The 144,179-nt window shown below is 39.7% G+C and overlaps 2 protein-coding genes across 3 annotated transcripts; both read left to right on the top strand.

The window, feature by feature from the left end:
- Window positions 1-32,741: 32,741 nt before the first annotated feature.
- Window positions 32,742-127,079, top strand: LOC131998877 (actin nucleation-promoting factor WASL-like). 2 transcript variants are annotated; one of them, XR_009398909.1, is made up of 2 exons: window positions 32,742-35,939; window positions 126,873-127,079. XR_009398909.1 is itself a non-coding variant. In XM_059371318.1 (2 exons), exons 1-2 carry the CDS (start codon window positions 39,084-39,086, stop codon window positions 126,882-126,884), a joined length of 288 nt encoding a protein of 95 aa, XP_059227301.1. In that variant the 5' UTR covers window positions 38,527-39,083; the 3' UTR covers window positions 126,885-127,079. The 2 variants fall into 2 exon arrangements, 1 of the variants encoding a protein (XP_059227301.1); XM_059371318.1 differs by lacking the exon at window positions 32,742-35,939 and adding an exon at window positions 38,527-39,359.
- Window positions 127,080-127,304: 225 nt separating this feature from the next.
- Window positions 127,305-135,425, top strand: FLRT2 (fibronectin leucine rich transmembrane protein 2). The gene has a single exon (XM_059373581.1). The coding sequence runs from the start codon at window positions 127,305-127,307 to the stop codon at window positions 129,285-129,287; it is 1,983 nt and encodes a 660-aa protein (XP_059229564.1). The 3' UTR covers window positions 129,288-135,425.
- The last annotated feature ends 8,754 nt before the right edge of the window (window positions 135,426-144,179 follow it).

Below are 144,179 nucleotides of genomic sequence, written 5' to 3'. Positions count from 1 at the left end.
AGTGATCAAGATGAAGGTCACCAGTGAGTCTTAAATAGCTAGGTTATTTTGGTCTTCTAGTCTATGCATCAAAAGTAAAAATAAAGTATAGAGAATATATTACAGGTCTGTTGTTACTTAACAAGAGCTCTCTGTGAATTAAAAGTAAAAAGTAAAAATACTCATACAAATGTTGTTAATATTAATAATTGAAATATAATGAATACTATACAGCATATACTGTACATTTTACATTCATTATCTCAACTCTCACAGCAAACCAATGACATCGACAACAGCAACAACAACCTATATAATCACATCTATTATTACATACAAGGAAACTAAGCCCAGTAATGTGATATAATTTGTCCAAGTACAGGCAGTAGAAAGAAATAACGAAAGAAAGAAATAAGGAAAGAAAGAAAGAAAGAAAGAAGAAAGAAAGAAAGAAAAGGCAGTATAAGTAAAAAAATAAATAAATAAATTCAAACTTATGTCATTAGTTTTGAAGTTGATGCTGCTTCCACTATAAAATAATGTGCAAATGCAATTTTTAACCCTCAGATAAAATGTTGGATACTGACTACCTAGGACAAAATAGTTACTCAATTCAAAATGCAAGCGGTTAAGGAGAATAAACTTCCAGTAGATTTTTGCTAAAAGGAAGAAGGACTGCAGTATTGCTAAGGTTTTTCCTATATGGAAATATCAGTAAATAAATAAGATATAACTCCTTCAGAATGCAAAACAAATCCATGTGCCAAGGAAACCCGGTTTTTGTACAATTCCGGTATGAATAGGGAGAAAAAAAAAAAAACTGGATTAATGTGATCTAATTTCAAGAGCAGAGTTAGAGGATGCCATAAACCCTTGAAATACTCTGGATCAGTGGTGGGCAAACAAAGCCCATGAACTGAATCCTGTTCACTGTTTGTTTGTTTCTTTGTTTTTCCCACAATCTATGAACTAGGAATGATTTTTAAATGGTTGGGATAAAAACAAACACACACAAAAATAGTATCTTGTTTCATGAGAATATTATATAAAATCAAAAATTCGATGTCTTTGGGGTGCCTGGGTGGCTCAGTGGGTTAAAGCCTCTGCCTTCGGCTCAGGTCATGATCTCAGGGTCCTGGGACCAAGCCCCACATCCGGCTCTCTGCTCAGCAGGGAGCCTGCTTCCCCTTCTCTCTCTGCCTGCCTCTCTGCCTACTTGTGATCTCTGTCTGTCAAATAAATAAATAAGATCTTTAAAAAATATTTGATGTCTTTGAATAAAGTTTTATTGGAACCATGCTATGTTCATTCATTTATGTGTTGCCTACGGCTGCTTTCATGCTACAACAGAGCTGAATAGTTGTAGCAGAGACTTCAATATCTAAAATATGTACTATCCTGCCCTTTACAGAAAAAATTTTAACCCTCACTTTCAATGAAAAAATAGACAATCATAATTCAAGACAATCATCCATAAGTCCTGAAAGGTAGACCCTACTGGTAAATGACTAAACTTCAACTTTCAAACTGATGGAGAAAATCTTCCCATTTCCACCCCTCTATCTCTATCTCTTCTTTAGCAACTAACATTCTCAATTTTGGCTACACTCAGTCATATTGGAACCTAAAACATAATGTCCCTCTACTTTGAGTTCCAAGTCATGCTATTGCTTCCTTGGAGTACTTTTCCTCCCCTCCATACTCATCCTCTTATCAGCTAAATCCTGCTCACCACCACCTCACCCCCCATGGCTTAGAGTGTCTCTTACCCTGGAAACTAGACTTCATGCCAATACAACTTCATATTCACTGCCCCTAACTCCTTACCCCGAAACCCCACTGCACATATGGAAATTGATCGTTCATTGGTCTCTATTCTCTATCCTGGGGTGCTCTTCTAGTCTATTGCTATTGAACCCCCATCAAATAATTTGTAAAGCCATTTTTTAATGGCATCTAAGATTGCTAACCTTGAATCTAAAAAGCTGCAAAGTTGTTATGCGTCTATTATAATGTTTATTTTAAGTGTATCCACTGGAACTAAATAACAGCAATTAGAAAACCCCCATCATTCATTTTAAATCATTTAATTATTCATCCTTACACTTAAAGTTCTATTTCTCTTTTCTTGGGGAATTTGATCCTAATGTCATATGTTTCATGAATGAAAGCCTTTTATTTATTTCCCAAAGATGCTAACATACAACAAAAATACATGGATAGATGAATTAAAACTTATTTTAAAATTTCCAATAACTATAAGTTTATAAATATTACATACTTTTCTCCTGGGATGAGGTATTATTACAATTATCATTAATGTTCAATTGAACACACATGTGACTACTTTATAATTTCTTATGAGGATTCTTTATTGGCTTTTCCATTTTCTGCCTCTTCCCTAAACAGTTGCCTTTTAGTGCTGTAACAGTTACATACTATACTACAGCATTAAGCAATAACTCACATACCAAATAAAAAGAAACACTGTGAAAGGGAAATACTCTTGCACAGCTAGTTCTCTGATTAAAGACCTGTGCATTTTTACTACTATTTAAACAGGGATTTTCAAACAATAGGAGGGTTTGTTTGTTTGTTTATTTGTTTTACAGTTTAGTATCTGGTTTCTACATGGAAGACTAAACTCAAGCTTATAGCTAAATGTGGTTTTTGCGAACTAAATTTAAGATGCAGCATTTTAGAAATTTACATGCCAATGTCTCTACAGTATTGTTCCCTAAATTTTAAATAAAAGCATGATCAGTGTGCACCTGTGATTACATGCGTACTCATTCTCTTACCTAAACTGATGAGATATTTTCCAAGTGGTGTTTCAAAGGAGCATGTACAAAATCAGCCTGCAGACATTTAGGTCTGGGCGATGCATTTGCTCTTCTTGTTTATGCCGATATGATATATCAATGCAGAGTTGCTCTGTTTTCTCCGACTGTTTTTATTGCTCCATTTCTCAGCATAAATTTGGCCCATTACATTTTTTACAAATAAATTTTTTGAACATTAATTTTTTTTTATAAAAAGGAAAACTTTACTGTAAAAAGATTCACAATGAGATGGACTGGGATATTTTCATCTATTATTTCTCTAGGTTCCCAGGTCATGAATGCATAGAATAACTCAGGGTTCAGCATTGAGATTTCCCCCTTATTTTTCATCATTTTCTTCGATTTTAGATATGGCACTGACAAACCTTATTACCATAAATAGTTGGAAATGAGAGAGATTTGGGAGACTCAACTTATAGGCCCATCTTTTGAGTTTTAGAGCAAAAATTAACATAGAGATCTACCATCTAAAAATATTTACAATCCATCAGTCTGCAGCTCAATCAGATTCCCATTTTTTTTTAAGCAAATAATTGAAAACCACCATACTTACAAAGAAATTTGTTACATAGTCCCTAGATTCATTTTCTGATTATCATTATTTGGTCAGGGAAGACTTAACTCACCATGCAGAACCTAAGAGAGTTTTGTAAGTTGAAGGGCTGCAGAGAAGGGGGAGGTGGGAAAGTTCTATCTCAGGCAGATTAACTTTAGGAAAGTGTGAGGATTAAGTAGACTGTCTAGACATGGATATCTGTAGAACTTCCCAGTCTGTCTTATTTACACTAAAACTCTGCAAGTCTCCGAGGTACATGAAGCTGGTTTGAAGACCATTGCTCTCAGAGATTCTACTTTATTGACTGTATACACTATAGTCACTGTATTCCCAAGTGGTTGGTGCAGACTGTGTTCCATTGTGTTCCATAAATAAAACACAGATGAATTACTTACCTAGTTATGTCATAAGATTGTAACTTTCATCAACATTTGGCCTTTTCTTTCCTTGTCATTCACATACAAGCCAGAAACCTCTAGATTTCTCAGTTGTTCAAAACATCCCAAATTTCCCAGCTTTCAAAGTCACTCTTGTTTTTTAACAAAACCCTATAAAGAAATACAATACAATGCTTCCAATCCTTTTGAGAAAGAGGAACAAGAAGCCTTAGGCTCTGTGACAATACACTAACCTTACCTTTTAAAAGTGTATGGCTATTGAAAGAACAGATTAATTAACACTCCTAGAGCTAGGTTATATTCCCAAGGTAGAGAGTTCAATAGAAGTGGCTTCTGGCCTAAATAAGAGTGATAAGTTGCTAATTAGCTTTGCCTATTATTTGTAGAAAGAAGTTTATTCTGTATATGAGAATAAAGCATATATTTGCACTACCTGAAAATTTAAGAAACTTGATACATTGCAAGTAGCTGAACATAATGATGGAATAATAGGAAACCTGAATAATGTCATTCTGTAAAAGAACTTTAATTTATATTCTGCTTTTTTCTCTATAGTGACTTTCTTCTATACCCAAAAACTAAAGGAGGGATAAATCACAATGTAAGAGTTTTCTTTGTTATATGTATTTTCCCAGGGTTTGTTCCCCCACCCCCCGCCCCCAGCAAGCCTCTCTTTGTCGGTAAAAGCAAAGAATGAAATTGATTTCATTCAATTTCCTCTAAATCTGCTACTGTAGTTCTATAAGATGGGAAAACCAATGGCAAAACCATCCAGATTTGCTGTCTTACAGTGGTAGAATTAGCAGAAGTCTCTAGCTCACTTTGTCTTTACAGGTCTACCATTAATTTCAGTACTGGTCTTTCCACATCTCTTTATTGGCACTCCCCAGTTAAAATCTCCAATCGCCATTAGACACCTGTTTCTAAATTCACCATTGAAATGTTCCTTCCCCTCTTAATTTTCAATGACAACTTCTATCTTGAAGACCCTGGTTTACATTCCTAAGATGAGCAGTAACTCACAGGAAATCTCAAACCACATTATTGACAAATGGATCTAAAATACTAAGGCCCATAGTATGCTAAGTTGGATTTTCATTTCAGGAAAAATGTTGGTGTATGTGTGGGCCGGACAAGCATAGTTTCAAACAGTATGTACAGTAGTGTGCAATACTGTCTCCGTTGTGCACAGTCAGAACCTGAAGAGAAGAAATAAAATAAGAGAGGCTTGCTTGGAAGGCTAGTAAAACACGGATCTGGATTTGTGGACACCGAATTCCATGCTCTTTTGTATAAACCATGTTGCAAAAGAATTTTACTTCTAAAGAGAAATACTCATGGGGAATCGTCAGTATCCAATACCAGGTAAGCAGACACTTCCTTTCTCCTCTGAGTATAAAAAGGAACGCACAGAGTTCCCTGGGTGGCTTGGTGGGTTGAGCATCTGTCTTTGGCTCTGGTCATGATCTGGGATGAAGCCCCCCCATGGGGCTCTTCCTCTCTGCTCAGCAGGGGTTTTCTTCTCCCTCTCCCTCTGTTCCTCCTGCTGGTGCTCTCTCTCACTCTCTCCCTCTCTCTCTCTCTATTAAATACATGAATAAAAATCTTTTAAAAATAATATAAATAGTATTAATATATATTTAAAATTAAAATCATATTTAACATTAAATGTAAATAAATAAATAAATAAATGGAACGCACTAATATTTTGGAAATTTCTGAGGATATAGTGTTAATCCAGTATTGACGTACTTAGTACCAATCATAAGCAAATGCAACTTAAGCACTTAAACATACGGTGGTTATGTACATTTGAATGGAAGTTTCTACAGGGAAGAGAGTGTACAAGCATTTCTAAAACGTTCATCTTCGGGATCATCAAAAGACAAAAATAAGACCATGTTTATATAATAAATAAATGCTACATTATATTTATATAAATCAGCTAACAGAAGTGTATATCATAATAATATCTTAAAATGTCCTATAAATAACTGAAATTTGAAGCACTCAAAAGAATTATGAAACCCATCAATTATCTTCCACCTACCTCTCAAGACCCATCTCTGCTCTGTAGCCTCCAGCAGCTCTGCTGGTCACTCCAATGTCAACACAAAGTAAATGCAGGAAGCTTTCCAATGCACAAGGCAGCTTACTCTTGAGATAATCAAATATCAAGGTGTATCTTTTCCATCTAGTAAAAAGAAAGAAGGAAAAAAGGGAGGAAAAAGAGAAAGAGGGAGAAAAAGAAGAAGAGAGAAAGAAGGAAAGAAAGAAAGAAAGAGAGAAAAAGAAAATTAATATATATAAGTATATATTAAATATATATTATAATATATTATATATAATATTTATAATAATATATAATGTGTTAATTAATATAATTAATATAATATATTAATATTAATATATAAAAGAAAATTAATATAAAAAGAAAATTAATAAATTGTCTTCTTTCCTCAGATCTGTCACCATTTCTAGCCCTCCCTTAATAACAAAATTCCTTATAGTTGTTGTCTGTATCCAATGCCTCTAATTCTCTCCTCCCATTCTTTTTTCAAGCCACTCAAGTCACATTCTCTCTAACACAATCCCATAACACCAAAACTGTGGTTATTAATTCATTAATGACTTTTCTTATGAACTGAGAAGTGACTCTTCTTCCCCAAAATAATCATACTCTGAAACCTTAGCTCCCAATGTGATTGTATTTGGTGATAAAACTTGAAGCAAGCAATTTAGGTTGAATGAATTTGTAAGGGTGGGGTCCCAGTCCAGCAGGACTGGTGTCTTTATGAGAAAGAGAAGGGACCCCAGGAGTTCGTGAGCACAGAGGAAAGGCCATATGAGGACAAGTAAGAAAGTACCATCTACAAGCCAAGGCAAGTGGACTCAGGAGAAACCAACTCAGCCAGAGGCATGAATAAGACTTCTAAGCTCCAAAACTGTGAAAAAAAAAAAAGAAACAAATCCTGTTGTTTAATTCACCTAGTCTGTGGTATTTTCTTATGGTAACTGGAGCTGACTGATATAAACTCCATGTGACTAAATCCAATCATCAGTATTTTTTCTTTTTTGGCATCTTACTTTACCTATTAGGAGGGTTTTATACAGTTTAATGTTCTCTTAAATTGTCTCTTAGGACATCACAATCAACAAGCTTTTATCTTTCTTTTTCTTTTTCCTTTTTTTTAAGCGTTTATTTTTCTACTAACGCTATCATGATTCACATCTCCCTCATTTCTCTACTTCTAAATGTCAATGTCACCCACATCAAGTAACCCATTCTCTTTACTAAAAATGCAATCCCTAGGTAATTTCATCTGGTCTCCTGGCTTTAGTTACCACCTGTATGGTGATGACTACCAAATTTATACCACCAACCTGTAACTCTGTCCTGAACTCCAGACCTAAAATATATACCAAACTTCTGGCATGATAGTTGCACCTGAGAATATAACAGGCAACTCAAATTTAACATATTTCAAACCAGCCTTCTGATAAACCACCACTCCTCAACTTACCTATCCCTCCTATAGTTTTCTTATCTCGGTTAATAAAAACTCAATTCTGCTAAAACCAAAATAATTGTATTTTACTCACATCCCAGATCGTGTCCATCAACAAAGTTGTTGGTTATCCAGGTGCTTGGGGAAGCCCCCTTCCTGGTTTATAGGTGGCCATTTTTTCATTTTATCTTCACAGAAGATAAGACAGAAACCAAAGAGAGAGATAAGTAGCAAGTGCTCTAGGGTCTCCCCTCACTAGTCCCATTCACGAGGCCTCCATTCTTTGGGTCTAATCATATCCCAAAGGCTCCATATCCAAATATTATCACACTAGGAATTAGGTTTCAATATACAAATTTGCAGGGGTGAGAGAACATCAACACTTAGTAGATAGCATCATTCATATAGGACCCTTCTTCCAAGGGGCTATCTCTTATCCACACAACTAAAAAGTTGGTTACCAAAGCAATATTGTATTCCACATGATAATGCTCCTTCTGGGCCCTATTAGACCAGGAATGAGCTACAACTCCAGTGCACAGAAATCCATAGTCATGCCAATGACCTCTCATTACTGGAACCTCATCTAAGGAAGTGAGATGAGCCAGGAGGAGTCCTCTCCTAAGTATTGGGTTTGTGGAAGCTGAGAGTTTGAACCCCCTGATAGAGTTTAAGACAGAGAATGACTTAGAGATGACAGTGAAGGTCCATGGGGACAGCAAAGATGGGGAGCGGGGGGCAAACCACAATGTGTACAGGAAATTAATTCACGGGGAAATGAAACTGAAGCAATAGAAGAGCACAGAACCTTTGATAATAAGACAAGGTCCCTAGAGAAGTCTTGCTTCCTAAAATACCCATCTGTCTATAAATCACTGGTTTTAAGTTAACTTGAATAGAGCTCTCATCCTTGCAAACAAGCTAAAATATAAACTCATCAGCTAAGTGCACAATGAGGCTATATTTATATTAACTATGTAAAAAAAATTATCTTACGCATTTGAGCACATGCTTGTGAAATCAGGTGTATCTGCCTGTGGGCATCAACAAACAACAGTATACAGAACCATGGTTAAATAACTACATGTTTAGGTCAATGGCAGAAAAAAATATGCTTTGTTGAATGGTATTTTGTTAAGCCTTAAATGAACTGCTCTCTACAAATGATCTCATCTTATCTCGGTAGATAAGATGTAAAACATGTAGTGAAGCTCAGAACTATGCAGCCATAATTTACATTGAACTGGCAGTAATATGTACAGAAACTTTGTAGTCTTCCATTTTGCTCTTCATGTTCAAGTACCCTAAGCTAAAGATCAACCATAACAAGAGAAGGTGGGAGGAAGGGGATAGAAACTACATTTTCCTTGGGGATTCTGATTTTTCTGGCATCTTTTGTGTGAAGGGAACAAAGAAAAATAGACACTAGAGATGTTAATCACACAAAATCTGTCACTAAAGAGGGACACAACCAACAATTTCACCATCAAAATCTGATCCGTAATCAGGAGAAAAGGGAATTGCTACGCTGTGTGAGCCCTCCCCTGATAACTCAATAATTAGATGCCAACTGTTAAATACTGGAGCCAAGGCAGACGAAAGGTCTATTTTCTCCATTTGCAACAAACACGCTTATCAGTGAACGATACTCATTTCTTCAAAATTGCTTTTTGTAATTTTTTGTCAGTTTGGGTTTTGACATGAATCATGTTTAAAACACTGGTAATTAGAATCTCTAAAGCTTGGTATAAATTTGCTAGTTGAAAATTTTTTAAATGTAATCAGTGGTATTTATTTTATATATCCTTGAAAGAGTAGGGTGTGCTGTTTGGAAAATTTGACACATTTGTTGTTACCTTGACTTAAAAATTTAAATGAGTATTAGACCAAGAGAAATAAGTTTTCTATAAAGGCCAAATTGATACATATTTTTGTGTACACGTGGTTTACATTTCCTGTTGAGAGCAACAAAAGAAGTAAAATATAAAAAAGAATGGAATAAAAAAGTTGTCCTTAGGCTTCAGATTTGAAATCCATTAAAAGATAGATTGGAAGGAGGTAGTTGTTTTATCTGAATTGGTTTTTTTTTTCCTTTCTTTCTATTTCTATCCTAGTTATTAACCAAATTAGAGTTATTACCCAAAGAATAGAGGTCCTAGAATCAGGCCCAGAGGGAATTCAGAGGAAACAGCTTTTGTGTATGAATTTGTGCTGTTCTGTTCAAAGCAAACCATTCAGGCTTTCAACACTTTATCAGTGTTCTAGAAAGAATAACCAAAAAAGGAAGGGAAAAAGAGGGATTAAGATTGTATGTGCATGAGGGAGAGGGGGGTAAGGTAGTTGGGATTTTAGTGGTGTAAAGACAAAGCAGAAAGATACATTGGTGAAATTCATATTCAGAAGTTTCTTGGGAAATGTTAGATCTAGTGAAATGTTGTATCATCTAGTTTATACAACTCCAAACCTTGTGTGGTAAATCTGCCTATCAATTGTCAGTAACCACTCTCTATACAGACCTACACATTTTCTGTGACCCCCAACTAGAAGTAATATTCCATGGGTTCCCAAGCTCTCTGGATCTTAAACTAAATGAAAGCCTTTTCAATCAAAAACATTAGTCATTTCTCACTGAGCACAAATCATGCAGGCCCTCTCTGGCACAAACCACTCTATTTTGGTGAGGTTTTACCATATAACTATACAGTGCAGTGCCTTCTGGAAGATCCAAGGTCTGTAAGGCATGTTTCTTTTATCCTAAAAGATGCCTGTCATCTCCAGGCAACAAGGGACACAGATGTAACACACAAGAAATAACAAAGTGTGTGTGTGCCTGGGTGTGTGTCTGACAGGGAGGAGAAAACTGTAATGTTGACTTAAAAAAAAGGAAGGAAATTTCTTTACTATCAACTCCTCAATTCTGAAAGAATTCCTGTGTAAGTAGATATGAAGTGTTATGATAATAACATATAAGCTCATCTTGTTCATGTTTACAGTACTCATTAGAAAAGCTAAAGTAGTTTATATATATATTTTTTAATTTGGAAAAGAAACTAAAATCTGTTCTATAGGTAGTCTCTGCTAGCCAGCTTTCCTTGATATGCCACTTTTTATCAGTATCTCCAATTTGAATTTAATTTTAATGACATGGACATTTTGTTCACAGTGAAGAAATCGCATGTTGAATCCTTCTTTACAATTCTGTTCGCAGTTTCCAAGAGGCCCTTAATTCCTAAAGATACCACTGAAAACTTTACTTATTTAAAGTAAATATTTTATTAAGAATTTCTTTTCCTCATAATATAATACATGGTGGCATATTTGAATAGATGTTTAAAAGTATACCTGTAGGGGCGCCTGGGTGGCTCAGTGGGTTAAGCCGCTGCCTTCGGCTCGGGTCATGATCTCAGGGTCCTGGGATCGAGTCCCGCATTGGGCTCTCTGCTCAGCAGGGAGCCTGCTTCCCTCTCTCTCTCTGCCTGCCTCTCCATCTACTTGTGATTTCTCTCTGTCAAATAAATAAATAAAATCTTTAAAAAAAAAAAAAAAGTATACCTGTATCATCTTTACTTGTCAGAACAAGGAAGTTCTAAATTATTTTTATGGCGTTTTATGTAAATTCAGTTCTTGAGTATATAAATAATAATTTTGTTTTAAAAGTGATGTAGACATGGGGCGCCTGGGTCACTCAGCTGGTTAATTATCCGTCTCTTGATTTCAGCTCAGGACATGATATTGGGGTCCTGAGATAGAGCCCTGTGTCAGGCTGCAGGCTCAGCGGGAGACTGCTTGAGATTCTTTTTCTCCCTCTCCCTCTGCCTCTCCTTGTCATGCTCCTGTGCTCTCTCTCTAAAATAAATAAATAAATCTTTAAAAATAAATAAAAGTGTATGTAGACACTGTTTGGGTGTGTTATTACACCATTTCATTTACTGAGACCACTATACTATTTATAGTTTTGATAATAGTAGGCCTTTTAAAAATTGCACAAACAGCCATTTTAAAAAATGAAATCATTGTTTGTTTACATAAACTTTAAAATCAGTTTTATTTCTGTTTTTTAACTTGTCTCAAATTTTAAAAGCAGGAATCCGGAAACCTAACTTTCTATTTGCAGGTACATCACTGCTCTGTTTTCTGACCTCAGGCAAATCAATAAACAATTTTAATGGCTTACCATTTTATAGTCATAATAGCAATAACAACAATAAAGGTTAACATTTTAACTTATTCCACGTCAGGTGGCCAGGTGCTACACGTCTTAATCTTTACTATACGCTAATAATATTATCATCCTCCTCTACTAATGATAAAATTGAAGAACAGAAAGACCCAAGGTCACCCAACTAATCAGAAACAGAGCCAAGATATGGGCAGTTTGACTCCAGAATCTGCTTTTCCAATCATTAGACTAGTCTACTTCTGAACCCTAACTTCCGTTGCACCAGGTGTATCTTTCACCTACTTGCTTTATTTTTATTCCTCAAAAGCTCTTCCCAGATATCTGTGGCTCCAAAGAAATGACACTGTTTCCATCCCTAATACATATGCCAATCTGCAGCCTTGGATTTTCACTAAAGCCTGCCCTCTGGAATGCTCTTTGCCTATCTCTACCATTCCAAGTCCTGCCCACCCTTCAGGAACTAGCTATTCTTAGTAGTAAGCAGCTGGAAGATAAATTCTCTTGTAATAACACCAAAACTTTTATCTACTAACTATACAAAGAAGAAGGCATTTATAAAATCACGGAGAATATTTGAATAAACAATATAAACCATTTAAATGGATGAGGCAATGTATCCTGAGAATATCAATTCTTTCCAAATTGTTCTACAAATTCAAAAAAAATTACAATAACAATACAGCAGATGTTTATAGAAAATTGATAAAACTCCTTCTATAATGAATATAGAATAATGATGGTCTACAAATGAAAGAAACCAGATTGACTTAGAATTGCTTCACCACATATGAAAATATGTTATATGATTACAATAAGACAAGCAGTATGGCATCTATGCAGGAACAAAAATGTCAATGAAGCAGAATACATAGCTTATAAACAGACCTATTTATACAAATAAACTTGCATTATTAAAAAATGTGTAATAAAGTGATGCTTCAAAGCAAAGAGGATAGGATGAATTGCTCAATATATGGTGTTGGGAAAACAGGTTCCTTCTATAGACAATAATTAGACCAGTTCTCTACTCTACTCCCATAGAGTATGGGGTCTCCCATACTTTATGGGGTATGCAAAAGCATACCCCATAAAGATTATAAATAATAATTGGGGCAATACCTTTATGCTAACAAAGTAAAATATTAAAGAATATCTTTGTAAATACCTCTTGACTTAGCAAAGGTGAGAGAACTTCTTAAACAAAAGAATTTCTATCTAATCAGGGTAATATATATATGAAGTTAACAGATAAGAGAAAGATATTTGAAATTTCTAAAATAAACATACTATGATCATCTGTAATAGACAAAGAACTCCACGTTTTTTTTAAAGATTTTATTTATTTATTTGGCAGACAGAGATCACAAGTAGGCAGAGAGGCAGGCAGAGAGAGAGGAGGAAGCAGGCTCCCTGCTGAGCAGAGAGCCCAATATGGGGCTCGATGGGATCGTGACCTGAGCCAAAGGCAGAGGCTTAACCACTGAGCCACCCAGACACCCCAGAACTCCACATTTTAAAGAAAGACATAAATTCAAAAATTTAAAGTGGTAAAAAGTATTAAGATAAATAATTCACAGAGAAATTCAAACAGTAATTCTGTGATAAGGGGTACAACACATTAGTAAGTAATCAGATAAATTGATATTGTAATGATGTTGTTCTATGTTCATTTAAATCACAAACCTTAGTATTGGAAAGGATGTCTAGGGAAAGGATGTGTAGAGATATACTTGTGAGCATGTAAACCAAAACAGTCCATATGGAAAGTAGTCTGTTAATACTTAATGAAATAAATCAAGCACATACCCTAAGATCTGCAAGCACCTTGTTCATAGAGGTCTGTAAGGGTCCTGGTATATAAATATTCTTCAAGGTGTTGAAAGATAGAACTGGGAAAATGAGTAACAAAATGTCAATGATGCATGTTAGGGGATGCTATATATTGGAAGGAATAAACAGACATATCTCAAAAACACAATATTTAGTTAAAACAAGTGAGAAATAATATTTATAGCACAATATCTTTTATGTAAATGTAACACATACACAACAACAACACCACATTCATTTTTCTTACAAAGATACGTATGTATTTAAAGATATATATCAAACACGGTAGTAAATATCTACAGGGTGAAAGGAATGGGGGGCAGAGGTCAGGGATGAAAGCGGGAAAACTACAGGTAAGTGAAGTAAGACAAACACTTGCTGGAATTCACAATGATAATTTGGTGCAAATGGATAAGTTTACTTAACTCAAAGTTCAGCTCTGGAAAACAAGAGCCAAAAAAATAAAAAGAAAAAGAAAAGAAAAGAAAGTAAGAGAAAAGAAAAAAAGAAAAGTGTGTTTTAGACTCAGCTAGATTGGTGTAGATTGACACAATAAGGAACTCCCGAAAGGGATTGTGGGTGGATGTACAAGTGTCTGAGAAGGATCAGAAGCTGGGAAGCACTTTGTCTATCCTCAACACTTAGAACCGTGTGCTGTCTGGCTCTCTCCTTCATTCTGAAAATGTGGTATTTAGGCTGAAAGCACTCTTTTGTTTGAAGAATGAAGAAATTGAACAAGAGGATCCTTAAGAAGCGCTGAGAATTCACAGAAAAAATGGACACTTTGGCATAGTGTAAGGCTCTGCCCAGCTATGCACAGGTTGTGTGACTTTGGGTGAGTCATTGGTTTCTCTTTTTTAAGCCTTGCTTTTCTTGTCTGTCAATAATAAGAGCTCCCTTAAGAGCTCTTAAGAAGAAATGGTTTCTTCACTTCTTTCAACAGATATTTAGTGAGTCTGTGGCATAGTCCGCTGTTCTAGGGGTTAGTCTGTGGTACTAAACACAACTAGTTAAAAAATCTCCAGCCCTTATGGATTATAGTTGGAGGAGGGACTACAGTCAACAAAATAAGTAAGATCTCCAGAAGAGCAGATGGTGGTGTCTGGAGAGAGTGAGGGAGCAGGCTGAGCAGCCCAGGATGAGAAGGGAAGCTAGGCTCGGGCACCAGGAGGTAGAAGCTATCCTGACCTGTCCAGGAAGGGCAGGAAAGCTGTGCAATAGTAGAGCAATGGGCAAAGGGCAAGCAGCAGGCATGGGACGTGAGAGTTCACAGAAACAGAATACAAGGGTCCTAATGGACCACTGTAATGACTTTGACCTGCAATCTGAGAGACAAGAAGCCCCGGAAGGGCTATGAGCAGTGAGAGATATGACTGAACTTGCTGCAAAAGAAAACGTTCTCTCTGCTTTGTTGACACAGATGGAAGTAGAGTTAGGATGGATAAAGGAGACCAGCTTGGAGGCCTTGCATGCTTTGCAGCAAGAGATGAGGATGGCTTGGCCTGACTTACAGAGTAGAAAGAGCAAAAGACTCAGACTGAATCTGTTTTGAATATACTGACAGATCTGGATGTGGAGTCTGAAAGAAAGGCACCCAGGATAGCAAGTCACCCCGTGGCAGCAGTTAGCCTCTAGGAGTTACTTTCTTGAGGCAGTCATCTCAGTAGTTGGTGAACAGCGTATTCCCATGAGGGACCCAGTTAAAATGGAGAGACTTGGTACGTATGCTCAGAGATTTCCATTCAATAAAACCGGGATGAGGCTTCTCATAAATTTATAATTTAGGCAGGCATTCTAGATACTTCTAGCCCAGGTGGTCTACATAACCATCATTCAAGAAACACTGATACAGAAGGGTGAATGTTTTCAAAAATTTTAGTGTTCTTGGAAGAAATGCAATTAAACTAGAAAAAAGTCAATGAAAATCTTGAGGTAAATATTGCCTTGTAATTCTCAGATGGAGAAAAATATACAGTGACAACCATGGAGTAATTATAAGTAATGCTCTCTTCTTCCAGTGAATGTAAGAGTCAAGAGGACTGGGGATGATATAGAGAACTAGCTCTTTAGAAAATTCAAATTGAGGAAAATATATTGGATTGTCTTTATAAATGGAATTCATGAACAATATAAAATTGAAGTAAAAGCAGAAACAAGACAAGGGGGGGGAGAAACTGACTCTTTGCCTATTTCCTTGCTGTTACTTTGTATTTAGGTTAAAATTACATCTACACATCTGCTGAGACAAAATCAGATAAAATGAAAAGTATCAGTCACGGATTGCCAAATTTTACTGTGAACTTGGAGAGTCAAGTTAGAAGGGTAGAAAATATTTTTAAAGTGTCTTCTCCCCCTTTTAAACTTGACTTTTATATTCCTTTTAGGGGAACTTTGTATTTCTTTTTAAAATACAAACGATTGAGGCACCTGGGTGGCTCAGTGGGTTAAAGCCTCTGCCTTCAGCTCAGGTCATGGTCTCAGGGTCCTGGGATCGAGCCCTGCATCGAGCCCTGCATCGGGCTCCCTGCTCAGCAGGGAACCTTCCCCTCTCTTTCTCTGCCTGCCTCTCTGCCTACCTGTGATCTCTGTCTGTCAAATAAATAAACAAAATCTTTAAATAAAATAAAATAAAATAAAATACAAACTATTTAATACCCCCTGACCAGGGTTTCCTCATTTGCAGACTGAAGATTCTCAAGTGGATCCTCAGTGATCCACCAGGTCCAAATAATAAGTCTTGCTAAACAAAACCAAGTGATAAAGTGTCTGTGGTAATTTTAATCAAATACCAGAGGCTGATGTACAGAAATTCTATGCGTATATCGAGTCCCTCTGCATTTGCCAGTTTTCTTGAAAGTGGGAAGCCTAGTGAGAGTTTGTTCTCTAATTTCCAGCTGAGAATTTCAGGGTTTCAGAAAGCCCAGATCATTCAGATAAGGTTCAGATAAAGATCCTAACATATGGATGCAGCTGAGTCATTAAAACTCATCTTCTCCACCTAAAGTGGGGGATGGGTATTTGTTGCCAGTGGAGATGGAGTAGGTAAACCAACATTAAGGTTAATAACAAACAATATCTTTTAGCAATTTTTATAAATAAAATTACAAATAGCCTCATTATTATTTTGGCCTGGGAACAGCTAGACTATTTAAACAACTCTTATGTAGCCAGGAAAAATTAAAGGCAGAGAGTGCCAAAATTATCTTATATTCACTAAAAAATCATCTCAGATGGGTAAGTAACTCGGAAAAATATGGTACAAATGCAGAAAGATCCGTGCCAGGCTCAAATGCTTACAGATGAGGGACAGTTCAATGCAGACAAATGCAATGTAGTTAAGACGCTGATGAGTCTTCATGCCATATGACACTCTCTGTAAGAAATAAAATATGAGATTTTTTTCCTAAAGGATTTAAAAAAAAAAAAATCTCTGGAGACAAATCACTATGTATCATTAATGAAAGAAAAACAGAAAGAAAAGGACAAATCAATGCAGTTAAGGAGTCTTAATGGCTGAATTGTGCATTCACCTCACCAAAACTGAACACTTGAGAGAGCGCAAAACAAAAGATGAATCTTGAATCACAAAATCCTCGAAAAGAGAAACAGACTCCGAAAGTCTAGGTACTCTTTGAATGGAGAGAATGGGTCCTGCATCCTCTCAGTTTTGATTCTGAGAAATCCAAAATTAGAAAATAATGATGCTCACAAGATTCCCAAATGACAGCGTTTTTGAAATATCTTGTTTCCTTGTCTTCCCCCCCCCCCTCTTTTTTTCCTTGTCAACTACAATTAAGCCCTTAAGGGCAAATAAGAACACTCAGTTATGTTGAATTCAGTGTCTATTTGGTGAGCACAGGACTAAGGCTAGGGAGACGCAAATGTTTAGTCTAGAATGGCAATTTTGTACCCTCCCCCTCAGGAAACAATTGGCAATATCTGGGAAGAGGGGTGCTCCTCGCATCTGGTGCGTAGAGGTCAGGAATGGTCTTAAATATACTGTTCAGGTACCAAGCATGGAACAGTTTTATGCAACAGTGTCATTTGGTGCAAACTGACAAGAGTGCCCAAAACTGAGAAGCCCTAGACTAGTCCTTTAAAGATGTTTCCATCTATGTACATGGAGTAAAATCAGGTGGAGAAAGATATTCAGAGTATGATGAGAAAAATATCTAACATTGCAATTAGTTTCTTTAGGGGTATGGAGAAACCAAAGGAAATTTTTACACCTATAGTGTTCATTAACACGCACATTAAAGAATGTCAGTTGACAGAGGTGAAGAAAAATTATATTCCAGCTGAGGGAATGGACTGATCCAAAACAGAAAGACATAAAAGTGAGCGAAAATGTTGATGCCTGCTGACTGGCTGTCGGGAAGACCTGGGCTGTAGAGAGGAAGATTCATTCATAAAGCACTGACAATGCGCAAAGAGCTGTTCTCTACCTTGTCGTTATAGCTGGTAAAAATAAATTGCAGAAGAAACATCAAGTTTTGAATATTATAGTCAATAGTTTGAATTTATTCAATTGCTACCATGAAACCATTAAAAGCTTTTGAACACAGGGATGTTATGGTCAGACATATAATTATAGAAAAATAATCCTGGTGGCAGAAGTTAGATGGATTGAAGGGAGAAAAAGTTGGAATAAAGAAATTGGAGGGCAATTTCTTGTGGGTTAAACCTCTGTTTTCAGCTCAGGCAATGATCGTGGGGTCCTGGGATTGAGCTCCACGTCGAGCTCCCTGCCCAGTGGGGAGCCCGCTTTCCCCCTCTCGCTGCCTAGTTGTGATCCCTCTCTCTGTCAATAAATAAATATATTTTTTAAAAATAAGTCAAGTTATTGAAACACTTTCCAAAATGTGTTCCTGGACTTGTTAAAAAGTGTCATTAAATAAAAGTTTTCTATGGTCAAATAAGTTTGGGAAATTCTTGGTTAAATGGAATCAGACAGATTTTTCTAATACAACAAACACTTCTTAGACTCTTTCCTTAGCTTTTACACATTGTTACTCTTCACAAGGGGCTATAGAGTATATAGCATTTTCCAAGTGTATTTGCCTCAGGAATATTTTTCATGGCATATACAATAGGAATCATGTTCCAAAGAATACTTCATAAGAAATGTAAGTTAATATTCAGAAAAAAATTGTTGAGACTGGGTTAATATAAAAGCTATTGAGTTAGTGGAATTGACTTTCAGACTTCCAGTTTAAGACACTGAACAGAGAGTGATATCCTAAGGAAGACTATTGGGCAAGAAGACATTCTTGCACACATATCATGATAGGCCTGGAGCAGGAAGTAAGAAATTCTAAGAAAGGGCTGGAAGAGAGACAATGATGCATTGGATTAAACTAATGTGCTGATTGCTGACTAATTATTGCAGCTGTCTGAAGTGCTGTGTTGAGGATTCTCAAGCTTTATCAGTAACCAGTGAGGGATTGCATGAGTAGAGTGATGCCTTCCATAAAAATGAGGAACATAATACATAGTACTCATGTCATATATTGACCACACATAAATCAGAAAGTAGCTAGTTTAACATGGATTATATATTGGTTTTAAATATTCTTAGTTCATGAAAGTTTTCTTCAAAGGGAATCTCTTCTAGAAATGTAAAGAAACAGAACAGATAACAGCAAAATTGTCTAAGTCAAGTCTAGAAACTCCACTACTTTCTCTCTTGGTCTTCCTCCTCATGGACATAACTAGCCATGATAGTTTCTAGAGTTAATTAACTACTCGAACAAGAACAAGATAAGGCTAGCAGAGGCTAAAGAAAGCTGGCTGTGGTAAAACACTTCTACCTTCTCAGGGAAAGTAGTTCTTGTTTTCTTTTATTTTTCTAATTGAATTTCCATTGGTTCTCTGTTAATATTCAGTAAAGATTTGAGAACTTTCATATTAATTCAGTTTTACCAAGAGGCAGCCAAAGGGAGGACTTTTCAGTTTACACAATAAACATTCAGGGAAAAGGTTAGAGCTTACAGCTGAGGGACCCAATGGACACTGGGGACTGCATTGACACCAGTAATGGAAGGTGGGGAAAACCTAAGAGAAAGATGTCTCTGTGACAGGCAGAGTCCACCATCTCCTCTCCCTGGCAATTGCCCTTGCTGAACTTGAGAGGTTTTGAGATTTATTTAAGTACCAGACAATGATATCTTTGCAGCACCAGTTGTTAACTTAATGGTTTTGTCCTGTAAATTCACAGCCAAGTACAGAATGGGGAAACACATTTTAGAACGATATTTTGTCTTGGAATCAACAGAGAATTATTGCAAGAATCATTTGTCACTTTGACAAGCTTAAGACAGCCAATGAAATTACCAGATACTGCTTTAAAAATTATTAGATCTGGAACAAAAGCAAACCAATACTCCCTAGTTGGACAAGAATGGATGGGTTTTATCTGATACATACCTCCCATTCTTGTCAACCAAAGCAACTTGGTGTCCTCTCTTCCAGTTTCAATCAAATAAACTCTGATGACCACAGCTAGGAGAGCTTCCTACTCAGCTTTGCATTCCCAGTATCTAACACAGATGTGTGGTGCATCTGTGCTAAGTTCCTAGTTATTATTTGCTGAGCTAAAGGTCTTGCTTTCCGAGTATCTATCTAGATCACATGTAATCCCAACAGGCATATTACTTGGGAGAGATTTCAACAAAAGGAGGCCGAAAAACTCTAGTCTTCATTTTGGAGGGCTTATAAATATGTCTGAGAGCATAAGATGTTTGTTCGAGTAGATGCAAGGTCTGGGGTTCACATGAACTCTGCTTTCTATCAGTTTTTTCAGCAATGGGTCTAGTGGTTGCTAGAAATGTGTTTCCATCAATACACTGTTATACTTAGCAAAGATGACAAGGATGGTGTAATTCTGCTACATTAAAAGTTGCAACTTACAGGTTAGAAACCCAGTAATAAGCACATTTTAAGTGCTGAATCTCTAGGCGTTCCTCAATGACTTGGGTAGTTACTTCCTGAGATAGGACTTTAAAGTGGGCTGCTTTTTTTAAAGCTTTTTGTTTTGAATTATCTAAAATTTATTCCATTCACTGTGGCTATGAAATGTTGACGAGTTACAATCTTGATCACCTTCTCTGGATTTGTTTCAGCCAAAGTAATAAGTTTTTACAACTAATTGTAAATATCACCTTTCAGTGGTTTTAATGAACCTAATAAAGAGATATGGTAATTTGCCTGCTCTCTGCAGGCACTTAGCTCTGAGAAAATTAAATTAGGATTAAGCCATATTAACCCTCATTACTTAGTCAGAGTAATGGATATATTAACATAACTTAAGACAATAAAACATTGTTATATATGAATCTTCAGAATTTTTCAAAAGAAACATATATTAGATTCTTTTTAGCTATGGTTTAGATGTGGGAGAATGGAAATTTTCCTTAAACTTTGAATACCATGAACCGCTTTTAGGGGAACTTGGAGTTAAACCTGGGTAAACTCTGCCTCATGCTAACAATATACTTCGTAGAAAGCTAGCATCTTTTCTTTCATTTTTATTTTTAACCTATGTACTCTTTCTTTAAAAAGAACCATTTCTTTAAATAGAAGTGCTCAAGGATTTGTTGTTAGACCTGTGTTCTTGTTTCCACATGACTGATAGTATAACCAGGAGGATCTTTTGAAGTTGATAAAAGTTTTAAGAATAGTAAAGCTTAGGATCTGCTTTTGGGGACATAAGAACCCATGCATTTTACTTTATTTTCTGGACAATGGATTTCCCCCTGCCTTGAAACGTAAACCACCATATATATATACTCTAAATAAACAATCTTCAGTTGTATTCTTCCATGTTCTTTTTTCTAAGTAAGTTAAACGAAAGCTTATCCACATACATCTGGACATACTCAGGGCTTGTCATGTTGGGATTAAGAACTTGGGATGGCATCAACCTTGCTGTCATTGGTTTTTGACATTTGTATCAATGCCCTCTTTTAAAATGGAGCATTTTAGACAGTTCTGGGAGGGGTTCTTGAGATCTAAAGCACACTTACGTGACTCAATGTACATGAAAAGGAAATGTTTCATTGTATGGTGGTGGTTTCCATGCCAAAAGTTTCCAGACGCTGAAGACACTGACACCATGTTTTCAGAGAATGGGAATTGGCGAAGTGGCAAGAGGAAGGAGCATGGGCAGGATATCTGGATTTTAGATGCTAAAACCAATGAAAGGTTGAAGTTCCAAGTTGTGTTTGCCAAGAATTTAAAAGCTACATCTTCTCCCATTGATGGCCTCACTCTGATAGCCCAAGAGAAGCATGCCAAAAAGAGGGGTGAAGGGATTTCCTTTACTCATAGTATATAATATCTCCCAAATGTCTTGCAGAAACCAGTAATTAGGAGTTGCCAAAATATTTTAACATCACATTATGGTGCACAGTCACTGACTTTATGTTCATCTGCAGAATAAGAAGGATGGGAACTAATACAGACATGGAGAAGGTAAGGAAAAAAATGTCACAAGAATCTTAGATCTTTAACATGACAGCAGTGACATTCCATGGAAAATTAGTAAAATTCCCATCTTGAATAAAGATAAATTATAGATGAAACCACTCCCAAAGGAAAGAAACGGAATACAAAATATAACCAATGTAACTTTTTGAGCAGAAGAGGCAGATTCTTCACTCGTCTTATCGCTTAAGAATGAGATATTGCACCATCTGCTCCCCAAACAGTTATTCCATTTCACTCTGGATTTCTTCTCGGTCTCCTCCCTATGTCTCTCTGAATTTTCAGATTGGCTCTCTTCCTGTGAGTCACATCCTTTCTTTAAATGCTTCCATATTTACCCTCTCTCTCTGCAGCTTATGTGTGACTCTTTGTTAGGCATTTCAAAATATTACACGTTACCACATCGTAATACATTGCCTGTATCCAGCACCTTCTTTCCTTAGAACTCAGTAGTGTTCAAATAAATACTATCTTCCTAATTACTATGGTTTAAAAAGTGATTATTCATTTTATAGGTATGAAGCCATGTCATAATTTGTAAAAAAAAAAAAAAAATAAAGAGAGAATGACTAGCTCCCATTGATTCTATAGTGTTTAATCTAACTAGTGTTCCTACAGCCATTGAAAGATATCCTGCAGGTTATAATCACTCCTCTTACTGTGTTGCTGCCTTCTACAATCTTCTACATGATACATGAATACATACACCTTTAAGCAGACTTAGGGCCATCCATTGTAGTGACCCCTCTCACATAAGGGAGTTAGAAACTTGACATTTCGCTCTCCCTTCCTTCTAGCCAGTGACAAAAACCTTGCAATTTTACCTCATCATCAGCTTTGTCTTTTTGAAAACTGTGGCCTGGGGGTCAATTCCTGCCAAATGCCTTGTTTTCAAAATAGAGTTTTATTGAAACACACCCACACTCATTCATTTATATATTGTCTATGGCAGAGTTAAGTAGCAAAAGCACTGGTTCTTATCACTCCCCCATTTTCAAAACCTCCAAAGACTACTTTCTTTGAGGATAAAACTCCACTTTCAAAGTGGAGTTCAACTTTTAAGACCTATTGCCATCTGTGTGTCTTCTCTTTTCCCTCTCCTCAACAACAGATTTTCCAGGCAAAAGGAGCAACTTTAAGTTTCTATAATATTCCATATCCCTACCAGAAAGGACTCTTGATTCCAGAAGACTGAGTTAGGTGCCTCTTCCATGTTCCTTAATAAAATGTTATATTTCTCCTCATCTAGCACTTGCTATTAAATAGAACTGTAGTTTCACTTATGTGTCTGAATACTCCATAATAATCTACTTCCTGCTGACACATTTACCAGCATAAATTATAGTGTCTGTCATGTGTAGCATATCATAGAGTTTCAGAAATATTTAATCATGTAAACAATAAAATATGGACGCCATGTATATACTCACGGAAAAAAATACTACCATGTGAAGTTCATAAACATACAAAAAGAACAACCAAATTTAGAGAGAGGTAGGCCCAAGAGTAGTACAAAGAATATGGATTTGTTGGTAAATTAGTTAAATTTGAGTAGGCAATATGGTCTAAGCATGAGAAAGCATGAGGCAATAACCAGACATATTTATTGGAATGTGATATGCAAAGACCAGGAAACAGTCCCATAGATGTACTTCATACTGCTTAGTCCTTTATCATAAGTGTTGACATTATCACATCCATATTCCCTTGTTATTAATGATTCTTTTTTTTTTTAAGATTTTATTTATTTATTTGTCAGAGAGAGAGCGAGCGAGAGCAAGCACAGGCAGACAGAGTGGAAGGCAGAGTCAGAGGGAGAAAAAGGCTCCCTGCGGAGCAAGGAGCCCGATGCGGGACTCGATCCCAGGACGCCGGGATCATGACCTGAGCCGAAGGCAGCTGCTTAATCAACTGAGCCACCCAGGCATCCCAATGATTCTAACTTACCCTCTGCAATTATTTACAAATGTATTTTGATTAATTATTATTATGTTTAGCAATTGCTTAGTTCGAATCTCACTTATTTTGAAATATGTGTAAGATACTAGTATGAGAAGAGCAAACATTTTGAAGATAAAAAGAGAGACGGCGGGATCAACAATGAATCTGAAGAAAACTACTGTTGTAGGTATAGGAAATACATGCTTCATTATCCATAAACTTTGTATGAATTGTCATCCATTGTCAGTATGTTCTATAATCTAAATAGTTCACATACAGATGGTTATGGATTATCTCTGACCCAGCTACATGCTCTTTCTCTGTGTGTAAATGTCATCCTGCTGTGAGACTCATAAGCTTTCCATGCTGTCTATGCAAAAGGAACATAGCTTGCTTTTATATAAACTCCAACATTTGCCTTATTAGACCAACATCTACCCATCACAGCCATCGCTTTTCCTAAGGTGTAAACAAATGGAGGGAGTCAACAGCAAAAAAAAAAAAAAAAAGCAGCCAAAAAATTAGTGTTTTTATTCAACTTACCATATCTAGAACTTCCAAAAAAAACTTTGAAACTGGGAATTATTATTATCTTCTTCAACTAAATCATAAAATTAATAAATGATATTAAAATATACATTGATATGTTTCTGTACAAATTTCACCCAGCAGCTATTTAAATGGTCTTGTTTCATAAACTCTATTGGGATCTTTGCTATTATAACTAAAAAGAACTACATTCCAACTGATGGATATGCTTGAAAACATTTCCAGGGAGGAAATATTAATAAATAAAACAAATATTTACAATAAAATATTATAAAAATAACATATTTTAAAGTATTTTAAAATATTAAAATAAAAATATTTACAAATGAGAAGAGGATTTTACAGACTTTGGAAGCTAAATATAACCAATGTTTTAAAAGTAACCTTGAGCAGATTAGTCCTAGTGAATACCAAATGTGCTCCAATCCATATCCCAAAGGTGGCCTGGCTTCTTAGTTGTTTCAAGTGGCTCATTCATACATAAAAAGACTTTGCCAACAGGACGTACAAATCTGTAAGCAATAACACTTGCCTTTTCATCTCACCCAAAGTATCCATAAGAAGGATTGTCAGCATTTTTTTTTCTAACTATAACTTTATAGCATTAGTTTCCAAAGGGGGGAAAAAGAGGAATATTATGGGATTCACATAAACGATTTAACTTATCCTGAGAAAGGAAATCCCCCCTACTGTTCTTAATGGTTATGTGACTGGGACAAGCCATGTTTGTACTGTTTGAATACATATCCCCTTACTCCTGCCTGGTGGGATTCAGAGTCACCCACTAAGCAGGGTTAACTAATGACTGAAATGAAATCCAGTCAGTTAAGAAAATCTCAAAGGCTTCCTGGAGTTAGGTTGGAAAGATGTCACTAATAGAAGGGCTGTACTTTATGCTTTTGCAATGTTTACAGAACCTCTAACACAATGGAACATGATTAATGAGGCTCTCCAAACTCTAGCCCAAGCATGGAACTTTGTACTTGTCATATCTAAAGATCAGTCCTTTATCACCCTCCTCAAAGAAGAAATGTAAACCAGAACTTGATCGTTTCCTAGAGAATTACCCTGGTTTTCATCCTCAAGTAAGCTAAGGGGTTAAAAAGGAGACATTCATAATTTTTTTTTTTCAAATAAAAATGACACTTTTGCTTGGGGAAATTCTTTCCTCATAGATATTTCTACATTTACCATTTTATTCTATGCTTACAAAATGATGCAAAGCAAGTTTGCCAGAAATTATTATCACCTCTGAGAAGAGACATCTGGGACCTAAGAAAATTGAGTGGCTTTCCTAAATCTTCAGCTAGCTGGGAACATATTTGATACCAGAACTCACCCTGCTTCTCTTCCAAAAAGACTGCAACATGCTCTTATACGTACACACATCCTATAAGGCATTAACGAAGAACTCGGCTAGTTTAGCAAATTTTCTCAGTATCTTCCAACGTAGTCTCTACTCTTTTCCTAAAACTTGAAAGTAATGTTAAAAATGAAAAAAAAAAGTGATTTTTCTATCTATGACAAAAGATTTTTCATTGTGTCGATTAAAGACATTGATCTAAAAACCTTCAAAAATGTGTTTTTCTGCCCGTTCCAAATTCAAAACTCATTAAATGTGCACTCCACCCCCCAACCACCATCTCTCTTCCATCTGGGACGTTGCTGTAAGTGCGTGACGGATGGCTCACAGGTCCAGTAGATCTAGTCCCACTTCCAACCTCCTTTCTTCTATCAACAGTTTCCAGAGGCCTGAAAAACAAGGTCTTCCTGTCTGGAGAAAGGTTATTGAAGAGCACATAAACTTGATTTCATCACATCTAGTGGCCAAGCTCCTGCTGGAGAAAAATGAATGCAGAATACCAATCGGGGCCCATTTGCAATTGAGAACAACTATGCCAATTGTCCTAAAGCTCCTCATGTGAGGATTATAAATCTGTACTTTGGTTCTTTTTCTACTGTTGAAGGTAGATGTAGATTATTCTTCCTGGACATTTTCATCAGCGGTACCCAGAAAAGCATGATGTCGTTCATTCCTCAGTAATAGACATGACATGCCCTTATTCTATTTTCTTCTTTTTTCTTGTCTGATTTAGCTAATTTTTTTTTTTCAGGTAATTCTCCTAGTAAAATGACATGTTTATCTATTCAAGGCATTACAGTGGAAACTGTGGATAAACACCTTTAGTGGTTTTGCTTTATTTATTTTCTGATTGCTCCAGCTCTGGAGCTGTCATCATTTGAGGAAAGAAAGACTCTTGATCTGAGCTCCTTGATGGACAAGATGTTGTCTTTATTTTATTTTATTTTATTTTCCTTTGGCAACTGATCCTCTGACTTTCTTCTTAACCCATCTGTCTTATGCTTTCTTGTTTTGCCAGAAAAAAAGAAAAATGTGACATCCTCACAAAATCATATTTATATTGCCCTAGCTGGACATAAAGAAAGAAGATTCCTGATTGATGACTATATAAAAGAATTAAGCTGTTCAAAGGGTATGTTAAAATAATTGATTATTCTATTATCAAAAGTGGATTTTTATTAGTAAAACATTATGTTTCCTTGAGCCATAGTAAACAAATGTAATATGTGTTGTAAAAATAGAAGAATCTTTTTGGCAGAGTAGACTGGTGAGCAGAGGACCTAATACAAAAGCAAAGAATTAGCTTTTTTTTTTTTTTTTTTTAAAGAGAAGAGTGGAAAGGATATGTCACCCTGTGTTCTGTTTATTTTACTTTCGAATTTTTAAAGATCACGTGGATGAATTTAGTCAGATTGCAAATGATCTGCTCTTCTGAAAAAGTAGATAATAAGAAGAATGTTTAGACACACATATTAGTTTATTATTTCTACTACTCTCCATATTCTTTATTTATTCATCTTAAAATAATTCAAGCCCTATTTATTGGTGACATAAGAGGACCAAGCAAGAATATTACCAAGATTAAATATTCATAGATATTGACATTAATCCTCTTTGCTTTTAAAAAATAATTTTATTTAGACATATTTTACATATATAATTCATTCCTTTTGAGTGTACAATTCAGTTCTTATTTTTAGTAAATTTGCCAAGTTATGCATACATCACCATGAATCAATTAAAACATTTTAATCACTGCATTATGATCTCTTATGCACATTTACAGTAAATCTCTGTTCCTTCTTCCCCTGGCAGTTACTGAATTGCTATCTTCAAAAACTTTGCTTTTTCTGTGATTTCTATAAATTAAGTCACACAATATGTGATCTCTAGAGCATGACTTCGTTTATGGAACAAAATTATTTTGAGGTTCACCCGTGCTTTACCATGTATCTTTACTTTGTTCAAATAACAGTCCATTGCGTGGATACACTACATTTTGTCTACGTGTTCAGCCCCTAATAGCCTTTATGTCTATCTAGCCCCAGTTTGGGGCTACTATGAAACACGTTGCTGAGAGCACTTATGGAGAAGTGTTTGTGTGGACGTATATTTCCATTTTCTTGGAGAGATATATTTAAAGGTGGGATTTCAGGGTTGTATGGTAAATTAATGTTTAACTTTTTAGGAAACCTTCACACCAAAGTGCCTTAATCCCAACATTAAGGTATGTTGATTTGGATTTCTCTACTTGCTTACCAACACTCATTATTTTCTGTCTTTTTAAATAGCCATTCTAGTGGGAGTGCACTGGTTTCTCACTGTGGTTTTTTCTCCCTAATGATGTTGAGGCTCCCTTAGCTTTCACAGGCTCACTTCTATAATTTTTAAGCCTGTCTGCTTAGCACAGACATGTGAGAAATACAGGATGTCTTTTAAGGAAACAGTCTTTAATTTATAGAGACTTAGAAATAAATTTATAGGGACTTAGAAATAAATTTAAATAACTTTGGTTTTATCTAAATGATAAGAAAAAAATAATTCCTGTTGATGAAAAAACAAAATCTATAGCAGGGTAGTGGCTAAACTCTGGACAGGTTTCTAGAGATCTGGCATCTACTACTAGCTGCCTCACTGTTTCTGTAACCTACGACATGTCGGCGGAAGGCAGAGAGCTCTCAGACATAGTTATCCATTTGGTAATGATGTAAGAGATAAACATCCTGCAGATGGAGGTATTTTAAAGGTTAACTTCTTGTCTTTCTACTAACTCTAATGGGTAATCCATATTCTTTTATCTGCTACACTTAATAATCTGATATGATTCCATTTATAAAGCATTAAAGTAAAATGAAGAGGAAATTATACTGTTGAAACACAAAACTGTAGCAGAATCCCTAGAAATAAAATTAAATACATACTTCAAGGACAGAATGATTCAGATATTTTCATTGTTTCATATAGTTTGAGATTCATTTCTTCAAAACACTGAGGAAAATGGGAAAGCCTTTGGAAATCAAGCTTTTATTGCCTTCTTTGGAGAAAGGAATGCCATGGCCTTTGCCAAACTATACACTGGACTGTGATCAAAAATGGCCCTTCAGTGTTTAGGAAGAAGAATTTAATTCATGCCCTTGTACTATCGATAAAGGGTAGAAATCAAATGCAAATAAGGTCGCTTCATTCATATCATATGACTTTCTAATATGTCAACAAAATATGGTACTACTGGAAACTTCCAGAGGTGAAACAGAGAGAAACAGAGAGACACTCTCTGTGAGGAGCTACCTCTCTAAACTTTTTGCTAACAAGTTTTAGTAACAATTTAATTTTTCAAAAACGTTTCAAGCAGAGAGAGAGGAAACATCAAATCTAAGTTGTTTCAACTGAGTAAGCAAATGAGATGACTTAAATCCAGAAAACGCAAGCATGAAAATAATTTAACAATAAAATAAAAAAAAAATCACTTAGAAAACTTTAGTTACTTCTATTAGCTAAGTGAACGAACTGCAAAAGATAATTGGCCAACAGCAATTTATATGAATTTTTCAGTGAGGGATTGAGAAGACAGCTAAGAATTCCCTATATTGGACAAGTTTATTGTTCAGATAGTCAAAACTTGGTTAAGTGGCACCAGAAAGTATTGTTTGGAGCAACATTGCAGGAATTTAACCACTCTGTGTCTTTGAAGCTCTGAAACTTTGTGTAAAACAGGTTACCAGAAAAGCCAGGAATGTCTTTTTTTTTTTTTTTTAAGATTTTATTTATTTATTTGACAGAGATCACAAGTAGGCAGAGAGGCAGGCAGAGAGAGAGGAAAGGAAACAGGCTCCCTGCTGAGCAGAGAGTCCGATGTGGGGCTCAATCCCAGAACCCTGGGATCATGACCTGAGCCGAAGGCAGCGGCTTAATCCACTGAGCCACCCAGGCACCCCTAAAGCCAGGAATGTCTTAAGATTATACAGAATAAAAAAGATCTCACATTAAATTATGGTCTGTTAAACACAGTCATTACATAAATAATAATAGTTTGTTCTTAATTTGAGCTTCAAAATAACCCACTTCACTTACTGTTCATGTATCTACCCTGGTAGATCATTTTGTTTTTCCTTTTTGGATAAAAGAGAAACTGAGGCCTTGGGCTATTAATGATTTCCCTGATAAAGTGGTAGAGACTTAAAGTCCCACCATCCAAGTCCAAGATTAGGCCTCTTGCGACTACACATAGCTTAACTGATGTAGTATTAATCCTTATAATAAGAGTCAGGCTTGAAAACGATCTCTGACCTTCTAAAGAATGCAATTTTATTTCTCTAATATATCAACAGACAATGAGAAGTGTATATGTGTGTGTTTGTAAATAGATACGTAGATGACAGATGATAGATAGATATGTAGTCTAGTGGGAAGTTATATATATATGTATTTTTATATATATTAGATATATATTCTAATTCAGAATCTTTTATACTCACTCAATGAAGTATGTTTTCTCCATTAAAATGAAACTTTCCAGGGGCACTTGGGTGGCTCAGTGGGTTAAAGCCCCTGCCTTCGGTTCAGGTCCTGATCCCAGGGTCCTGGGATGGAGCCCCACATCGGGCTTTCTGCTCCGCGGGGAGCCTACTTCCCCGCCCCCTTCTCTCTGCCTGTCTCTCTGCCTACTTTTGATCTCTGTCTGTCAAATAAATAAATAAAATCTTTAAAAAAGAATGAAACTTCCCTCTTCATTGGAACTGGAGTCAGATACAGGAGGCTTAGTCACATTTACTACAGTTGCAGCACCCAGGTTCAAATCCGTCTCTGGGTAGATCTTTCATCTCTTAAAATGGCTTCCATCTTTATATCAACCATATACCTTTTTTAAATTGGGCATTTCCCTCATTTATTCTTCCCCAGTGCTGTTGGAGAATGGTTGATTCAAGGTTTTGCTAGCTTCCCTTTGGAACAGAGAGCAAGTGCCTCACAAATGACAGGTTTATGTATGAGGAAATCTCCATGGTATAACGTGCTTTTGTTTCCTGTCAGTGTAGACCTTCTGTTTTTGTTCACGCATAATCGTCTTGTAACCTGCATGGGGAGGCTAAGAAACCAAGGCTTAGGGGAAATGGATAGTCAAGCAATTACTTCTACACTGATTTTCCCATTCTTGGCCCAAAGAGATTTCCCTGAGACAAGGGACTCTGGTTGGTTCCTGGGGTCGCTGTATGCAGAAGGCTGGAAGTAAAAATAATGTTACAATTCCCCTATAAAATCAGTACATTATCAAGAAAATCCCCTCATCACTTGGATGAGGATTTCCCTCCTCAGAGAATCTATTTTAGGTTACTAATGTGCTTTGCATATACCAAGTTGTTGTATTTACCTGATGATTGTAATTATTTAATTAAATGTATTATTATTTATATATTAATATATATTATTTATATTATAACTACATTACTATTATTTAATTAAATTTATTTAATTTAATTAATCAATTTAAAATTAATTATTTAATTACATGTGTAATTATTTAACAGTGTACCTCACTACACTGAGAGCTTTGATAGGGTAAGGACTAAGGGTATTTATCAAAGTTCTGCTGCATGTTTTGTGTTTTCTACAAATGTTTGTTGAATAAATGGATGAACAATAAACTCTACCATAGTGTTTCAAAACCAGAGGAGTATGCATTTCAATGTCATAGATTTCCATGAATCATGTCACAAACACACACACACACACACACACACAAATGCATAAGGAGTCTTTTATACTCATGAGAGAAATGAAAAGCCACCTCGCCCCAGTCTGTTAACCACGGATTTCCTTTCAGTGGCTCTCATCTCAGAAGAAAGGTTGGCTTTCTTTCTACTTACTACAGAAGCTTATTCATGAAGTCAACACACATGTTTCAAGTATTTACCAGAATAAAAGAAAGGTAACACCAACTAAACTCTCAGAGACCCTTAGACTATCCAAAGACAAGCTAGTCGATTGCTGTTGTCCCTTGGAGGAAGACTGAAATGAATACCAAACTGTCAGAAAACCATGAAAGGGAGGAAAGGATAAGAGATCATGGATGCCATCTTTCTGTAGGTAAGTTGGGATTCTAAACCAACCAGATGTGACAATGAGAACTAGGAAGATAGGAGACATTTTAAAAAAGAATCAACAGTATTTGGAGACTGGGTTTGGGATTGTAAAGCATGGCGTGGTGAAGATGGGTTCAAAAGACATAGCCAAGAGGAGGTAGTTGAATGCTTTCCTAAAGATGTAGAATACAGGAAGAATTTCCAGGGAAATTATTCCTAGGTGGATTCAATATTTGGGGTGTTCATGAGTTACACTAAAGGCTTAACCTGTGCATTTACAAATTCTAAATCCATGAGGGTCAACAGACCTTAGTGACTCACTTCCAAAGAACAGAGTATGGAAAAGGACAGATAACTTTACAGCAGAGAGACCTTGCACACAATACCTTAGAGAGTGATAATGTTATCATCAGTGACATCATGCCCACCTGCTGTGATGAGGCGAGAACAGCACTCCACCTCCTGAGTAATTTTTCCCCCCAAACCCAGAACTACAATCAAATCACACAAACCCAAATGGAAAGACACAATACAGGCCCATTATTCTTCAAAACTCCCAGGGTCATTAAAAACAAGGAAAGATTGAGGAATTGTCACAGAGCAAAGGAGATATGATGACTAAAGGCAATGTGGTATCCTAGATGGGGTCCCGAAACGGAAAAGGGATATTAATGGAAAAAATGACAATATACCAGTAAAGCATGGGGTTTAGTTAATAGCAACATAGCAGTGTTGGTTTCTTTGTTTTGATAAATGTTCCAAGGTAATGTAAGATGATAACATTAGGGGAAGCTGTTCAGGTTGATGTAACTTTCCAATGTTTTGAAGGCTGCGACTGTGTGATGTAATGATAATATTGTTAGCATGACTGAATAACAACTGAATCTTCTAAAGCACTTTCCCATGCACTGACTCACAACGTGACAATATTATGAGACTGGTACAACAGGTAATTTTATGCCGATTTTATTAATGAGTAAAGAGTGGCTCAGAGCCAGTCTTACCCAAGATCAAAATTTTCAGGGCCTTGGGCTAAAACCATGATCTTACAAATCCAAATCCTGTGTTATCTTTACTTCTGCAAAATATTATTGTTATTATTATTTTAAGGATTTTATTTATTTATTCATGAGAGAGAGGCAGAGGGAGAAGCAGACTCCTGGCAGAGCAGGGAGCCAAATCCCATTTGGGGACTCAATCCCAGGCCCCTGGGATCACAGCCTAAGCCAAAGGCAGACACTTAACTAACTGAGTCACCCAGGCACCTTTCTACAAAGTATTAGAAACCCAGGCCAATGTACATGTGCATTGTATAGATGGGAGAGTATACAAAAAACATGGAGAGGGGCATGAAAAGATTGGAGATGGCAGTCAAGTTTCGGCTGATGTGAAAACTCCATGAAGAAATGAAGTCCAAAGAATAACAAATGAGCTAACTTTCTGGGTTTGTTGTTGTTGTTGTTTTGTGTTTTGTTTTAGGTTTTATTTATTATTTATTTATTTGAGAGAGAGAGTGCACCCCAGAGAGAGTGCACAGGTGGTGGGAGGGGCAGAGACAGAAGGACAGAGAAGCTTCAAGCAGACTCCCTGCTGAGTGTAGAGCCCCTCAGTGGGTTAGAACTCAGTACTCTGAGATCATGACCTGAAACACAATTAAGAGTCAGTCACTTAACTGACTAACCCACCCAGGCGCCCCATGACTTTCCATGTTTTGAGGCTCACAGATTTGCTTTTTGTTTCTCTACTCTTCCATCCTTTTGTATTAGTGATGGCTTCTTAATAAAAATGAAGTAACCTAATTATCCCAGTTTTGTGTGTCTGCAAAATTATTACTCTTTGGAACCCCTGAACCAATTTACTATTCTGTCACTTTCTCTGGCTCCACCAGCACACATTTCTAAAGTTGACTTGTGGGTCGTGTGGTTAAGAAATGTGTTACAGTTATTCTCTTCATATATCTGATGTGATGTTTTTCTGTACTTTGTTTTCCATGTCCTGATTACAGTCATTCCATCAATAGTCTATCACAGGGAACACAGCCAGATGATAGTGTTTCCTTACATTTTATAAACAACAGTAATCTAAAATAGAAAATTTGTACATCTGCAGCCACCTTGTTTCTCTTTTTTAATCTTAGTCAATTTCTGGCAGCATAAATCAGAAAGTGAAACGTATATGGAGTTCCATTTTTTTTTTTTAAACAAAAACGTATTCTTAAAGATGAAATAATTATACTGGTATCTCAGATCAAGATTTCAAAGAGTCTCATGTGGATACTTATGTACACTTATGTACACGAAGATGAGTCTTAAAAAGCAGGTAGATGAGTATTTGTCCTAAAATGTGGTCTTCAGTGTCGATACTGCTGCCTGACAAGCTCTCCCTATGCTTTGCTGCCACCTTGGCAAAGTAGAAGGATTTACAACAAAATTTTGCACCAGGCTGGCTGGAAACTGTTCCCTTTGCCTCCGTGGGCAGACCCGGCTCTGGGGGCGTTTTAAATGGGTATTACAGATTCCCATTGGCTTGGGTATGTTGCAGAGAGAACTTAGAACATCTATCCCATGGAGAATCACATTTTTTTTTCTTTTAAAAATAACTCCGTTTTTGCAAGATCCAAGTGTTACCCTCTAAATGATTTTTAAAGACTCGGTCTTTCTATCTTTCTTTCTTTAGTTCAGTATGGAAGTGGAGAAAAAGGGAATCTGTTGAAGATTGTCTGAGTTTGCACTGTGGGCAACAATCTGGATCATTTGGGTATGACAATGACAGCAGAAGCTAGAGCTGTCATTTTCTCTTGTCTAAGTTTCCATTCCATGTCTAGGAGATGACTGACCTCCAACTCCAGTTTACTTTCTGGAGTTCAGAGCACTTAGACAAAGCTGTTTATAAAACAAAGCATCTGGGTTGCCAGGGCTGAGCTCACATATTTCTCCCTCTCATTAAAAAACAACAACAACAAAACAAATTCCCAAATTCATTCGTTCATTCATTCATTCTTTCATTCATTCATTCTGCTTCCAAGGAGCCGGGGAAATATTGCCCATCAAAATCTAGACACTTAAAGCTGACCTGCTGTTTTCAGTGTTGGGACTCAGGTATATTTTCTGCATCATCATTCTTGTCTGTGTTTCCCCTGCTTATTCCATTCTAAGGCACATTCTCTCTCCCTTCCATCTCCCTATTCGCCCAGCTCTAACTCCCCCAAACCCTCCCCTTCATCTTCCGGGCGTCTTGGTCTTATTTGAATATGTGGTCATTTGCCATTGCCCACACTGGGTGAGTTGGTGGGAGACAGCTTTCCCTGCGGTTTCATTTAAATTTTGCGTGGGTGGGTGGGTACCCTCCACCATTCGTCTCGCACACGCAAAACAGTTATAAGCTAGAATTAGAATGAGGGGAGAGTTCCACTTCTTCAAAGCATCGCTAGGAAAGGAAATAATACGGGGGGCGGGAGAGAGGAAGAAATAAAGGAATAAAACCCAACTTTGCTGGCAACTTCAATAAATCGGGTAACTGGAGGCAAAAAATAGATTCCAAGGGCTGGGTCTGGTCCGGATGAAAGGCTACGTCTCCTTCCCATGCCGGAGTCTGGCGCTGGAAGCCTGCCACTGGCGTCTTGCCACGCGAATGCCCCCAGACAGCAACACACCCACTGGAAACGCACGTGAACAAAGCTCTTGCCCCGGGAGCCGCCGCTTGCGGTTTCCGAGTCGATTCCAGCTTCTCCAGGGAGAATAGGACGCACACAGGGTTAAATTAGTTCCCTCCCCAGTAGGAGGGAGAGAAGGGGGCGGGGGGAAGCAGCATACTGTCTCGGGCTGGGTACCTTGTAGTTAGTTGTACGTTGGAAACCTGTCGCTGTCACTTGGCGAGTTTGTCATCTTCCATTGTCACCGCAGAAGAACGAGCGCTCAGAGATAACATCAGTGGCCACAGTCTCCGCGCCAAGGCGCTGCGCTGCTTCCGCCCGGGGTGCGTCTTTCACCCTCGGTTCCGGGTGTCTAGCAGCTGCGAGGCGGCAGCACTGCGCCTGCCGCGGTGTCCATCCAGACCCGGGATCAGGTTGACCGTTTTCAACGATGGGCAGGAGGGACCTTGGCGGTGACCCCTAAAACAATACCATGCCCCGGGAGCCCCGCTGCTGCCGCGCCAGCTTCTTCCCTTTCCACCTCCCCGACCCGGTCGGATTCGGATGAGCCCACTGCGAGGAGACACGGCGGCCGCCAGGTAAAGGGACAGAGGTGCCAGGTGGACTTTCCAGTAACCGCCGGGGCTGCTGCTACGCGGTTGGGGGGAAGATAATATATATTTTTTGAACCAGCGTAGGGTGGTCAACGGGATGGTATGTTTTTAGCTTTTTTTCTTGCCTCCAGAAAGAGCATAGCTGCTTAAATCTCCCCCCGACTTTAGGGAGGTCTATTTGCAGGTAGAATTCGTCTCCTGGAAAGAGTTTTGTAACTGAGCTCTGGGTCAAAACACACATTTGTCAGTGTGCTGGGAGGATAGATCCCAAATCGCTGTTCTAGAACCATTAAGCTTGCTGTAATCCAGCGTCTCACTTTCCCAGGATGAATATGATAACTTCTAGGAGTAACACCCCTTACTCCTCCACCCCCGCGCCCACTCCGTCTGCTGATAATGTCGCCGATGTAATCAAGCGGTTACATCTAAAGCCACCAGCCGGCCCGCCCCCCCCCCCGCCCCGCCCGCAATCCGGGATTGATTCGTGGCTAAGAAGGATGCCAGTGCATTTTCCTTCGAGTTGGGGAGAGGGTTACTCTTTTTACCAAAACCAAGTCTTCAGCTCTGCGGGTCTTCAGTGGCCGGGCACCGAGCTGTGGCCGGAGCGTCTTTCCCGGCGCGCCAGCGTGGGTGATGAAGGCGCAGGCAGCGCACCAGGCTGAACTCCCGTTGCCTTGTTTGAGCCTCTTGCGTGGAAGGCGGCGAGGGGGCGGAAAGTGCCGGGCCCCCCACTGGCGCTGCGTGCTGGGGGCCGGCGGCGGCCAGGAAGTAGGGAGCAGAGCCTGGCCAGCTGCCACCGTGTCCCCGCGCGGGCTCGGAGTCGCTTGCAAAGATCCCTCTGCCGCGCTGACCAGTCCCGGGTTTGTCTCCATACCTTCAGCGCCGGCGCGGTCACTTCTCATTTCTAATCAGGCCCAAGATCAAGGTTGTCAGTTGAGGTCGAGGCATTAACTAAGGAAATTAAGGATCGGGAAAGAGGGTGACTGGGGCCGTCTGGACTCCCAGCGATGCCAAGGAAACTCCTGGATCGCGTGGGGCTCAAGCCAGCGGCAGCTGCTGTTGGAGGTGGAGGTGGAGGCCACCGCGGCAGTCGACGCTGGCGCTTTGCTCCTGGAACCTCCCAGCAAGATGGCACTCACTGTCCTGGTCCAATTAACTACCCCCGCCGTGCCCCCTCCTCTTCAGGGTATTTGTTAGTCACACACTGAGTTTGGGGAGAAGAGTGGTTATGTAGATGTAAATCAAAGTATTTTCCTCACCACTGCATAATGCAACAGAAACAGCGACCCTTGGGCACAAACCCAGGTCGTGTGTGCGTGTGTGCGCGCCTGAGAGAGCGTGTGCCAGCGTGCGTCTCGGCCGTGCGTCTGGGTAGATCCATGCGTGGCTTGTGCTTGGGAGGCAAATGGGGCGTTTCTGCAAGTCCCCTTAACACAACTAAGGCACTCAAATAAGTGAAGGCGGTAGACACAACAGGGATGAGAAGGAAATAAAAACAATTGGGAAAGTGGCGCCAAGTGACTCAGACTTTGAACTGAAGACGGGGAAATCCTCCTGAGTCAGTCGAGGCCACCGCCCCTGCCCAACCTTTCGTACGAGACAGCCCCGCGGATCCCTAGGGAGTTGGTCCTGAGCTAGTTTCAAGCTCGATCTGTGCTTCTCTCCACCGACGGCGCGTCTCTGGCGCTGCTTGGAGCTTGGCGCGAGCTCGCTCTCCCTCTTCTGTTCACATTCAGCCTCTCCACAGACTTGTTAAAACATGACAGCAACTTACTGGAGGCAGGAGGAGCGACAATGAGATGAGAGGAATAAAACAGAACCTTTTAAAATATGTTTTCCAAGAAAGAGACGCGCACCTGGTTTTCTTACATTACTCTTCAACCTTTGCAAAGAGATTGCGAAGTGGATACGTTGCCCGTATACAAATCAGGCTCCTTTTGCTAAGTCTGTTTCCTGAATCTTTGAGGCTGAATTTAGTTGTCCGTTGTAATGTATGGGGAAAGTGAACAATCATTTTTTTTTTTTTTCAGCAGCTAGAGTGAGGGGAGAAAATAGGTATTCAAGATAATCATACTAAACTTCCGATTATTTTCCCAATTAGAGTTATTTAATAAGGTCCGGGATAAGGGAGTTAACTGATGATGGGTGGGGGTGGGGGAGCACATCATCAGGGTTGCCTTCATTTGAAATAACGCCATCTTGGTTGAGAGACTTGTTATATTTTTTACCCTCTAATCTCACGTTTCGATTATTTCTCACTGTCTAAGTAATAGATCCTCTGGCTTGGAGGGCATGGGGGAAATCGACTTTCAGAGCTCAGACGGTGGCATTCTCCCTAAGAGTTGGGGGTGGGATAGGGCTGGCTAGAGCGAGAAGGCGTGCTCGGTCAGGGTGGCATCCATGGTGTTGGTCCAGGCACTCTGCAACTCTCTTTGGGGAGGAGAGGGTTAAAAACCGAGACCGACTTTGCCTCTTGGAAAGCTTAGGGTTGCAGCCGCGCCTCCCAAGCATTCTTTAAACCAGAAATGTGGGAGGGACTCCGAAAGGGAGGGAGTAAAGGAGGGGGCAGAGAGAGAGGGCTCGAGGAGGGGAGCGCGCCGGAGCGCGAGGGACAGAGTGAGAGGAGGAGCGCGGGAGCGGCGCAGGCGATCCCGCGAATTCATTACTGTAAACATCTCCCGGGGGTGTCAGGAGGGGTGGGGGTGGGGGCCGCGGCGTCTACATTAGCCCCGCCGCAACCGATCGAGGCAGCAGTGAGGTCGGAGCAGCCTCGGGACCCACGCCCCGCCGGCGCAGCACTTGGAGCGAGCCCCGCGCCCGCCCCCGCGCAGCCCCGCGCAGCGCCCTGCTCCGGGCTCCGCGCGGTGGGTTCTTAAGCGCCCGCGGCGCGCCCGCCCGGCTCTCCGGCTGACCCCCGAGGTCCTCCGGTCTCTGAGGAGCCCCGGCGCTGCGGGGCCTCTTTCCGCTGCCTTCCCCGCTCTCTCTGCTTCTTTCGGAACTCGTGGCTTGGTCTAGGCGGAGAGGGGGAGGCTGAGGAGGAAAGGAGGCGGGGGCCGCGGCGGCCGGAGCCGAGAGAAAGTGGCATGCCCGAGCCCTGGAGGCGGAGGTGGCGGAGGACGGGGGAAGACGATGCCGCGGCTCCGTAGAGGAGAAAGGCGAGAGCGAGCTAGGCGAGCCGGGCGCCCGGGCTCCGGCAGGCTGCGGGGAGGCGCGCGCCGCTCTGAGGCTCCGGCCTCCGCACCCCCGCGCCCCGACGCTGCGGGAGACAAGGCTGGGCTTCAGCACCCGCCACCGTCGCCGCCGCCGCCACCCGGAGGACCTAGCAAAAGTTTGGATCTGGGGGAGGACGCGGCGCTGAGCGAGATTACCACCGAGGCTGGAAGGAGACCTCGAGAACCTTCGCAGGTAACGCGCACCCCAAACCCTCTCCTTCCTTGCCCCGCCGCGGAGCTCCTGCTTCTTCCCAGCGCCTTTCCTGACGCTCGGCAGATCTGAGTCAAAGTAAGAGGGAGGCGAAGTTCAAGATCCCGGGGATGGGCACCCAGCGCGGGGAGATCTACAGTCAGGTTCGAGGGGCCCGCGGCGCTTCTGTGATCCTCGGTGCGCAGCTGTGCGGGGAGGTGAGGCCCCTCTGGGATGGGTGAGAAACCTCGGCCCCAGCTGGAGCCTCATCTTGTAGCTCCTCGGAAACTGAGAAGGTGGATTCAGGGGCTTTTAGTATTCTTCAACCCGGGGAAATGGTGCATAGATTTCACTCCCTCCCCCCACCCCCCTCACCTTCACCCTCTCACTCTTTCAGCCCTGTTTAGTTTAGCATCTTTTAAAAATGATAGAAGCCCACCTTATTTAGCTGGTGCAGGAAAGCAAAGCAAATGTGTGTGTGTGTGTGTGCGCGCGCGCGCGCGTGTGTGTGTGTGTAAGAGAGAGAGAGAGAGAGAGAGAGAAATATCAAGTAAAGGGAAAATTTTCCTTTTCCCACTTTGACATCCCCGGAGCCTTTCCCTTCCTCCCTCCTTCCATTCACCTTCTGGCGTCATAAAATAAAAACTTTAGAAGTCTCGTATTTATTACAGTATGAGATGAAACGCATTAGCCTTTGGCGACGTGAATTTACCGTGATTTTTTTTTTTTAACCGTGTGTGTGTGTGTGTGTGTGTGTGTGTGTGTGTGTGTGTGTGTGTGTTGTGGGTGGTGGTTAATGGTGTTGTGGAGAGGCATGTTGTTCCTCAGTGGCCTGATACACGGTGGTATGGGGGGAGACAGTGGTCTCCTGGGTGCACTTGGTGGGGCCAGGGGCAGTGGAGAGAAAATATGGTCACCTTTCCCAAACAGCAGCCTTACTTAGGTTAACTGAGAAAATAGCTCCTGCTTTTCCCTCAGAGAGCTACAGAAATATTCCAGCCCCAACTCCCCACCATCCCCTTTCCCCCAGCTGAGTTTCAGAGCAGCTCAGCATTTGCTGCTGCTGCCATCATTAGTATGATCATTATTTATTCACCTGGAAGCTCATCTTGACTTCTCCTGTAAATGGAAAGCAGTCTCCAAGAGCTTTTGATTAATTTTAGTGGAGGAGATCTCTTGTAAAGCTTGCAGTAAGCTAATCGAGTGCAGGGCACAAATCCGTGTAAATGCTCGCGCAAGAGTGCAAGGTGCTGATTAGATTTCTTCACATGCTGCATTTGCTCTATGCAAAGCCCCATCTAAATGGGAGCTATTGCTTACCACTCAGCTGGGAGGCTCTTAAATCACACAGGGTTTCAGGGAGCTTTGGGGCATGTCCCCTTGCTCACACAGGCTTATTGTTAAATTTATTACATCTAACTTCTCCTAGCCAAAAGCTAATATGTAGGCTAGCTTCCATATAGGAACCCGTATTGTCTGTGTATTTAAGTGATATGACCTTCCCAATTCTCCAGTGAGAGGATCCCCCAATAATTTGGGGTAAGAGAATGCAGGTTGGCATTTGCCCAGGGAGGTATATGGGTTGTTGCTGTATGAATGTAAAATTTTAGGTCAGTATCTAAAATGTTAGAACTGGACTGTTTTTTTTTTTTTTTTTAGCTAAGCAGTATGCACCAGATACAGAATACCGACAGGCCATATTAGAAGAGAATAAACCTACCTTTGGGAAATACACATTCCATGAAAAGTTGCTTATTTCCCCATGATGTTATTGCTCCTCCAAATACAACTTTTCTTCCTTCCCTCCTCAAAAGCCCCAAACAGGATAGGGTTAAACCATTTAAGAATTTTTAATAATCACTGATGGAGGTTCAGCCTCATACTGTCATGCTGAGTTGCAAATATCGGAGTGGAGGAGGTTGGAAGATGAAATTTCAAGCATTATTCCATGTCTCTGCCAGTAGGTACAAGAAATTGTAAGAAGTGGACTAGCCTAGTAGCAGAACCTATTACAAACCTAGCATGGAAAGAATGCTGATTTTAAACAAGATGCCCATGTCTTAAAACTTCAGTAGTTTCATTGCAGTTTTAGAAATTCCAGGAGATGCTTTTAACAGAAGAAAGTAGATTCCCAAATGATACCATGCTGGGCTGCCTTGAGGTCCCCTAGGCAGTCATGGTTTTTCCCCTGAATGCTAGGTTTCAGATGATGTGATCTTATCCCAGTTTGACTTTGACCGGCTGGATCTAATTTGAACCTCCTCTGATGCCTGTTACATTTATATTCTGGCCTGCTGGAGAGTTTGATTTAGGATTTAGACATATCTCCCTGAAGCAACCTTATATCTTCCCAGTCTGAAGCTGTGGTTTCAAGAAAGGCTCAAGTATGTATGTCCAGAAACCTTATTCTGTAGAGACTCAGGGTGAACATCTGATCTAGCTTGACTCTTCAGTCTTGTAGCCTACAAGGAAGAATTGCTGCTTCTGCAATCAGAAGTGACTGAAGTTAAAAAACAGCAAAGGATAGTGTGCTCTCAGTTTTGCTCACTGGTTTTAGAAGACAGCTCTAAACAAGATTGTTTAGAGCCAGGTGATGCAACTTTGTTTCTATTCAGGTCAGACCTTTCTGAAAAATCATCTTTTGGTATTTTTACTTTAATTTTAATTCAAGTTCACTTTTCACTAGATTACTTTAATAACTTTGTGGTTTCTGCCACAGTGATTCAAATTCAGTCCATTAGTGACCTCTATCTGTGAGAAGTGGATACTCATTGTTTTCCTTTCTTCTCATCAGTCTGCAAATTATGTGGGGGGGGGGGGACCCCCAAAGCTCTGTAGTTCTTTCTGAATATTTAGATTTTCCAAGCTGATTTTTCTAATATGGAGTTCAGAATGGGTAATGATATTTAAAAACAGTAACAAAATGTTACAGGCTAATAGGCTACTAAATGGTTATTCCATATAGCATTGACAATATGATCAATATAAATAAAATACCAGGGCTATCCACTGCCAGTAAAAGGATTGTACAGTCAGGTAGACTAATGTTTTGAGACTCACAATGCTGCTGAATGTCAGTGAAATTTTATTGCCCCTAAGTGCTTACATAACAAGAGAAACTTGAGACAAGCTCAGAACATACATGTGATAACTAGACTTCATAGCAGCCGTGTGTATGTGTCTTTAAATTCAGCTGTGCTTCTGCTGTGAACTTGTGGTACAGATCAAGGACGAGGTGGGATATGAGAAGGGTGTCTTAAACAGATGGTCTTTTAAGGAGACTTTTAAAATCTGATTCCTAATCCCAGCTTTGTCTTCTGAGGGTTTTCAAATTGAAATTTCAATTTGAGTTGATTATTCTAAATGGTAATTGAAGACAAAGTTTGCTGAATTTCTTAGGTGGGTGGATACCATTATCTGACATTTTCCAGATGGTTTTTGATGTAGTGGTGTTCAGGGATGTGGAATTTTTAGGAGGTTTTCTTTCTTTTCCCTTAGGCAGGTTTTATGTAAAAGACATTTTTAAAGACCAATGATGATGATGATGATGATGGTGATTATCAGGCAGCCATTATAATACCCCAGCCAACTTTCTTTCCTTTCTCCACCTTCCAAATTGCTTTAGTTTTTAAAAATTAGTTTTTTTTTTTTTCTAGAACTATGTGTTGGGGATAGAACTAAGACTACCAGTATTTTTTTTTTTTTACTCTTTTTAGCAAAGTAAACTCCCATTAAGTATCTGTTTATAGTAAAACACACGTACTCACCTACACATCAAGAACCATTTTAAGACAGAGATTCTTTTCAAGGTTTTAAATATGTTTCTTTTTAAAGAGCTATGACACAAATATTGTAATAAAAATACCCTGCGTTCCGATGAATACAGAGACTTATTTCAGCCGCATGGAACAGTAAAATACTGTATTAGCAAAATAATCAGTGGTATTTTCAGTACATGGTCAAAATCTGTTAGAAACTTCTTCTTCTTTTTTTTTTTTTTTCTTGGCGAGTTTCACATCTACTGGTCTTTTTGGTTTTCTTTGATTCCTTCTACTGAGGCTCTTTGAAGTGATTCAAAATTAAACAGTAGCTACTTTTTTTAGGGAAATTCATCATGTTATATTCAGGATTCCAGAAGAGTTAATGATGCAGAAAAAGTCCTGTAAAACATCTTTCTAAAAGAAGTCCTTTTCTTGTAGGCTTCCCACTTACGGGCCTCCTGTACCATTTGCAGTGAATTGGAACTCCGTTATTTATTTATTTTTCAAATACCACCTCTAACTTAATTTAATGTGGGATGTGTAGACACACAGAAGCAGGCAGCACCATGTGTCCCGGGTCTCCTGAACAAAGCAGTGTCGTTTTTATGGATCTGCAAGAAGAGAAAGTCAAAGAAAATATCCTTGTATACTTTGGGAAGTCAGAAAGGCCACATTCATGATTCTCAAACACTGGTCAGTTATTCTGCTGATGCTTAATAAGACCACATGTTTTCCGGCAGTTTAGTGGTTAAAGACCTCAGCCATTTTTTGAAGCATTCACAAAATAAATCTCTGGTGCCCCTACCCATTAGGCGCTCATTAGAGCTGAGCAGTTTTTCTCACTTTCTTCCCAGGTTGCTTTTAAGGGAATGTGCAGGAAACTTGGCAAAAGGTCCTCTGTCCCCCTCAGTTCACAGGTCATGTGTGATATTTCAGTTCTTTTTATTAGAGCTTTTAAGACACAGATAAAAGTATCTTCCATCTGAACCTTTTAAGAACCTGAGGGCTTTTGGATTTAAACCCACCAAAAAAACCATCCTGTCTCAAAGTTCATCGATGGCTGTGAGGTCCTTGGAATATCGAAAACCCCCTCAACAGGGAGTGAAAGAAGAGTGGCTCCCAGAGTCTGTTCACAAATATAGTGTCCCTTGAAGTCAACAGAGGTCATGAGCTGAATGGAAAACATTAGACTCCTATCAGTCCCGAAATAGGTCCATGTGCTGGTGTCACTTATCCCCAGCTGCCTATGGGCGTCACTTTTCATGAAATCCAGTGTTAAAATAGCCTCTGTGATCGTTCCCTCTCCCACTTTGCTCCAGAACTCGGAATGAAATATTTTGAAGAGAGATAGAATACAGGGAATTATAATATCTCAGAGATAAAGAGGATATGAAGGTCATGGAAATAGACTGGTTAAGCATTTGCCATACAGGTGCCAGGAAATTCTCTCTAGGCCCAAGGGATGAAACTCATTCATACCTAGCCTTGACCGCCTCCACTCTTACCTTTCCTAATTCTCGCATGCAGGATTTTATGGCTCACAATCGTTTCTGTGAGTTGGTCCGAGAAAACCCTATTAGCCTGGCCTATATGGGGTGACTGGAGCCAAACAAGTTGAAGGTTACCCATGGCTGCACCGAGTTCTCCCTCAGACCATTTGGCATTGCACAAAAGGATGAACATTACATTCAATCACATAGATGTTTGAATTCTCCAGATGCAGTTTATAAGTTTTTCCCTTTACCAACTTACCTGAAATGATTTCTCATTTAAAATAGTAGCAGTTATTTCAATCACCTAAATGTGTAATTATAAAAAATAACATTTCATTGTCTCTCCACCATTATAGTAGGTACAAGTTTTTCCTGTTATGGATGAGTATAATTTTATGATGTAGGTCTGGTGACTTGGGATCTTAACTGTGGGTGGAGAGTGAACGGTAGGGAGGTTGTTTTGGAGGAAAGAAAATATGTGCTTATATAAAGAAAACCTGCATTCTTACGTCAGCACACTCCTTTGTACACTGATGACCTTGGACAAATTACTTAATCTCCAGGAGACTTAGTTTCCTTTCTGCAGAGTTCAACAGGGTTGTTGAAGGCTCAGATGAGATTAATGCGTGGGAAAATACCTCGATAATCATACAGTGTTATATACCTATAAAGATGCATTATTCAAGTTGATAACATTTATCCCCATAGGACTTTCATGTGCCAGAATAGTTCTAGGTCTTATACTAAGACAGAGTGCCCTTCCCTATAGGAACTCTGGTGTTTGTGAATGTCATGGGATATCACCCGAGCCGTCAACTGTCTGGTGGCCCTCTAGACCATTTTTTCCATTCATTTAATGGGGCCTCATCTTCTGTTGTGAGTTTTCTCTGTTTCGAACAAAGTATTCTTTTCAAGGATCAAGGGTAATTAGGATAAGATCTACACAAGGGCCAAACTTTCCATCCTTGACAGGCTGGCTTGTTGTTGGAAACTGAATTTATCACACATGGATTCCAGCGGGGCTCTTTTGGGAAGAAACCTTCCACGTTCCCTGCAGTAACATTGTTTCTCCTTTTGGCTGGATTTATACTTGAGTCGTCCAAGTTACCTTTCACAAAAACATAAGCCATTAATAGGATATATGATGATGTTTAAAATTTTGGTTCTGCAACATGAGGCAGACTGGTGCAAAGGACTGCCTTTTCGGTAGGGCAAACCTCCTGAGCTCCTTCTCAGTGAGTGGAAAGACTTGATTTATTACAACACCAACATACTTTCCAAAGCTTGGCCTTATTTTGACATTGTGAGTATCACAAAATCTTTGTGGGGCAGTTTTTTTTTACAACTTATTTTCCCATACTTCGTTCAGTTATATTTTTATAATTGTCGAATCTGAGACAGTTTTAATTTTAAATGTTCCAAGAGCAAGCATGTTTATTTTACTTTCCTGATTTGTATACATGTAGGCCTTTGTAAAGGTTAATTTTTAATCATTTTAAGGTTGCTTAAATGAAGCTTGCAGAAAACACATGCATATGTGAACTGTATTTATAAAACGTATGATTAGGTTGTGACTCTTGATCAGAAGGAATGTTTTTATCCATTATTTGGATACACGACAGTGTGTATCCCATGGTGTTCTTTTCCATTTTTGACTTACTCTTTGCCAAAGTTCTGACAGTTACATCAAACCCATTTTTTTTTTTTTAAGTTGATGAGAATTTTAGCAGTATGTTGTAAAACACCTGACTATATAACTCTATTTTTACATGACAAATTACTTTGGTAGTTTGGCAAAATTAATCTGAGTGCTTTTTGTTCTGGCAGTGCTGAATGATGCAATAATAATATTTGAAGAAGAGAAATGTTTATCACTATCTGAAGAGTTCTGCTCATAAAACGAGAAGAGTCTGGAGGTATACGTGTGGGGAGTTAGAAAGGCACAAAGAAATCTTAGTCTTAGATACCATGGGGAGAGGGGTGCTTCTTTTAATCTTCAGCTGGGTGGTGCTAATTTAGCCCATATGTTCCTAACAGAATAGAAGAAAGAGATAGCCCAAGTTATTTTTAATTGGACATTTTCTTTTCCAAATAGGTCCTAAGGAAGCTCTAAATAAAGAAAAGCACAAAATGCAATGAGGAATTTATTTCTGTGTGAATGGCTTGGTACTCATGAAGGAGATAGGATCCTTTTAGAGGCAGAGGGTATATACCAGATGATAAAGAAAGCTTTTCCATTCATCCGAGGGGTGATTTTTAGCATTTGCTGTATGCTGGCAGAGTAAGATTGGAGAGGCAAGTGGTAATGCAGGATCCCTCCACTTGAGGCTGCCTAGGCTGGGGAGGAAAGAGGGAGACACAAACCTAATTGCATTTGGTTTGTACGTGATTGAAGACAGTCAATCCTAATAAGTGTGCCAGGGATACGTAGTGCTAATGAAGAAACCTTTATGTTTGGAGAAGGATAGTCTCGGGTTCTCACGCTGGCTGTGTCACTTGTTAACTTGATAAACTTGAGCAAAATTTTAAATGTCTTTCAATCTCTGTGTCTAGTCTAAAACGGGAGAAAACACTGTATACTCATAGGGCTGTCCTTCGGAGGACTGAGATAATTATGTAAAATGTCTGCCTGTCTGACACACAGTAGAGGCCTAATAAATGCTGACCACAGATCCTTCTCTCTCTGAAATGATAATGATTTCATTATGTTACTTTCGCCTTCAACAAATATCTTTGCCATTTCTCTGGAATCCCCAAGAAGGCTTTGGACCCCTTGAACCTGTTCCCTCACAGGACACAGCCTCTTCTGCAAAATGAAATTTCAATATTTATGCGTGTAACAGAGCATGAACAGGACAGTAAGGGAAATAAGCCCTTTGCACGGTGGCAGGATGAGCTCAGAGCTAGTAGTATATACAGGACAGGCTGCTGGTGTGATAAGGGCCGGAGAAGGGAGGGAGAACATAAAAGAGAACTCATCTCAGTTTGGGGAATCAGAAAGTAGTGTCCGTCTTGGAGTCTGTTGTCCTTGCTGTTGCTACTGTTCATTGAAAGTGCAGGCTTTGACACTTGAGGAATGTTTCTTTTCTTTTTTTTTTTTTTTAAAGATTTTTATTTGTTTATTTGACAGACAGAGATCACAAGTAGGCAGAGAGGCAGGCAGAGAGAGAGAGAGAGAGAGGGAAGCAGGCTCCCCGCTGAGCAGAGAGCCCAACACGGGACTCGATCCCAGGACCCTGAGATCATGACCTGAGCTGAAGGCAGAGGCTTTAACCCACTGAGCCACCCAGGCGCCCAAAGAATGCTTCTTCATGCACATCTCCCCACCCCTCCTCTGTGCACCCTTCCATGGCGGACCAATACCAGTAGCTTGCGACAACACGTCCTGTGCCCAGACTATGATGCTGGGCACACGGAATTGTGCTTATTACTCTATACCGAGATTTTTATCAGAATGAATTTAAATGCTTACTTCACACAATTCATCTCACACATGCCTCTTGGCAGAGTCATGAAACTATTTTGTTATAGAAGATTAACATACCAATTATTGTTATATAATGCTTAGTCTGTACTTATGGAATGATTGCACCTTGCTGGTATAATGACAGATGTCTGAATCAGAATGATGCTGTTAGATGATCAGTTTAACATGGAGTTATTTCTTTCAGAAAGTAATTTTCAGTTAATTTAAGTAAAGGGACTTCTAATGATGTCTGTGGAAGATATTCTGAACAAGTACACAACTCAAAGGCACTGGTCAAAATACGAAATGCTGGGGTTATTGTTCATTTGTCATTGTAATTGGATGAATATGTAGTATAATTTTTTGCTTTCTACTCAGCACTACGTTTTTTCCCCCACCCCCCACTATGGGTCTGTAAATTCATTGCTATATGAAAGTTATACTTAACAAGATGTTAGGCATGCCCCAGACCTCCAAGCCCAGAAGCACAGAAGCACAGAAGCTTTTCCTGGTTAGAACATCTAATATATATATGTAATACATACACATAAAATTAATCAAATTGGAGCAGAGAGAAGCAGGCACTAGAGTATATTTTGTAAGGTGTTAGCATCTTAGTAAGTAGCTTCCGACCCAACATTCCACCCAGCATAAAACAATAAGACCTTGTTTTGCTACTTTAGAACATGGAAGAGAGATTAAAATTCTTTGGAAAGTGGTTTAAAAAATTTATTTTACTCAAATAGGTAAGAAACAAGTCCAGTAGTGCTGACAGCAGTGGAATTTAAAACTAAAGTCTAATAATCTCTGAGTCCTGAAGGAATGCACGGCAGACATCCGTTCTACTCACGCGCTTGTAACCGGGGATTTGACAAAAGTTGAATCCTTACCGTGTGCCAAGCATCATGCTGTTTTGGCTTTTGTGATATTTTTTCAAAGAAGACCTCATCCTGTTCATCAAGAAATGTGATGGGTTGGCCTAGAGATACCCTCTTCTAAACTTGACTCATTGGTCTAGATTAACTGGAGAAGTTGGTTAAAAACCCAGGTTCTTGGGACGTAGGCCCAGAGGTTTTGATTTGTTAAGGCCCTGATGAAGCCTGGAAATGTGGATGTGCAAAACCCTCCAGGATTGGAGTTTACTTACCTCCATAATTTTAGAATTTTTCTGGCCCAGAGACTCAGTAGTTTTATAATCATCTGGTTTATAGTCAATTGTGAATTTCTGATGAATTTCTGATGGTATTTTTTTTTTTCCCGTGTGTTTTGTCACTTAGAAAGTATTGGTTGATTTAACCCAACTGTTCTAGTAAAGAACCTTTTGAGGGGCCAGACATCAGGACTGGCTTCTCTCTTGGTACCACAGTCTTCTGTGTGATGCCACCACTAGGCATCTGTGTCCCTTACACTGGTCACTGTGCTGGTTTTGATATCCCCAAAGTTATTCTCCTAACAAACAAATTATATTACTTCAGTCACCTACCACTCAGATTCCCTGTCCCTGTGAATAAAGCCCATTTAAACTTATCAGGAAATGTGAGATCCATGACCATCTGGGTCTCAAGCTATCATCAAGCCTCATTCTTAAACAACCCATCTCCTGCATCCACGTTGATGGTAAAGCATGGCTTTGTGACGCTTAGCCTTTCCCATGCTGCTTACCCTTTACGTAGAATATGACCTCTCACTCTACATTTGGCAAACTCTTCTCCTTTAGGACCCACATGAATGTCACCTTCCCTCCCAGTCAAAATTATTCATTCCTTTCTCTACGTTTCTACAGGTTTTTGTTTGTACCTTTATTATTTCCCTACTCATATTGTTTTGTAATGTGTCAGTTCTAATGTCTGTCTTTTCCATGGAACTCCAAGAACCTTGGCTCATTCATTCTATCTCCCTAGTGTTGACAATAATGCCCTGTGCAGCAGGTTCTGCATAAATGTAGTTGAATGAATAAATGCATAATTGGGCTGGCCAGTCCTGGAAGACCAGAAGGTTCATGACCTAGTGGCAGGGACTCCCTCCTCCAATCCCATAGATTGGTTGCCCAATGGGGAAAAAATACAACCACCACTTTCTGCCTTCCTCTGAGCAAGTTTGTCAGGTCAATGCCAGCTGGTTAACCCAATCCTGATCATCATCAAACACTCCAAACCATACGTGAGGCAATTCAGATGCCACACTGGAAGATCTGTTTAAAGAAGAAGTAATTCCACTTGATGATATAGCTTCTTGCCACTGAGTGAAACCATCCATTAAGCAGTTGTGCACACAGATGTGGTTAACCATAGGATGAGAAATTTAGCTCATAGAATTAACTTTACGTATCTTTCTTGGCATAATTAAGGAGAGCAAAGAACTTGTGAAAATTTTGTGCGTGTACACTCTCATTTTTCATTTGTTTACCCTTTGCTTTGATGTTGTTGATTTTATCATAGGCACATTATTTCCTGACGGAGATCTCTGAGGAGCCAGGGCTCTCCAGAGAGGAGAAAAGAAGACTAGAAATCATAACTTCTTAATCGTTCTGTCTCCACAAAACGGGACCCAGCTTAGTCTTCATGATGTGCACATCGAAGAATATTTGAAGGGTACAATAAATTAAACAAAACTATTTTGTTTAATGTGGTCATAACGGTGACAAAAGTTGGACCTTCATCCCTTCTTCTTTGCCAAAACGTGATTCTAACAATACTTGGCTACTTTCACAGCAAATCATCAATTGACGAACAGAGATGACTTGCACGCATGTGGCCAGGTTGTGTGCAGAATTTCAGCAAAATTTCTGGAGTAGAAGATGGTGGATCATATTTTGATATGTTCCTCCCTTAACCCTTGGTTCCCTCTGGGGTGCCTGTATGTTGACTACACACTCAGTGTAGTAGTGTGTCCTATTTCCGTCAATAGGAAATACATGGCATGACACCTCAGATGATTTTTGTTAGCCACTATGCTTTAATGTAAGATGTTTAGAACACCACCCAAAATATCTTATAATGTTAATTAATGGGGCTGTTTATTTATTTATTTATTTATTTATTTATTTTTAAGATTTTATTTATTTATTTGACAGAGAGAGATCACAGGTAGGTAGAGAGGCTGGCAGAGAGAGAGAGGGAGGGGAGCAGGCTCCCTTCTGAGCAGAGAGCCCGATGTGGGACTCGATCCCAGGACCCTGAGATCATGACCTGAGCCGAAGGCAGCGGCTTAACCCACTGAGCCACCCAGGCGCCCAATGGGGCTGTTTAGAAACAGTATGCTCTCCTTGTTCCTGAATCACACTGAGTATCAGCAAGGCCATATTCTCACCTGTGGCTTAATAATAATAATAGTAAATAATACATGAAGATATGGATCATAGATAAGGTTTATTTGGAGTGCTACTTAGGCAGTTCATGGATACTATCACATTAAAATTTTCATGAACCCCTTTAAAGTAGGTTCTGTTTAGCAATACTGCTCATAACTCAGTTTTACACACAGGGACACTGATTTAGAAAGAATTGCCTCAGGTTGCTTACCTTATTTTGTAGCTATTACTTATCTTTATAGGATAGGTGAGCACTGAGTAATTTTCAAAATTAACTCTGCATTTACTTTTCCATACCTTGAAAATCAATTTCAGGGGTGATTGCTCATGGTCCAGGAAGTAATCTGTGACACAGCTCATTGTATTGGATATTTTTTAGTAGATAACTTTGTAAGAAGTCATTATTTGCTCTTTGCCATTTTCAAGTGAAAGAAGTTCTTGGGTCTCTAAAGGTGTTTCTGTAAAATGGGAAGAGGGAAGAATTGCTAGTTTGAAATAAAGTGTGACAATTGTGATCTTATTTTCTGTACTAATGGAAGTCTGTAGATAAGTACCAGATTGTGGAGTATATGTATTACAGATGATACTCTTCTTTCTTCCTTTTTTTTTTTTTTTTAAGATTTTATTTATGTGACAGAGAGAGACACAGTGAGAGAGGGAACACAGGGGAAGTGAGAGAGGCAGAAGCAGGCTTCCCGCTGAGCAGCGAGCCTGATGCAGGACCCTGGGATCATGACCTGAGCCGAAGCCAGACACCTAATAACAGAGCCACTCAGATGCCCATCTCCATTCTTTCCTTTAGTACTACTAATAAATAGTTAAATGAATTGATTTTTTCCTGTGGAGGTGATAATGGACAATGGAATGACCAGAGGGCGGATAATAGCGTAAAGCTAGTGGCCTCTAAGAGAGCCTGAAAATAATGGAGAATTGACTGCATTACAAATAGGTCCAATTCTCTCCTTTTCTAGAACTATGTAATTGCTCAGGCTGTAGGCTTTATTGGGGAAAAGGAGTGACCCTGAGATGGGCTGGGGAAGGCTGTACTCCATTGGTGGTTTGAAAAGAAGCACAGATGTATTTGAAAGTCACGGATGTTTGTCCATCCATCCATCCGTCTATCCCTCTGTCTCCCTCCCTCCCTTCCTTCCTTACTTCCTTCCTTTGCCTCACCTCCTCCTCCTCCTTTTGGTCATCCTTCCCTTTCTGCATTTGCACTGATACACTCATCTCTGTAGGTAGCAAAGTTGTGTTTTATGAATTCAGGGATTAGAGTGAAGACCTCCCAATGATCTGTCCTTTCTAATTCCATGTGAATATTATCTGTGCTGCCTTAATTCCTTATTTCCCACTCCTTAATTCCTCCATTTCCCTTTAGACAGCTAGACCATGGCTCTCGCGGTTTCTGTGTCCTTCTGTCCCCATATGGCTGCTCTTTGTTATGACGCAACTCTGGATGGTTGGCATCGTAGACTCAGGCTAGATGAGATCATTGATGAAGTTATGAAAGCAGGCTCTGCCCAGGCACGGGAGCAGATTGGTGAATGGCCCCATGGCCAGCCCGCTCCAAGAACCACATGAACACACTAGCTCTGTTTGGCCCTTCGGGAAATTCTGTCACATTTCTGTCCATGATGGTCTGAATTTGGCTGAATTAGGTGGAACCCAACATTTGCTATCTGCAGTCTGCAACTGAGAAGCGATCAGACCATGTAAAATAAATGTAAACATACCAGTGTTGCTCCTACCAGGAATGGTGGCCTGACTTGTCTGGACTGCCTGCGTCTGTAACAGATCAGCTTATGACCCCATGTCACTCTTTCCTCTCCACTCAGAGAGCTGACCTGATTGCATTTTCTGTGGGACTTCAGTGTGGGTGTGTGTCAGCACGAGCTGATTGCTTGCAACGGAATTCCAACAAAGAACTTAATTCGTATTTCTTTATTAAACAAGCTATATTGTCTAGAACCACTACTTTGAGCCATATTTGATTACTCCCATTCATTCATTTTCAAGTATTCTATCTCAGTTTTATGCATCTTTTCAAAACCCTGTCCTTTTTACCCTTGTTGGTTCCATCGTGGCCCAGATAGGCCTTTCCTCCCCTGACTTGCACACCGTAGTTACCTTACTCATTCCGGTGCTGATGGCATTACTTTCCACCAAGTACAAGGTCAAGTCTAAACTTCTTAGCTTGCTCCTCAAGGCTGTTCCTTCTGTAGCGCTCCTTAATCTTCCCAAAGAAAGTTTATCTTCTTCTCTTCTGAACTAAATTTGGAGTACGTCCTTATTTTTATCTTTGTAGTAGTATTGTTGTGTAAAATTTTACCAAGTGCTTTGTCTCTATGATCTGCGAGCTGACCCAGGGCAAAGGTCATGCCCAATAAATGTTTGAGGTGCTAAACTGACCTCAGGCAGCTGACCCCAACCTACCTCTGTGAAATTCCCTTACAGCACAATGCTGTGTCTCCCTCTATCTGTACTACTTTCCAGAAGATTTTAAATATGGGACAAATTAATATTAACAACGTTTGCAGAGATAACTCTCACATATTTGAGTTTTAAAGTTATTTAATGAAATAAGGTCTCTTTGTTCCGTCTGTGGAATTCTTTGTCAAAGCAGTGTACTCTTGCTTTGAAAACAGGAAGGTAGAACATTCCAACAGCATCATGAACCCTCTGTTTATATTTGTAAAACCTGTAGTCTTTCCAGGCCTCTAGGCAAGAGCAAATAGACATAATCAGAGGCATTAGAACTTGATTATGTTGAATTGGATTCTTATAACTGAGGCTTGATAGCCAAAATTAGTGGTGTGCTAGTTTATACTGAAAGAGATGCTTGTGTTATTCCAAAACCATAGACTTCAGCTTGCTGGAATCTTTGACGACATCTGGATGTTTTGAAAAATACAGCAATCACATGTTTTTTATTATCTCCATAATGTATTCTTTTTAAAAGGGAGCTGCATAAAGACGTAGGGCAGGGGGTAATGGAAGGCCACAGAGTTTGGATTCAGACAGATGGATTTGAATCCTGGTTCTACTTCAGCCAGCAGGGCAACTAGAGCATGTTTTGTTTTTGTTTTTGTTTTTGTTGCCTTTGTATCTACTCTTTCAATTTTTAAATAAGGAAAAATGATATGCATCTCATGGGATCACTTTTGTTGTAGCAAATAGAGCAGGTGATGCCTGATACACATGAAGTATGATAAGCTTTAGTTCCCTTCTCTCTTGCCCTCTGACTTAAAATAATACGAATTCTGTGGCTTATAAGTGACTATTTTTTCCTGCACAGGTAAGGCAGTTTTGTAATACCATGTCAGTCTTTCCCCCAAAGGATCTCTGTAGGGACACGGTTTACCTCCCGCCCAGTTTCTCTAGAACACTATTTATTTCTAGGGTCCAGAAGAGGATATAGTACCCCAGAAATAATCATTACCCTGTCTGACTTAGGATACTCACTGATGAAAAACTCTTAAAATCACGTCCTTTTATAGAAAAAAAAAAATCTTTCCAACAGGCTCATCGCCTCAAAAACCGTAGGTATCATGGATTATTAGAAAGGAATTATCCAAAGGAAGTGCTCTTAAAGACAACTGCCTGCAGAGTCTGGTTTATCAACAGGCAAAAAAAAAAAAAAAAAAAAAATTTCTACTAAATTTCAGCTTGTCACTACAAACATGAAAATAGCAACATTCATAATATATTCTTTGGGGACAAGGCTGTGAATGTTTCCACTAGGTGAAATTCTCAAGGAACAGCTTCTAAGAATGAACATGAACTCTCCAAGAACCCCAGGGAATGTCTATTAAGAAACAGGTAAGCAACAAAATGAAAACCATGACAAAGAGGGAAGAAAAAGGCAAATTAAGTAAATAATTTCATTGCAGACCACATTGTGGAAAATATGATGTGATAGAGTCACAGTTCGTTTACCCTGATGACCACTGTAATTATAACTGGCTAATGAATTTTTTTTTCTTTTTCTGCATAATATGAGTGTCATCCCTAGTTATGGAGGTGTTTTTCATATCAAAACACCACAGCCGTGCAAAATTAGATTTATCAGTCTCTTTCCTGGTGAAAAATCAGTGTTGTTTTAGCCTTTACCTAGAATTCCATTTAAAGGCTTATCCATAGTCTGGAAACGCAATGTTAGAAGATAAAGAAAGATCTACACTATACACCATGATTGTTTTTTCAACCTATAATACACAGGTATTGGAACTTAACCCTCGAAGATACTTTTCTTTGTGTGGAGATATTGGTCTCCTTATGCAAAATACTCTGGAAATCTGGAAAGGGTTCATGAGAAAATTGTGGCATTCCGGGTGCCTGGATGGCTCAGTGGGTTAAAGCCACTGCCTTCAGCTCAGGTCATGATCCCAGGGTCCTGGGATCAAGCCCCGCATCCGGCTCTCTGCCCAGCAGGGAGACTGCTTCCTCCTCTCTCTCTCTCTACCTGCTTTCTGCCTATTTGTGAGATCTGACAAATAAATAAAGTCTTAAAAAAAAAGATACTTCAAAAAAAAAAAAAAGGAAAATCGTAGCATTCCCTTTATCAGTGATGAGAGTAACAAGCATAATTATCCTGCTGGTTTAGTTTAAGTTTGGTGTTTTTGTGATAGGCATGGAAACAAGCTGACTTGACATTGCCCTTCCTATTCTATGATTTTGTATTTTTAAATTATGACCAAAATTTCTGTGAAAATATATAACAAATATCTTTCTGAAAAAAAGATAAATATTCAGATAATTCTTTGTCTTTAAGTGATAGAGAGACTTATAAAAAATGAGATCCGGAGGAAATCTCTAAATTCATGTAACTGGTAGTTGGGTTTGATTCTTACTCCACCTTTTTACTGGGACTCCTAACATGATGAAAGGATTGAACATCAAGGGCCATGTCCTTCTTTCTTCAAAATTAAGAGCACATTGCACATGAAGGAGTGGTAGCTGGTATCTGTGAACTCTGGTGAGCAGGACCCATAGGTCCTAATTGGCATAAGGAATGGGATTGTTTGGAAAGTTAGGAAATGGAATCTAGGGGACAGAAGCTTAAGAAAGATTCAGGCATATCACAGGTAGAGATAACATCCCAAAATCTCTTTTTCTGCATACAGTGGCTCTTATCCTTCTCCAATGGATAGGTACTGGGAATTCATAAAAACGTGAACTGTTTGTTTTTTTCATGGAACTCCATAATTTAACTTTGTGAAGCCCAAGTGACAGCAGTAGAGGTTCCAGTGTCATTTCCACTTGTCCTGTTTAATAGGAAGGGATGGGGGAGAAGGTCCTTGTGGTCATGGGCACATCCAAGAACAACCACATACGGAGGGAATCTCAAGAACAGCGTCGTGGTTCAGAGTGGAAGTAGGTGGGCTGGAGTTCGAATCGCAGCTGTACTGTTAACTGACTGTGAAACCGGGAGCAAATTATGCATCTTATGTAAGCCTCTTCTGTAAAATGAAAATACTAATTTTTTTTACTGTTCTTGTAAAGATTAAGTGACATAAGAGATGAAAAGCATTATACACAATAGGATCTTAGTGTATTGTTGGTTTTCTGTGTTTGATGAATTATCACTGTATCCTAAGTTCTTTCTTAAAAAAAAAATGTTGGAGAGATGCATGGATTGGATAAATATGTGTAGAGGTTCTTCCTTGAAATGTCTAAAAGATTCATTTTACTTAAGATTGCAATGGACTCTAGTGAAATACATGAAAATTTGATTTAATCATCACTAGAGAGAAAGTACGGTATGAAGGGAGACACTTGGAGATGGGAACCATGCTTCGTATTCCTTGTCATTGTTGTAACTTGTATTTGAATGTAAACCACTCATTTGGTCTTACTTCCCTGTTTCCTGTAGCAGGTGTGTGTCATTATCCATTCCTCATAGCATCACCAAGAGGAAAATGGAATGCTTAAGGGCATGCCCCTTTCTGTTTTGTGTCACTGTGTCCTAAACAGCCACCCTATCACCAGTTGATGCCATGAATTGAATGGGCCATCAATTAGGTGGGTGGGTGGAAGGTCGGAGTTCTAGTTTTTGTGCTATCTCTAAAAAAACCCTTTGCTTTCTTTTAAATTACTCAGTATTGTTGAACCTCAGTTTCTTCCTCTGCTCAACACCGGCAGTTCCTGTAATTCATTAATTATTAGAATCTAAGGAGCTAGCATTAGTGATTGGGAGCTTGGCTTTGGTTTTCGTCTGCTCGGGCTTAGAGGTGCCTTCCCTACTTGACAGCTTTGGCGCCTTGGCAAGGAACTTAATCTGTATAAGCCTCCTTTTCTTCATCAGTGCAGTGGAAATAGCCAAATTAAAACCTCCTTGAAGAGTTGCCTTAGGATTCAATGAGGTATACATGGAAAGCATCTAGCATCATACCTGGTCGAATTCCGTGCTCAATAGATACTGACAGGTATTTCCAACATGGCTTATTCAAAAAATTAAGTATCTCTGATGTTTTCAAAAAGCAGCAGACCTTAATGTGTCCCCACATTCCTGACCCAACAGCCTCGGTCATGCCCTCAAAGCTACCAAAGGGAGATGATCACAGAGGAACATCCTACTGGCCTCTCAAAGAAAGATACAGTTCCTCTAGTTCCCTGTAGAAGCTCAGTAAATGTTTGACGGTGATAATGTTGATGATTGTCATAGCTCGGAGTTCACTGGTGCACACAGGTAAGACATGGGGACCTTTTTTGGTTTCTGGCAGGATCTGGAAGGCTGATTGCGAAAACTTTGGTGTGAGTGAGCTATTCCAGAAATCCTGCCAAGAGTCCTAAACTGCTTAACTAACAAGTCTTGTTTCTCTTATATCTGATGCTTCTGCTATGCATTAAGTCTCTGGAAATTTTACCAGCCTAACCACCCAGATCTAGTTTCAGAAGACTGCAGAGGTAATGATATTTTTTGATGCCAGGCTCAGGATATGGCTCTTGCATTTAATTTTGACTACGGGAATTTTTTTTTTTTTTTTTTCAAATTAAAGATGTTCAGCTTCCACACGTACAGCAAATAAGGCAGAGAAGACTCAGACAGCAGCGACCTTCCACCTGGTAGCTCTTTTCCTTTGATTCCAGTAAGGTAGTATGGGTATCTGCCTTAGTCATTCTTATGAAATACACTCCCACTCTCCTTTGCAGCCTTCAGACAAAGGATGCAATGGATAATGCAGCCATAAAATTTTATCGGCCAAGAAACATGAAATCAGAACCGAATGTGATGATCAAATCTCCTTATAATATAAACAAGGTATTTAGTAGTGGCCAAATTTCAAATGCTTGCCCCCAATATTTCACATGCTGTGTGTGTGTGTGTGTGTGTGTGTGTATCTTTCCTGGTGATACCAGTGGGATCATCCAAGAGTCATTTCTCCTTGTTGAATCCCTGAGAACGACAGCTATGTAATTTATTTTATCCCCATGATATCCCCATGATTGTATTCCCATTTTATCCCCATGATCGGGTACACGGTTAGGGATTCGACACATACTTGTGGAAGGCAAGAAGGAATCACAGGAGGAGGGGAAAAGAAGGAAAGATTGAGGAAGAGGGAAAAAAACATATTTCAGCTTACTTTCAACACAGTTTTGTTGGTGGTGGTGGTTTTGCACTATAAATTTGGAAAAGGACAGAGCCTTTTTGTCCTGTTGAAGAAGTAGCATACAGATGACTTCTGGAGTGTGTTGAAATTCAGCTCTGCCTCTGTGCTTGGCCCGGTTATCCAAATTACTATACAAAGAGGATAAATTCAGTTTTATATTCATCAACTTATAGGACACGACACATACTTTTCAGACATGATTTTGAGGGTTTAAATTGGAAAGAAAATCTTATCAGGCGTAGAAAGTCAAGCCTCCTTTCTCTTTCCATTCTCATATAGAAGAAAGGAGAACACATTTTATTTTATTCTTCTTCAAAGCACTTAACTTACCTATTAAAGGGCTTCATTATGCTCTGCAGAACAGTACAAAACTTTAACGAAAGATGCAAGATGGAGCCAGCAATCAACAACTATTTATTGAAGTCCCAAATGACAGAAAGTTCCAACTGCCAGTTTAGTTGTCTTCTTGAGGGATTTAATAAACTGTCCTCTTGCAAAAAGAAAGAAAAAAATACTGTAGGAGACAAACATTTTGTCAGGGAGCGATCACAGGCTGCAAATGCCCTTTCTACAGAATGGAAGTATTATGTGCTTCCTTTCCCGGAATATTAGTCCAGCTAAGAAATACAGTCCAGAATGAACAACATTTTTTTTTAAGCTTGTTGGAGCATACAGATGACTCTAAGTTCCTCTCAGACCAGGTCTTCGCTGCTTGAAAACCCATTTTGACTCCTCCACCCTTTTCCTGAACTGAAAGCTGACTTTCCAATTAAAGCCAATGATGAATTCAACTCAGTAGAGCTGAGAATCCCTCCCTCTTAAGATTGCACTATTTCTACTTGATCCATTCTTAGTAAAATTCAGCTCTTTGTCTTTGACCAAACAGTTAGCATTGTGAATAGGAGCATCGTGTTTAACCTGATCCAAGAAACTGTTATGTCTTTGTAGCCATTTCTTTTTGAACGTAAAAACAGAGAGCTGCTGCTGTGAATTTCAATAAATCTGGCCTGGTTGAGAGAGCAGTATTCTACCACTGCAGGAAGCTGGTAAGGTGAGTCTGAGGTTCTTCCCTCCACCCCCCCTTCCAGGTCGGCTTTGCCCTAGGGTAGAGTCAGAGGCGGCTTGGTCCTGAGCTAGCCTCACACGTCCTCACCCCCTGGGTATACATCAGCCCTGCGGAAGGCACTGATGTGGATTAAAGACCTATAACATCATCTAATAAAGCCTGTCTAATGGAGATAGGGCATCATTCTGGTAATGTAATTGTGGTCCTTAGACACTTACAAGTTAGAAATTTGATTTTACTCCTCATGTAAGAGCGATATTTATTGAAACGGAGAGACGGAAAATTTACAGGTGGCGAGGTATTGAAGGCTTTTCACATCAAATGTCACAGTAGATTCAGAACGTGATGTAAGGGGCCAAAGGAGGCTGGCAGCCCTCATATGCTTGCTGTGCCTTCAGAAAGGAACTAGTCAGTCTGCTAGACTATGCCCAGAGTCCTGTATCTCGCTGCAGGTCGGCAACAAAACTATTTCTTCCCTATGTGAAAATCTTAAAATGAATCTGGTAAGAAGAGTACCAGAGGGGAAGAACGCCAACTGTTTGAAAACTAGAGAAGAAATAGCTGTTCGAAATTTTATTAGAGGATGAAAATAAGTGTTAGGATGTATACATGTTTCTATTTTCTAGCAGAGATGTTAATACAATAGGGATAGAAGGCATATTACTAAGACATTTACTATTAAGCTGATAAATTAGGTTTTGTGAATATAGATATTTTGTACTTAAAACCCTGGAGTATGCAGATGATTCTTTTAAAATTAAAAGAATAGTAATATTCTTTATTCAATAGTAAGAGGTAATATTCAGTAGTAAGAGGCAGTGCTGTTTGGATATTTAAAATGGCTTCAAAGTCTGGTATTCTAGAAAGAGTTTTATAGACTTTTATCTGCAATATTTGTCAGTTTGAGAGAATGCCCACTGGGTTGTTGAAAATTAAGCATAAAGGGGTATGTGCAAGGCACAGCGATTTCGTTGGTAGAAGCTTTATTGGAGATAGTTAGCTTAACCTTTTGACAAGCTCTAGCCTACACCTCAAACACCCTGCTTTCTTTCCCTAAATTTTACCTACAAGCGGTACTCTACTCGTGTCAAAAAGCTGGTGGTAAAATTATATTGGGAAAATGTTTTAGCTTTAAAAATGGAATCATCGCCAGAGCCTGGTCTGAGAACCACACGTTCCTTGGAGAGAATTTTATTTTCAGTCCAGTAGTGTTGCACCTGCTTTCCTGTGCAGGGGCGCACCCGCACCTAGACAGACTTGTAGAAAATGGTCAAGCTCGTCCTGGGGCCAGATTCCTTGGGTTCAAATCCCATCTCTTCCTTGTTATTCGGTGACTTAGACAAGTTACCACATTTTGGTGGCTTAGTTTTCTTATCTACAGCAAGGAAATAATGTCTACCTTATAAAGTTGTTGGGGAGTTTTAATGAATCAGTACATACAGTGTGCTCTGAACAGGGCCCGGCATGTAGTATGTGCACATCATTAGCTATTTTGATGAGCTCTAGATAATGCTTTGCTGGCACCATTTCTGTACCATTTGTAATTGTCTAGTAAAAGACTTTGTGAACTCCTGTTGTTTCCTAAGTGATAAACCTAAAAAAACACAGACCCTTTTATTCAATTGGAAGCTAAAGTCATGACTAATTTACAGTGTTCTTTTGTAAAGCTTTTTTTAATTAGATAACTACATTATTAGTTTGCAGATACCTTGAGAGCACGGTGCACAATACATTCATCTCGTAATACTTCTACAGCTCCTAACTAAGTATGAACGTTGTGATGAATCAGTCTGTCTGAACTACTTCTTCTCTAGGTTTACACTATGGATACTAGGTTTTATGAGGAGAATGCCTCAATTTTCCAAAAGGAGATAAACCAGGTGAGGTCCCTCTGCAGACCCAGAGGTTATAAAATCAAAGGTAGGGATGCCTGGGTGGCTCCATGGGTTAAGCCTCTGCCTTCAGCTCACGTCATGGTCTCAGGGTCCTGGGATCGAGCTCTGCATCGGGCTCTCTGTTCAGCCGGGAGCTTGCTCCCCTCCCCCCAACCCCCGTTTCTCTGCCTGCCTCTGCCTACTTGTCAAATAAATACATACAATCTTTAAAAAAAAAAAAAAAAGGCAAACGCAAAGACACTTCTCACAATTGCTTCTTTTTATATAGCAATAGTTCACATTAGAAAGAAAGTGATGATTGTACAAATAGTTAATATGAGCCCTTTTTTAGAAAGTAAAGCAGGTAGTGGGCATCTGCCCACTAAAGTGTCTCTTCAAATGTTCTAAGCACAGAGCATAAGGATAATGAACCCTCCGTGTGGTGTGTTAGATTCTTGGAATATACATGTCCTGGGCCTGTATGTGTTTCCACGTGGGTGATGAAATTGTTGTTTTGCAAACAGAACAAGAGGCAAAGAGCGCTCAGTTCCCCCCTGAGTTATCCTCAAGTTTTCCAGGGAAATCGTATCTCCACCCTTGCTCCATTTTTCCTTGCTTCAAAAGTTCATTTTCAAAACAAGGAAATGAGAACAAACAGAGAAAATAAAGTGGGGAGGGTAGTGTGTGTGTTGGGGGGAGAATGAGTCAAGGGCAGGTGTTTAGCTGACTTTAATGAGAAGCAAAGCAACGGCCGATGTTCCCGGATCAATGTCGATATGCATTATTAAGTGAAACAGTGGTAAAATATAGACTGTCAGAGGCATTTTTCTTCTGGAGACATGGGGAGAATTGAAATGCATTTTCAAAAGAGACATCTCTTTCAGTGTTTCTTCAATCATTTTCTGTTTGAAGCTTTAATTACAGTGCCTCTTGCTACCGAATGCTTCCAGTTTAAAATCACATCACAAAAGAGAGGGGAAGATGCAGCCGCTCTGATGAACAACAGGCTTAACATCAGCTTCGAGGTGTCTAGTCACCGGGGAGTTCCTGGTACATGATTCCTTTACAGATCAACATTTTGTTTTTGAAATGCTTTTGCATCATGCATATTGGACATAATGTTTCTTTAGAGTAATTGCCATGATATTGCTATTGCCTGAACAGATAATAACCTTCAGGAAATAACATTTCCTGGAATAAAGGCACTGTTTATTCCCATGGTCTTCTCGGGATTGGGTAATGTGGGTGGCTAGTGATTCCTAAGAGTTTAGTATCCTAATCAAAGAAACCTGTATTTAAAAAGATAGATACAGATCTAGATCTAGATATGAGCCCATGAAGACACAGGTAAGCCCATAAGTACACACAGGCCCATACTTACCTACACCGATGCATGCATATCCATGCATTTATAAGGGTCCTAGTTACTCCTGCTGAAGAATTTATTATTCAAGCCCCATCAGTATATACCTTGAACATTTGCTCAGCCTAGGGTGGCAGAGATTCAAAGGACTGACTCAACCTCTATCTCAGATTGCTCGTGACTGGAGGGAGACACACAGGTGAGCAGGTTATCATAACCTGTGATGGTTTGGGGGGGTATGTGTGCTGCAGTTTAAGCAAGTAAAAGCTTCATTTCCCCTCTGGGACCCAGGGAGACTTCAGGAGGAAGTGACCTATGAGCTGATCTTTGATGAAAGAACAGCTAATTAGATAAGCAGAAAGAGGTCTATCACTTCAGGACCAAGTTGACACCAAAATGAATATGAGCTCTTTTGTTTATAAACAGTTTCAGTATTCTTTGAATATATTGTGCTCACTGCCCAAATGAAGGGGAGTCCCTGATGCAAACCACAGCTTCTTATAAAGATTATATGCAATATGTCTCTGTGTATATATACATCTATATGGAATAAATAAAGCCTTTTATAAATTTATTTATTTATTTATATTTTTATCTCACAGTAGTTCAGCATTAGATGAATTGGGTCATTATTTCTCAGGTCAGAAAAGGGAGGCTCACAGAAGTGGTACCATGTGCACAAGGTCATAGATTGGGTTCCCTCCAGTGATGTTCCCGGGACTCACCCCTGGGACCCGGGGCAACACTGACCCATGCCACCCTGAGAGGGGTGGTGAATTCCAGGTTTAATTAAGGACCTCAGGATCTCCCACGTTGGCAGCATTCAGTCATCATTAGTCACTAGTGATGGATAACTAGTTAACATGAGTCAGTGGGCCTGTCTTGATCGCTCTCACTTCATGCAAAATTGGCAAGGCTCTTTATCTATTTTGGGAAGCCCATAGGATTTGAGCAAAAATGTTGACTTTATCGTAGCTCTGCCAGGTCCGCTTCCCTTCTCCCCACAGGAGTTTAAACAGATCTCTTAATGCTGCATCCTCATTTCCGTACTTCAAAGTATTTCTGCCAGACAGACCTTGCCCTAGCTCTGACTCTTCAGGGATGGGTAGGTTTCTTTCTTTCTTTTTTTCTTTTTCTTTTTTTTTTTTAATTGTTTTTTGTCTACTACCTATGGACTTAACACCCACCCAGGAGGAACGATTTTGATTTTCCTCATTTGTACAGGCGCAACCGTGTGACCATGTAATTAACTGAAACTAAGTCTGGAATCAGGAAGCATGGAAGAGAAAAACCCCGTAACCTATAAAAATTAAAAGTGGTATCGCACAAGAAGGGACTGCCTGCTAATAAAGACAATCTTCACACGTAGAATCCATGCTCTGTAGCAAAAAATTCATAACAGCTAGCTAAAAAACAAACAAACAAACAAAAATCCAGTTGCTCATAAGAAGAAAGTTGAAAGATGCTATATGTAGCAATGTGACTAGTTTTCCTGATTTGGGATTCTGTAATGCTTGTGAGACATTAAAAAAAAAAAAAATGAAGAATATCTTTTCTCTTTTTTTTTCCCCCTGCAATTAAGATCTTTTTGACTAAGAAAAAATGCAGAAGAGCAATTACTCCGTTACTTTAATTACTCTCCTAATTATAACGATAACCTTGTCACATTATCATAATTTCCCAAACAGAAAATGCAAGCTCCAAATTGCACCAATATTTGGTAATTTTACCTTGTTAACAGCTCACTGTCAGTGTGTAGAACACTAAATTTTTTTTTTTTTCTCATTACCTTTCGGTAACATAGTGTTTTTTTTTTCCCCTCCGAAAATGATGTTTCATTCTGTAGAACACATTTGTGTTCCACCACCCCATGATTTGAATGCAACTTTGCAACAGCTCCTCACAGCTTCCGAAGCTATCTGGAGCAGTCTGTAATTCTCCCCTGGCTGTTTGATGGTGACAGGAGCTGTCCCTGTATCTGGAGAGAGGAGCACACACAGCCTGGGGTAAAAAGTAGCTATTTATCAAGGTATCTTACAATCTCAGTTCATGTTGTTGTAAAACGTTACTGTGCATGTTCTGTGAGATTATATCTGCTAGAAATTTGTCAGCCATTGTCAACATACTGTAAGGAATAAGGATGTACCTTCTTCTAGTCGACTTAATTTTAGCCTGCATTTCTTTGCCCTTGTTTTCAAAGAGACGGACTACCAGGGACACTGGCTTGATGGTGCCATCTGTTAGTCTGTGAACTGTGCAGAGTGAGTGCTGGGATTCGACTCGAACACTCACAGAACGCTGGCAGGTAGACACCAAGGCATCCTGATGCATGAGTCTTGCCTGGGTGGAAATTCTCCATCTGTCTTTATACCAGATGATACTGCTGACAACCAATAAAGTTGCAGAATGGCTGCCTGGTTTATAATGCTAATGTAGGGGTGAGGTGAAATAGAGTCATAACAGAAATACTTTAAAACAGAATGGTAAATGTCCCTTATTTTTAAAATGTGTAATAATGTAGCCCTGAAAATCATCAGTTCTGTAAACAGCCTCAGACTTAAGTAAAATCATGAAATCTTGAGGGTGGTTGTTATTGTTGTCTTTGATTTTACTCTTGTCTTCCTCTAGTGCCCTTAAAATTCCAGAAGTCCCCAGTTTTACTTCTACAGGACACTTTGGTCATCACTTTTTTGTTATTTTTCTGTCCTCAAGCTTCTACCAATAAAACCTGTCTCAAGATAAGTTGCTAAAGGTCACTTTTTTGAAAACATTTACATATTAAAAACTATGAGTAAAGCCTTGGGCTAAATGCAAGTTGTTTCTGAAATGGAATGTTTGGCAGAGACTGAGCAACTAACAGGAAGCATGTTCATGGTGGGTGGGAAAGACATCGTTTCCTTGTGAAAGTTCCCTGAATACCAGCTCGGCTTCTTAAAATCCATAGGACTCACTCAGTTTTTCAAAAGGATATTTCATTTCACATAGACATATCTGAAATTCAAACCCAAAGTATTTGGAATGTTATGTTAAAAAAAAAAAAAAGTTGAACATCTTTAATGATCCCTGGGTTTCCCAGAAAGGATATCTGGTAGCTGGTGTCAGGAGGACCAGGGTTGAGTGCAGTCTTTATCACTTTTTGGCTTTGAGGACCTAATGCGGGTTATTTGATTTTCTAGCAGGGTGGTCTCTTCCTCTGTTAATTGAGGTTTATAATACCCCATCATAGACTTGTTCTGAAGATCAGATGAGATGTTATTAAGTAGTGGAGAAAGGGAGAGAGTAGATGGGCATGGAACATCAGGTAGTTGTAGCTGGTACCAACTTGACCCCCTGTTGCACCCTTTTTTTTTTTTTTTTTTTAAATCTAGATAAAAGATCTCAAACCTATTTCATAATTATCTTGACGATTATGATGGTCACGGGCATCAGTTATTTTCCTGTTCTTCATGACATTCTTTAGGCAACAATAGTTCAATAACTGGAAAGAATGCCATCACATGATTACATCATGTTCTTTAAAATGTAATCTATTGATGGTTGAACAGTATAAACAACAAGGAACATAATTGGTCAGAATGACCCAGGGGAAACAGCCCAATGAAATTAAACAAAGGAAATTTTATACTGTGAGGGAAAATCAATAGATTGTAACACAATCCTACGTGGAGGGACAGAGCTCTTGAGTCCTGGAGACCTAGAGAAGCCATGTGGACTAGAGGAGCCAGGACTTTTTGGTTTACTTTTCTAAGACTATTTTCACACTGTTAAATGTAGAGCTAAATAATAAATATATGTATTTTAAATGCGTTTTTCTTGCATAAAATTAGACATCCAGAAGCATCTATAGCACATATCAGTTTTTGAGAAATACAGTTTTCAAGTTACTGTTGCCCTACTCAGTTGAATCATTACAGAAGGCTTATGAAGTATGAATTGTCATGGGCATGCCCAAATGATATCACAGCAGTTACTTTTGTCACAAGGGCCACACAACCAGGAAATGTTGAAATTGGAATGCATCTGACTTGAGAGTCTATGCTATTTAACAAATGGGAGATATATCGAATGCCACCCTACCCCAAGTCCCACCTTTTGCAACTGACTTGGTTCAGATCTTCTGTAATCTCTAAACCTCAGTATTTACGTGATCTTAGAAAAGATAAACAAAAACAGAGTGGACTTCTCTTGCAAAAAAAGGTAAAATGTCCTAGGTGGAAGGTATAGATGTGTCTGGCAATTATTTGTACATAACTTAACAGATGATAATTGACTTAAAATGTCAGTGAAGATACTGAAGTTGAAAAGGAGATGGTGTTGACACATGTAAAAATCTTAGCCAAAAAAAAAAAAAAAAAAAAAAATCCTTAAAAAAGCAGTCCTTCATGTGGCACTTGAATGGATAGCCAGAAGTCAGGGCACTGATACTCTTTCTAGAAGATGATCTTTATAAACGGAAGTGAAGGACAGGTATGGGCGCCTCAGCGGCTCTGTTTTCAATATTTACATGGCAGGAAACCAAAGTGGCACTTGGACACTTACTCTTCTCTGCCTATACATGCAGAACATTATAGCCAAATGGCATTTTTTTCTCCATGTCTCATGAATTTATTTGGTCAACGACTATGTATTCCTTGAGTTGGATGGATACATTTAGAAACTTTAGTGATTTTTTTTTTTTAAGAACTCACAGTGAGTAACAGTTTGGTAATGTTAAAATTCACACTGTTTTCCTTCATTTATTACAAATGGGTTAACTCAGAGAAATAGAGGATAATAAAAAATTCAACAAACAATATCCATCACTAACCACCTGAGTTAGAAACATACTAAGATAATTAAAAGCCTATATCATTATATCTCCATTGGACCAATCAAGGCTACTCCAAATGTACTTATGGAGGATCTGTGTGAAGACATTTTTGTCTTTGGCAAAAAGGGTTGGTATTCTGAGTGTGCCACTGGACTCATAGGTAGTATAAAAATAAAATATTTGAAAGTAGGGTTTTGTCATTTTCTGTGTCTTTTGTAGACCATAGAAAACCATTTTCTATGTCTTTTGTAGACATAGGTAACACTATTACAGAAAAATATGACTCTGCCTGTCATGATTGAAACAAATGATATGTAATTTAATGTAATAGTTCTTAAACTGAGCAGCTCTGTATTGTCCTACAGATCAGCTTCTTCATCTATATGGTAAGGATTGTAATAGTGCTGATTTCAAAGGATTTTTTTTTAGTGATCAGATGTGAGGCTGTATCTAAAAGTTATTTGCAAGTTGAAGGGTACTATTCATGTGGAAGTTCTAGTGGTGGTGATTATTCTCATCTACAGGGTAGTTCATACATTAAGCTGTATTTCATGTGGCCTGTCTTGTCATAAGAAGTATGTATAATAATTCCCAATTTAAATCTATTTCCTTTGGTTTCACTAATTTACTGTCTCATATTTCCTGTGTAACCAAGTGTTAGTTCTCGTATGCGATCCTGGCCTTACCAAAAAGCAAACAATTTAATTTTATAATATAATCAGGAATTGGAGATTTTTAAATGTTCCTTCCTCAATATGTTTTTTAAAGATTTTATTTATTTATTTGACAGACAGAGATCCCAAGTAGGCAGAGAAGCAGGCAGAGAGAGAGGGGGAAGCAGGCTTCCCTCTGAGCAGAGAGCCCGATGCAGGGCTCGATCCCAGGACTCTGGGATCATAACCTAAGCCGAAAGCAGAGGCTTATCCCACTGAACTACCCAGGCACCTCTTGCTTCCTTAATATTAAAGAGAATTCAAACTCCTGAACTGATGGGTTGAACGTAATTTATATAATATTAAAAAGGAAGCTATTGAACATACACTGGTCATTTCATAATAAGGAGGAGATAAGAAATCAATCATGTGACCCCTAGTTTTATCTTATCCCTGTCTTACCATTTCTATGACAGCGAGAAAAGGGTAGTGGAGTCATAAGCTATACCAGTTGTTGAAACAGAACTGATAAGATATTATATACAGCAGTCAAGGTACATAGCAATGGAAATCGTAGAGTTTTGTTTTTGTTTTTGTTTTTGAAAGTAAGCTCTACACCACCATGAGGCTTGAACTCATGGCCTGGAGATCAAGAGTCACATGCTCTACTGACTGAACCAGCCAGCCGCCCCCCCACCCCCACCCCAGAGTTATTTTAAACCAGACTGCCATTTCTGTTGCTTCTATTCTTTTTAAGGATCTTGGGAAAATATGAATGAAATCCTGTTTTTAAAACTGTTCATTCTTTTGGGGAGTGCAGGAGTAGGCTGAGGATAATGAAAATCTTCCTGATCCAAATGACATGTAATCTGAGGTGTCATATATTGCTTTTGCATAGGAAGAGTGATATTAATACCTCCAGTATGTATGGAGTCATAAAAATAGCTTTTGTCATAATATCTCTTATGTGCTGTTCCTCTTCTCATAAGAAATCTGTCACATTCGTTTTAAGTTACAATGTGAGTATGAGACGAGTGGATTCTGCAGTTATTTTAGTGGGCTGGGTGTAAAAATAATGACCTTGATGGAGCTATTCCGAGTGTTACATAGCATCGGGAACCCCAGTAGTTCCTTGGTCTTATTCATAGGATTATTACCAGCTCTCCAGGATGTGCGTGACCAACGACCAAATTTCTTTACTTTTAAAATTTTCAAGTCATTTCAGGAACCATATACATGGGGATGCATTAAGATGCACATGCTTGAGAGTTCTTGTGCTCAGGTTATTGGTTTTAAAATATAGGTGGTTTGCTTTTTAAAAAGTTGCTATTTTGGGTTGTCATGCTTAAAAGGCACTTGGAAATAGAATAAAAAAAAGACTCCTACATTGAAAGAGCTGTTGCAAGTCATGAGGGAGAATGTGCTTGACATGACACTGATGTATTCGTACCAATTGAATCCATGGGTCCTTGGGAAGGTTTAGAACCTGTAATGGAATTTATTACAAAATGCCAACCAACAGGCCATATCTAGGGAGGAAAATGTCCTTTCTTTGTTAGTCCTCCAGACAGAAACTTCGCTGCTTGTGGAGTGCTTTTAGTAGAGGATGGAATAAGGAAAATGCACCAACTTTCATAAGATTTTTCTCAACTCCCAACCATTAAAATAAAAAAATGGGTCTTTGCCCTCTGTCAAATCTAGGCCATGCTCCCAGGTGAATCAGAGTAGTAAAGCCACAAATGGAGGGAAATTTACAAATGCTACTGTGTCAGTAGTTTTCTGATGACGTATCCTGATTATTCATACAATGGAGACCGGAGGACAAGGGAAGGTATAATTGGAGAGAGATGTACTTTCATATTGGCACTTACCTAATTCCCTCTGGTTGAAGGCCTTAAAGAGGGCACATGAGCCAAAAATAGGTTCTAGATGTGTTAGAGGGGAGGAAGAGTCTGTGTTGTGGACTGAGGTACCCTGAAGAGCCATGCATGCATGGGTCAGGGGAGATGGTATTCAGTGGATGATGGCCGGATCTGATTGTAGAAACTTACAAGAAACATTTGTCATTGAGAGATAAATGTAACAGATTCTTTCTCCATTCGAGACTGAAATCAGCCTCTGCTCTCCAGGAATAAAATGGCTTTGTAAAAAAGGAATCCAAGGATCATCTTGATTTTTCAACCCATAAGATAACACTTGGTAAGTTCAGGCTAATCCTACAGCAACCATTCTCACCACTCTGTGAATGCGTACCTGTGTGTGTGTGTGTGTGTGTGTGTGTGTGTGTGTGTTTGCTTAAGAAAGGTGGACATTTCTGCTTCTGTTTTGGTGAAAGTGTTTCGGACAATGCAGTATTTGGTATTATTCAGTAGTTGATCCAAATATGTATGGTAGAATACACAGGATTTATATTCCTGGCCTAGTTACAGCAAAAGAAAATGTCATCTGGTGGCTGAAAAATAATCTCAATATTGGGTTCTATCAAATCTTTGGCATGAATAAAAGGAAGTATATCCTTCCATGGATCAGCTTCCCAGGAATGAAGCAAGTGTAAATACTTTTCAGTTTGGTCGTTTGCGAATTAGTCATGATGAAAAAAAAAACAGTCTGTTTCTGCCAGATGAAGCGTAATATGGGGCAGGACTTTCAAGCAGTATTAATATTTGTGCTGTAACTAAAAAGTAATGACAATAGTTTCCACGGATCACACAGAGCTTCTCATGATTCAACTTGTGTCTCTGGAAGTTGGGGGAAGGATACCTCTATTGGAACCTGTTTAAATGAAAAATGCTCAAGTTTTTTTTGTTTTTTTTTTTTCCTTTTCAAAGCAGCTGGCCTGGGGAAGTTGTGTGCAAATACATCCATAAATTGCAAGCAGGATTGTGGATTCAAGCTTTACAGAACTGGTAGGACCATCCTAGTTTGGCGGCCACACTGACATGTCCACTCAGAGCTCTGTGGGCACCTTGGCTATGCTGTGAACATCACAGTTTTCCCATCGCTGGTGTGGTGCCTGACCTAATAGAAACTCCAAAAGGATTTAGACCTCTGAGCTTCCTTCCATACCATTCCTGTTAGACTAAGTGGCGCTTTCTAGGAAAGCAGGCGCTGTCTTTCTATGTCCTGTGTGTGTTTGCCCTATGGCGGTATTGTGTAGATTAAGAGCATGAATTCTGGAGCCACACTATCTCGACTCAGACCTCAGCTCTGCCGGTTACTCATGTAGGAGACTGGACAAGTTCCTTTATCACTCTGCCTTGGTATTCTGCCCTGTGCAACGCAGATAATTATAGTATCTACTCTTGGAGCTGTTGTAGGGGTTGAATGAGTTGGTTTCTGCAACAGGGCTAGAATGGAACCTTGCACAAAGTAAATAACTTGATGAGTGAATTTTGTTTTCCTGTAGGAATCAGGGGAACGCTTAGCATGATTAATTTCTGGGAACAGCATGGTTTACACTCCCCGGCAGGTGAGTTACAGAAGGGTTGTAGAGAGCTGCGAAGCAAGGTCTTCCCACTTATTTGGAAATTAGTCATCCCTGTTCTCCTTATGGTTGGGCCCTTGGGAATTTGGCCCCTTCTTTGTTTCATAATGGGACAAATAAAGATGATATAGTGAAAGCAGAACCGTGTTGACTTGGGAGAAGCCAGTCCTGGGGAAGAACACGGGCCCGTGGGGCAAGGCACATGACTTTGTTCTTGGGGCCTAGCCAAGTCACTCACGTTCTCAGGGGGTGGGAGTGCCCTGCTTGGGCAATCAAAAGTGCTATTGTACGAATGAAGACTGAAATTAAAAGATGATTGGAAAACCTTAATGGCCATGTGTGAGACACGAATATACCAAGATAACGATCCTTACAAGGTGTATTTCCTAATTAACTTAACTTTCCTTGCGTTATATAATATAAATGGGGCTTTTCCTTCAAAATGTGCTCACGTTTGGGATGCTTGAAGCAACTGTAGACCAGAGGGGCACAGAAAAATGGTGATTGAGCTTCACACTCTCAGTGTGATGATTTCCTGATGTTTCTTTATCTTTTCTCCTTCATTCCCATGGCGATTGCCTGGGACCCAGGCTCCCAATCCGACCTCCCCTGCCTTCCCGTTAATGGGACACTTCCCTGTGGAACCCCACCTTAGCTGCTCTCTCCTGTTCTTCTTGGGATACTTACCTTTCTCTTATAATCTTTTGAAACCCAGTTTCATGGCCTATAAAATGGAACAGCTTTTACTGACTTTAGAGGTTAACAGACATGGTATGAAAGTACCTGGCGTATCTTAATCGCCTCTCCCTGCTTCGTAATTCTGTTAAAGATGTGCAGCCCAGTCTATCTTTTATCTTTGAAATCGCAGCTATGATACAAACTCATCAGTAAACCTTTTCATGAGAAATAGTTAACATTTTAACAGTAATTTCCTGGCAACCACACTCCTTCACTGAAACAGACGGACTGTATAATGATGGACCTTTGGGGCTTGTAGCAGACTCGTGAAGACTCTGGGGCAGAAGGAGGCCACCTTAGCTGGTACTGGTGATTACCGTTTTGCCTTTGAGCACGACTTTGGGATTTCTAGAAAGAAAAGAACCCTGCCCAAAGCAGCTCTGTCATTAGCACACATCCTTGGCAGCTGACCATCTATTGTAAAGGCTACTGAGTGTCTGCACAGGCTTCCTTTCTCTAGTCTGGGGTGGAGTGAGGGGGAAATGTGAGCTCCCCTGGAGAGCTGACAAGAAAACGGCACAAGAAACAACCAGTAGTGCAGAACCCAGCGTGGAGTTCTCTGGGCTGGGACCATGGAACCAGGGCAGGGCCAGGACAACACCTGGGCAAGAGATCATTTCCAGCACCCAACACCACATTGGAGGCATTCAACTTGGCCCTTAGGGAGGAAAGTTAGAGACAAAGAGACCTGAGGAGCCAGGACACGGTGAGGGCACTTGAGAGTGCTAATAAAAGTCTGCAGACAGTCACAGTGGGAAATGTGTTTTAAGAATTTCAAATGAAGTTTATTTTGTCCCCAAGCCCTTTGGTTACCATGGTTTGTTTGGGTTTTATCAGAGCTACTGAAAAATACATTTCTCTTGCTAAACACTGACAAGCCAATGGCAGAATACCAATCCCGAAGTGATGTTATGAAAGCATTCTTTTTCTGTGCTTTTGGAGGGATGTTGCATTAGCAATACAAATGATCGCAAGTGCTGTCATTACCAAGATGTTTTCTCTTAAAAGTTTCCATCAGTACAATTTGGGGATCACACTGGTTAAATGTGACAGTGAATCTTAGTGGTTTTTATAAGATGTTGGTATGTCCATTTCACCTACCACAGTATTCCTCAAACAGGCGTTCTCCAAATGGGCACATGGTCTTTCAACGTAAGAAAAAAGTCAAGCATGGAAAGTGACTAGCTGCCTTCACACCAAATAAGACTGTTTATCTCTACCATTCCTTCTCTAACTTCTGGCATTGACAGCCATCGTCCAAGAGGGGAGAGTTGTCACTTTGACACATAAATTATGCCTTGGCTCCTTTAAAGATGTTCTCTTTTCTTTTGCCAACTTTGCATTGACCATTAAAAGTGAAAGCTCTTGGTTTTTATTAAGTTTCACATTTCAGCTGCAGATTAGAATCTATGTGAGGTTATTGTAAATAACTCAGTAGGTATGAAAACTGAACATGCAATAATTCAACTCCTTTTTCATTTTAGGCATTACGATTCATTGTTGTACTTTCTTACCTCAAACTGACCACAGCATTGGAAGCAGCTAAATGAATTCACATTTAGAGGTCAATTATTTTTTAAAACATCAAATAGCTGTGCTTTAATTTGTACTCTTAATGAAAGAGCCAAGAGTGAACTGTATGGTTTTAATGAATTCTTTATGTTTGTGTTTTGTCTTAAATTCTCATTATTTCTTTGAAAACAACTCCGGTAGCTTAATATATTCTATTATAATTTTTAAGGTTTTTTTCCATTGCACTCTATACTGAGTCAAGAGTTTAGATTTTAAAGCCTTGTTTCTTCAAGTGTTTGTAAGACCTAGCTCTTAAGAAAGTGTTTGTTTATGTTTGTCAGTGGTATTTTGTTTGGGTGGCATAAAGTGGTAGCTGTGTATCTTGGGCCCTGGTGACATCCTTTTAAAGACTTGGAACCCAGAGCTTTTTTGCATCTATTTTGCTCAAGTCTGAGTGGTTTAAAATGGCTAGACTTATTTCAGTATGGGATGCTATCTGCTTATGTTTCTTCTCTAGAAGTGTACATCTTTTTTTTTTTTCTTTTTAAGATTTTATTTATTTATTTGAGTGAGACAGAGAGGATGAGAGAGAGAAAGCATGAGTGGAGAAAGGTCAGCGGGTGAAGCAGACTCCCTGTCGAGCAGGGAGCCCTATGTGGGACTCAATCCCGGGACTCCAGAGCTGAAAGCAGTCACTCAACCAACTGAGCCACCCAGGCGTAGAAGTGTATAACATTTTAATACTCACAATGGTATTAGCTCAGGGTTGACTATAATGTTTTCTATATTTGGAGCTGTTATAAATTTTTTTAATTCTATGATTTATTTTAAAATGAAAATGATCGCACTTATATATTGGTTTCAGAAACTTTAACAAACTATAAGCATAAAGAATGCTATGGGATAGGGAGAATATTAAATTATTAGGGGGCCAGACAGTGCCTGCTATGGCATCTTCATTTAATGGTGCTTAACTGACCATTGAAGAGTGTATACCGGAGGATGGGCTGGTTGATGTGGAAGAAGGAAGAAATCGTTTGTCTAAACTCTAATCTCGTCCCTTCCACTGACATGTCCAAAGGGTATGCCAAAGATGGATGCCAAACAAAGGGGAATCAAAGATGATCATTATTTGTCTGGTACTTCATTAACTTTCCTACTGTGGTGGGATGGGCAGCGAGTAACAAGGTAAGGGAGTAGCAAGGTGGGCTGAGGTGAAGCCACTGGGGCAGAACTATAGTGGGACTCTTTTCTGACTCTGCATTTGACTTCTGAAACATACAGTTAGCACCTTCCTTATCAAGTGTCTTCTCGACTGGGTTTGCCAAAGTTCTTCATGGTTCCTGTTTCCCATGATATAAACCATTTGTCAAGAGACAGCATTGTTTTTGTGGTCAATAAAATGGAAATGACTGGGGGAAGAAGGTGCTAGTGTCAGTTTACTAGGATTGTGTGTACTCTATAGCTAATCTTTCCTAAGCAACCCCAAATATGTTTGGGTGTAGTCTTGAAAATGGTCACTGTGATTATCTGACAATTGTGCAGTGCTGAGAACAAACGCTAAAATCTTGAGCACCACAGGCGTAAATCACGATGGTCCAGCTTTTGTGCCTGGTATTCAGTGCTGCAAATGATGTGGAAGACGTAGTATCTACCAGTAAGTGATCACTTAACCCTGCGTTTTCTCATTTCTGCAGCTTTACTTGTATCAGAAATCGAGGATTTCCTCTTCTCTGCTTATCTAAATCCCACTTCTCTTTCAAGGCCAGTCTCCAGTGGCTTATCTTCCATGAAGAATTCCCCAACTGCATCAGCTGTCTTAATTCCTGTTTCCCCTGAGCTCCGAGGCCTTATCAGTTACACACTGTCTCCCACTCTCCATCAGCCATTCATCAACTGCCATTTGTACTTCTGTGTTGTCCTTTGGTGGTATTTAAATGGCGTCATTTTCATCAACTTCTCACACAGGTATGGGTCACCTCCTTAACGGAGACCTGGAGTTCCAGGGAAGCACATCTTGGGATTTTTGGTATTATTGGCATTGATTAATCAGGTCTGATGTTCATGGCAGTGGTGGAAGAGCTTGTGTAGGTTAACTGATTATCAGACAGTTATCTGCAGGTGGTGAGTAGGTCGATATTCTTTCATTGCTCATTGGTTCTGCACTTAGCCAGGCACAGAGCTGGTTTGTACTCCAGTACGAGCAGATACATTGTAAACCAATGGACCCACAGAAACACATACTTGTGCTTCTCATTCTCACCATTTAGTGAGCCATGTTCCCCGGCCCTGCGGTAGGTACGGCACACGTATTAATTTAACTAAGTCTCATGGTCATGGTGGGATTTTTTAAACTAAAAAAACTGACCTTTTTTTAGCTAGATGCTGTTATTTACATTTTACAGATGGTAAAGGGGCTCAGAAGGCTTGAATAACCTGCCCAAGGTCTCATGGTCATCACGGTGGAGCTTGGATTTGAACCGAGGTCTGAGCAACTCTGAAGAGAGAGCTTTTATCAACACTTTCCACTCGACTGAACACCTATCGCATAGAGGCCATGCTGCAGTTTTAGCTTCCCGTTCTCCACTCTTAAAACTAACTGATAAGCCATAGATTCTATGTTGACATCTTTCATGGCTGAGTCATGTTTTTAGACATTTTGAACTCCATCGTTAGTCACCTAGAATTGTCAAACATGGCCTCCATGGGTGGTAAGATCTCATTCATTGTACGTGGAGGGGTGTTGGGAACTTATATCGAATGGGCAGAATATCACAGGAAAGAAATTCTGCCAATAGTAAGAGAAGGAAGCACTTTCTCCTCCATCACTCCTACCACAGACATAGAACACACACACATACACACGTGTACACATGAACACACACCCACACATACACACCTCCTATCCTTGGAAGCAAAAAGTAATTGAGTTTTATATTCAGTAAAGTGCAGTTAAATTTTTCTTTACTCACTTTTAATGCTATGTTAACATTTACTGATACAATGAAGAAACAGCTTACATCTGTTGAGATAATTTCTGATTCAAATGTGGATTTCTTTATATTTTATTGTAATTGGACAGTTACTTTGTAGCTAAGGAGTTTACACATTAGCTAAGGATAGAAGAATATCTCAGCTCCTCCTGTTGGGTGTGCCAACTCTTTCAGCTGTTACAGAAAGGATGGAAGGAGGGATTGTTTAAAGATGACAGCATGGGGTGAATTCTGGCATCAGGTATCAGAGATTCTATTCTTGGTTGTGCTTCTGGTTTGCTAATTTAAAGTGAGTGATTTTTCCTCAATGTCTTCATCTGAGTAGTGAAGAAATGGTCCATGATGATATTTTCTTAAGCAATATTTGGGTTTCCATGAACTCCTTTTGACATTCTCAAGTTAACCCTGCCTTTTTAAGATTTTGTTTATTTATTAGAGAGAGAGAGCACAAGAAGGGGAGGGTCAGGGGGAGAAGCAGACTTCCTGCTGATCAGGGAGCCAATTCGGGAGTCGATCCCAGAACCCTGGGATCATGACCTGAGCAGAAGGCAGATGCTTAATCGACTGAGCCACTCAGGTAGTTCCTCAAGTTGTTTTAAGATTTCAGACATCTGACGTACCTCTGAAGGCTTAACAGAGTGACTTCAGCCATCAGAGAAATCAAGCTTGTTGTGTCTTTCTCATTTCTTTGTATTAGTCTGGGTTGAAACAGTCATTCTCAAATGTGTGTGTATCAGGGCTCACCTGGGAGCAGGTAAACATTGTGCTGTTTGGCCAACTGGAGAACGAATCTGTAAAGGAAAGTCTCAGGAGTCAGCATTTTCAAAGAGCTTCTCAGGAAACCACTAAGTGCGCTAGTGATTAAGGACCTCTGGTTGCACCATTCACCAGCTCCAAAGCAGTTCATTCAAAATTTGCTCTTGACTGCTTGATCATAATAAGGTTAATAAATTTAATAAATAAAAATATAGGATGCCCAGTTAAATTTGGATTCTCGGCAAACAGTGCCTTTTTTTTTTTTTTTTTTTTTTTGCATGCATATGTCCTGTGCTCTGTTTGTATGTTATTTTATTTTATCTGACAACCTTTCTTGCTATAGAAATTCAAGGCTATCTTGATTCTTTCCCAACGGTCAGTCCTGAGAGGTCAGAAAGGATCCTGATACAAAAAGGTTTGTGGAGGCTTTGGTACTGCCTGTAAACTTGTATCTTGATCCTTTTGAGGAAGCATTATATTAGAAAGAAATTTGAAGATGCCTTTTTAAATCTTTTATTGATTTTCATGCCTTTATGCTGCATTGTGCAACTGTCACGTTCACTTTTATTTCTTTAACGAATTGAGGGGATTTTTAGAGTGCAAAGGAATTTAGCTGCATGGCTCCTATTAAGACATCACTTCATGTGGAAATTTGTTCCAAGGCCTCTCATGTGGGTACAACCACCTTTTCCTAAATTACAGAGCTCTATTTTGATGTGAGGCTTATGAGGAACCTAAGACCTCCCTGTTGACCAATTTGTTGTCTTCCCAAATAGTTATTCTTCCAAACAGAATGTTTTGCACTGTCATTGAATTGCATCTCTTTACTCTCCTTCGGAAAAAATTTACCCAGGTCATAACTGGGTACGGTAGTCTACAAAGGCGTTGGCCATAATTCAAGAGGAGACCAGGTCATTGCCAACACCACTAAGATTCATTTCTACTGAAATTGATCTCTGGGGGCTGCCCACCTGATTATAGACTGACTCAACAGGGAAGGCCTGTAGTCATTGGGTAAACAAATACTTTCCCTTTGGTTTTTATTTAATAAAGTTCTCAGATGTGATTTTCTATGTACCTAGTAGGTACACTTGTCTTGTGAATATGGTAGATACTAACACAGAGCCAGTAATAGATGTTTGTAATTGTAAAGGAAATAGTTCAGCTGGCTGGACCCAACCTTATCATCACCCTGAAAGTTGTTAATTCCCAACCTTTGATCCTGGCTTTTGCCATGTCTCACAGAGATCTCAAAACGAACACCCAGATCATCCTAGACAGTCCTCATGTGTGAAACAGTGCAATGTTATACCGCGGGTAAATATTTCTGATACTTCTGGGTGCCTTGGAGTGGAGTATGGGTGCTTGGAGCAAGTGACCTTTTGACTTAGAACCCCATTTCTCATTTTCTGGAGCTGATGACAATTTGATTAAGTTCTTACATAAATATTTCTTCAAACTCAAGTAGTATCTACTAGTACCTCCGTTTCCTCAAAACATTGTTTTAGAATGGATTAAGGGCTTCTGCAGCTCAAGAAAGACAAGATGGGTGTCCCCAAATCGACTCACCATTTTGGGGTACAAATTAGATTGGCACTAAGGAAGTGAAAATAGTTCTCTGTTTTGGAATAGGCACATGGGCTTGCCCAGTAGGAATCCTATGCAGAGGGCAGCTCACTGGATTATATGGGAGAGGAACAGTTGGGATTCCCAAGACCCCCAACCAACATTGCTTGCAGCAAGTATGGAAAACCCTGCCTCAGACTGTCCTCGCACCCTTCCTTCCCCTGGGGCAAAGGACATTGCAGAAGCCAACCATAGCAGCAGTGCCCAACCCCAGTGACTGTGCACAAGGGAGACAGAATGGGGGCTGCCTTTGTTACACCTCAGCCAGCTTCTAGCCCTACTTCCACTGCTCAGCGCCTTCATTTCCTAGGGTCAAATTGTTCATCTGTAAAAAGGTGATAATACTACCTACTTGGCTGGGCTATCCAGGATATTAGAGCAAATCATATATGTTAGGTGCTTAGCACAATGTCTGGGAGACACATAGCTTTTAAGGAGTTCAGTAAACCTTAATTCCCTCTTGCCTATAAAACTCCATTTGTGAGGGTGTATTCTAGCATTGGAAAGAATGCTTATTGCACTAACTCTTTAAGAGATCATGCACAACCTTGTTTGTTTATCGTCTGCACTTTCTCTGATTACTGATCTACCTTTCGTTGGGTTCACCGGTGTCCAGTCTTGAGCTAAAATGGTGTTCCTTTCCTTACAGTTTGTGCTGTTACTTGAAATTCTGGCTGTCAGAGGCAGTCTCAGAAACTCATGACCAAACTGTACTTTTTTGGGTTTCTTTCAAATTCACTACTATTTTAATTACATGTGTTTTCTTATTTTCCTTTCAGGACAAGAGCTATGTATTTTCATCACCATGGTTATCTTCTGATGCTTAAAAGTATTTGGCTGTTTTCCTGTATTTGAGCTTAGAGGCAGGGATGCTGTACTTTGAAAGTATTTACTGTCTCCAAAGAGTAGACAGAGTGACTTTCATTTATAAAGTGCTAAAACATTATCATTGTTTTGTGTTTGGTGCTTGCAAACTCAGAACTTTACATGTTGTTAAGAGCTTTCAACACCTTCTTTCCCTCCTTTGAAAAATAATCAGCATATTGCCTCTAGCATTCTTTCAAGGAAAGCCAAAGATTGTGTTTTCCAATTTCTGAGAATCTAATCCCTAAAGCAATGGCAGTACAAACTGCTTATACCTTTGGGGGGTAAGTGAACAATCCATTTGTCATTTTGTTATCAAACTCATTCAGATTTACAGCTCTCCATATTAAAACCAATTGCTCGCTTGATGGTTTTATTCTATTGCAGTGGAGGAAGGGTCCTCTTGACTCACCTCGAAGGCATTCCAGATCCCCAAGAGCAGGGATGCACTGGGCTCAGAAGGCAGCAGACATTCTGAGGGCCAACCTGAATCCTTGACCTGAAAGTCACAGAAAGAGCATGTGGTTCGTATTTCTGTTTAGAAAAAGTGAAAAGCCAACTCTGCCCCTGATCTTAAGTATTGTTATTCCTCTAAATATAGCTCAGGACATTTGTCAGCGAACTGGGACGCTCTTGTTAAACACAAAATGGAAATTCAAATCTCACCATAAATGAGGAGCGATTTGTAACGCATTGCCACTCGCCTTTTTCATCTGGGGCTGGCAAATCAGAGGCCCGTGGGATTCCATTGTGGGTGACCCCATTTAAATAATTATTCAAAGGCTATCAGCTCTCATAATTCTGATGTCTCCGTTTGCTGTTGGAGTAGAAAACTACAAAGCTGAATCGATTTTTTAAAATGCATTTTTATATTTTGTCTGTATATGTAAATACGGAGGAGAGGAAGTGAAAGGGCTCATTATAAATGACCTAGGAATCCATTTTCTCCTGATGTGCTTTTACTAAACTCCTGTTGACATTCAGGAGAGGTGAGTGCATGAGGAAGAAGAGAATTCTAGTCACAAGCCCACTGTTGCTGTCATTACGAAGAAGGTGCACGGATTTTTATTAATTCCTTGCATCCGTGCTCCCCTTCAGTATTCTGCTCTCTAGGCAGTATGCCCTTTATTAGTCAGCTTATTAGCCTCCAAGGACCAGCCTCCGCCTTCAATATGTGTGTTCTACTTCCTCTGCTGTCAATAGGGCTTGAGTGAGAAGGTCAAGGACAGACTTGCTAATGGCAATCACTGCCTTTGGAGAGAGTTTATCAAGCTCTGAGTTGAGGAGGAAGGAGTCCGATATATTTATGATTGCCTGGGGTGCTGCCTTTTTGGTTGTCACCATGTACAAAAGGATACCCAGTCTTTTTTATTTTTTTTTAATACATTGCCACCTTTCCCATCCCCCACCCCCATTTCTGGGTGTAACCCTTCGGAAAGCCGCTAACCATTCCATAGCAGCAGCTTTTGTGACTTGTGCTGGACCGAAAATCGCTTTGTTAACTAGGCAGTGTAAAAAGCATATTGCAAACATTATTATCAGATGAGAACATCTTTATAAGTCTATAACCATTTTGAATAATAATGGCAGCAGTAACCATGATCACTGATGGATGATAAACCCAGGCCGGGGTGGCTAAGTGGCTGTCTCTGAGAAGTCACCTTGTAAATCAGAGGCAGAGCGGCAGGAAGGATGCCTTGGCCGGACTTGGAGGCAGAACCTCCTACCCCTGATACCGGCAGGAAAAAATAGATACCACCGCAGACTAGGGCAGATGGGGATCAGGAAACGTAACAAGCCCTTTGAAGGAACTGCTTGGTTATTTCACGTGTTTACTCTATGCAGCTCAATGTAGGAGCATTCTTTTACCAAAAAAAAAAAAAAAAAAAAGAGTACGGCTTCAAAGTTCAGACACGCACAAAGTCACAGAAGGAATGCTCAAGAGTCACGCAGAGTTGCTGTATTGCTGGGTAAAATACTCCCGTCTTGTCATGGTCACAGGGGTAAGTCGAGTCTCATTGAAATGTCGATGGTTGGCCCTGCTCCTTAAACCCAGACCAGCACTCAAAAACCGGCAACTGTCCTAAAAGCTTTGGAAATAGCTGTGCAGCAATAACACCTCCCTCCCACTTAAAACTCCGAATCTTCTGAACCTCCTGGCAGCCCTGATAGAAATCAGCTTTTGGAAAACACTTTGAATTCTTTTTTTGAGATGACTGACATGGGCAGTGCATCTCCACTCCTCTTCTACTCTCCCCTAAGCATGAGGTCCTTCTTCCAGCTGGCCCGGATGGATCTCTTGCTTCCCTTTCTCCCAGAGCTGTCTTTGAAGGAGAGGCTGGTGGGCGTGGGGAGGCCAGAGGGGAAGACTGGGAGCCAGCTGAAATTCATACTTCTCGGTGGGATTACAGGTTTCTTCTCTCTCTCAATCTCTCTTACTTTTTAAAATATATATATTCACTTTTATTTTGAAATGTATGCCTTTTCTTGGCTAAAGTAAGAGAGAGCTGCTCTGGGTTTAAAGAACTCCCCCAGAGCCATCCTGTTTAAGCGTAGTTGACTGTGACAAGCAGCTGCCACCTAAGTCATCAGGGCCAGGATTTGGAAATTGGACATAGACCACTTTTACTTAGGTTATTTGGGGGGTGGACAAGGGCTGGGAGGTGTCAGAAAATTTATAAATGCATCTTGATGCTCTCTCTTCTCTAGTATCTTGTTTTCCAGCTACCAGGAAAAATTGCATTCCCTCTCAGAACCTCAGTCTTCCTTATGTATAAAATGGAAATCAAACTCTTAGCTCAAAGGCCTGTTTTGAAGACGAAAGAACACAGTCCTTTAAAGCCCTTTAAGTAGTTTCTGGTTTATTTTAACAACTGAAGAACCTGAATCCTTGGTCATTATCAAGACCATGTTTAGAGTGTAGAATGTTTTCACTGAAAATGTACAGGGATCTAGAGGGCAAGAATTGACAGGGTCATCATTAAAAGCAATACCATTGGAATAATAATGAATACCCTTGAGAATCTATAGGCCAATAATCTAGACGAGGAGGGAGTGGTGATCTAATGCCCAGGCTATTGGCATTTCCTAAAATAAATCTCTCTCATAAGGGGGTGCCTGGGTCATTTGTAGATTTGTCCTTGAACGCTCAGCAGTCCGGCTTGGGTTGTCTCAGTTTTGTCACTCAGATTTGCATCTTGTCTTTCTTTCTGTTTTTAGTTGTTTGGATTTCTCCCAAAGTATTTGTGGCTAAAATTCCTTTTGGACTCTGAGGCTGCCTTTTTTTCACATAAGCCTTGGATCGGAATCAATAGAATGTCAAGATGCCAGGCACATTCAGCCTAATAGCAGGTGGGTGTCTGCTGGACAGTGTGCCTGATTTGCCTGACAGTAGCAAATTTAGGCCAGAATTAATGAGCCAGAGAAGGTGCTGTTGGGGTTGCAGGATTTTTGCAGAGTTTTCAGAAGTACTTTCGTTTCTCCTTCTAATGGGATCATGTTTGCAAAAGACATTTGTGTCTGTGTCTGTGTCTGTGTCTGTGCCTGTGTGTGTGTGTGTGTGTGTGTGTGTTGTATGCGTGTATGTTCACTGTGACATCAAGCTGATTTATGTTTGGGAAATTAACCTTAACACACACCTCAATAATCGGGCTCCTCAACCTAAATAAGGTTGCATCTCACTTAACAGCTTGTCTCTGGACTGTTTAATGTTCAAGGAGAAGAAGTCACTCAAACGCTGAGTGAGCCCCTGAGGGTTTTGCTTACACTTATCAGGACACATTCCTGTTGTATGAAGAGCAATGTCAGAAAACAACGGAGCCACAGAAGGGAGGTCCCCTGAGTAAAGGAAACAGAGTTAAACCGAGAGACTGCTATATTTCAGTCTTGCTTCTGCCCTGTAGAGGATGTTTAACATTGAGAAAACCACCTGCCTTTTGACCTTCCCAGCCCGCTGACACCCTCCACCCTCAGCCCCGTCTTTACTTCTGTATCAGGGAGTCAAAAAAGACTGAATATGGAAATGCAAGTTAGGTAGCTGGTGTACATTCCTCAGTGGTGGCTTTCTAGCTCATCTGTGGGGAGAGAAGAACACAGCGATGGTTCTGGTTTCTTCCCTGCTTATATTTTAGTTGGTCTTTTTGTTTTTCTTACCCTGTGTCTTGCAACAGACTTTCTCTTGTTTCAGCTTTGGATTTCAAATAGAAACTCAACTCTGGAACCTATGCTTTCTAATCCTTGACCAGGAATGCCCTTTAAATTCCTGTGACCTCCCACAGCGGGATGATATTAAACATCCTGATCTAGATTTGGGCAGAGGATGAATAAAATGGAAATGAGGCTTATGCAAATTAGCTTCCCATTTGTTCAGAGATGGTCAGGGCAGCAGCAGTCATGGAGTATTCCAGGATTCTAGAATAGAGCAAGCGGTGCTCTGAATGACAAGCCCACGGCTTCACATGGCTAGTTACAGGACGCTGCTTAGCCCAGAGAGGCCCAGCCTCTATATTTAGTGGTCAAAGGAAGGAAAACAATAGTTTGACAGTGCCATTGAATCCCAGTTTAAACAGTTTAGAAAATTCTACCACGTCTCCACTTCTCGGAACAAATTGATGGCTGTTCCCTTCCTTTGGTTCAAAGCCCTCGTCCTCATGGACATTCATAGTGATGAGCAGTGATGTGAGCATTGGGGTTTGATCCAGGATGAAGACTTCCATTTTCCTCTGGAATAAAAGATTAAATTCTCCTTTTGCAGTGGTGATAAAGTTTGTTTTATGGTATCAAATATTTTTAAATTTATAGAAATCCATTTCAATAATACAGTTTTTAATTTTTATTCAGGAAAAAAGTGTGCACATTTATGGGGATCATGAAGATGATGCCCAGATTTCCTTTGCCATATTTCACTGGAATGAAAACAAAGATCCAGTATTTGGGGTCATTTTGCAGGGTTATTTCTTCATATTATGTCATCCACAAATAGGATGTGTGACAAAAATGATCCTGTCATTTCATTTCAACTTGGGTTGTAGCCTTTGAAGGGATGAAGCCTTGGCTGTGGAGGACAGATGTACCTGTGAACGCGCATGCAATCTGGCATTAATTTGTGCCTCACTACAGTAAGGGGTATGGTTTTCTTTTTGTGGATATCTTCATTTACCCTGGCTGGTTTTGTTTTGTTTTTGTTTTTGTTTTTTTGGAGGGTCGGCAAATGGAGAGTATTGTCAGTGTAGTCTATCAGTGGAAAGAGCACAGGCTTTGGAGGAAGAACTAATTTTAAATGCATATTTGACCATTATTTTTTCTGAAAATACCTAAGAGGTCCTTTTGGAAGGCACCTGGGTGGTGCAGTTGGTTAAGCGTTGGGCTCGGGCTCAGGTTGTGATCTCCAGGTCCTAGGATCAAGTCCTACATCGGGCTTCCTGCTCAAGGAGATCTGCTTCTCCCTCTCCCTTTGCCCCTCACCCCAGCTCATGCTCTTTCTCACAAATGAAATCTTAAAAAAAAAAAAATAATAATAATAGTACTAATAATCCTTCTGGAATACTCTTAGGAAGTTTAAATGAGAGGATATTTATAGGAAATAGCATCCCTAACAATGAAAGATATTTACTTCCTAACAGCTACCACCCCATACCCTGTATGATATACCAGGCTTAAGGTATGCCCGGGTCCTGCTCTTAGATGTACAGGCTGGTGGTAAAGCAGAATGAACGGAGTTTTGATACCATTCTGTTCAATAGCTAGATGAGCATCTCTTTGATATAATAAGCCCTTACAATTATATGATGTGTGTGTATGTGCCTGTGTGAGAGTGAGAGATGGTGGGGGGGAGGGGGTGTAATGGTTTGTTTTGACTTAGGAGCCTTTATGAAATTGATAGAAAGCTTGAATTGTGGAAACTAAGAAAAAGGTAGAAATGATTTGCTCAATTATTCTTGGAAATCTTTTTCATCCCCACTCACTGATTTTCATTTGTACTTAGTACTTGTTTGAGACAGTAGAGCAAAATGGTTAAGAAGTCTAGAATCAGGCCAATCTGGGTTGAAATTCTGGCATTTATTAGTATTTATCTTGAGTCAGTGACTTAACCACTGTGAGCTCGGTTTCTTCATTGGTATAATGAGGGATAACTGGAGAACTGACTCTGTAATGCTTTTGCACAGATTAAATAAAGACATCTGAGGGGAGGCTCCTGGCACATAGTTAAGCACTCAATAAAAAATCATGGCTACTCTTGCTGTAATCATTACTATGATATGTATGATGGGGATAATAGTTTGATCGCGTGCAGTCGTTGTGAGGGTTACATGAGATAGCCACGCACTGATTTGTCTTGCGAAGAAGGCAGTCAGTAAAGTCTAGCTATTTTTATTATTAACTCAGAATGAAGGCACCGAATTTTGAGAGATGCTAAGTAGTGACTGTGGAAAAGAACACCGTTTTAAAGGGTTTTGTGTATGTTAGATATAGTGTAATTGTTTAATTTATGTCTACAGTATTCTATTTAATTTTTTTCAGAATAAAAATTGTATATTGTTTCACTGCACAGTTTCAGAGGTTACAGCTAAACTTGCTGCACACCCCCTCCTGCCCTCCCATGACTTATTGAAAATAGCTCTCTGAAAGAAAAGAACCTCCAGAAAATTCCCATGTGAGGAGTGAGATTGTCCTTGTGAAGGGTTAGGGCTCTAGCACCTGTATGCAGAAAACTTTTGAAAGATAATCTCCACAAGATGCTGAAAATTACTTGATGGGGGTGGGGAGATTGACCCTGAAAGTGAAACTGCCTCTCCAGTATTTCCAAAAATAAATACTTGAGGGACACTTGTTTGTGTGTGATAAATTAATTTTTTATTCATATAATGTTTACACCCCTCTGTAATACTTAAAGAAGCAGAGGTAATGAGAAAAAAATATAGAAGGTCCGTGCATTTTGTTAAATCGGAAAGTAAGATGACACTTTTAACCCTTTCAGAATCCTCGCTGTTGGTGAGCTGAATGGGCAGATTCCCCACATAGTAGCAATCAAGGAATCCGTTGAGTGACTGGTGGGTAGTCTCCACCGTGAACAGAATTCAAAATGTGGGTTAAAGCAATGAATTTGGGGAGCAGAACGTTCCCAGTTTGGCAGCAGCTCCGGAAGCTCCAGATACACCCAGAAGAAGGCAGTGGATCCCTTTAGGGAGAAGCTCCAAGCCTCTCCCAGAACTCCTCCAGGACGAAATCAAGGTCAGACTCCAGGTCCACGGAAGGGGTATTTCTTAAGGACATTGTGTGCGAAGAAGAAAATATCACTTCCTTTTTATAACATGAGCACTGCAGGTTGATTACTGTGCCCTGGAGAGAGCAAACGCTGGAACCTCCTGAAAAACCAAGGACAGAAGGAAGAGGAAGTGGGCCTTTCTTAAGCTGATCAGAATCTGAGGATAGACGCGTGGATGTTTTAAGAATAGGCAGTGATGGGGCGCCTGGGTGGCTCAGTGGTTTAAACCTCTGTCTTAGGCTCAGGTCATGATCTCAGGGTCCTGGGATCGAGCCCCGCATCGGGCTCTCTGCTCAGCAGGGAGCCTGCATCCTCTTCTCTCTCTCTGCCTGCCTCTCTGCCTACTTGTGATCTCTGTCAGTCAAATAAATAAATAAAATCTTAAAAAAAAAAAAAAAGGAATAGGCAGTGACTAGAGCTAGTTTTTTGGTATTAACTGGCTCCTGTCGTGCACGGGACTGTCTTCATCCCTGCACTGGGATTGATTTATTTATCCCTCTGAGAATAAGGGCTCCCCGTTCCCTGGAACCTGTGAGCTTCCAATTTAGGGACGCCTCCATAATTAAATCGTTCTCTTATCTTAACCTCTCTGTTTAAGCACCGGGGAACTCAGGCTGCCTTACAAAGTCCAAGAGTCGGTTAGTATTTGCACAGGAGTAGGAAGCGTCTTTCATGAATGGGGCATGCGCATACCAGGCTGCGTGGTATTGAGCTGGGAGCCTTGCGCTCCTGTCCCTGTTTCAGTAATTAGCAGAAGAAATGACATGGGAAAGAAATGCTAGAAGGTGTAAATGAGAAAAATGTGGGGTCAGTGAAAGCCGTGAAAGGCCTTTTTCAGTGGTGTCTTCGTTCTGTAGTTGCCTAAAGCGGCGGACGCTGAGTGCCCAGGTTGGGTGACTGGACACGGTCGGGCTCGGAGTTTCTTCCTTTGCCATTCCTGCAGGGCCTTCTTCCCTTCCTGTCTTTTGGGACATGACAATATGCCCTCCAGAGCCACAGAGGAAAGACATTCTTCTCCGGGCTCCTGTGGCCGCCTCTCGGCTCACACGGCCGGCCCGCTGGGGTTCAGCAGAGAATCAGTCACTGTGCCGGAGCTGGCCGCAGATGCCCGCTCACACAGGGTTCTGAGTGGCGCTGAAAGCTGCTTTATGAGCCTTGCAGAGTCGGTGTGCATGTCTGCAGCTGCACGTCTGTGAGAAGACTGGTGTGTTCGGGCATCGCTGGCCCTACCTCCGTCAGGCCCTCTGTGTGGGAGCTATATGAGGCTTTTGTGCCCCGTGTTACTTTTCATTGCAAATGGGGCATCATCCAAAAAAGCATGGACAGGGTGGGCTGGAAGTGGGGGTGGGGGCCATGGGGGAGACAATGAATAAAGATATAAGAGGACTGAGGAAAGGCAAGAGACAGGCAAAGGCTTCTGTGGCGGAGTGAAAGGATATTTAACTAGAGGCAGGAAATGTGGTTGGCCTTCTACTGCGGCTGTGGACTGGCCCTGTGACCTTGAACCCCTGTTTCCTTACTTGTAAGATGGTGGTCTAAATAGCGACCTGCAAGGTAGGGGTGACATGAAAGGAGATACAAGGCTTGTGGAGTTCTCTGTCATCAACACTCAGGAAGTGTCCCCAGTCCCGCAGCCTTCGGAAGCCATCCCTCCCAGAATCTCCCCTCTGGATTGAAAGAGCATTACTGCTTGTTCAAATGTTTTATTTCTCTTACTAATCTTCTTCAGATTTGGTTTATGCCGGACTGTCTTTTTTTTTTTTTTTTTAAATTTTTTATTTTTTATAAACATATATTTTTATCCCCAGGGGTACAGGTCTGTGAATCGCCAGGTTTACACACTTCACAGCACTCACCAAAGCACATACCCTCCCCAATGTCCATCATCCCACCCCCTTCTCCCAAACCCCCCCCCCCCAGCAACCCTCAGTTTGTTTTGTGGGATTAAGAGTCACTTATGGTTTGTCTCCCTCCCAATCCCACCTTGTCCGGACTGTCATTTTTTAGGCCGGTATTTATATTATCGGTGTGCTGATCCTGCCTCCCCCACTCAGAGGGGGCTCAGTAATGTTTGGTTCTAATAGAAATACTAAAATTATCTGTGTTTCAAAAAAACGCGAAACTTATTTCTGATCACAAATATGATACATTTATTTGCAGATACATAAAGAAATCCAGAGTCAAAGAGGAAAATAACCAGCAGTTGTAATCTCACTATAGAGAATCCTTGTGTGTGTGTGTGTGTGTGTGTGTGCACATTATATATGCAGGAGGGTATATGTGGTGGGTATTTTATTAGATATGATTTACTTAATGTGTTGTTTGGAGTTCTGGATTCTGCAAAATAAAGTTCATTGAGATTAAGGAGGGGTGAATTTTATTTTCTTCAGATTTAGATATATCTAAATTGTCAGGAATTTGATAATGCCATCGGATCCTGGAAGCTGTGACAAGGTTTACCTGGAGAGCTGAGAATCCAAGGATGGGCAGTTGCCATTTTCTTTTCTTTTCTTCCCCTAACTTTACTGAGGTATAACTGACAAATACAATTGTGTGTACATTAACCTTTCTTAATGTTCTTTAGGAATATCTTTGCTTCAGCTTCGCTGCTAGCCAACAATAATGACAGCAAATACCTTTATATCATTTACCTCTTTGGCATTGGTTCTACTTGTCACACACACACATTTATATAATACACATATATACATGCGTATGATTTATATATACACACATACATATGATTTATATATAATTCTTTTTATAGAAGAGCTAAGTGAGGCACAGAGAGGCTAGGTAATCTGCCCACAAGTCACACAGACAGTGAGCATTGGAACCAGGCTTCAACCACAAGGGGCTGTGCAACTTGAACTTTTATCAAATTCACTGACCTCATTGACAGTGCTGGTGTCAAAAATAATGCTCAATGAATGGGCATAAAGTTTCTATTCTGCAGAATGAATACGTTCCAGAGATCTGCTGTATAACTTTGCACTGATAGTTTATAATAGAGTATGATACACTTAAATTTTTGTTAAGAGGGATCATTTTCTTATCCCAATAAAATTTTTTTTTTTTTAAGAAAAGAGGGGTGCCTGGATGGCTTAGTGGGTTACCCTCTGCCTTCAGCTCAGGTCATGCTCCCAGGGTTCTGGGATCGAGCCCCGCATCAGGCTCTCTGCTCAGGGGGGGATCCTGCTTACCCCCTTCTCTCTGCCTGACTCTCTGCCTACTTGTGATCTCTCTCTGTCAAGTAAATTTTAAAAATCTTTAAAAAATAAAAAAAAATTTAAAAAATTTAAAAAAGAAAAGAAACAATATCCCAAATTGGTGTTTCATAATCCTGAGAAAACTCATCTCTACTTACCGTGTCAATTGTTCCATAGTTTGAAAATTGAGAATTGAAAATATGATGTTTTGTTCTATTTATTTCAAAGTAAATAGTAAAAGATAAAACAGGGTCTTTGTTTATTTATTTTTATTTTTTTTTTCCTAAAGATTTTATTTATTTATTTGACAGAGAGAGAGATCACAAGCAGGCAGAGAGTCAGGCAGAGAGAAAGGGGGAAGCAGGCTCCCTGCTGAGCAGAGAGCCCGATGTGGGGCTCAATCCCAGGACCCTGAGCTGAAGGCAGCGGCTTAATCCACTGAGCCACCCAGGCATTCCCCTGTTTATTTTTTTTTTTAAAGAGGTGAAGTTAGAACACTGGTCAGGCAAATCCTCCTGGGCATGGTAGACATGGAATCAATTTAGTAATGATCCTGTCATCTGTACAATGGGCCGTGATATTTCTCAAAGTCAGGATGAAGTTCACATCCAAAAGGTCAACACAGAAAGGTAAGCTGGTTCTCATGAAATTGAGGTGAATCAAAGTAATTCCCAGGTAGTGTGTAAATATTAACGATGGAAGAGATTTTTTTCTTTCCTTCTTTTTTGTCTTTCCTTTTCTTTTTTTTAGAGTTGGCTTTCCTTCATGAATCAGTATTCCCCAATTTGGCTATAGGGAACAGTCACTCCAATATCTTACTTGATATTGGGCCTTTGGTTACATCTTAGGTAAGGTGTTATAATTTCCAGTTTTACCATCAAATAAGAAAGCTCAGTTTTATGCTGTTTTCAAAATGATATTATAAAAACACATTTACATTCTTCCAGCGTTTCAGAAAATAGGCAGAAGTACATGTTAAGCTTGAAACTGCTTGGTCATCTGGTTTGTAGATGGCTAAGGAATGAAAGAAAAAAAAAATAAGTTCATCTTGGTCACTCTAATTGACCCCGACAGCAGACAACAGTGTGCCAACAGCTCCAAAGAATTCTTGTGGAAGAACTACTTCTGCTGTCCGAGGTTTTCCTGATTTGTTTTGTTTGCTCATTTGATGTATAATCTTGTGGTTTCTGGCCCCCCTTCGCCATCTAAAGCAGAAAAACATACTGGATTCTTAGGTCATTTTAATTGAAACTTGCTCTTCAAGTTCTATTTCAACAAATTAAAGGACTTGACTAGAATTTTTTTTTTTTTTTTTTTTTTTTTTTTTTAATGTGAACAGTTTGCTATTCCTCAAACCCTACCACAGGGTCAACAGACAAATACAAACTGTCTCTTTGGATGTGGTCACAGTTGACAGTTCAAAAGAACGAAATCAAAACACTTTAAGGCCTGAAATAAAAACTCATCCTTAGAAGAAGAGCTCATATTTCAAAGATGATATTAAAATGATAGTAATTTTTAATATCTCCTTTTAGCATACATTTTTCCTGATTAAACTTTACCCACAAGGCTATATTGTCTTCATCATCCTTTAGTGAGATCTCTGGAACCCTTGTGTGGTGAATGATGAGGAAACCTTCTAGGGGACTGCTTTCATTTTAGCTTCCCTTTTTGATTTTTGGTGATGGAATTAGATGAAGATATTCTGAAATGAACCAAATTTGACTATTTGTGTGCTGAATTTTATTTTGTAATACTATTACAACTTGAAACGAGTGATTCCTCTTGTGGCCTCTTAAGTGTTTTGTCTTCATGCATATTTTTTTAAGAATTTATTTATTTATTTGACAGAGAGAGATCACAAGTAGGCAGAGAGGCAGGCAGAGAGAGAGGAAAGGAAGCAGGCTCCCTGTTGAGCAGAGAGCCTGATGCAGGACTCGATCCCAGGACCCTGAGATCATAACCTGAGCCAAAGGCAGTGGCTTAACCCACTGAGCCACCCAGGCGCCCCTGTCTTCATGCATTATTAAATGAAAGACGCAAGCACTGTTATCAATACAAATTAATAGAAAAATACTTCTAATCCAATCCACCTTCTAGGAACTGGATGAAGTGCTTTTGCCTTTTGTCTTTACAACATCTTCACCCACCTTTCAAGATAGGTTCTCTTACATTATTATTACCTTTATGCAGAGGTCACCTGGTCTTCCAGAAGATCATTATCTTGTTCAGTGTCCTATGACTAGTTCAGGGTTTCTTCACAACAGTGTAATTGACAATTTGACCTAAGGGGCTCAATGTTGTGGGGTGCGGTGCTGCTTCCTGCAGGAGACTGAGCAGGGTCCGTGGACCCTACCCACCGAACAGTGCTCCCAGTCATGACTGTTGAAAATGTCTCCAACATCGCCAGATATCCTCTATGGGACGGGGGCAAAATGGCCTCTGTTGAACCACTGCCCTGGTTATGTGGCACAGCTTGGGAGTGTCTTGGGTTAATCCCCTTCTCTTCGCTCTCTGTTGTACTGCTTCTCTCTGTTCATAAAGTGCATAGCTACAGCTGCCCTCCCCTTTCTTTTTTTATGAACTTGGAGTTGTGGCCTTTAATAAGTGTTTACTATGTCTCCTTGTTCATCTCAATGATGGGTTAAGTGCTGTGATAAACACCTTCCTTTCCTTTGTGTGGGTGTAGCTGGTGAAAAAAGGGGTAGGGGTCTACAGTCCCGAGGAGCCACACACGCAAGGCAGCACGCAGGAAGAAGCATACAGTGAGCATTTTTTAACTTGTTCGTCTCACTTACTTTGCTTGGTATGTGCTTGGGTGATGTAGTAGTCATGCGTTCACGGAGTAGACGTCTAATCACTGTTTCTTATGAATTGCTGGGTGGCCCTGAGCAAGGCCCTGCATCATCCGTGTGGTGTGTCCTCTTTGTTGTTTTGACAAAATGAGAACCATCCTCTGTCAGAATGCCTCTTACCATTGACTTCGGAGAGCGGTGCGATATTAACTGCAAAACATTTTGAAAAGAATTCTGAGGCATCCAATTAATTGAAAACTAAATGTAATTTTTGAAAGACAAATCATTATCCAGTGGAATTGATTTTCAAGATGAAATGGTCCAATTGTCTGCCATCGATATATAAAGTTCAAGAAAGCCGGGAGGTAGCAACTCAAGGCTCTGCCAAGCTATCCTCAGCTACCCTATTCTTCTAGATTCAGTTTTCTCAGGATTAGACACTTTTTCAGACTTCATAGTCACTGAGGATTTGAACAAATATCATTTTGAAAAAAAAGTGCAATGAAAGGACACATCAGTGGTGTCTTGATGTTGGTATCATCTGTTGATTTCACAGAAGCTGAGGACATATCTTGCCCTCTTCCAGTATAAGTGTGTTTGAAGTGCATTGTCCTATGGGAATTCCTTCTCCACAGAACGTCCGCTGTGAAGAAGAATCTGAACTCTGAGATTGTGAAGATGCACAGTCAGAGGAAGGACCACAGCCCTGCCTGTTGCTTTGTGGGTTAGGGAGCGGGTTCTTATTAGCACTTGAAAGGTAACCTAGGTAAATGCTTAGGTGATCAGAAATCCCATCACCTTCAGCCTGCACAATAGCCATCAAAATGTTCTTGCCAATTAGCATATAAAATAGCTGAGAATAAAACAAATCTTTATATGCCTAGGTTAGTAAGCAACTGAATGGTTCTTCTTAATTGCTTTTGATTTATTGAGTGGCAGGTGTACATGAGTACCTAATTTATAAATGAGATTCAGTTTTGTCTACTTAATATATAGCATTTTTATTGCTTAATAAATATTTCTTGAGCTAAGCCTTGACTCTTATGGATGTGAGAAATAAAGGGACATTGTGTTTATGGAGAATGCTATATAAATTTAATATACATTTATCTTGTTGTTTTAAGCACATATAACCATCAAGAAAGGAACGACTCACTCCACTAAATTGAAATAACAAAGTTAATTACAAATTGATTTTTTAAAGTGTCAAATTAAATATTTGTCTATATAGTAGTTGATTTCACCCTGCCTGAAACAGGTCATTAAAATAGATGGGGACAGGAAGAAAGCAAAAATCTTTTCTAAGTTTCTTTTTTTAGGAGAAAACACGTGATAAGATAAAGATGGTTTTCTTATTTCTTAATGTTAATCAATATACCCTGTGACAAGGGAAGAGGAAGGGAAGGAAATGACTCTAGAGAAGGAAGGAGACAGCCCCTCCCTTGCTCTGTCTTTTACATCATCCCAGGGGGCACATCACCGCATTCTCTCCCCATCTGATAGCAGTTAGACTGCGAATTGTGGGACACACAGTATCTGGTGACCTCCACTCTTCTTTCTTCTTTAACAGGTAAGAAGAGTTGGCACACGCTTTCCCACTTGGTGATAAAAGTGCATCAACTCAGAATAAATGGGGTCTGGTATGTGTGAAGAATATTGGCATAACGTGCTCTGTCCAAAACTAACCACGTGAATTCTGCACCTGTTCATGCAGGATGCCACGCAGAGCGCCCTAGGGGATCTAGACGTGGAGGATAGGCTGCTTCGCCCGTTCCACGAGCTCAGGGCCTTCTCTGCAGCCAATCCATAATATTTTAAAATTACATAAGTATTTTGCACAATATTTTCAAACAGTGGATGGGAAATACGCAAAATATGTCTTCTTCTACTGTATATACTATAATAGGTCAATTCACATCTGGATATGGGTAACATTTTCTTTTCCTGTACAGTTGCCGCTGGCTTATAGTAGGATTTATTAAGAACGTTGATTTTCAGAAGAAAGGAGGAAAAGATGATTTTGGTTAGATGTCTATATAAAATATCTAGATTGAGTTTCCATTTACTTGAGCCTAGCTTTCAAATGGTTAACTAGTGAGTTTTTAGACTTTTCTTGAAACTTCTAAGGGTTTTGTTTTGTGATGCGTGCGTGGCTCTATTCTGTGTTGCTTTTGAAATTCCATGAAGATAACAGCTGTGTCTTCTTCATGATATTCAAACTCTGTTTTTGCACCTCATCTCCTGGCTGCATGGTCAATAGGCTAATTTAAGGTTTACCAAAACTTTCATATGATTTTTTTGATACAATTGGAACCCTATGGATTTGATAAGATTGAAACATGTTGAGCCAAAAACAGTAGGTGCCATCAGAATTTTAAATATGTCATGTACTTTCTGGGGATTGGAAATATTGAAGGAATATCATTGAATATTTATAAGTCTACCTGGAAACTAATTAATAATGTTTTATAGTTTGGGGACTTTTTATACCATTGCCCACCTTTAATTATTCTTTTCATTATTTTGCATTATTTACATGGTTCTTAGTTACCTTTTTAATTTTTTTTTCTCCTGGAACTGAGATAACTTTATACATGGCTCTAAGCATTAAAGGTACTCAGTCTTTGATTTTTTAAAATTATATTTTATATAACATCCATATTCACCTTATATCCTAGGGATCTCATCATTTCTCTGCTTATTTAGAATATGAAGATCACAAGTATCTCTTAATAATTGTTTCCAAATTTATCTAAAAACAGTATTAGTCAATATGGAGTATATAATATTTGAAAATTATTTAAATTATATGAAGCAAACAAGTGATTAAAGTTTTAACTGATAGTAAGTAAATGAACATAATTATTTTTTACCTAAAACAATGAGCTAAAATTTATATTTTGAACAGTAATGTGATTTTAAGTCTGCTCAGATTGTGGTCTTCTGAGAACTGACTCTAGACCCAAGTCCCTCAATCTACTTTGTCAAGAAGATTCATATTGCAGTTGATAGACTCAGGTATCCAACAGCTCCATGAAACACAGACAAAGTTCTGTCTTCATGTAACCAAGATGAGCCTCTTTCTATGGCTGAGAATGTGAAACTTGGTTGGGGCGGGAGTGGGGAGGAGACACATAAGGCTGAATGTCCTGCCCCAAACACCAGCTCCACTGTCTGGTACCTTTTAGTGTGGCTTCCTTCCGTTAGAGCTCCAAAAATAAGGATACACTTTATTTATTTAATTTTTTTTTTTTTAGTCTTTTAAAAATTTTATTTATTTATTTTTTATTAGAGAGAGAGAGAGAACACAAGTAGGGGGAGGGCCAGAGGAAGAAACACTGTCCACTGGGCAGGGAACCCAAGGTGGGGCTCTATCCCAGGCCCTGAAATCATGACCTGAGTTGAAGGCATATGCTCAACCGCCTGAGCTACCCAAGTGTCCCAAGTCTAAAATAATAAAAATTAATCTTGATTAGGAAGGTAAAGAACCTTTGATTGGGATGATGTTGGTTTCCAATTTAGAATAAGGAAAAGCCCAGGAAAAGTATCTGCAGAAAGGAGAGGTCAGTTGGAACTATCCATCTGACCCACAGGGACAGCAAAGAAATAATAAGAGAAGAAATTCCACAGACACACCCTAAGCCTGTCAACAGGCAGAGTCTTGACCCTAAGAAAGTTGCAAGTCTGTGAAAGGAAGTGACCCATTAGCAGGGAGTTAAAAACGCAATTCCAGGATGAGAGACTGCAGATCTTGGCGAGGGTCTTGCTCAGGTCCCACCTGTATTTTAAGTTTGCTTCAGGGGAGGGTCTAGGCCATGGTTACTAAACACTGGGGATTTGTCTTGTATGTGCCTGTGTGTCTTTTGAGTATGATGTTTGCCTGAGTAGAGCTTTTTTGAACTGCTTCCCCTGGGATCCCTGTGCCCAGTTCCCTCCCACCTACGAGCCTCAGCTCAGATGTCCTGTTGAAAATGTACGTGCTTCAGCGCACCTGGGTGGCTCAGTTGGTTAAGTGTCCAACTCTGACTCTTGGTTTTGGCTCAGGTCCTGATCACAGGGTCCTGGGATGGAGCCCCATGCTGAGCTCCGCAGTCAGTGGTTAGTAGGCATAAGGATCCTCCCTCCCCCTCTCCCTCTGCATCACCAACTCCTCTCCTTCCCCTCCCTCTCTCCCTCTGCATTGCCACCCCCTCCCACCCAACTTCACACCCAGCTCTCATGCACACACTCTCTCCCAAATAAAAAATGAATCTTAAAATAAAATGCACCCACTCAGCCCTTCATCACACACCCTAAATCCCTCTTACTGTGGTATTTGCTCAAAAAGAAATAGGGAATTTGTTCCCTGTGCTCTGAAAGAAGTTCAGCCTTTACAGTTGCCCCAGAGTCTGTCATTTCCATTTGAGGAACATACACAAGGCTTTTATATTTTGGTACTTTTGATTCAAAGCTCCTGTCTTATTTTATATAGTCCTGAAAAAACTTTTTTTGTTTTATTTTGTTTTTAATAGTTCCACACACACCCACACTAAGTTAATAGATGTGTGTGATATGTCAGAATGACCCTGGGTTTTGGAAGTTGCATAATCCTAGATTCAAGAGCTGATGGCTGATGGTTATAATCTGTGTGAATTTGAGCACATTATTTCACTTGTTTTAAATTTAGTGTTGTTGTTGTTGTTGTCTTTTTAAAATCTCAAAATTGCGTTAGTCATAATGTCCTACAAGTGATTTGTGAGTATTAGTGGTGAGATGTAAAAAAGTGACTGAGAAGGTGCACTTGTCATTAAGAACATGCTTAGTAGCTGGCAGGCACACATTTTGAGTATATGTGTGTGTGTGTGTATGCTTATTTATTTTATGTTTGTATATATGCACATAGCTATGCGAAATCATGGATTTCAAAGATACAGAAGAAAGAACCCTTTGAAGTCTATATGAAAAGAGCTTAGGAATTAATGTCCCTCTTTTATCCAAGGTATAAGTGCCTCCCATGTTCAAAGAGCATCAATAGGATTAATATTCAGAATTTTCTTTGAAGTCCTAATACAGAAGGGCCTGGAAATGAAACCCATAGCTATTTCTATAGGGGGATCACTTCTTAATATCAAGTAACAGGCCCAGCGGGAAAACTAGGCCATTTCTGCTTCACTGTTTTTTCCTGTCTTTACATATACATTCTCTCGGTGCTGTGGAGAGGGTTGAGAAAGGTTCAGTTGACTGGTGAGAGGTGAGTGTGTTCCTTGCTTGGTCTGGTGCTTACAGTAAACTTCCACAAATACCCTAAGGGCAGGCTTGGGGGTCTTTGAGAATTCTGCATTTGGGATTGGGCTCATTTTCAGACAGGCTGTAGGCCTGCGTCTCTCAGGAAATTACAGTTCATTTTTTGACTGTTCAGGAAGGACCTTTTAAAATATTAGCATCCAACAAACAAACTGTCTCTCCCTGCACAGGTCAGGAAGACAGTGTCTCCCCCAGGGGCCAGGAACTGGCTTCCCTGAAGTCCTGCAGGGGTTTTCACTTGCTATCCACTCTTCCAGATCTGGAGAATGATGGAGAACCTGTCTGCACAGATCGAGGTGGGGGTAGGGTCCCTTAAAGAGTCGTTAGCCTTCGACTTCACAAGTAAGTTACGATGAATCCAGCATTTCTATAAATATTAAAATAGTTGGACACGCCCTTTTCATGTAGTTTGTTTTTGTGATGTTCTAGCACATTTGCTGTTTGTCAGCCCTCTGCCTTGTAGAGTGAGAGACCAAAGGAGATTAGACACAAACATAAGACACCTTTTTTTTTTAAATACCCTCTTCTTCTTCCTTTCTCTTTCCTTTTTTTAATGTGGAAAAAGGATTTCAATGTGAAAATTTATTTTTTTAGATTTTTTTTCCGATGCAGAAATAAATAAAAGAATTTTAGACATAAAAATCTTGAAGTAGCTGAACGCATCATCTTTGAAAGATTATTTGAAAGATTATTTGAAAGATTATTTTTATTTTTTTAATTTTAATTTTAATTTTTTTTAGCATTTTCAGTATTTAAACTCGTTCTGCCTATCACCATGGTACCTGGGAGAATTTGGATATTTCGTATGCGAGCAGTTACCATGCAACTGTACAGATCAGAACACGCTAGCAGTGCCTTGCTTGTTATGTGATATGTTGACTTTCAATTGATTTTAAGCACACTTTAAATGGTAATGAGAATGCAGAGCTGGGAGATAGCATATGGCTTTAACGATTTGATTCTCAGAAACCAAGAAAACATTTAAAAATGATAGAGTTTCTTATAGCGAAGTCAAGGTGAAATCTGAGTGTTTGAATGACAGAAACTGTGTCTTCCCTCTGTATTTTTTTCAGCTGTGCCTTGATTATATGTTATTGTGTTAATATGAAAAAATAAAGAGAAAACCAGAATTTGCTATCGAAGTTTGAATCAAATTAAATATGACATAAGGCTTTGCTCAAAAGGTATGACTCCTTTGGTGCTTTGAACTCAAATCATCCTTTCAAGCAAAATTTAATATGAAAAGTCAATTAAAATATAATAAGGAAAAATGTAGTTCAAGGAGCTGGAAAATGAGAGAAAATGTGTTCATGCTGTGAAAGAAAGATGAAGAGAAATATTAGCTATTTAGGCATGAACTACATTTATGTATATAGTATGCGGTGCATCGTCTCTTATTAACTGAGAGAAGTATGTGAGTAAATGAGATGAGCCACTTCGAGATACTTGCTTTCTTCATGAGGAAAAACATCATGGCGGTGTCATTACCAAGTTTGTTTCATTTGTTCTACTAGATTTTACCGACTGCCGTTCCCAGCTAAATAACAAAAATCTGCGAAGTTCCTTTTTCTTAAATTGTTCTATTTTCATAGTTTAAACTTAATACTGGAAATAAAATGCAGTTGGTTTTTAAGAGATTTCAGAGCTGAAACAACTCGTGAGAAGTCCCGTCTGTTCACAGATCGACGCAGGCGCTACACTCTCTACAGCTCACTCACTTCTACTTCTGCAGAAAACTAAAGATATCAGCGAATTATACAGTCAGATGTGTGGCTTAAAATTATATACTGATAGGATGTTACAGCTCAGTGGGATCGCAGAGAGGATATGCTCTGGTGGCATTTTTTACACCAACAAAATTGGTTTATTTACAGTCATAAATATAATTTCTGCAGTTGGGGAAGAAGCTTTTGATCTCCTCTGTTTTAGACTCGCATTGGTAGCTCTATACTTGTTACTATTCCACTGTAGATGTCTCCTTTGAAACTCTTTTACTCTAGTTAGTTCATGTAAAACAGCTTACATCCAATGATGAAAGTAATGATTATCATTTATTGTGCACTCAGTCCATTCAGGCCATTTACTAAGTAAAGATTTTGTGTAGATCTCCTCGTTTAATCTTTATACCCACCTTCTGAGAAATTTTTGGATTAGAGGAATTAAAGGATTTGCTGAATGTTTGCCCACTGCTCATTAATGACAGAGAGGGTGTCTGGACATCCAAGTCTGTCTGACTCTACTTATCCATCCTTGAATTAAACATTTTTTTTTAATGGAGTTAAGTCATTCTACTGGAATTATAAACGTCCTTGGATTTTCAAATGATTTTCGATTGCAGAGTGTAAGCCGTACTTATCAGAAGCCAGGTACTAGACGCAGATTCAGGAAATCAAGTCTTGTCTGTCATCCTCATGGAAACATCATATTGAGTCTATGTATTGTGGGGTTTGGCTTCTGATGGCAACATTCAGATGCTCTGAGAAATTTCTTTAAACCTCAAAGCTAATTCTCAGTTGGACCCAACAGGTGGCACTCCACTCCTGGGACTCATGGGATTTTCAAGCTGAAGGTGTTTTAAAAATCTTCTTCCTATTATGGTTTTAATACTCAAGAAGAGAAATTAAATGACTTCCCTCCAGGCTATGCATCTAGTTAGTAACAACACTAAGACAAAGACCCAAGTCTCTGGAATCCATGGCTTTACCTCTTCCTACTATTCAGAAAGCCTTCCTTTAAAAAATATTGTTGAGTAATAGGTCATCACATTAATTAATCATATACAACATTTTCATACAACTATGCACTAGGATGAATAGGAAAAGTGGGTTTCTGTTTGTTTGTTTTAAATTCAGATGGAAATGCAAACAGCTTTTGACCCCATGAAATACTCTTGACTCAGTAGGCTAAAATTATTTTCCAATGTCAGAGATGGCCATGTTCCAGCTGCTTCATCCCTAGACCATGCTCAAGAATAGTGTTAATAACCACCATCAAGCTGGTGGCGACTGTAGATAAACCATGTTGCTATTGCTAATTTTTAAAGTAACTCTGTAAGGTAGATATCATTGTCCCTAGTTATGGGGTGAAAACCATGACTCAGTTTAGATAAATGATTTTTACAATGTCATATAGCTACTTATCAGAATATTCAGGAGTTGAACACTGGTTTCTCTGACTATAAAGCTTACATGTTTCCCTTTGTACTACGTTGGCCTAACAAAATTAAAGTTAATTAATGTTAAAGAAAGAATTATAAAGTATGTCTAACAATGCCATTTACAGCGATATTAACTCCTGCTTCTTCTTCTTCTTCTTCTTCTTCTTCTTCTTTTTTTTTTAAATTCCTGCTTCTTGAATTGCACCTTGGACATTCAGTTTAATCACTCATTCATCTATCTTTTCTCTGCCTTATCAGTGAGTTAACAAAAGCCTGTATATTTTACAAGTGAGGAAATCAGGTCATGGTAAGATTAAGTAACTTCCCCAAGGTCACACAGCCAGAAAGTGGCAAATCTGGGATTTCAACCCAAGACCCAAATAAAAAAGATAGGCTGCATCCAGCTCCGAAAAAGTTTAAATGGCTGTAACCGTTGCAAACAGTAGAAGTAAAATTTTGAGTGAGGTAATACTAGGATATGCTCAGGGTATTCATATGAGTGGAGAGTGACTAGAAAGGAGAGACTAGGGGCAGGGAGATATGAGACAAGTGCAGTTTAGGTCTTTATGGGGGTAGCAGCCAATATATGAAGAGGGAATTATGAAGGAAGAATTGGTCTCACTAGTGACTCACGTGGGTGGTAAGTTAGGAGGAAGTAGAAAGAGTGGGTGCCGTTACTGTGGGTCACTGAGAGGATGTCGATGTCATTGGTTGAAATGGGGAAGTCAGAAGAGCTTGAGAGATTGACATCCCAGATGGATGTATGGCTGCTAATGTCTGTGGGTTTGGAAATCAGTTCAGATGTATCACTATTGGAACTGGGCTGAAGATTGGAGTCCAGCTTTATACATTCAATCAAATATTGAAGAGAAGGTGCATGAGGGTAGAACTAGAAGGACTGTCCACATTTAGGGGTTGGGAGGAAACAGATGTGGTTAGAAACGTAAAAAGAAGACTAACAGGATATCAGAGAAACTGACGGAAGGGAGAGTTTAGGGAAAGGATAAATGTGGTCAGGCACAGCATTGCTTGTGGAGAATCAAAGTGAAGGAAGACAGACCATTAGATTTTACATTTGGAAATCATAATGTGAACTTTTTTTTTTAAAGTTTTTGTTTTTTATTTTTAATAGATTTTCTTATTTATTTGACAGAAAGAGAGAGAGATCACAAGTAGGCAGAGAGGCAGGCAGAGAGAGAAGGGGAAGCAGGGTCCCCACTGAGCAGAGAGCCCGATGCGGGCCTCCATCCTAGGACCCTGAGATCATGGCCTGAGCCGAAGGCAGAGGCTGAAGCCACTGATGCACCCAGGTGCCCCCAAAATGTGAACTTTTTAGAGAGAGTTTCAAATAGTGTAAGCCAGATGTTGGTAACCAGAGGGTAAGACATAGAGATAATACAATTTACATAAATGCAAAGAGAAAGGCAAAGTGGGAGCTTGTATTGGGACAGAGGTTTTGGAATAATGAAGACCTGATCAACTTTGTCCTCAAGGAAGATCTAGCTGGAGGTCAAGCCTTTGTCTTACCATTAAGCTGCCTGGTGCCTTATCCATCCCCAGTGCTCAGGAGACGTTTGTTAATTGAGTGCTGTCACTTAGAATTTTACAGATTTAGAAAGATGGGTATTATTCTCATTTTAGTTATTAAAAACAGCATGGAATCATATAAACAAACGGAAGCCATGTCCTCAGGCAGGCAGGAAGGAGGGGAGGAGGTTGGAAGGAGAGCAGCAGGCTAAGTTCAGAAAGAAGGTTCACTCATGGCCAAGCAGAGGCTGCCGCTGAGGAAGGCAGTGAAGAGAGAGAGGGACAGAGGCTGATGTGCTGAAGGGACATACGATGAGATTTAAAGGAAGCAAAACGTGAAAGAGACCACCTGACAGAATGTCGCCCAGGACCGTCTGCAGACTGACGGTGCCAAAACCATCAGGGCCAGGTTGAACTCTCCCTGGGCTATAGACCATTGTTGAGCCGTTTTGTCAGCATTGCTTACAAGCCCCTTTGAACTTTGAATGACACAGCGTGATCCTAATAAAGAGGTCCCGGAGCATAGCCAGGCTGCCAAGACTAAAATTATGCCCAACATCACCAATTCCCTAGAGAGACTACAGGCCTCTAGATAATGGAAGACCACAGGCTTCCCCAGCAGCTGCGTAATGGCCACAGTGGATGGACGGCTTGGGAGAAAAGCTCTAAAGATCTTTCCATCCCAGAGGAAAGAGCATAACCTCGGCATGAGAACACTTAGGTTTAAATCCCAGCCCCTCTACCCATGACCTAGATAAGGTTGAAATCCCTGGAACTTCCTGTGCCTCAGTTTTGCCCTTTATAAAATGGCCCAACTGTAAGCCTTGTCTTCTAGAATGGGAAGATCAAAGGAGATGTATGGGGGGGAGTGCATGAAAAATTGCAAGATTGATGCAAATATTATCTCTTTCGTAAGTGTCATGATTATTGGTGAAGCCCGGAGATATGAATGGCTAAGAACAGTACTAGCAGGGGGATTACCCCGTATCTCAGAAATGTACTTGTCCTTAAGTCCACCATGGAATGTTCTGAATGTGAGGCTGGACTAATGGTTGTTACTGGAAGTCAAGTGGAAGACGTTAGTGTCTATGTCAAATTGTGCTTCTTGGTTTATATGGATGAAAGGCTCTTTTCACAATAGAGATGTGAATTTTTTAACCGTATTCTAAAATTTACTATGAAATACTTGTTTCTAGGGGTACCTGCGTGATGCAGTTGAGTAAGTGTCTGACTCTTGATTTCTGCTCAGGTCATGATCTCAGGGTTGTGAGACTGAGTCCCACATCAAGCTCTGCGCTTAACATGGGATTTGCCTGAGATGCTCTCGCCCTCCCCATCTGCCCCTCCTGCTTATGCTCTCTCTCTAAAAATAAATAAATCTTTAAAAATAAATAAATACATAAATAAGTAAATAAACTTATTATTTATTTCTAGGAAAGGGCAGAGAAGTGTATTTCATGGGTATAAATATATGTGCACATATATACACATACATACTCTGTAAATGCATATAAAATTCTACATGTTTGTTACATGAAAAAAAAAGTATATATATATACCTACCTGATTTTCTTTGCTCTAGCCTACAAAACTGTTTTCTAAAATGATGATACATTTATTCCAGTTTCTCAAAGTAACCATCTTGCTATAACAACCTTGGAATAGTCCCTGTGCTCAGATTTGGAGTTACTGCTGCAGAATCATTCCTGGTATGCTTCTGGCTCCTCTCCCAGCCCAGCTCCTCTATTGGAAGGCTAGATGGCACTTCCGATTTCATTAAAGCACCCTGTAGCTCAGAGAACAAATTGGAGAAATCAGGATTGATTACATTCTGTGCTCTCTTTGTCTTCATCAGGATTTGTTCAAAGCCAAGTTAGAGTTTTCAAAGTGAGAGTAGCTTAAGGGGGCTCTACATTCAGTGCAGAAGACTGTGATTTCGTAAAAGCTGCAATTATTATGGAAAGTAAAATGGAAAGGATGAGCGTAATTTTGCTCTAAGAGCCATACCTTCACATCAATGACTTCATTTGCCCTGTAGTGGACTGGATCTTTCAACTTATTTATTAAGAAATGAGTTGCTACAATGTCATAAATGGATGGCATATCCTTTGATGTATGAGAATTCTGTGTGGAGATCCTTCATTCCTGTTGAAAATGAAACTAATAACCATTTGGAAGATATATATGCCATAACCCAAGATAAATGATCATCACCGTTCTTTGGTTTATTTTGAGGGGATCTTGAGGTGATTTTCTTCTTTACGACTAGATGGGGAGTTGAAAATAAAGCTAGTCTCAAAGGCCACTTCCCTTCCAAGGCCTTCAGTTTTCCCAAATATCCCTCTTTATTACCAGCCTGGATATAATTTTGTTGATGCCCCCTTTTTATGGCCTTTATGACCTTCTGCCTTAATTTATTCATTTATCCATCTTCTTTGCCTTCTTCTCTCTTAAGTAACGTGCAGGCAAGGACTTGAACTGATTTATTTCTGAATTCCCTGAAGGCACTTAGTACAGAGCCCTCCACTTAGCTTTCGCTCACTTGGTAGCTGCTGCAGCCTTTCCAATGAGGCAAACCCCAAGAACAGTAGATAGAGGCCTCTTTGCTTCAGTCTGTAGGGAGGATGAAAGTTGAGGTTCTGGGCATCGATTATTAAACGGGGGGGGGGGGGCTTGTGTCATAATGCTTTCTAGAATAATGGCATTGACTGAATAACTGATATACTCAAAACCAGCATATAAAGAATGACTCTGTCTTATTGTTCATTGATAAGTGAATCCTTCTGCTTGAGGAGATGATATGTCCAGATAAATGACTTCTGATCATAGATGAAGGGTTTCACTCCTTATTTTTCCTTTACTTGTCTTTTTGTCAGATCTTGGCAGGTAATTGAGAACCAGGATTAAGAATGGCGAAAAAAGTCAGAAATTAACACTGTACAGATTTCTGGGTTAACAAAAAGAGTGCCTCCACTATTTTTGATGGGACCATTTTGATTGTGTTCCAGCAAACTGTTTTTGTTCAAGCTCGCATCATTGCTTTCATTAATATTACTTTTGTGAACTCAAGAACTTCAAAAGCAACCTTACCTAAATTAATACCACCCTGTTTTGCTGTTTTGATTTTTTTGAACCCTTTTTTTTTTTTTGGTGGAGTTTTTGTTGTTGATTTGGGGGGGGTGTGAATTTGTCATTTATTTTGACATTGGAAAGGAGCTTAGATAGAAGTGAGTCCAGCTCCTTCCATAAAGTTGTGTAGGACCCAATACCTAGGGGAGTTAAGTGACATGCCTCTGTTGGTGGGACATTTAGGGGTAAAGTCAGGATCTCCAAAATCTTATCCAGGTCTTCCTTTAGTTATACCTTATTTCATGTGTTTTCCACCGTGTTTTTCTGTTGCCTGTAATCTTCTCTATTGTGCACATTTATTTACCCAACCAATTTGTGAACTTTTCAAGGACTCGGATCATATCTTTGACTTCTTTTGACCTTGCACAAGCAAGCCCGAGTTTTTGAACATTATTATTCACAGTAGGTCACACTTCAAGGATTAATGGTGGCTGTGGGCAGCATTTGTTTGCACAAATTACTGTGGATAAAGAAATTGAGAGTTGGAAAACTCCACCAAAAGTGGAAAAAAAAATCACAAGCAAGATAAATAAGCCTAAGGATTGTTTTTAAAACTGAGAAGGGTTTCTTTTTGTTCTTATTGTTTTTGAAATTGGACTAATGGCAGAGGAAATAAAAAGATGCAGATAAACTAAATTGCTCTAAATCACCACAGTTCAGAGCTGCGCTAGAGAAATACCTTCAAAGAGGGTTTAGAAAATGCGAAAGAAATTAGTCTTTCCTGCTGTGCCTGTGTGCAGAGCGGTGGACCTGGGGGATTAGGAAAGAGAATGGGAAGACCACAGCGGCCCTCCCAGCCTCAGTCTGGCTGTCAGTGCTGGTTAGCAAAGACAGGACGCTTTGACACGGAGGGTTCAGAATCATTACAGGTCAAAAAAACACCACTAAGAATTCATAGCCCTTTGGAGCCTAACTGCAGTGCACCTGATAAATAATTCAGGTAGTCAGAAGTGCGTGGGTAGGGCAGCCTTTACATGTGCTTCTTCATCTTTTCCTTTAATAACATCCCAGACTTTCCATCTGATTTAATTAAATTTATGCCCTCCTTTCAATTGTCTGTCCTATCTCCCCCCTTCGCTCTCCCCTCCGTACCTCCTCTCCTTCTTTTCTTTCTCTCTCTCTCTTTCTTTCTTTCTCTCCTTCCTCCCTTCTCTTCCTCTTCCATCTCTTCCTCTCTTTTCTTTTTTCATCAAGAAAGGTCACTCAGGAACAAAAAAGAAAGATCATTTAGGGAGTGCAGGGTTTTGTTTTCTTTTAGCTACGTGGTGCCTTTCAAGAACTCACAACTCTAGTTGGAAATAAAGAGCATTCTTTATTTTGGCAGGGGTAGCTGTCTCCCATTGTATGGTGCTCTTCGGTTTTGCTTACGTTTTTGCCTCAGTAATAAATTACAGCTTTTCTAGGTTGTCGGGCTGATAGAATGACAGGATGCTTTTGAAAATGTCCATCGTGTACAAGATACCTATATCAGACAAAATTGGGTCAATTAGTTCATTTTATTTAAGACATAATTAAAAAGTGAATAATAACTTGTATGCACATAAAACAAAACTATTTAAGTGGACATTAATTTGCAATTTTTGATGTAGGCACCAGGGTTCCATCTTCATGGGGAATCTGATTGGATTAATACACTTTTCTTCCCCAAGTGCAGCAACTCTGATTTCCGGTTTCCTTTCTTATATTGGTAATAAAACAATCAGGATCTAGGAGAATAATCTGAGTATAGAATTGTAACAGATCTTTAAGATTCTGCTCTCTCCATTTTTGTCTTACCTAATGTGCTGGCACCTTTAACTGACTTGCCATTAAAAAACAAAACAAACCAACAAACAAAACTAGTTTTCCTAAACTATTCAACCATGTTTTCATATGAATAACTCCTTTCTTGTACTTCTCTTATATTGTTTTGCAAAATCTATATTCTAATTGTGTAATTAAAGTACAAAAGTGTAACTAGCATAATATGGTTTGGAACTCTTGGTAGGCATAGAACTCAGAAGTCCAGAGCAGGTACAGATGTACTAAAAGACTATCTAAGAAGCCACTAATGTCCCGTATGCCATTGGCACCATCAGTCAGAGTATGAGAGCATAGTATTTTTAGGTGTATTATTAAGTGGCTTATTGGTAAGGAGCTTTCTGCTACATATATCCCAGCCACTATAGATCTAAGATGTGTAACCTTCACAAAATTAAACACTTAAGGCCTCCATAGCTACATCACTAGAATGGCAGTATAATAATAATATTTACTTCTTTGGTTGGGGCGAGAATTAAAGGTGTTGAAAAAGCTCAAGCACGTGGCATTGTACATTCCAGTTTTACATGGCACTCAGCACATGTTAGTTATTAGTCTTCTTACTTCCATGCTTGGTACTCTTACTTCCAGTCTATACAAGTATCTCTCAAACTTTATTTTTATTGCTTCCTTAAGAAGGTTGCCTAGATATTTTCTTTTCCTAAAGTTCCCTTTCCCTTGTGACATTTTAGAACTGCGATCTACTGTATATCTATTTGTGTCATGTGGCCCCTGGAAAGGCCACGGACTATCATAATATCTAAGGTTTTTTTTTTTTTTTTTTCCCTCTTTTTCTTAAGTTTTTACCCACCTTGGGGGTGATATTACCCTTGTAGAGAATATATGATCTGATCTACTCTATGTCAGGTAATTGTGCTTTCCTCCACCCAAGGCTGGGGGGCACTGTGTCAGAGTGGGGCTGGCTCGGTATTAGACTGGGCAAGTTGACCCGGGAGTCATGCTCTCTGCCCCGCCAGAGGAAGCCCGCCCTGAGATGGACACTTCGATTTGGCAGGTGTTGATGCAAAGAACCCGGTAAAGGATTGAAGCACATCATGGACCTTTAGAACCTGAAAGAGCAATTAGAGTTAGATAATACACTTTTCTTAATAACCTCCTAGCAGTTTTCATTTTTTATTAATGGATTGTCGTCAAAGGTATGAAGTCATTATTCTCTGGCCTGAAAAATAGGGAGTGGATGGATTCTTGGAACTGCTGGGGTCATATGACCATGGCACTTGAGAAAAGAAGATTTTAGCTTCATGACTGAGAAAGCTTAAGGCCTTGCAGCTGAAGTTCGGTGCAGAGTGGAGTTCTGGAAGGAAGACTTCCCAGGGGTGTATAAACAAATTGCTTTGCGGTCCTCCTCTGAGAGTGGGGTATGAGTGAGCTGCTTCTTATTCATCTCATTTTATGATTGACTCTGGCATATCTTTCTTTTCCACCGTACTGTGAACTTTGGAAGGGAATTATTCACCAGACTGTGCAGGCTGTCATAGCAAAACCCCACAGACTGGGCAAACCACAAAAATTTATCTTCTCACAATCCTGGAGGATGGACATCTGAAATCGAGATGTCAGCAGGATTCTGTGGCCTCTCTCCTCAGCTTGTGGATGGCCTTCTTCTTCCTGTATCTTCATATGGTTCCTCTCTGTGTAACTGTGCCCTGATCGCCTCTTCTTAGAAAGACACCAGTCCTATGGGATTTGGACAACCCTAATGACCTAATTTTAACTTAGTTACTTCTTTAAAGACTTTGTCTCTACATATGGACACATTCTGAGGTTTGACAAGTTAGGACTTTAACAAAGAGTTTTGTGGGACACAACTGTGTCCATAACAACTCAGTACCTGTGGTGTGTGGACATTCAACAGTGAATGAATGAATGAACAAATGAATTTTTATTTTTGTTTTGTTTTGCCAAATTTGAATTAGCAATTCCATTAATACTTGTGAGTTATTATTAAGTTTCTTAAAATTTTTATATTTATTTTACCCTGAAAGAGACAAAATCCCATGGGGGTATTTGTGGTTTTTTTAATAACTATGTTCAGTTGCTCCCTCCATGAAGGCAGGTCCCATTCTCCCCTGGAGAGCCTCGCCAGCAGGCCAGCCCTAGACGTTTGCAGGGCCCTGCTCCAGGGTTACAGAGAGGCCCACCACAGAGTTAATCTCTCAAAAATTGTAAATCTTATTAACAAATTGCTTAAAAACTGTGTACTATTCTTCTATGTGACTGATCTGCCTTTTAGAATGTCCTGGAAGGCCAGTCAGGTTTAACTTTAGAATTCTCAAACTGCACCATATTCTTTGTTTTGTTTTGTTTTTGTTTTTTTGTTTTTTTTTTTAGATTTTATTTATTTATTTGACAGACAGAGATCACAAGTAGGCAGAGAGGCAGACAGAAAGAGAGGAAGGGAGGCAAGGCTCCCTGCTGAGCAGAGAGCCTGAGGGGAAGGGTCCTGGGATCAGGACCTGAGCAGAAAGCAGAGGCTTTAACCCACTGAACCACGCAGGTGCCCCAACTCCACCACATTCTGCATGGAAAGGGACAATATAGACAGAACTGGTACCAAGCATCTTCTGTTCCCTCAGAGGTCCCATCCTGAGCCCCAAGGGGCCTTGTGTGTGCACCCACATGCACATGCACACACACACACGTATATACACACACATGTATACACACACACACCAGCTCTGTGCTTTCTGCACCAGAGAAACAGACCTAGCGGTGCTGTAACCTCAGGAAAACCGCCCCCGCTGAGAAGCCAGTCCAGGCCATGGGACAAGGTTTCCGCAACCTGGGTGCTCCAGAGCATAGCTGGAGGGGGCCATCCAGGCTTCACATGGTCCTGGTCTTTGGCCTGGGGCACATCTTGACCTGGTAGGAGGGTGCCCAGGTCTGATGGTGGAACTGTGGTCAGTCATGGTTAGAGGAACTCCCACGGATTTTGAGATTGTTCTCATTCTCTGACTTCCCTGAAGAGTGAGCAAGAGAGGGGAAAGAACGTTCTGAGGAAATACTAGGGTCAGGGCGTAGTGGCAGCCAAAGGAAGCTAATGGAGTTTGTCATTTCACCTGAGAATCTCTCCATTAAATCCTGACTCTAAGTCTTCAGGTTTTGGCCCCATAAGTCCCACAAAAGACCAACTCACCACTTGCAAACAAACAAACAAACAAACAAACAAACTTGGGTCTAGAAGCATATGAGCTTTCAGGTGGAAGCAGACAATACCCAGGTTCCTGCCCCCCTTGAGTGGGGCCCACTATCACCGCAAAGAGCGAAGCAGCAGTGCCCAACCCCTCAGGTGAGACAGAACAACCTTTCTGGAATGATGCAGCCCTGCCCAACCCTGGACAATACTGGCAAATATTTTTGCCACTAGGGCCACTAAAAGCTGTTTTTTTGTTTCTTGGTTTTTTTGTTTTGTTTTGTTTTGTTTTTTGTTTTTCTTCAAATTATTTAAGGTTGTTTTCCAAGCCTTCAGAGTGACAGGAAAAAATAAATAAATAAATAAATAAATAATTTAAAAGTCAGTGCTTTTCCTTACCACATAGAATAATTTATAGTAGGGACCAATTTACTTGCTAAGGAACAGCGGGTGGTCTGTACCTTTCTCAGTGAAAGGGACATTATGCTAACCAGGGTGGCTTTCTTAGGTACTCAGGATAGAAGGGGAGAGACCCTTCTAATTAATTATGTGGCTGTCTTTACCCAGCGTGGGTACCTCGCTTTGTCTTTAAAGTTCTTATTTAGTCAAAGCTATTTCTTTTATTTATTATTTATACTTCATCTCTTTCCAAGGAGAATTTGAGACAGCTGAAAAATGTCGGGGTTATTTATCCTGAAACAGGACATTAAAAGAAAAAATTGTGACCGAGGACAGAGCTTACTTTTTCTCTCCAAGCTCCTCAGTAACATTTTCTGTTCTACTTTATCCCTCCTCCCAAAACTTCTTTCAGCTCTTTGCTGTTATGGCTTTCCATCTTTACCTTCTCTCACCATACCCTCCGTGTTCTAGTCCCTTGAATCTTGGGCTTCCCATTGCCCTTAGAATAAAATCCAAATGGCTTGCCAGAGCCACGAGACTTTGTGTGACCAGGCCCATCAGTGGGCCTCTGTTCACTCCCTCCTCACAAATAAATGTCACCCACATTGGTTTTCTTGTTCCAGGAAGAGGTTAGGCTTTTCCTCCCTTGAACCTTTGCACCTGCTCTTACTACGCTCAGACGATGAGTTGACCTCTCCCCATGCACTGTCCTTCCTTGTCCCAGGTCTCTAATTCATTACAACTCTTCATTCTTTGGGAATCCCATTCTCCAAGATGTCATCCATGGCCACCATATCTAAACCCACATCTATCATCCACAGTGATATTCTCTGTCATCTTTCTTTATTTCCTTCATGACCTTGCTCAGGACTTTATTATTCTTGTCTCATGTGTTTTTGTTTGTTTGTTTTGTTTTTTCCCTTTTCTGTCTTACTTCCTAAACATGTCACTTTCCTGACTCTAAGGACTTTATCTTTCTCACCTTTGCATCACAAAGACCCCACCGTATACCAGACACAGTAAGTGGCCTCTCAACAATTGTTTGATGAATGAATGAGTGAGAAATACTAGCTCTAGGAAAAGGTCAGATACACGCATTATTAGAATGTCTGCCAAGAATGTTTCAATTTCTGGAGAAAGTAGCATTCTCAACCAAAGGAACTGGTTTATAATTATAAAATTTTAAGCATCAGGGACCTGGTGAGGAAAGGTTTTGGAGGAAACTACATCATGTTAAGTGGTTGCCCGTGCAATGTGTATTTTTCCTTGACCTATTTCTTGAATGTTTCTCTCAGAGAGCAGACTTGCCATTTAGATGTAATCCTTTAGAAGACAGACCTTGTTAGACCAGTCATGATACTGCCAAGGGTCTGGGGAGCCCATATTTTAGTCAAGCATGAGAATGTAGCTAATGAAGCAAAGAGTAATCTGCTCTTATTTCATACATGTATGCTACCTTCATCGATCTCAGTATTTCAATCTGCTTTATCATCCCAAACATCATGGTACTTTCTAATACTTGAGTTTTTAATTTTATTTAGAAGTGAAGATTGGAACTCTTTTCTGGACAACTATCAAGCAGCTGAGACAAAGATGGGAAAAAAATGGTCTTGCATGGTGTGGTTGTGTGTGGGGGTGTGTAGTGGGGTGTGGGTGTGTGTTACTGAGACTACTTTCAGCTGCGATGCCTCCCTCTGGTGGCAGCTTTGTGTACATGGACATGGGTGGCATTGGGTCAGACTGTTGTTTGCTTTCTTAATAAAAAGAAAGAAAAAGTCATCATGTTCTAATGAGTGTGTGTATATATGTGTGTGTGTGTGTGTGTGTGTGTGTGTGTGTATTCGTCAGGGGTTGGGGGAAGCATTTTTTTTAAACAAAGAATTAAGTGATTGAAATTGATTGACAGCATATAATTAAGAAAATACAAACTTTCTGCATTGGGGATAAAGTTTGAAGCCTGCAGTGTTCATAAATGAAAGGAGTGCTCTGACTGTGTATAAACCTGTAACAGGATCCGCGCATACGTTTAAATTCTCCTTTGTTTGGGAAACATCAACATTTCGTTCAAATGAGAAAATCTGCTAGTGTAGGTTTTTCAAAGATAGATTTTAAAATCTGCTGTGTATTTTTAATATTTTGTTTTTAATGATTCTTTTTGTGCCGTGTGAAGTTTATATTGGACAATACTAATGGGGTTTAATTTTCAGTCTGGGAAATCACTTGATTTTATCTTATCCCATATCTGACCGTGCTGGGGGAGATACCGTCGAGAAAAGGAGAAGGTCAAGGATAAGAAATCATCATCTTTCTTTTGTTTCTTTTTCCCTTTCATGCCTCAAATCCAGAAATAGTCTCCTGAACATAGCCTGACACTTCAGCGTGACAGGTGTTCTGAAGACGAGGAGGCGCTCTTTAAAACCTGTTTATTCAGTTAGGATATTTTGTACCATTTGCATTCAGAGCCATCCCTATGATACCAAAATAGGCTCCTGCAATGAATTTTTCATTTTTTAAACTCAAAACCAGATAACTCACCTGCAAATACACACTATGTAATTTCATTTCATGTGCCTGATCAGTATCACTGCCTGAAATCTGTATTCTCCGTGTGAAGGAGACAACAAGATTTTCTGTTTCTTTATGCATATTACATATGTGGTGCAGTATTTTGGTGGGAAAATGGGTCATGTTTATATTTTTGGATTCAGTTTATTTTTTTTCACGAGCTTTCTTATAGCTCTCAAAGTTCCCGGCCTATTTTGTATGGATTCTAACTATGAGGAATGGTAAACTGCCATGCAATTAAAGCACAGTTGAACTGTCACTCTGAAATTTGTGTAAATATTTATAAGCTATTGCATTATAGGAGAAGAAACACAACACTTGGATTTTTTTGTTGTTGTCGTTTTTGTTTTGGGTTTTTGTTGTTTTATTTTGTTTTGTTTTTGTTGTTGTTGTTGTTGTTGTTGTTGTTAAAGAAACAGAGTTTCTGTAGTAGAGCATAAGGACTTAACTGAATTCGGGTCAGAACTTCATAGAACGGAAAGGGTATGTATCTAGGGTGATCAGATGTGCCTTCATCAAGCCAAGTTTGTAATAATGGGTCAGACTGACCCCATTTCAGTCAATAATAGCACAGAATTTGAAGTTATTTTGCAATAGCTGTAGCAATTACAATTTTCTAGTTGCATGTTTTATGTTTTATGCCCTTGCTTAGGTCATCTAGTTTCTTTGTATCTAAAAACTATTCATCCATCTCTCTATCTGTACACATAGGTTAGTGTTGCTCAAAACCTGTGAAGCCTTTTCCAAAATATTAGCTGGGTATGGTTCCTTATGGGACCTCAGATTGAAATGTCAAAGAGTTTTAACAGACTGCCTCTTCAAGCAAAGTAATCATCTGAAGGTTGTTTTTTGATTCATCATTTTTTTTTTCTATAAACACTTCTTGTATGTAGTGTCTGCTTTGTAGGCTCTGGGGAAACAATAGTGAGCAAAAGCAGTCCAAACTCTGCCCGTATAGAGTTTACAGGGAAGCAAGAAAGGGGTTACAAGCAAGACCCTGAAGCTTATACATGAGTTCAAATTCTGTCCCTTCCTGTCCCTTATCTGATGACTGGCTTTGGAGAAGCTACCTAACTTGGTACTCTTCCTCTCTGTGGAGGTAATAACCATATCAAATGCATTGCTTTGGGGCACCTGGGTGGCTCAGATGGTGAAGTGTCTGCGTTGGGCTCAGTCATGATCTCACGGTCCTGGGATTGAGCCCCGCATCTGGCTCCCTGCTCAGCGGGGAGTCTGCTTCCCGGATCCCTCTGCCTGCCTCTCTACCTACTTGAGATCTCTCTCCGTCAAGCAAATAAATGAAATCTTTAAAAAAATTTTATTGCTTTATTATGAATCAGTACATAGGTTCTTAAAAAGTATCTGAAACTGCAAAAGCTAAGTTAGAAATACTCTTAAGACACTGCAATGAATAAGTCAAGTGGGCATTTGGCTGTATAGGAGAGGAGCTAAGAGGACAGGCTAGGATGGAGATTGTCATTTATGATTCATTTGCATGTGCAGATGACAATTTAAACTTGGAGTTGGACGCCATGTCCTATAGAAAGAGGAGGAGAGAAGCACCTGGATCTGAGCTTACTAGACTCACACTGAATACCTGGGTAGAGGAGGGGAAGCCTGAAAAATTGCAGATAGGAGGCGCAGGAGGAAACCCAGCAGACTATGATGTCATAGCGATCGGAGAATAAGAACATTTCAGGAAAGACACACACAGCAGGTCTAAATGATGCTGTGAGATAAAGAAAGAGGCAGGCAAGAGCCCTTGGATGTACCAATCTGGGGCTGATTGTTGACGTCAGTGAGACATGCTGGTGTTAAAGTAGAGCCAGGAACCAGTGTGGAGAGGGGTGGTGGAGTTGGGTGGGAGGTGAGACAACAGAGATTCAATTTCTACCCATTCTTTCTAGAAGTTTGGCTACACGTCAAGAGAAAAATGGGGCAACAGCTGGAGGAAGCGTTATTTTTAAGTGCAAAATACTAAAGAATTTTTTTAAATTTTTAATTTATTTATTTTAGAGATAGAGTGTGAGCAGGGGAGGTGCAGAGAGAGAGGACAAGCAGACCCTGCGTTACGCACAGAGTTGCACACAGGGCTCGATCCCATGACCCTGAGATCATGACCTGAGCCAAAATCAAGAGTCGGGCACCCAACTGACAGAACCACCCAGTCGCCCCCAGAGAATGTTTAGAAATAGATCCAGTCTGAGACAGAGAGTTTGCATGCAGAGGGGAAGAGAACACGGAAAGATACATTCTAGAGAGGCCTGTAGGATAAGGCCCCACAGGAGAGATGGAGATGGAGTGGTCAGCTTTTAAGGAAAAGAAAGCAGGTGCAGACACAGATGGACTCAGATGTTTGGCAACGAGAAGACGTGGGACATCTGTCTGATGTCTTCTGCCTGTCTTCAGATTAAGGTGAGGTTGTCTACTGAAAGTGAGAGAAGTTAGTGATATAAGGAAAGTGAAGACTGACTCCATCTTTGAGAGAATGAGGGAGGAATTTTTCAGAGAAGTAGGACAGGGTTGCTAGGTGTGTGGGGGGGAGCCTCACTGTAGATGAGTGATCCCTTATTTAAAGTAGATCTCATGTGGGCTATTAGGTGACTTTATCTGGTGAGAATCTGAAACTCAGGCAGGCGCAGAGGAGACTGAGTTTGTGATTGAGTGGGTTTGTCTGCTTGATTCAAAATGCGGTGAAAGAATAGAGGGCAGAAGAATTTTTGAAATAAGAGGTTGTATACCCTAAACCAGTGAGATAGGAGGGAAATGTGGTGGGAAGAGCACCAAATTGTTCTTTTTCTTTTCTTTTGTTTTCTTCTCTCTCTCTCTGTCTCTCTTTTTAAAATCTTATCAGAAAAACTGACCTGGGATTCTATGGCTAGGATTTGCTACTGTTTGAACTTGAGTAAGTCAGGGATTTCTCCAAGGTTGTCTCATCATTTGCAAATTCGACATAATAATGACTTATTTCGCATGGCTCTGTGAGTATTGCACCATACTAGCAGTGGTTAGCTCTTAATAGGTATTTGACTATTTAGCTGAATTTGAACTCAAGTCGGAAATGCACCAGAGTCTAGGGGTGCAGAAAGTGATTATAGTCATTTGCTTATTTCTTCTGTTGAATTATTAAGGGCAGTGTGAACAGGAAGCTCCAATCTCTTGTCCTGTCCCAACATAGCTTTCCTTTTAAAAAAAGAGGGAGAAGAAGGGAAGAAAAGAAGATGACTTCTCATTCTCCCTCCCCCACTCTTGGTGAATGCTTGGGGGCATGACAGACTGGGGGACAGCATGGAAAGGGACACAAGTATTCAGAGTGAGCACTGCGTGTGTATTCTTAGGGCAGAAGACAGAAGAGATCTTTGACTTTTCTGGAGTCAAGTGTTCTTATGGGATTATTTAGAAACAGTACCCTACAAAAAGAAAAAAAAGAAAAAAAGATCTAGCAAGATCTTCCTTAAAATTATTGTCTGTTAGAATGCTGATCTCATTTTCTACAGATTTTCTTCCCTTGGAATTCAAGGACTTCTTGATACCTACGACATCTCATCCCAAGCTATTAGTATCCAGAAGGTGGCCATATGTTGGGCAATTGGTGACTGGCTTTACTGCTTCAACAGCTTTTGCCACAGTGGCCCCACATAAAGACCTTCCCAAGCTGTAGAATGTGGTGGCGGCCAACTTGGGGTTCTTTGAGATAAAGTGAAAAAGGAAGCTTTGCTGATCATTTTGGTAGCAGCCTATCAGTAGCCTCAAGTCCTTCAGACTCCTCCCGTCCTTGGCACCTTGATGCTGGCCACCAGCTGAACTGCAGCTAAGTTTCCCACTCCTGCTGAGTCCTGGAGTCACAGGGAAGAACACACAATGGGCTCCCTGGGATAATTACCCTTTATTTATGCATCAGTCCATCTTGGCAGTTTTACTCACTTCAGATGCCAGGCTACTGATAGTTTTGTATATTTAATCAGTAGGGAGAGGCTTTTGTTTTTATAGGAAAGTGCATGTTGGTTTTAATACCATCATAACTAACGCCATTCATAAAATCATGCCAGTAGCTAGTATTTTCTTAGGGAAAATTTATAATACCATCCTCTGTTCATTCTGTCAATATGGCTTCAAGCAAACTACTTCATCTCTGTAGACTTCATTTGAGGTTGATATGCCTATCTCCTATGGGTTGTTGTGGGATTACAAGAAATGAAATATATTAAAATGCTTTTTAGAATTATAAAGAGCTTCATGCACAGAGTTATTTGATCTGATGTGAATAGATACTCAAACATGGAGCCTGTGCCATAGATATCTTTCTAGTAACCGGGTCTATGCCTGGCAGGGGGTGGGTACTCCCCACGGGTTGGCTAGGCTGTACGTGGTACTGGTCTCACCACATGGGTCTTGTTTTCCATTCCAGACAGCACATATCAAGAAATGGAGGCATCAGCACTGCTAAGATTCTGAAGCAAAGGAAAGAAATGGGACATTTACATAGGAAAGGAGAAGATCTGATTGACTCAGTACATGTCTCCACATATTTGCAGTGTTGATGGGTGGGAAGCTATATGTGTATATCTCCAAAGAAAAGAACTATGATCGGTAAACAAAAGAGGAAAGTAAAATTTGATGGATTCAAAAGAACCAACTCTCTACTAAATTTAGGACAAAAGCTCCCTGAGCAGGAGGCTTTTTGCTATTGCTGCTGGTTTTTTAAAGCTAAAAATGGGAATGGCCAACACATAATGAGCGGATGTTTTCCACATGTTCGATTATACTTGAAATGATTTGCAGCCTAACAACTGTGAGAAAAGTATACTACCAATTTCAGTTAACACCACCGGCAAGTCAGAAAACTGTCTGGGTACCTGTCGCCAGAGCCCAGCACAGTTTATTGAGTGCCGACTTGGTATTCTTCATTACTTCACATGTGTGACCTCTAGTCTTCCCAAGGATTTTGTGAGCATGCCTTATTATCCCCTCTTGAGATGAACAAAGAGAGGGAGGTTAAGTCAAGTGCCTATTGTCATGCTTTGGAGGAGTCGCTGAGCTGAGGTCAAAACCAAACTCTAACTTACCCCAAACCCTTTGCTTTTGCCAGGCCACCACCTCTACTGCTCCACCTCTCACAAGTCAATTTGATCCAGAAAAAGAGAAAAACTGGTTGTCTCCATGCCCTTATAGTGGGTATTTGGGCAGTCAAACTCTAAGGTGGTTCATCATGAGATCCCTCTGGAGAATATAAACAAAAGGCACATGCACAGCCTTCTTTGAAGACCTATCAAACCAAACATTTGTAGGATTTACCTAGAAAACTCCTTTTTTCACCATCTTTCCCTTGGGGTTGGAGAATCTCTGAATCTGATGCTGAGGCAAAGTCCTCTCAAAGAGAAGAGCCTCGGAAACCAGCTGTTTTCCTTGCTTGAACCGTGAGGTTCTCTGTATACATTTGTTTGAGCAAATGAATGAATGTATAATTGAGCGAATATCTTCTTTGGAAATGGATTGAAAAATGGATAGATATGGGCTCTAGGGGTCCATCCTTTATGAACTGTATACTTGTTTCTTTTTTTTAGTCCTCTTGGTCCTATCTCAGTAGAATTCTTCTCTATTAGTGTCTGTTCACCCCCAAGTTTAAACATCATGAAGCCCCAGGCTTGCATCCAGATATGAAGATTTTGGTGGAACCGAGAATTGGTCAGTGGGAGCTCTGTAGCGGGTGAAGAACAGCCAGAGACAGTAACGCATGTGTCCTCAAAGTTTGTGCACTTGAGTTTTTAACATTGGTTGCTTGTTCCAAACTTATTATTTGAACCAACTGCATTGGAAGCCATGTGGGAACAACTCTTCAAATGTGTTAGAGAATTTTATACTTGCCAGGAGAATAGCTTTTTTTTTTTTTTTTTTTTTTTTGGTCCAATTTTAATGTTTTCAATTCTAGACTGACTGGAGCCAGGGAATTGTCAACTATTTATATAAAGTGTTTCCTTTCCTTCCTTTCCTCTTTTCCTCCTTCTCTCCCTCTTCCCTTCTTTTCTTCAGCAAATAAAAATGTTCATCTAATGAGAAACTTCAAGGGGCTTGGTTAAGTGTCAGTGAATGAGATGGAAAAATGGCTTCAAGTTAGGGGAGGCTATTGTTATATTTTCCCCCAAATTCCTCTGCTAATCCCCACATCTTGGCCCGCTAACTATAGAACTCTCCTGACTGTTGTAAGAACAGTATTTATAACCTATCTTCCGGAATGTGGAAATGTGCACAAGATCTATAAATTGTTTTAGTGTTTCCAGATTGTAACAGAGACACTTGTAGTATAGTCGGGGCTATGGATTCTGCACCTGTGTGTCTGATTTTAAGCACAAAGTGTCCAACTCCAGAAGTGCTAAGTCCCAGGTACCCAGGGAAACTTTTGTAGAGAATCCCTCTTTGGGTTAGCTTTCTCATTCATAGCCTTTCATGCACTGGGCTGTCTTGTTACAATCCAGCCAATGCTGAGACCATTAAGATTTTATTGGGTTTGTCCTGGTGTCATTATATTATGTAATCAGCAGTGCTTATTGACAATTCTTATTTTCTGTACTATGATTTTTATAGTCTGAGTTTATTAAGCGCTCCTGGAATACAGGCTCCTGGAATTAATTAAAAAAAAAAAATCTTCTTATGCAGCACTGGGAGGGAAACACTTTGCTGAAAGCTTTTACGTGATTTATACGCTTTGAGTCTCAGTTCCTATGAAAAGAGTTAAATTAGAGTAAAGTAGCCCAGAAAAACTGCTGCCATTACGGTCAGCTTTAACAGAATGGCAGGGCCAGGTTCTTGGGAGTCTCCAAAGAGCGTTTGTTCCATGTTGATTTATACTCAACCTTTGGAAACTGTGTTTTCTATTTTCAGTGAAAATTCCTGTTTTTCCTTAGCACCTTCCATTAAACCATTCTTCACAATCTCTAGTTCTCCTGGAAAGGAAGCATATTCAGTGCAATATTCAAACAAATAGAAAAGGAGAAACAGAACCAACCAAACAAAAAACAAGTTTTGCCCTTGATATTTGAAACTCATCTTGTAAGCAAAATCTTTTATTCCCAATATTTAGAGACTTATAAATGGAAATGGCCAGTGAACTTGAAACATAGGTTTATTTATTATCTTCTGGAAGTAGGACTCCTCAAGTGAGAAGCAGGCAGAGTTGGGAGAACGTGCTGTCCAAGTTTTATTTCTTCTTTTGGCTGGACTGGCTTTCACCTTTTGATCCCTGTTACAACCAGCTTGGGTCCATGTGCAGAACTTCTGGAATCTCTTCCCTTGCTTGCAATTTTCTAGCCTTCAGACCAGCACATAAACAATCTCTGTCCTGCAGCATTTTTCCTGATACCCCAGGGACTAGGTTAGAGCTCTTTCTGCAGTACCGTAATCCTCTGATACCCTAAGAGTGGGATACTTTACATAGTACCGTAATTCCCTGTTTATTAATTTCTCTACCCTCACTAACTTTAGTCAAGCACGTGAAGCCAAAACCCACGTTAGCTCCGCCTCAGTCTGTATTCTCGTTCTAGTGCCCAAGAAATATTGGTTGAATAAATGAATGAAAAGCATGTTACATTTTCATTTTTTTTTTTTTTTTGGTGTCCATGACAAGAAGCATTTTTAGCCTCTGTTTATTAGAAATCTATGCTCAATTTCTTCTATAAAATTAGAATAATAATGCTAATCTTCTAAGGCACTTTTAAGATGCTGTGGGTCAGTGGTTCATAACTGGGAATGATTTGTCACCCCAGGGGACATATGCTATGACAGTGTGACTGGAAACATTTTTGGATGTTCATGGCAGCCCCACACAGAATTATCCAGCCCAGAATGTCAATAGTGCTGAGGTTGAGAAATTCTGGAGTATATGGAAAGGCATAGAACTTAGCAGGTTCAAGGTGATTTTATTTTGCAGTACATGTTGGAGTTTACCTCTTTGGACAACATAAATAATCATAATTAGGGAGAGAATAATGGTTTCTATTTATTATGTTCTTGCCTGTGTCAGACATCATGAAAGCTTTCTGCAAATACTATCCCATTTAATTCTCTCAAGAATACTACTAGTTAGGAGCTATTTATTATCCTAATCTTCCAGGTGAGGGAAGGAAGGTGTCAAAGGTCAAGATCTTGAGGCTACTCCTTGTCAGGAGTGGGACTAGAACTGGGGGCCTTGCTTTTGACCATTCTACTATAAGGCTTTCTTTTTTCCTTTTTTTTTTTTTCTCCTTTTCTTTTTCTTTCTTTCTTTCTTTTTTTTTTTTTCTTAAATTAACATATAATGTATTATTTGCTTCAGAGGTACAGGTCTATGAAGCATCAGTCTTACACAATTCACAGCACTCACCATGGTACATACCCTCCCCACTGTCCATAACCCCCCCCCCCCTCTCCATCCCCCACCCCCAGCAACCGTCAGTTTGTTCCTGTCTCTTACACTTTGTCTCCCTCTGGATCCCATCTTTCTTTTAAGAATAGAGTCTCCAGCTTAAGGTCTGAAAGCATTTCTGCTCTCAGTATTACATAGGAATTAACCTGAAAATATAGAGGAAATTTTAGACTACTTCAGTGGGAAAAAAAAAAAAAAAGGTCATTATTGCCTAGATGTTTGTAATTTTACACTTGCATTAATTTGAATGCAAAGTGTAAAGAATGCAAAGATACAGTATATTGACAGACAAATATAGGCTGTCATTGATGCAAGGATTACAACACGTCTGCTATTTGCCTATTTGCTGTAAATTTGTGGGATTCTCAAGAAATTCAAAGAAAACCCCGAGAGTTTGTTTTCATTCAGAACTGAAGTTGTCATAGCTGATCAACCTATTGTGATCTTGATGGGACTTTTCTTCTGTTAAGGTGGATAAACCCTGACAGTTTGCCCAAAGTAATCCTATTAGAGGATTTCTTCAGGACCACATCCTCCTCTTACATAATTACAAAAGAAGCACTCCTAAGTAGAGTCTGTCAGCAAGAGAGCAAGGCCTGGGGCAAACGGTGAGGGGGTGCGGCTTTTCCCCTTCCGTACAGAAGACGAGGTGCAGACAAATGGAAAATGTATAATTTGGGAACATGATAGTTTCCAGGTCCAAAACCCAAGTACTTTGTTAGCTCCCAGTGATTATTGCTTTGTGGTTGTTACCTGATGACCTTTCTAAGTAAATTCGATCATCCTCAAGTACTAGTTCCTTGTTTCCAGGGCCCTAAAACTTGGCTATAAACATAGTTAAGAACCATCCATTCTTTTTACTTAGGAACTTAGAACTCTGGAGCAGCTGTTTTTCTCTCTTCGGAGATTCTATTTATTCTGTGCTGGCATTCCATGTCGAAGATTCCTGTGGAATACTCAGAACTGGGTTAGGTTCTGTTCTGTGGTTCTATGGGTCTCACTTTCCTACCTCCTGTGAGGAGTAAATGTGAATGGCACCAAACAGATGTTTGTTCTTAAATAAATCCTGCTATATCAAGCGGGCTTCCCTGATTACAAAAAAAACTTGTTAAGCTTCTACTGGGCATTAGTGCTTGTCACTCAGACATACATTTTCAAGGGTATGTTGAGGCCAAGTGTATGGTATGTCATTGCACTACTCCTTCTACAAGATGTCATTTATGGAGAAGATACAATTTGAGACTATCTCCTGGGGACCCAAGTGATCAATATGCCTTATGCTTTTACTCCTCCTTAAGAGTTATTTGACATGCTCTTGCATTTGTTTTATATTTAATAAACGTTTGAATGAATAAATAAGATGTTACTGTGTTTAGGGGAATGCCTCTCAGATGTTAAGGTGTACATCTTGGGTTTTTGCTAATATGCAGATTCTGCTTTTCCAACAACTTCCCAGCTTGAGTTCACATTCCTGGACCAGGATCACCTTCGAGTAGCATGCTATTGGGGAACACCGAGATGGTTGTAAAATTTGAAATCTGAGCTAAGGATGACATCAGGGTGGTGACATTAAACTCATTTTTCCTGTACTATCCCATTTGTATTATAAATTATTCTTTAAGCAGACAGGGAGATTTTTGCTGGAGTGGGGGCATGGCTCCTGTCTAGTGGGAAACGTATATTTTTAAGTCTTAACAAATTAAATTATGTTTGGTTTTTACAGGCAGTATCATAGCTCAGGCAGTTTTTGCCTGGACAAGCATTCCTTATCCCACCCCTTTCCCTTTAAAAGCTTTTGAATAGTAAGACATGCATTTTGCTGTTTCAGGTCACCAGAGGCATTTTTTTTTTTTAAGGTGTTCACAATTTTTTTTTTTTTAAGTAGTGGAACAAATTTACAATATCCTTGACACTTAAACAGCATTTACAGTGTTTTTTTTTCTTTTTTAAATTATGTTTCTAAAGATAACAAAGGGAACAATTTCAAGTAGTTCCTCTGTGCTTCTCGATATAAGTTGTTTTGAGTTTCTGTCTGTTGGTGAGAATTAAGAAACTCATAGCTTGCCATGTCCTGTCATGTTAGCTTATTTTGTAAGGAAATCAAATCTGGCACCTTCCAATTAACTGCTTTACCTCTCTGATCTAAAAACAGACAGAACACACAGAGCAGGAAGGCATCATTACTATCTGTGGATTGCCTTTACTTCCCCAACTGGGTGTGCTAGCATTTCAAAGTCTGCTGAAGGTCCTTCTTGAAAAGTGGAAAAAAAGCCCTCACAGATGAGAGGAAGGTGGTAGAAGTGAAAAATAGCTTATTCCCAGTCATGAGTTTGGCAGCTCTCAAGGAGATTGGAAGGGTGTATCTCATCTGTACGTGGCATCTGTACGTGGAGGTCCCTAAAGGGGGAATAAATAGAAACGTTATCATGGACTGGAGCCTAGTCGTTCTCCTTGGTAACTCAAGCGTAAACTATTTTGGAAAAGGGCGAAGATGAAAAGAGGCAAAAAGTGGGGAAGAAAAGAGAAATCTTCCCTTTGCCTTCATGCATGCTTCTGTGCGTTACTTTTATCCCTCTCCCTCACAGTGTCAGATCGAAAGGACACATCTTTTTATTTTATTTTATTTTTTAAATTTGTTTCAGAGGTAGAATTTAGTGCTCCATCAACTGCATATCACACCCAGTGCTCTTTCCTTTATGTGCCCTCCTTAATCCCCATCGCCAAGTTACTCCGTCACCCCACCCACCTCCCGTCCTGTAACCCTGTTTGTTTCCTAGACTTCAGCATTTCTCATGTTTTGCCTCCCTCTCAATTTTCCTCCTGTTTCATTTTCCTTCCCTTCCCCAGTGTTCATCTATTTTATTTCTTAAATTCTACATATGAGTGATCATGTGGTATTTTACTTTCTCTGACTTGATTTCATTTAGCATCAGATCAAAAGGACACATCTTTTTAAAGGACTTCATCAGTCCCTATCTTGCCTTTGTTTATTTATAACTAGAAAGGGTTTCATGCGTTTGCCCTCAAATTGTATTAATTACTCAGTCACTTGTGCTGTCCTGAAATAAGATGTGACCAATTGGATTTGTAGGTATCATCAAGATTGATTCAGTGGTGGGGCGCCTGGGTGGCTCCTTGGGTTAAAGATTGACTCAGTGGATTCAACAGTGAGCCTTGCTCTTTTCTATTTGGCTATGCAAATAGATATGTAAGAGAAGGTACTAATGGGGATGTAAATTTCACAGGATGACCCCTGAGTGTGAGAGGCAACATTGAATCATGTTCCTTTCTTGAATACCTTTTCAACCAAATTATTGTTACTTAAAACATCACTTTAAGCCAGCTCCTGCCTCTCTGGTCACTTGGTCCCAGCTCTTGAAGGGCAAAGAATCAGATTAGCCCTTCATCCATTAGGACCTTAGCTGACTTTTTTCTCTTTGCTTTCCTACAACAGATTGCGGATTGAGCTTAACCAAGAAGTTCAGAGTCTGATCAACGCTGACCTGATCTACAATACGAGAAGGGAGTTTCAGTTCTGCCTGCCCAGCTGGGCCCCTGGTGACCGCTGAAAACTTGGCTTCATTCATTGCCTGTGTGGAAAATTCTCCCTATTGATTTTTTTCTTTTTTCTTTCTTTCTTTTTTTTTTTTTTTTTTTTTTTTCACATGGAGGACAATAACAAAGAAGACAATACAGGCTGATAAGACCAGAGACCATAGGAGAATTCTTTTACCACAGGCCTTCAAGACTTTTCCTCTACTTGGAGTTCTGGACTTTAACAGAACCCTGTCCAATCATTTTGGTTTTGCTATATATATATATATATTTTTTTTTCTTCTCTTTTTAGATTCCCTACCACCTTGTATTTTGTTTCTGTACTTCAGAAATGGGCCTACAGACCACACAGTGGCCCAACCATGGGGCTTTTTTCCTGAAATCTTGGCTTCTTATCTCCTTGGGGCTCTACTCACAAGTGTCAGAAATCTTGGCGTGCCCTAGCGTGTGCCGCTGCGATAGGAACTTTGTCTACTGTAATGAGCGAAGCTTGACCTCAGTGCCTCTTGGGATCCCGGAGGGCGTAACCGTACTCTACCTCCACAACAACCAAATTAATAATGCTGGATTTCCTGCAGAACTGCACAACGTCCGTTCCGTGCACACGGTCTACCTTTATGGCAACCAACTGGATGAATTCCCCATGAACCTTCCCAAGAACGTCAGAGTTCTCCATTTGCAGGAAAACAACATTCAGACCATTTCACGGGCTGCTCTGGCCCAGCTCTTGAAGCTCGAGGAGCTTCACTTGGATGACAACTCGATATCCACAGTGGGGGTGGAGGACGGGGCCTTCCGGGAGGCTATTAGCCTCAAACTGTTGTTTCTATCCAAGAATCACCTGAGCAGTGTGCCTGTGGGGCTTCCCGTGGATTTGCAAGAGCTGAGAGTGGATGAAAATCGAATCGCTGTCATATCAGACATGGCCTTTCAGAACCTCACGAGTTTGGAGCGTCTGATCGTGGACGGCAACCTCCTGACCAACAAGGGCATCGCCGAGGGCACCTTCAGCCACCTCACCAAGCTCAAGGAATTTTCCATCGTGCGGAATTCCCTCTCCCACCCCCCTCCCGATCTCCCAGGTACACATCTGATCAAGCTCTACCTGCAGGACAACCAGATCAACCACATCCCTCTGACCGCCTTCTCAAACCTGCGCAAGCTGGAACGGCTGGATATATCCAACAACCAGCTGCGCGTGTTGACTCAAGGGGTCTTTGATAATCTCTCCAACCTGAAGCAACTCACTGCTCGGAATAACCCCTGGTTTTGCGACTGCAGCATTAAATGGGTCACGGAATGGCTCAGATACATCCCTTCATCTCTCAACGTGCGAGGTTTCATGTGCCAGGGGCCCGAGCAAGTCCGGGGGATGGCCGTCAGGGAGCTGAATATGAATCTTTTATCGTGCCCCACCACGACCCCTGGGCTGCCCGTCTTCACCCCGGCCCCAAGTACAGCCTCTCCAACGACTCAGCCCCCCACCCTCTCTGCCCCAACCCCCAGCAGAAGCGATACCCCCCTGACTCCCACCACCTCCCGACTGCCCACCATTCCTGACTGGGACGGCAGGGAAAGAGCGACCCCGCCAATTTCTGAACGGATCCAGCTCTCTATCCATTTTGTGAACGACACGTCCATTCAAGTCAGCTGGCTCTCTCTCTTCACGGTGATGGCATACAAACTCACGTGGGTGAAAATGGGCCACAGTTTGGTGGGCGGCATCGTCCAGGAACGCATCGTCAGCGGGGAGAAGCAGCACTTGAGCCTGGTGAACCTGGAGCCCAGATCCACCTACCGGATTTGTTTGGTGCCCCTGGATGCTTTTAACTACCGAGCTGTGGAGGATACCATTTGTTCTGAGGCCACCACCCACGCCTCCTATTTGAACAACGGCAGCAACACTGCTTCCAGCCACGAGCAGACGACTTCCCACAGCATGGGCTCCCCTTTTCTGCTGGCCGGCCTGATCGGGGGGGCAGTGATATTCGTGCTCGTGGTCTTGCTCAGTGTGTTTTGCTGGCACATGCACAAAAAGGGGCGCTACACGTCCCAGAAGTGGAAGTATAACCGAGGCCGGCGGAAAGATGACTATTGCGAGGCCGGCACCAAGAAGGACAACTCCATCCTGGAGATGACCGAAACCAGCTTTCAGATCGTCTCCTTAAATAACGATCAGCTCCTTAAAGGAGATTTCAGACTGCAGCCCATTTACACCCCGAACGGGGGCATTAATTACACAGACTGCCACATCCCCAACAACATGCGATACTGCAACAGCAGCGTTCCAGATCTGGAGCACTGCCACACGTGACAGCCCGAGCCCCGGCGCTAGGAAGGCGGACGGTGAGACTCTCGAGAACACACACGTGTGTGCGCCTAGAGACACGCGAATTACATTTGATAAATGTTACTCAGATGCATTTGTGCATTTGAATACTCTGTAATTTATACGGTGTACTATATAATGGGATTTAAAAAAAAAGTGCTATCTTTTCTATTTCAAGTTAATTACAAACAGTTTTGTAACTCTTTGCTTTTTAAATCTTAAAAAAAAAAAAATAGTCGCTGAAGTACTGTACAGGGTTGTACAAGGAGAACCCAACGCCAAGGCAAAAGACGGAGTGATTCTTCCTCATGAGGCACATTAACCATTTTTGCTGTGGAAGCTGTCAGAGTCAATTCCTTTCTCACGGTCGGTCGGTGGTTAGATGAAAGGGCAGATTAGAAGAGCTCGTCAGGGTAGGCTAAGTGATGTGGGTGAAACAAGAAATGGCCCAGATACCTTCATGCTAGTTCTGCCCTTCCTAGTCTGGAAGAGAAGTTAAAAATCTTGAAATAGAAGAAAGGAGGTAGTTATCCTGAGTTGACCCAAAGCAGGAAATAGAGAAAAGCATCATGAGGAAGCCCGTTCCTGTAAGATAAGTTAACCCAACCCGTCAGAACCCAGCAAATGACATTTTGGAAAAGAACTTCAAACTCGGGTGTTGGCTTTCTGACCGGGAGCTTAAAAATCACTCCTCATGCTTCCTTGACCCTATATGATAACAGAGTTAGAGACTTGAGTCTGATTTCAGTCATCTGCAGGGACAGGTAGGATGTTCCAGCAAGAAAACTCCCTTTAAAAGTGTTACTATTCAAATTATATGTCAGGTTGAATCACATTCAACAGAGATATATTCTAGAATACTTTTTTAGAAGAGGCTAATAAAATAATGGGAAGAATTATATTGAATGGAATTATTTTTGATAATGAGAATTATTTGGGTAGATTCACTGCAGCTATGTCAACATGATATTTAGACCAACAAGAGGTTAGCATTTGGAATATACTGAACTTGTTATTTAAAAACTATTGATACCATTTAGACAAAAACAAGTGATGAGCGGTTCTGCTATACTTTATCAAATGACTGTGTTAACACGTATCATGTTGAAATAGCTTGAATTAATACCTTTATCCCCTTGCAAATTTGTCTTCCAATCACCTCACATATATTTTCGTAATTAGCTATTTATGCTACCTTTTTTGATTTTTTTCCCACTCTGCTTAAAATTTGAAAGAAAATTTTAGATGACAGTTTTGGTTGCACAAAATATCCATATATACTTAAACACTTTAAAATGTATACTAATTTTCAGTGTTTATAATTCTATGGGGACACATCAAAGCTGGATGATTTTTTAAATTTTTTTTTAAAGCAATCCCGAGTTTCCCCCCTGAACTGACTTTGACCCTGTTCCAGTTTTGAAATTTCATTTATTCCTTTTCAGTCTTGGATGTCCCTCTTCTTTGGGAATCATGGAGGGATGATCAATCTTTTATTAACAGGATAACATGAAAAATGAACAAGTCAGGGAGTGTGCGCTTGTTCCCCTAATCTTGGCAGAGTAGGGCATACAGCAGAGGACACAGGGAAGGGAGGGATGTCTGTGTTTAATTCTAGATATTTTGGAAGCAATGCCCATCTTCACAAAGTATGTATAACTTACTCCTTTTAGATGTAGAAGGGCTATCGATTGCATACATTATCTAAAACACACACACCCTTGGAAAATTCCTTATAAAATCAAATTTCATCCTGTGTTGCATATTTCCTTTACCGCTGGCCATTTTTTAGGGACCTATGAAGTTAATGTCACAATCATTTTCGCTTTCTCTCTCTCTCTCTCTCTCTCTCACTTTTAACAAAATAGAACTGTGATGTGTCTTCTTTGTAAGAGTTTAGGTATAAAATGCTATGCAAGTTTTTCTTTATAGTAAGAGCTTTATTTTCTTTAATAATGTACCCCCAACTTCTATGTTTTAATCTCCCTTATCCCTCAGAATAAGCAGAAAATATAACCGAAGTTATAATGTTGTAGAAGCAAGAATCAAAACTGCAGTCAGTTGAGCTGAAATTAGCTACGAATTAATTTGAATTAATTCTAAAGTGGCTTAGGTTTCCCTTTTAGTCTATTAGCTAGCAAATTTTGGCTGTTGCTATTTTAAACCTAATTCCACACGGCAAAGGGACAAGACAGTCTGTGAAGGTGATCCGTGTAAACGGTAAGCCATGTAAGGTTCAGGACAATGACATGGGGTTTTGTGTACTTACCTGGATAATTCCCTTCCACTGTCCTCTTCCCCTTGGCTGTGTAGATAAAACTATGTGTTCAAATGATGGTACTTGGACTTTTGAGGGTTTTTTTCTCTCTTATCCACAAAATAATCATTTTCATTTATTTCTATTGTGTGTATAACCCGAGCTGCTGAGACATTTTTGCTTTGGGCCAAGAAGACCAATGTTGGAGAGGTTTCTATGACGTCTTATGGGATTCATAAAATTATTTGGGGCTTAACTGGTACAATGAAGACCTAGTCACTTGAAGTGGTTCCTTTGCTAGAAGATGTTCCTGAAGAGATAGAATGTAGTTATAGGCTTCCCTTTGCTCTTGCACACAATACGGCAGAGACTGCTAAAATTTATATCAATGTGTCATTTGTCATGGCATACCTGGGGCTCTCGCTTATATCAGGATAGAAAGCACATCACTGTATTTGTAATGTCTTATGTGTCTTAGGAAAACTGCTGAATAACCAACCAGAGGTGTTGGATTAGGATTTGACTAGCATTTATGGTCATAGGAATGTGTTCTACTCTGTATTCGAGCTTCTTTTGCTGTCATTGTTTTGTATTTTGAGATTAGTCAAGAGTCACAGTTAAAGGTGCAGGCCCAGTCCGTGAACAAAGCCATACACAAGGAACTGGCTTGTAAAGAGCTTGCCGCTGTTTGACCAAACAAGATGATCAGATAATACACAGCCACTTTCAGAGCTAGGGGACTGTCACCGTGCAGAGGAAATTCTAAAAGGAAAAGATATACCCATGATCACACAGATATTGCGGATCGTTATTCATACCCAGGGTTATCATTAATACCTATTTGTTTGGGGAGACGTGCTTGAATGGAGAGAGGCTCTGGGCTTCCCACAAAACTCTCAAATGCATTAACAGTCTTTGCAATGCACAACCACGGGCAGAGACAAAAAGTGTTTCCCTATGTATTTCCATCCCATGAGAAATAATGCAATTTCTAATTATCTGGATGCTTGTTGAAAATATATTAGATATGTTCCCTGAGGTAAAAACAAAAACAAAAACAAAAAACCTGTAATGTGACTAGTCTGGCAAAATTATTAATGAAGTAGCTAATTCTAAGTTCCCATTTCCTATGAGTGCAGATCATGATGTCTTAGTCATTTCACAAGATCACAACTTCCTTCCCCTTTGTGGAAAACCTGCTCTGCATGAGGCCAGCAGGACACTCAGTCCAAACACAACTTACACGGAACAGTTGCTGCACTAGTCTGGGGAACCTCAGCTGGAGAGCTCAGTGCAACTTTTGACCATGAAGTGGTTCATTTCCATTGCTTTCTTTGTGTATAGCATTTTTCTTGAACCTACAACAAGAAGACATTACTTTAGAACATGAGAAGAATGGTTTTGCCCATGATTTTCCTGCTTCATGGGAAAGCAAAGCAGTTTCTTTGTGCCCCAAAGGGAAAGAGATACAAACAAAACACTCTCCTAATTCTTAATCATAGTCAAAACTGGCCTGATTTTTGTTTGTTTGTTTGTTTGTTGTTTTTGTTTTTGTTTTTTTTTCAGTCAAAATACTAATGAAGAAAGCTGTAGCTTATATCCTTCTCCGATTTCTTCAGCAGGGTCAAAAGACAATTACTGGCAACTGGGATGTTTGTCACAGATTGTGGGGAGAAAGATTTGTACATGTATGATACTGTTGTTGTAAGAAATGGATCAGAGTCTTGTGCTATGGTTTTCATTTTTCTTTTTCTAGCGGCACATTCACCGAAGAGCACAAAGCAAGGCCATTGCAACAGACATTTTTAAACGAGTATGAAACACACATGTGCGTGTGCACACACACACACAAAAATGCACACCCCGAGGCATTTATAAAGATATCCATAGGATGTAAGATTTATAACCTTTTTGAGGTAAGGTGAAGCTGTCACCACTGTCTGTTCCTCCTAGGACCAGTATATATTCACTGAAAGTTAATTCCAGTGATTTGTTATTATTTGAACCATACGTTGATTTGCTTCCGGTTTACGTTTAGTGTGTTCTCAGTGACAAGGGACTGCAAGGGGCTGGAAGATTCTGCATTACACACCCTCTGAGACCTACCATGTCACACATTTTGTTAACTATCAACTTCACTCCACACTATACAGTACCTTGTTGATATATTCAGTAAAGGCTTATTTTAAAAGAAAACCACATTGTGTTTATCTGAGTAAGTTCATTGGGGTTCTACCAATACTTGCATTCTTAATGTTAAAAAGAAATATGGGATGCTTCCTGATGATGCAGGAGGATGGCAGGGATGAAGAAGGTAGTAGGATCTTTCCCTTTCTCCTACCTTAAAGAAGTGTTTTTTAAGGCCATGTGAGCCTTTTTTGTGTGAGGGATTTCTATGACATCTTCATGTTCTTTTCTACTTCCCAACTAGATTGTGTGTTTCTATGAATATCTTTTTAGTATACACACATACATCAAACATATTGTTTTGTATTTGTAAAATCCATGTTGTTTAGGGTAGAGATAAATACCAATGTAGTTATCCAATCAGAATAATCTTTTTTTTTTTTTTTCCTATTTCAACACATAAGCTATTGGTCTTAAATGTCAATTTTCTTTGACATATTTTCATGGTACATTTCTACTTCAGATCTGTTTACAGCTCATGTACACATACTTCTAATGAGCACTCATGAAAATGTATCTATTCATATGCTTCACTTCAACTCAGATTAATCTCAAAGTTTGCCAGAGCCCTTTCTCTTAACTCTTCTTGACCATTTCACTAATAATGTATTTGACAGAGATTAAATCAGGAAATAAAATCACGACACTTCAGTTAACTAGTGTTAATTATTTGTAGACTCTGTTGGAAAATTAAGTATGAAAGACAATGGTAACAGATGATTCACATTCCATTTGGGAGATTTTATGTCAAGTAATGTTCAGGCAACTCCTAGTTACTTTTACCAAGAATTACAGACCTTACTCTGTGAAAATCAGACCCTTAGTCAAGGAATACAATTCATACCAAAAGAAAAAAAAAAGTTATTAAGATCCTTCTATTTTGTTCCAGGAACCTGGGTGAGTATAGAGTTTTCAGAGAGGAATAAAATGTAGTCTTTGGCACATCAATCATATCTTCCACTTCCCTGTGCTCCTAAAGAAATCTGTCCATCCAAAGTGTTCACTCCTTATCTACTTTTACAGAGTACTATGTTAGATCCTTCTGGGGATTTGGAGAAAAATATGACTCTGCTGCTAAGGAGCTCATAGATCATGCAATAAGCTCATATACTAACACTTTCCAGATTTTCAGAGACTGCATTCTCTCCAACTCACCACAGTGTCTAGGGTGACAAAAGAAATCCATGTACTTCTTGGTAAATTTGATGATGCATTAGTTGTATATATTAGATGATCTTGGTATTTAATAGATGACACAAAGTGATAGTGAATTGATAAAATTAGAATTGAATTTGAATTAACTTTTCAAACATATACTACATGATTGAACATTTAGGAATTGTGTTTGGTAATTAGACATGCAACCTTAAATTTCCTTTGGGCACCTGAATATAAACTAATCTAAAACAAGAATAATGGCACCTTATAATCGTTGATCACCTATGTAAGACCATATATAGAATGCTTTGATACATGTGGTCACATTTTGTCTTTATCCATGTAAGATACGTTATCATCATTATTCAGATTGTAAAGCTCAGTTTCCCAAGAAGTATAGTGATTGGTCCATGATCACAAAACCTGTAAAATGACAAGAGTCGGAATTAACCTAAACGTGACTCTTAGGCTCTTAATTATTTCCTGTCTCTTAATAAATTGACTAGCTTTAAGACTGACAAGGCTTCAAGGCAACTTCTTTGTCAATGGTTAAAATTTTTGATGATGGAGATATCACAACTTCACTCAGTAGATGATATTAACTATTGTTCATGACAAATCAAGGGAACATTATTAAAACCTAAAAAAATCCGTCTTTTAAATCCATTGGTTACATATCCCTGCTTTTTTTTTTTTTAATAGAAATGCTATGCTTGTTATTATGGGTGACTGCACATTTATCTGATTTGAAAGCTTCAGATGGAATCAAGATATGCCTAAACCCACAGGGTGAGCTGAAAGAACTATTAAAAGGACCTGAGTCAGGGTATTTTTGGTAATGAATTTGTTTCATACTTGAGAGGTTGCTCGAAGTATTTTGTAGATCCTGCTGAAGATGCTCATATGTCAGAATCTATTAGGGCCTTAGCAAACTGGCTTCTGGATTTACACTTTTTTCTTTTTTTAATAGCACAAATAGAAAACGTGTGTTTTAGAGGATATAGGAGTTTTGTTTTCATTAGTTATACTGAAAGTTAAGAGTAAAGACTTAGTAATGGTACACTCTAAAACAGATGCTTTTTAGCACACACGCTGACTGATGAACCCATTTACCCATTTTCTTGGTACGAAGTCTAAACTAAATGAAAAATTTATTACACCTTTAAGGAGATTCTGGTCATTTCAATGACATAATCAACATCCATATTGGATCACTCTATTCTTAACCAAATATAAAATTGTGCTTTTTGAGAGTCTGCTAAACTCTGTGATTTGGGTAATAAGGGCTTTTGTTAATTTCATTTTTTTTTTCCCATTCCACAAATATTTGCTGAGGCCTGGTAAGTTTTGGTGCTGACAGTAACTTTATATCATTGAAAATCTTCCCTGGAAGTTACTGGCATTCAATACATGGGTTAGGCTTTTCCCACTTCTTTGCTTTCTTTAAGAGCTCACACTCTTACATTTAAATAATCTAGCACATTTCTACTTCCAACAGTTGTAAGATTTCACGAATGTATTTTCTTCTCTCAGTTTCCAAACTCTGGCATGGCTAAGACAATTCCTGTGGTCTCTAGTCCACTTACATTTTTCCTACACACTGTGGGACAAAGGACAAAGATCCGTAAAGAATACCTGACTGTGACACTGTCTTGGTTTCAAAATCTTCCATTGCCATGACTTTAAGGGAGAATTCAAACTCTGTATGACATATGTGCCATATATACTGTGCTCTCAGACATTCCTTGCCAGAGTGTCCCCCTCGTTCATTATGTGCTCTAGACTAGATCCAAATTTGATATAAACAGAGTCTATCTCTAAGGAACCTCCAACTCCTTCCTGACTCTCGTAGTTTTGCTCAAGGCCTTTTATCCTATGACATGCACTTTCTCCTTTGCTCAGTGACTTGTTCCTTCCTTAAGATACAATTCAAGTGCCCCCACCTTTGGGAAATTTCTCAAATAATATCTGTCAATTATCTGAGACTTCCGTGCAGCTAACATAACTTTAAAATACTTTTAGTTATGGCATCTATACATTATAATTTTCATGGGTCTGTTTCATGCCTATGCTCCAACCCCCCTGAGGACAGACTACACATTCTGTCAATTGCTATATGTCATCCAGTGCTGAGTATAGTATCCAGACCTTGGCAGGTGTTTAGTACATGCTTTTGGGTAAAATGAGAGTAGAACACATGAGACCCTGCCATGATGGCAGGCTCCCTGTGGGTTCAGGCATCCCCGAACAGCAACTGCTCAAATGATATCTACCTTGTCAATCTTCTATGGCTCGATGCCTTTCTAAAAAGCCCCAGAATGTTCTGTGAAATACTGGATATGTAGAATTAACCTTGTTCAAATTCCACAATATATACTTTACAAGAATAAACAAAACATACATTTTTCTAAAAATAAAACAAAACAAAACACAAAATAAAACAAAATAAACACAAAATAAAATAAGAACAAACACAAAAATAAAACAAAACAAAACTCTTGTTTACCCATGGTAATTTCTGTAGCAATTATTGCTTTCATGATTATTTGGTGACCACACATGTGTCTGATTTGAAAGCTATATTAGAAAATCAGAATATGTCTCCACCCACAAGAAAGGCTGAAAGAACTGTTCAAATTATTTGAAGAACATACTTTTTTAAAATATTTTGCAGACAATCTAAAAGCTCTGAACTAACTTTCAGAAAGGAATGTAAAGAGATATCTTGAAGAATTGTCTTAACACAAAATGTCATCATATGGGAAATACCTGACATATGAGTAGACATAAAGTCAAAGTAAAACACTTTGACAGTTTTCTAGTCAGGATGAATTTTTCACATGTAAAACACAGAAGAAGATCTCTTATTTTATTTTATTTTTTTGTTCCATCAGCAATATCAAACGGGACAGTCATTATTCACTGTGTCATATCTTATATCTAAAATATGGTATGCATTATTTAGAGGTTCACATACTATTATCTCAGTGATTTGTTAAAAGAAGACATAGTTCTCTTCTAGAAATGATATTCCCATAAAGAAGGAGGCAGAAGAGGGGGTATTTAGTAGGAACTCACACCTGAAACAGGCTGACTTATTTTGGAAACCTGTCTCTGCCCATTGACCTTGTTAATAGCTTATGCTTTATGGCCATCCGTTTCTTTGACCTCAAATAGAGACAGTGAAGTTGAACATGTATGGAGGATGTCAGAACTGAGGGCCTGGAGAGCAGCTGGCAGTCTCAGACTAAGGCAAGCATTAAATACATAGCACTGAGCACCACGTATTTTCCAGACAAACGTCATTCGTGAGCACAGGGTGACATATTGCCAACTTTATATGAAGAAACCAAACTTTGTAAGTATTAAGATCAGAATTATATGTAAGAGTCAACTATTCAAAAGAATTAATTAGCATCCCAAGTTCCACATAACTGTACAACCATTATCGATACAAGTTGACAGGGGTTTTTCCATTTTCCTTATCTATCTATCTATCTATCTATCTATCTATTTCTTTTTTTCTTTCTTTCTCTCTTTTTTCCTGGAAAAGTTGGGGAAAAGGAGGTGCCATCAGGCAGCACAGCATCATACCGGGTCCTCTGTCTGATGATGGGTGGGACCACTGAGTAGCACTGTTGAATGGAGAAAAGAATAGACTTCCTTGTAGTGTAGTTAGCATGTTTCCTCTCTGATCTTCAAAACATATGCATGGGATTATTGATGAAAATTTATTCAGAAGTATCAAATGCACTCCAAATGGAGTGTTCAGAAAACACTGGGAAATTAAAACATTAAAAAAAAAACTCAAGATAATAACTTTCTGTTCCGGAAACTATAATGTTAAATGGTATAGTGTTATTTCATTTTACTCTATGACCAACCATACGATCTACAACTGCACTTGGCTGGCTGCTATTGGGGCTGGTAGCACCAACTGGAAGGACATTTTAATGGTTTTGCAGTGCAGATGTGAACATGTACCAGCTGACACCCTGCTAACTCTTTGTAATCAATGCATGCGTCCTCTTCAGAGAGGTCATGTATTTTCCTTCTGTACACTTTCCGTTGATGGTAGACAAGATAGTCTCAAGGCAGCACAGTCACTGGCATCCATATTAGCATTATTTTCCTTTTTATCCAGCCTTTCCTCATTTAACAAATGCAGGAGGTGCGATGCTAGGGGGAAAAATGCTTTCTCTTCTAGTTCTTGACTGCGGAGTTTAATTGGTTTCAAGGCAGTTATTCCACAGGTATAAATCAATACTGGCATTCCCGTGGTCTAGAGCCAATTTCTCTTGTGTTTGATCTGGTGTCTGTTTTGATAGATTGCCCCCCCCCCGCCCAGCTCTTTCTATTGTTAAATATTTTACATATTGGCCATCCTTAGTTGGAACACAGCACACTCCACTAGTATATCTGGGATAAGTGGGAACCAGTTGCTTTGCAATGAAGGCCAATCACCTTTGATAGAGAACAGTAGTTTCTATACAGACTATATTATGGGGGCTAATTATTGAGCAGGAGGAATTCCTCTGAGTCTGAGTTCAAAGCTGTCCAGAGCTACAGTTAGCCTTACTCCAGTCCATACTAACCTTGGGCCTTGAGCATATTTATGATTCAGTTTCCTTTTATGTTCATGGGGGTAACTATGATACTTACCTCAACAGCAATTGTCCAGCACAGGGCCTGACACATACTCAATGTCAGGTATTTACTGCAAATATGTGGAGTTAATGTCCAGTTAATGGCTTGGGGAGCCCTTAGATCACGGGTAAGACCATTCATCTCTCTGGCTTGTTTCTTCTAGTGGAGTGCATAAGACTTTGGTTGATTCTTAAGTTCTTTTGGACTTAAATTTCATTTCATCTATGTCAATTTTCAATGAAGTGCAGCTGTAGTGAATTGGGCTGATTTTTGTTATACATTTTTATAAATTTTAGGAAGATGCATATAGGATTGAAAACAGGGAGCATGCAAACACCCAGTTTCATTGACTTCATTATAAAGACTAGCATGCCCCCATTGGTGACAATGACAGTAAGCTCAGTATGTTTGGGAAGCAATATGCACAATTATCAAAAGAGCTGTGGAATCACAAAGAACTACCACTTTGTACCTGTGTGTTATTATTTAATAACTCTCCTTAAATGTGAAATGGGGAAACAGTACTTGTGCAGAGTCAACAAGATAACTTATGTCAAGTGTTTGGTGCAGTGATGGACTCATTCAAATTCATTGTGGCTGAAAAATTGCGAATGAATAGAGAAGCAAGTGGAAACAAAACTCATTCTTATTAACTCAATTATTTTTCCCTCAAAAGAGGGAAGTTCAAACTATGTTACTAAGTAGACATATTTATAAAATACTTTATTTCAATTAAAATTATTAAAGATAGATTTCCCTACAATAAAACTTGTATAAAGCAAGATTGTTTCTTAAAATATTGAGTGCATCTTCTATCTTTGTAAGCCTTTTATGTAATAGCTATTAAACTTTAAATATTCAACAGAAAAGAAATTATGAGAAGAATACCCAGGAAAATGCTGAATGATAAATGTGCTTTATTTTTGATGAAATAGAACAGATTTTAACACTGACTGTGCCACTTCTTATCTTTGAATCTTGAAAAAGGATATAATTATGATCTTAAAAATAAAGAATGAATTTTTAGAATAATCAGAAAATATTTCTTTCCAGGACATTCAATAAATTTATAGAACTGCTGCTTACCAGGTAGCACTGGATGTTAATATTTGGCCTTAAAATGGTTAAGAATCCATACCAGTATGTAATAGCGTCAATTGATTACATCATATATCTGAATTTAGTAATGAAACATTGCTCTATTAAAGATTTTTATATAATTCAGAGTTTCCAATCTAGTAATGGCTACTTTAAATGAATGGCTTTTAGCTGTGTAGTTAGAAAGTGATTCAGGGGACACAAATTGAGGTATCATTATGTATTCACTTCTTTTACAATCTCATTCTTTCATTAGGTCCTCATTATGAAATTTTAAGCTTGTTGAATATATAAAGAGAATCAAATAAAATGTAATCAAGTTAGTAAAATTTCATTTTCAAAAGTTAGTTAAGGATTATGTTACCTCTCTAAAGGACCAAAATACCATTTTAAAAGGAATTTATCAAAGCAAATATTTCAAAATTATTTAGTAGCATTTTTTTTTCTAAAATTTTTTAAAATTCTACCAGGCAGTTTAGGAACCTATAAGTAAATCAAAGATGACGTTATCTGGAGGGAAAAGCACATTGCTGTTAATCTTATCTATTTTTGCATAGTGAAGGAAGTTCAAATTTTCAAAGGCATGTTCTTGAAATAATTTATTTTAACAAAGATAGCTTTCACTAATGAAATAATTACTAAAAAGTGAATCTGTTTTAAAAAGTCAGTGCAGCCTGAAGAGTAAACAACAAACAAACCAACGTAAGGAAAAAAAAATCAATCAATCTATAAAATTTTATATAAAAGTACCAACATTTTAACAGCAGTAGCAACAACAAAAAAACAACACAAACCAAACCAAAACCATAAACACTTTAAAAATATGTTTTGCAGAAGAGTGATCAAAGTATGGGCAAATATATTTTGGTGGGACATTTTTTTTAGGGAAAAATAAGCAACATGTTTGTGGAGATATGAATAAACACACTTAAATATGCAAATAATTTGTGGCATGGGTATAAGTTAATCAGGTCTAGTTTAGAAAATATAATAATTAAAAAATCTAGACCAAGAAGCTATCAAAAGAATTAACAAGTATTTCAAAATATTAATACTAGATATTAATACTAGAAATTTGAACTGCTTTTATTAAAAGTTATTTGAGAATCCATGCCACATGAGAGGGTGAAAATGGCATTGACTTCGGAGTTCAAATATTGGCTTATTGACTTACCAGTTGTGTCCCTAGCCAAATAACTGACCTCTTTAATATTTGGTTTCTTATCTTGAAAGTGGTATAATAAAAACCCCTACTATAGTGTTGGTATGAGAGTTCATTTAACGTTACCAGCACAGGGGCACATGGGTGGCTCAGTCCGTTGAGAAGCATCTGACTCTTGATTTCAGCTCAGGTCATGATCTCTGGGTCCTGGGATCAAGGCCCCCAACCCTCAGACTCTATGCACAGCAGGGAATCTGCTTGTCCCTCTCCTTCTGCCTCTGGCTCTCCCCTCACTCATGTGTGCGCTCTCTCTCTCTCTTTCATAAATAAATAAGATCTTAAAAAAAAAAAAAAAAAGTTACCATCACAGCACCTAGTACATAGTGGTTGCTTAGCTGTGTTAACTCCATCAAATTCCTTCCTGTCATTTCCTATCTCTTTCTTTTTCTATCATCCAGGGATGATAACAAAATGCTTCTTGCACTCCTGTAATGAGTACAGACATCTCACAGTCTGTTCTTCCATGAGATTGTCGGAAAGAGAGAGAGATGCTATCTCATGTGACCTGTAAGTGACAAGCTTTGAGCACGGATCCACCAGTCCCACCATACTTTGGGCATGCTCATGGACTGTTTGATTTAAATGACATTTTAAAACATAGTAGCTTCCTTTTGAGCTTCTGTAGGTATTTGTGGGAGAGCTGGTGGGCACACACTTCTGCAAAGTTTTCATGATGTAATCTCCTGACAGTATTAACAGTGGAGTTAACCATGTGTACCCATGTAACCGGGTCATTTAAAAAAAGCTTACATTCCCTGTGGCTCTTACCCTTTGCACTATCACCCTCCACTTTGCTTAAAATGCCCACCAGTTTCTTCACTCCTTTGATTCCGGGCATCCTCATTGAAATAGCGAGGTGGTACTTAGATTTTCCAGAAGTGGAGTGTTTATTAATCATTATGATGGGGGCTAGGAATAAGTGTCTTACTCAAATATAGCAAAGACCAGTAGAGGATGGGGCAAAAGACGGTCGAGTATGGTTGGAGAAAGGAGAAATGGAAAAGTTTAGAGCACAGGCCGTTAGGATGGATAGCCATGTCCCCAGATTTGGGGACAGCATTAAGGGGAACAAGCTTTGCCTGCCTGTTTGGTATTCTATGAAGTGCCCTAGCACTCTTGGTAGAGAGCCTGAGGCTGAAGAGAAAGTATTCACTAAGATTCTAAGGTTCTACCTCTTCCCCAGGCCACCACTCTTACTTGATGACTGGTAGGTACCTTGGCTCACAAATGGGCTGCAGGTTCAATTTCAGCTTCAGCTGAGATTTCATCTTGGGTTCACTTCCCCCTCCACCCTGCCCTTCCTCCCCACTCACCGCTTTCACAGCTGTCAATTGCAAGAGCCTTGTCTACGCGTGTGTGCTCATCTCCGTCTGAGTTTGCTTCCCTGACACCCCAACCTGCCACAGCCTGCTTCACACTTCTGCTCAAGGCTAAATTTCACCAGAAGTAGGACTATAATTATAGGAAGGTGTAAGACTGAACCCAAAGGTGTTCCCTACTCATTGAACAACATGAAATAAAATGAACTTCAAGTCATAACCCCTGACTGTTTACTTCTAGAATTTGAATGAGACACATGAGCACCTACACACGAGGCCCAAATTTTGCTGCATGTTTATGGCAAACCTAGTTTAGCTAATCAATATTTAACCTTTCCCCTTCTTTGATGATTGTCCAATTTCTGAGAAAATAGCCCAAATATAACTTAAAAATAAAAATTTAAAAAAAACAAACAAACACCGGCTATTAAAAAAAAAAGTTAATGTTCAATTCTTTTAGACACACACACACACACACACACACACACACACACACAAGTAGGGGGGTGGGACAGAGGGAGATGGAGAAGCAGGCTCCCCACTGAGCATGGAGATCCATATGGGACTGGATTCCCAGACCCAGAGGTCATGACCTGAATGGAAGGCAGAATCCTAACCATCTGAGCTACTCAGGTATCTCAACATTCAATTCTTTAAAGCCATATAAAACCAAAATTTCTCAACTCCATATGAAAAAAAAATGTATAAAAAAAAGACAATTGGGGTGTCTGGGTGGCTATGTCAGTTAAGCATCTGCCTTCAGCTCAGGTCCTAGGATCAAGCCCCACATCAGGGTCTCTGCTCTGTGGGGAGTTAGCTTCTCCCTCTGCCACTCTACCTTCTTATGCTTGCTCTCTCTCTCTCTCTCTCAAATAATAAAATAAATAAAATGTTAAAAAAAGAAAAGAAAAGAAAAGAAAACCAAAATGATTGGTGGTTTACTGTAACTAAATCCTAGTCTGTCTGCTGGATGCACAGCAAAGACAATG

This window comes from Mustela nigripes, chromosome 13 (assembly GCF_022355385.1).
Source record: "Mustela nigripes isolate SB6536 chromosome 13, MUSNIG.SB6536, whole genome shotgun sequence".
NCBI classification, from domain to species: domain Eukaryota; kingdom Metazoa; phylum Chordata; class Mammalia; order Carnivora; family Mustelidae; genus Mustela; species Mustela nigripes.
The sequence above is the reverse complement of the archived record's forward strand: the minus strand, read 5'-3'. Positions and strand labels throughout refer to the sequence as shown.

What these genes read in the sequence shown, in the direction of transcription:
- LOC131998877 (XM_059371318.1), top strand. Translation starts at nt 39,084, where the DNA reads ATGCCGCGGCTCCGTAGAGGAGAAAGGCGAGAGCGAGCTAGGCGAGCC.
- FLRT2 (XM_059373581.1), top strand. Translation starts at nt 127,305, where the DNA reads ATGGGCCTACAGACCACACAGTGGCCCAACCATGGGGCTTTTTTCCTG.